General features: G+C 46.4%; 1 protein-coding gene across 1 annotated transcript; it reads right to left on the reverse strand.

Moving 5' to 3' along the window:
- Positions 1-36740: 36740 nt before the first annotated feature.
- LOC149353728 (nose resistant to fluoxetine protein 6-like) lies at positions 36741-116376 on the reverse strand. Its single transcript, XM_089575855.1, has 17 exons — positions 116097-116376; positions 108042-108253; positions 103793-103904; positions 101336-101420; positions 100443-100534; positions 98829-99008; positions 97729-97822; positions 97249-97335; positions 95659-95824; positions 93375-93457; positions 90450-90572; positions 88411-88528; positions 85924-86113; positions 85592-85734; positions 54485-54745; positions 38101-38227; positions 36741-36748 (listed from the first exon to the last, which is right to left on the reverse strand). Exons 1-17 carry the CDS (start codon positions 116374-116376, stop codon positions 36741-36743), a joined length of 2361 nt encoding a protein of 786 aa, XP_089431981.1.
- Between the last annotated feature and the right edge of the window lie 4526 nt (positions 116377-120902).

Raw genomic sequence — 120902 nt, forward strand, 5'->3', positions numbered from 1 at the left:
GCTGTGCGAATACCCAGCCTCGCACCTTCAATGAGTCAGGAGGGCGCGAGTTGCTAACTTACTTTTGCTACCCAGAAATTAATCGCTCTTTCTTACCTTCCCCTTGCCCCTGTTCTAGTATTCGGCTGCGCGCCAATACATCTGAATAGAAAATGAGGCATGCGATTGCGTCATAAGGATGGGTTGGTGGCGTTGAGAAAGTAACGCTGGCTACTCTTCTCATTACCAGGGGAGATTACGTCATTACGCCCCCTTCCCTCCCACCTTCTTCACTCGGCAACAGGGCGTATTGAGAAAAACAAAAACTAAAATTACGAAGCATATAAAAATCGCTTGCGTGTCCGTATCATAATACAACTTCGGCGCGATGTTGCGAAGTGATAGATGACGTAATAAAAGGACTGGTTTGAGTCGGTTGCTGGTATTGCTTTTGGCGGCGCAACAAAAATAATCTCTTATGTTGCTATGTTAAATATGATATTCCTTTGGGCTTGCTTATTCCCAGATGATTAAGAAAAATCGTGGAGTGCAAACCAAAGACATGAACGAAATGAGAGGACGGGAGCTCTCGTCCATTCTTCTCATTTCGTCTCTGTTTTCGGTTTCCGCATCTCTATGTTTTCTTATTTTGTACCGACAAGCCAAGTAACAAACTACTCAAAGATGATTCTTCAAACGTTTTCAGTCAGTGATCACGCAACAAAACTTCTCTGTTTGCTCTCAACGGTTTTCTCGTGCTCATATTTCTGCTCAGAGAGAGGTCTGTAAGTTCCGTCTAGCGCATAAAACACGCATCAAATTCAATTTTACTTGTGCACAGCATGTAGACGCTCTTTTATACAAGACCCTTCGCATGATCACAGTGTTTAGTATGCAGGGTGTTTTACCTATGACTTTAGACAATTTTTGAAAATAGGGTTTTAGATTTAGAAAAGCGCTTTCTTCAGCATGACGTTGTCAGCGGGGCAGTACATTAGAATACAGCCAAGACGTGTTAACGCGCAGGCTGGTTAACTTATGTCGAATAGTTAACTTTTAAACTATTACTGTTAGTCTCCATAACTAAACAAAGGCGTGTAGCCCACCGGAAGTGATATTCATATCAGTTTTTAGAATTTCGAACACACGGTTACGCACGGTGCTGTGGCCCAACAAATTTTGGCTATTTGGACGAGTTAGGTGCACTGGAAAGGTTGCTTTGCCTGCAATCTTCATGAAAGCGCATGTATTTTGACGCGATGTAGCCAAAATCTGTAGTGCTACAGCGACGAGGGTAACCGCGTTTTCGAAATTCTACAAGCTGATATGGATATTACTTACGGTGTGCTAGACACCGCTCAATAATTATGGAGCCTAACAGTGGTGGTGTATGAGGGTTTAACGTCCCAAAGCAACTGAGGCTATGAGGGACGCTGTAGTGAAGGGCTCCGGAAATTTAGACCACGTGTGGGTGTTTAACGCGTGCTGACATCGCACAGTGCACCGGCCTGTAGAATTTCGCCTGCATCGAAATTCGGCCGCCGCGACCGAGATCGAACCCACGTCTTTCGGGTCAGCAACCGAGCACCACGACCACTGGGTTACCGCGGCAACGGAGCCTAACAGTAATACTTAAAAAATCAACCATTAAATATTAGTTAACCAGCCTGCTACTCAGAACGTCTTAGCTGTATTCTTATATACTGCACCGCTGGCAATGCTATGCCGAAAAAAGCACTCTGCTAACTCAGAAAGCCTATTTTTTAAAATTGTGTACAAACTTAGCTGAAACACTTTGCATAAAAACTCTCCTTAGGATGATTAATGTGGTGGCCCCAATAAAAATTTTATTAGGCTTGGCGCACAAGTGGGGCAGCCTTTGTAGGCCAGGTTTACCCAACCGATTTCTTCTCTGCTCAAGTTAAAGGTATTCTACGCCATTTTCATACCGTAGAAAATCCCGGGCTATTACCAGAAGACGGGCGGGTAGCCGCAGTGAGGGAGTGTAGACACGGTCGGAAAGGTCAACTTCGCTATCCAAAACAAACTCTGGAAAACCAGTGCTTCATCGCCGCAACATCCTTTCAGCAAAGACATACCTCCTATCGAAATTTTGATAACCCCCAATATAGAAACCTACGTAGCCAAGTCTCCTTATAATCCAAGAAGCGAAGTGGTTCGGTGCGAACCGTTGCAGCCCGCGCCCGTTTCCGGATCACCTTGAGTGAGCGACGCCGGCAGGCTACGTGTCCGTGCTAGGCGGCGACCAGCACGATACCTATATTGAATGCTTCAGCAATTTCGCTTAGTATAAGCAGCCCCATACTGGCAATCGCCCTCTTGACTTGTAACTAAGTGCTGAATTTATCGGTAGCATATGTTTCATCATTTCCCATCTTACTGCCAAAAACCCGACTATAACGAGACTAGACTGACCTTAGTGTGCGCGACGTGCCATTCGTGACGGAAATAATAAATCTGCTCCCTTGGCGGGACAGTTGCGACGATTACGCCGGTGTGGCAGCAGTCACTTGCGTTTTTTTTAGTTCGTTTCCACGTGTGCATGCGTGTCCATGGACGTGCGTGCGTGCGTGCGTGCATGCAAGGCACATGTATGCGATCTCCGGCTTTTTGCTTAGCGCCAAGCACACTACTTTGGGCTGAGCGCTCGAATCTCGAGTCAGTTCGGCGGTCACGCAAACTGAAGCAATGTTTTGGAGGCCGGTCTTGACAGCCGACTGGACTAGTGTACCTGGAGAAGATTTGTATTATCCTGACCTCTTGCCATCGCCCATGGAACCTTTATAGCTCTTTTTCAACGAGTTTTGCAGTGACTAGTCTCAGGGACCTTCGAATGCATACAAGCTCTCTTTTAGGCCGTGCATGCAAGTTCAAGGTGGGGTTTAAAAGAGGTGCGAAAATTCTTTTGTCCACTCTGTGCTGGTTCGCACAATCACCGACGCTAATTTTGACAAGTAGGCAAGGCTTAAATTCGTGGCGAAGGCAGAGGTATCTGAGGCTCTGGAAGTTTTTTCGTAGTAAATAAGGAATGTGTATTTTCCTAAAAGTTCCTGCCCCGAAAACTACAGTAATTATAACCCACACTCGCCGTGAAATTTTCAGCACACAAAAATGTAGGCAGGTATACTTGCAAATCACTTCTTACAGCAGATGAAAAAATCATCAATGAAGAACCGAGTTGGTCCCGCGGAAGACCCTACAGGAAGTCGAATTAAGATGCGTAGCAACCGAGATCGCCGCGAATGCGTAGCAACCGATATTGCCGCGAATGCGTAGCAACCGAGATTGCGTCGCAGCCGCGATTGCTAAATTGCTTAGATTGCTACGAGATTGCAGAAGTGAGATCAATTCGGTGAACACTGCGCCTTACGAATTTGAGCAAATGCGTTATGCGCACCCCCAGGGCATACGCTTTTATAACATAGCTTCTTTTTATTGTGAGTTAGCGGGCTCTGGGATTTGTAATCACCGGATTGAGAGATAAGTGACTTAGAAAGGGCGCAGTCTCACTGTTTACTGCTTTTCAGACGAATCCTAGGAACTTGGAGCGCCTCCAGCTGACAGGTGTCTCAAATTTCTTCTCAGTGGCTAATGTAAACTGAACTTCGTATATATGTCAATAGAACTATCGCTGTGTGGCGGGATTACACAATTCAGACTCTTTCTTTTTCTGCAGCTTATCTCACAGTTGGTTGCCTCGGGAGTTCAAGCTGCACCTAACGTTACCGAAAACACCACGCACGTAACGACGGTTCAAAGATGTGCCAGTGACTTCGAGAGTCGTGACAAATTGTTGTAGGATATCAGAAGTGCAAGGCGCTGCTGGAACACGTAGATCTGCTCAATATAATTTGTCACATTTGTGGCTTGCAGGAGAGTGCCTTCGAACTAATGGAAAGGGCGTAGTTTTAACGGCCTTTTTCGACTATCAGGAGCAGAACTTGGTGTTCGCTTGAAACAAAATATAAGTGAAGTCAAGCATTTCGAAGGTAAGACATACTTCTACCACGGGCATACATTACAGGAGAGAGTGACGTTGAAAAGCATGATGCTGAGGTATCTGTTGCTAGTGCATTCTTCCATTTAATTTTTTCCGACTATGGGATTATATCGACCTAAGGGCAGTTACTATGAACGTACACTTGAGAATGGAGCAAGTATGTCGCCAGTGTATTCACTGCATTGCCGCAAAGGACTTATAATTGTATGCGAGAAACTTCATCCCTTAAAAGGGGAAGTGAGAATTTATGGGTTTGAGAGACCGGCATAGCAGACTGCTTGGAACATTGCGTTCAAGCTGATGGGTTTGTCTAGATTGTGTAGAAAAAATTAAGGGTCTTTGAGTTAGACGAGGCATGACTCTCATTTCTGGACGAACAAGATGGTATCTAAAATTCATTTCAAAGTTGCTAGGGCTGACCACCAACCAGAAAGTGGCCTAAAAATAGGTTCCAACAATCAGGAGTAATATAGATGGTCTTCAAGGGGGTCCCGTTCATCAAGCTTTGTTGTCCTATAATCACTGCGTAAGTGAATTTATGAAAAGTAGGCCACCTATCTAGGTAGTCATCCATGTAGAGGACTGAATAAGCGTCGTTCTTTGCGTTATCGTTTAGTTTTCTGTAATGTACGAAGCACCTCAAGGTTATTTTCTTTTTCTGCTTTCAAAAAGCATATGTCGCTCAAATCCTCTTCGGAGGCTGTCTTTGATGATTTCTTTGCAGATAATTGGAACCCTTTTTTCGGAAGAACCTAGCTAAACCAGCTGACGCTTTGATGAATGCTTGCTCTCCATTATTATGTGGTGCTTGGTGATGGCTACCTGTTTTACTGTAGAGGCGGAAGCGAACTAATACGGCATGAAATTTGGATTCCTGTCTGTGTGAACTGTAGTGTTAGCGGGCGTACAGTGTGCACAGAGAACGACCAATACTTTCGGAGTCTCGGTACGAAAAGCCCTTTATTCTTCCTATTCTTTTCCCACTTTCATCGCGTGCGCAGCGCGGGGCCTCTCCATGGGGTATCGTCTCACCGAGCGCCGGAGGATCGCCCCTTTTCAAGCCGTCGTCGGCGCCGTGGTCCGCGTGTCTCGCAGCCTACAACACGCATCCGCTTTGTAAAGTCCAATGATTGGAATCAGCTTAACTATACAGCAACTTTCTGTTTTCTACAGCTCTTAAGATGACACGACGTTGTTAGAGGTTTCTTGGCTTTCGTTGTTCTGATAAGGTTTCAACTTGCGTTTTTTCGGGCCTTTGTGACTGACGACATTCATGTTTCACTCCGGGCAGCGGCGCCAGATGACTTCTGTTCCTTGTAGGACCTCAATGTAGGACCTCAAAAAATTTGCGGAAGACACGACAGTGCCAGCCTTCTTTTGGTCTTTTACCCACAGAGTTTCGCTGGCTATAAATCTCGAAGCCGGCGAGCTCCATGTCTCCTGTCGTGATGTTTCTTTTGTTCGACTGCTCTCCTTTGTACTCACTCTTGTAGGCCACCCTGTCGATTAGTGCAGGTTCCAATTTGCTGCTTGCCATGGGCAGGGACGTTTGAAAATTTTCTCCCGTTAACACTTGCGCAAGACTGAAGCTGTTAGCCAGCGGTGCGGCCCTGTAAGTCTGTAGTGCAACCTAACTGCCGCCAGTTTTCTATAGACTCTTTTTGACAATGCCTACCGCAGCTTCAATGAAACCGTTGCTGTGAGGAAATCTCGGGCCAGAGGTGACATGCTGAAAGCCCCATTCCTCCACAAACTGATGGAAAGCGGAGCCAGTGGCCCTGCTCAATTGGGGTCCTTATCGCTGCGCACTTGCAGAAGTGTTCCATGCATTGCGAAAATGGACTTGTGTTAAGACTACTGCCGCAGTCCTTTTTGGCAAGAGGACAGTTTCTGGGTAGCGAGAATAGTAGTCAGTGACTGACCAGGAGGTAATCTTTTCCTCCACAATGGAACAAATCCATGGCTACTTTCTCCCACAGTCCCTCAGGAAATTCGGATGGCATGAGTGGCTCATGCCTGTATGCCTGTTCCTTAATACATTGTGTGCACTGGCGCATAATTTCATCAAATTGTGTTAAAATTTCCGGCCACCAGACAGACTCGTGAGCTCGTGCTCTGCACTTGACAGTTCCTTGATGGCCCTGGTGAATCCTGCCGAGGATATCTTTACGCATTACTTGGGATTTGATGATCCTAGATGATCATGAGGGCTTGCGACACAGCATTCTTCTTGACGCATTACAGGTAATTACGATAGGCAACATTGTATACGCATTCCACGAACTGATTGTTCTGTATCTTTTACCACTGCTTAAGGACTGCATTAACGGCCATCGTGCTTTAACTTACGTTAGCGAGGTTTCGAGGCGCCAAAACAGACACTGTGAAAGCGATAAGTTGCGCGAGCCTCTAAAGGCTGCGCAAAAGTGTGGATATAAAAGATGAGGTCAAACTTTTGTTTTCCCTGTTTTGCAACATCTGGAAGACAGAACATGAGTCGCACAACCAGCATTCGACAGCGACTTTAATTATTGCTAAGCATTCACAAGACATATTCTCAGCTATTTTCGCCGGTACAGGACGCGTACTTCTAACTGGTTCCAAAAGCTTGTTTAGATGGTGCAACCCGCATGCGCGGTCTGTATAGCATTGGTTTGCGTTTCTGTCCTCCAAGTTTTCGTCCAGAGAAATTAAAAGGACAACGGTGACAAGCAAGTTGACAACGGTGGAGAAGCAGGGAAGATGTGCCTTTTCTTTCAATATGTCCTTGGTCAAAAGAAAGAAATTTTCAGCACCCGCCACGGGCTAAATAATGACATAATCAGTCGTGATCCATTCTTTAAAACTATCCATCGCAAAGGGTTCGTGATGTGAATGAAATAAGACAAAGAAAACCGCTTGTGAATGGCGTTCCGTGTGCATAAAATATGGACGTTTTCACTTTTAGTGACCACAACTCGCCCTAGCCACAGTGAATGCCATGAACCCAAAAGACAAAACTTTCCATCTCTCCCTCACAAGAGATTTTTGCTGTTTCATTAAGAAAACACACACTATACAGTCAAACCCATTTATAACAAGCCAGGCGGTCACACGGATTACACGCTTGTTGTATCCGACGTTAGTATTAAGTAGGCTCTCTGCTTTACAGCCAAAAATACTATGCCTGGCAAAAGTGCCGTCTACTCCTTAAAAAATGCACCATGCGCAATAATTTCTTCAAAGCACGCCCTACCCCGGCGTTTTCCAGCCTCTCCAGACGGTCATGTTCTCCTCAGCGAGATCCTTGCTGCCAACAATCTGCTTTAAGGACGGGATAAAACTAATCATTGTTGAAGTGCGCAAAGTAGCTGGTAGCAGGCCGGACTCACTAATCAGATTCCTGACGGTAGGCCAGTGCTCGTTTTTTCGTTACAATGGCTTCGTCAGAGCACGGCTCTGCGATGTTGTCGTCTGCTCGACCGTAGTCACCCCAGGCAACAACCGGACAGCTACGCACCAACGACGCGTTGCCGCAAATCCACATGCGTCCGATCGCGGTGTCTTCGACAGCGTCATCTATCGTTCATCGGTCCATGCGGCGACGATAGTAGCACTGCGCATGTGCGCAAAAAAAATCTGCCTCTCCCGTAATCGAGAGTAGAGTAAGCATGAAATGTTTACGGGCATAACACAGTGGTTGTAGATGGTACTAGTCAAAATCTTGAAATGTGTCTAGTGTTCACCACACCACACTCTTCTTGTTGCGTCGAAGCGATCGCCTGCAATAGTGCGTGCTTAGGTAGGCAGCCGCGAACCGTGACTGCCTGGTCGCTTTCGGGAGCGGCCGCATAATCATGGCGTTGTCGGCAGCGGCGAGCAGTCTTCTGCTATGGCGTATCACTAGCAAAGCGATTGCTTTCCACAACACGCTTCCTCCCTCCCCTTCATCAGGCTCCATTGCTCGGCTTAAACAGCTGTGACGGTGGCGGCAAAATGCAGGACGATGCAGAAGAGTACGCGGACACGACGAGACGCAGGCCTGACAAGAATGTATAAGCAGCGCGTGCTAATACTCCGCGATCGTGTATACATCTGCCTGCCAAAGGGGCAAGCGTCATGAGCTGAAGGCCCAGCGGCCGGTCTTTTACATGACCGGACCGCAGCGCCATCCTTGGGGACAGCGCGGAAGCGGCCCCCCACGGCCCTCTCTCGTAGAGTCTCGTTAAATCTCGTACGGTGCCCAGATGCTCTCGTTTCAGTGCCCGGATGATCTCGTTTCAGTGCCCGGTTGAGTGGAATTCAGTGCCCGGATGTTGGCTCTCGGTCTCGGCGTGACGTCACCACACTGCCGACAACGGGAGCTAAAAGCATTTCATGCTTAAAAAATGTATCAACTGCAGTGTCTGCCATCTTGTTCTGCCTGCATATGGCAGCAGCATGCAAGGTGAAGTAGGGTGTCTGAATGCGCGCGCGGGGGAGCGGGCACATTTAGGCACCATAAGTTGAAGCCGTCTGGGTAGACGACTCATATGCCATGTAACCAGCGTAGCCTGCACGGAATTCAACCTTTTCATATCGCTGCCGCTAGTTGATCCCCGAGCATGCACATTAGCTTCGCTTTCAACGCTTGCCGCGCTTGGCTGCAGGTTGCCTTCAGTTCCAATGCCACCTTTTTCTTGCTTTTCTCGGTCGATATGTTCTTTCTGGTGGTGTCGCGGTGGATGAGAGACTCTCTTCGGTCTCCGCGCTAAGCTTGAAGCGCGAGTTTTTTAGTTGCTGGGGCGAGTTTACGGCGCCTCCTTGTTCGCTATTACCGAGTGTAGCGGCCACAGCTAGTTATATCTCAGCCGAGTTGACATTGCCTTTATGCATATCTTGACGATAGTGCAATACTTATTCTTAATAAGCAGTCGTACGTTATATCTGCGGCCGTTATAAATGGGCTCAACTAGTGAGCGGGCAGTATTTATTTATTTATTTATTTATTTATTTATTTTACATGCACTGCTAACCTTATGCAAGGTCTTGGGCAGGAGTGGGTGGCCGTGACCGTACAGAATATATGCACATGACAAGAAAGCGCACTTCAAGATAACAGATGCTCAACAGCGACAAAATTCGCACGATTCTTTGTAGAGAGTTTGATTGTGACCGGGGAAAAAAAGAAACAAAGAAAATGTGTCGAGGGCGTAAGAAGTGAACACGGAGCACAAGAACAGGCTCAGAGCAGGTTACAATACATTTCGTTTTTTACCTATAGGAGTGCGTCTGTGAACGCATCAAGAGTGGGGCATTCAACAGTTCGGGCATCTAGTGCATTCCAGATACGTGTCGTCCTAGGGAAAAAAAAGTTCTTGAACACATTGGTTTTGCACGTGAAATCGTTAACCTTTCTGTTGTGGAATGATCGCGTCGTACGCGCATTTGCGGGTTGATTTGGTTTGGTTTATGGGGTTTAACGTCCCAAAGCGACTAAGGCTATGGAGACGCCGTAGTGAAGGGCTCCGGAAATTTCGACCACCTGGGGTTCTTTAACGTGCACTGACATCGCACAGTACACATGCCTCTAGAATTTCTCCTACAAAGAAATTCCAGCTTGCCGCGGCCGAACCCGCGTCTTTCGGGCCAGCAGCCGAGCACCATAACCACTCAGACACCGCGCCGGCTTCATTTGCGGGTTGAATATATCGGTTTTTGTCTATTCGTGTTTTTTCGTTGTACACTAAATAATAGAACTTTAATATTTCACGATACCGGCGTGATTGCAGTGCTTCCAAGTTAGCAGTCTGTAAGAGACAGGTAGGGGACATGCGCTGACTATAGCAGTTGTAAAACTGCTATAGTCGGAAATTTATCAAGTGCAACAGGCTGGGCTGGCAACAGCGGGACTTTTTTCGACCACGCAACGGACGCTTCAGAGAGAGCAGCTACGAGGGAAGAGGGCAGTCTTTCTATGCACTATGACGACCCGGCCGCACACGCTGAGCGAGCGAGGCGGACACATCCTGCCAAACTACTTCAGTTGTGTTCCAGTAATCGCTTGACCTTGTTATATCATTAGGCTGCGCGCCAATATTTCGGCCGTAATATTCAAGCATGCGAATGCGTCATGGAGAGCGAAGCGATCTTGTTAGCATATCGGACTCTCTCGTGTCAAAGCGCGGGCTGTAGTTTTCCTGGTATTACTGAATATTTATTTAATTACTCCCACGTCCTTTCACCTTTCACGCTTGGCAATAAGCCATTCTGAGCTGAACGGACGAAAAACTAACAAAACCATAAACATGCGTCTGTGTATGATGAATGTACTAGCAGCGTGACGTTTAAACACCGCTGTAAGGCTATCACGCCTGTACAAACTTCGCGTCATGTTGAAACGTGGCGGGCAGCATAAGAAGAGGAGGATTAGTTGAGGTCGGTGATTGGCTTACTTATTAGATGCGCAAGGAAAATACTCTCTCCTTTCGGCGTCTTCAATATGATTAGCCGTCGTGCACCTGTAGGGAGAGCAAAGTAGCAGCTCTGAAGCCAGCGGTTACCTCTGCTGTCAGCGTTAATTATTTCTTGGAAACCGAAGACAACATCCCACGTTCTCTAACCCCTATGTTCGCTAAAAAGACACAATTTTTTTTTTGTTTTGTCCACGCTCAGTAATTGATTGGAATCAAATAACAGAACTATTGCCTCGTGAGATCTAACCATCAAGTGCTTTTTGTGCCTTTTTTGCAGAGTCGCTTCTTTGTAATTTCACTAACCTTTACGCCCACCCTGCTTGGATTTATTGTCCGCTGTATTTTGTAAATAATAATAATTATTATATTGATGCTTCAGTTCAAAAGCGCTTCAGTAAGATATATTGAGCGCATATAACATATTTTTGAAAACCACGTGGCCATGTGCGCGACTTGCAGGCGCTCATTTTAAGATGCTACAAGCGACGCATGGTGCATGTTTCTGCAGATAAATGTGCTACCCACAACGAAAATTTTATTGTGGCCGTGCAGCGGTCCGGACTTTCTAAGTAGAAAATCTTTATCCCACGAGATTTCCTACGCCTTTAGAACAGTAAATTAGTTGGATAAAGGTTGTCTAATAAGATAATCTTTACGCCACTAATGTACTATTCGAAAGGCGTAGGAAACCCCGCGATTTCGCGAGCGAGAGGAGAGACGCTACAGCGGCGAGTTGAAAGGAGGCCCCGAAAGGCGCCTGAAAACGCACCCAAAAATTTTGTCCAAGCGCATTTTTTCAAACAGGATGTTGTTTATGAATGCTATCTTTTAGCATATTGTCAAATTACACCATAAAAATCAATATATCCGCAGATCCATTCTCGGACGGCTTTCTTGTTGGCAACCACCTGCGTTTGCAATACTCCCATAGAAGCGAGAAGCCCTTGTTAAACGAGAAGTAATTCCATTCAAAACTGGTATAAACGGCATAGTCACGAGATGCATGTGTATGACAGTGAAAAAAAATCATCTCTTCACAATATCAGCAATGTCTGACATCCCAAGTTCACCGGTGCAGGGAGGCCGGTTTTAAGGACTCGGTCCTTGTCTCATCTGCACAAAAGTAATCCGAACGTGTTCAAATTGGTTTTCCTCTCTTGACGCGCTGTATATCCTTGCCGGCCTTTTGGCTCTGTTATGTATACTATCAGGTTTGTACCATGTAGCGCCTACCTAGGGGCTCTGTGAATAGTTTTTTGTGTGTACGCGCGCGCGCAAGCACTCTTGCACGCACGCACACGCACACACACACATTGCCCCGCGGCGGTAGCTCAGTGGTTACGGCGCTCGGCTGCTGGCTCGAAAGACGCAGGTTCGATCCCGGCCGCGGCGGCCGAATTTCGATGGAGGCGAAATTCTAGAGGTCCGCGTACTGTGCGATGTCAGTGCTCGTTAAAGGACCCGAGGGGGTCGAAATTTCCGGAGCCCTTCACTCCGCCGTCCCTCATAGCCTGAGTGCTTTGGGACGTTAAACCTCAATAAACCAAACACACACACACACCCGCCCACTACACCCTAAACCCACCCCACCTGCCTTTTAAAAGGTCTCCGGAGGTACCTCCGGTGCAAATGCATGCTCCGCTTACGAACCTTCCCCGCCCACCAAAAACACCCCTCAGAACACATAACACCTACCAGACACCCACCCCTCCACTTTCCCCACCACCACTTCAACCTCCAGAAGGTCTCCAGAAGGCCTCCATATGCATCTACCCGCCACAAGCATGCGCAAAACGCCACGTAAAAGCGAGGGAAAAATCATATCCAGAGACGCAATGAGAGGCGATCACTGCAAGAGTGAAATGTATAACTGATGCAGCTAACGGATATTTCTCACATCACACAGTCCGATAGCCAGAGCTTTTTTTTTTATGCTGGCTCGATCCAGTCGCTCGATCCAGTTTTTTTGCTGGCAGACTTCAGAAGGAAAAAGATGGGGGTCCTTTTTTTATTTCCAGATGGTAAATTTTTGCGGGTTAATGGCAGGGGATTCAATAGCTATCAGTGCTTCGCTTTCTTAACCCTTTGTGCAAGCCGTTTCAGATGCCCTTTAACACACACAACGCGACTCGACAAATGACTGGAGTAAAGCTGCAGCTTCTTGTTACGTGAGGTTCGAGCGGTAAATGCCATGGTGAGAACCTTAAAATCACGTCGAACAACACAAGCAACGCTTCGATATTAAGCGTTAAAGTATTTCTGTGTCGACAACGCGCCTACGCCCGAAATAACGCTGTTTTAGCTGCTGCGGCGATTGTACCGTCGTCAGCACGCTTAACACGAACGCTCGATTGCGCGTCCTACACAGATATTACAGCCCCTGAGCGCTGGGCGCCAAGTCAGAGACCATGCTTCACGGTGTGTTTGCGGCGGTTGGCGACAGTTCGTGTCCTGCTTCCGCCATAATATTGTCTCAGACCCAGCGGCCGGCACCCAGCGGCGCTGAAGTCCCTGGAAGACACGCGCTCGATCATTCGTGTTAAGCGTGTTGACGGCGGTATACGTTGAGCATGCCGTAGTAAAGCGCCACCGGCTCGCATGCTGCCCTAGGCTACTCTTCTTCACTTCACGATGATGGCCATAACTTCTTTCTATCGGCGGATGCAAAGCTTCAAAAACCCCACTGTCCTACTCTTTGCCGGTGCAGCGAATTATCTAGTAATAAGAAATAGATTTCATATCGCAGAAAAGTGCTTCCGGCGGTCTTCCAATGACCCCAGCCAGCTAGCCTTCTTACGAGGGGGTTATGGGCCCTTTGCAAAAACGCCGGAAGTCAACTTCAGCGCTATCCCATTTACCGTGGTGGCGCTGTCCATGCGAAGGGTAAATGATGGGGCAGCACTGGAGACTACTACTGCGACCCTTTGTCCGCACTTACCCTGAGGCGAGCAGCAATTTGCCACAGCTGCGCTTCGAATCCGAGTCGCAAGTGCAACGCGTGCTGCAGGAGTGCTTCTCTGAGCTGCGCTCGTTTCCTTTAATGCAACACCAGAAGCAACACGCGGCGTTATTCTGTCTGCAGAATTTTTCAACGCTGCACCTAAACTGTGACCCCAAAACAGGCGTGGCCGCCATCGTGAACATGTTTTTGCTGAGCGGGGAAGTAGACTTCCACAGTTCAGCAAAGTGTCGATAACGTCCTATTCTCTGGCTCGCGTTTCACAAAGTGGCCTGGCGAGCGCTTGTAAAACGCAGAAACGCGTAGTGCCGAATACACCACTGGATAATCGCATAGTGAGTTTATTTTTCAGTGTTCTTTCTTCAATTTTTTTTCGGTTTATGCGTCTTTATCGCTAAAATTTCCCGCGTTAGAACATTGAACTTTCTTGAAGAATGGGAATGTGAGCTATAACACTAAAAACATCATTCTGACCAGGAGGACAACGGGTTTGAGAGTCATGACGTTTTTTAAAGAAGTAAAATAACTAATTTTTACCTAGTTGCAAAGGCCCTGATGGGGAAGAAACAAAATTATAGGACATTTACTCTTGTGCTAAGGCAAATTTCAGCAATGCTAATGCATTGTAAATAAGTGCCATGTGCAGCTACCATGACCTTCGCTAGCATGCTATGTCTGCGAGTTGCTACCAAAGGTAACAGTAGTTGTGCTGCCGTCAAACCTCATTCTTAAACTTTCGCGCTTTTTTTTTTTTGCATCTCGCCTTCGTACACGCCAGAAGCGAACGCGAAAGTTAATAGTTTCATTGCAGGTGATAGCAACAGCTGTAGCTTTTGTAAAATTGTTATATTTGACAGAACTGTATTGCTCTCAGTCAAACGCCATTTTCGTTAGCGTTTTCTTCCTCTTTTTCACTGCATCTGCCTCGGGCATAGCGTACGGCATGCACCGAAGCCGTGCATCTCACGCGCAGCGCCAGCGTCCGCACCAAAGTATTCCGAAAAAGCATTCCGGCTACACCACTCCGTTTTGTCTCTCCGCTTCCCGGAGTCCGCGCTAACAGGCTGTTCACAGAGAAAAGCTGTTAGCCCACACCGCACGGCCGAGAGGGTGTGGCGCTACGCCTCCATGTTGCTGTGTGGTTGTCGCTGAACTTCACCTTAATGCTTGGAAATTAAATTCCGGAATTTCAACTAGTCTTGGTCATTATATCATTTCCATCTTCGGAATGCTTAAGATACTCAGCTTTCGAATCGAATACGATATGGGCTCCCCTGTAAAGAATGCTTCAACCCATGCGAGCACGTACTTGCTTTTCTGGCACGCCATTATTATCAACATACATTTCCAAGAGGCCTTCCACTAGCCCTCACCAAGGCTGCGCCAGGCTGTCTTAAACTTTTTAATCCCTGTCTCTTTTTTTCATTCTCCCTCATTCCGTTGGCGTTTTTCGTATGCTTCCATCGTTATAAGAAATAAATGCGCTGTTACTGCGAGCTCCGTGTTGTAGCTTGACTGAATTTTGTGCTCCCCTTTAGTGCTTCTCTGCAGCACGGTTTTACAAACACGAACAACGCTGCAGCTACATCGAACCAGTGACCGTTTTCAATCAAGGAATGCATTCTAGTGCTATCAAGTTATGTTCTCATGAACCATACTTTGCCTCTACGGAAAGATTTGGGGTCCACAGCGCGGGACTTGCCTCGAAAAAAAAAACAACAAGGTCCAAGCTCACCTGGATGACAGTAAAGACCACCCATGTCGAATATGTACAAAATCGCTCAGCTCGTTTCATTTTCTCAACCTATTCTTATCATGTAAGTGTAACAGAACTAAAACGCAATGCTCATCTCACAATCTTAGCGAACCGCCGGAAAATTTCCAGACTCTGTCTGTTTCATAAGTTCTATTGCCATCCATTTCATAACTTCATTATCAGCCCCGCACATCACATCTCCAAGCGCACAAACCACGGGATGATCGTCTACCCTCCCCCTACCCGCACTTCTGCGCATCTGTTGCCATTTTTCGTTCATACAGCAAGGGACTGGAATGACCGGCCAAACGCCATCGTGGATCAGAGCGACTCGTCGTCATTCAGATCGTTCATCGAAGAAGCGTACTGCTGAATATTCCATCCCTTCATGTAATACCCTTTCGATGAGGCCGTTGAGGTACTAATAAATAAATAAATAAATAAGAGCGTGTGAACTGTACCCATGTCCACGCAGGCAAGATAACACTAAAAGTGCTATTGAAATGAGCTTGGAAGAAGAGTAAAAAGTAGCAGGTGATGAAGATAGCCCATGGAATAGCCCATATAGTGCCCTCGTTATAATGTCTTTTGTGACCAACCGGTGGCGGTACATTTCTGCAGCGGTTGCTCCCAGTTTTCAACTGATGTATGTACCTTTTTTTTATGCCGTCTACTATACGTGCGCATTCTATAATTCAGAGGCAGATGTTTGAGCTTTTTGGTGCGACCTTTTTAGTCTCCACAGCTCTCAAGAATTTGAAACAATCAATACCTGGCGCGCACTGCGTTCGCTGCCAACAACTTTTAGTAGATGCGCTGGTTCAATCTATACTCACGCCGGAACACTAAACAGACGCATCTGTGTATGTGGAAGGAATTAAACACGAGCACATCCTTCTTAGGTAGGCAAGGCCTTTCGGCAAAAGAGAAAAAAAAACGAAAGGTAGAAATAATAGCCGGGGGAAGCATGACCCAATCCTGCTACGGCGGCCTAGGGGAAACAGGAAGGGAACGAAAGACATAGGCTGAGTGTTGAAGGTTAGGTGGTAATATCCTAATAAATGTATTGCATGGAGGCATGCAGAACGCGTCCACTCATCCCCTCCCGCTGCATCATTATGCCTTCCCGTTTATTTCCCGATATCAGGCAGCCTTTGCCACATTGCCACAACGGACTTGTAGCAATTATTGAGGACCATTTTGTTTTTTTTAGTCCGTGGCACGCTCCCTGAGCCTTTCGTAGCTGTTAGCGAGCACTCCGGCACGACATTCTACTTGACACATGGCAGAAGAATGTGATAAGCTACATTTTCTGCACAATGGACGAACTCATTATTCCGCCTCTTTGAACACTGCTCTCTGAATGAGATAATGGGACTGGTGTTTTAACAAATGTCGGCGAGGCTTTCAGGAGCCAAGAAAAATACTATTGCAACGGAAGCTTGAGCATGGAAGCCTCCTAAGGTTGTGATTTCGATGTACAGCATGACGGCAACCGCCTTTTTTCCTCTGTATTACAGCATGTGAACAAAGTGTTTCGACGAACGCTTTTTTTCTAGCACGCTTTCTTCCTAGCTAAACAGATCATTTGTTGCGCTAAATAATATTTGACATCAGCATGTATCACTGCTTGAACTTTTATGCACCTTGCGAGGGCCCGATTTCTTCAGCGCATTCACAAAAGACACGGGAACAGTTCTCCGTTTCACTAGTTTAGAATATTTGCGACTAAATTGTAGCTAGACCTTGTATAGCTGGCGCAGACGGCATGCGTGATCTGCATATGAAACAACATTAACATCAGGCAACCATATCTACCATTATTTATAGATCTACTCTGCTTGTAAGGGGTGGGGTAGGAGGGTAGCCTCAACGGTTATGGATTCAAGTGAATCAGCGTGAAAAGCAAAAAATTGCCATTAAGAGAAACTAAAAATTCGTCGCAGGCCTGAACACTTTATTTAATGGTTAACTTTCCGGGACTAGGCAAAGGGCCTTCATTTTCGGAAAATGCGCTAAGATGGGGCGATTAGATATTAAGCATATGTTCTTATGGAGTTCTCGTTCCGTCTTCTATCGCCTCCATTCTAGAATGTTGACTAAGATGCACCGGCTCCGAACCTCAAAGCGAAGTCAAGGAAGAGAATTGGAGGAGGGGAGGGAGGGGGGGGGTGGGGGGCTCAAATGCAATATTCATGCAAAGAAATCTACTTCCCTACATTATTTATCGTGTTTGCAACCGTCCTTGGAGCCATATTCGATGCAAATCGCAGGCAATCGAGATGTGGTTTTTAGAAGAACTTCCCATATGGTTAAGGTTACGGGGCGCTGAGATAATGAGACATAGAAAGCGCCTGCGACTTGGGTTACCGCTTAAATAGGAAACATGAAAGTTTTTTGTTTTCTATTGACCACATTGCACTGATGATCACAGTGAAGTACCATGAACGGAAAATCCGCAATTCTCTTCATATATCTCCACTGCTTGGCACCTTTTAACCTCATTCAAATTGAGCTCGGTGTCCAGGGTAATGTTTGCAAGGCATCGGGCATGGTTAGCTTCCTTTCCTTCCCACTTTTATGGTTCCCTGACTAGCGCACCATTTGTATTTTATATTAGCAGGCCACAAAGCATTCCAAAGGAGGCAACTTTATCGAGATGCGAGTGCCAAGTAACCCGCTACAAAAAGGCCAGCCTGGAGACGGCTAGGGACAACTCTCACAGCTGTGTCCACATGTTAACAGCTGAGTACTTACTTCATGAGTAGAATTGCTTCCAGGTATTAGCACCAATGTGTTTATCGATAGCATTCTTGCGCAAAATGTTTTTTAGCATCATCCGTTAATATGGAATTATCATATTAATCTCACTCTTGCCTCCGCTAACCGTACTTTCGGACTTCTCAAACATAATTTAGAAGGGGCCGCGACACACGTAAAAAAACTAGCGTACACCACATTACTCCGTCCGAAACTCGAATACGCGTCTACAATTTGGGATCCTAATCAGAATTATATCATCACTAACATCAAAGCCCTGCAAAACCGTGCTGCGCGATTCATCTTTTATGATTATTCATGTTACACCAGCGTCACGTCATTGAAGACTAAAGCCGTGTTAGAAAACTTAGCACTGCGCCGAAAAATTTCCCGTCTATCGCTCTTCCACAAGCTTTATCACCATCCTTCCCTTCATTATGAATTCTTTCAGCCACCGCCAGTTCTCTTTCCACGTCGCGATCATCCTTGCAAAGTTAAACGCATTAACTGCCAGTCATTCCATTATGGCTATTCTTTTTTACCACGAACAATAACCGAATGGAACACTCTGCTATCAGAAATTGCCACAGAATCTGATCTAAATAAGTTCCAACACCTTATTCACTCATGTTTCAACAACTAAAAAGGTATTTTTTTCAGCGTTCTTTCTTCCGCCTTGTCTTCTTTTTATTTTATATCTTTTGTTTTGTACTTCAGCGCACTTTTTCCAGTGTCGTCTTTTTCTTTTTCTAGCGGTGCTGTTATTTAATCTCAAATTTTGCTGCTATGTGCATTGTTGCGGCTCTTTCTGTGGATGCCTATTTATGATTAATATTTTGTGATTTTGTATTTTTTTAGTGCAATATTTTTAACCTTATAACAATGCTTTGTACTTACTCCCCCCCCATATAATACCCTCAAATGAGGGCCTTTCGGGGTATTTTGAATAAGTAAATAAATATGCCTTGTACATATAACAGAGTACCCTAATAGGTTCGTTGCTGCGATTTTGTCGCAAAAGGCGCATTGCTCTGTGGTTCTTTTATTATCCTCCCCAACACTTGGTCTTATCATGCTTTCAGTGGTTTTTAAATTGGTGTAAGCATCGTAGTTTGTTGAGATGAAAAGAATAGTAAGCATGTACTGCGTGTCTTTATTTTGTATAGCGGCAGAGGAAACGAAACTTTGCGCCGTTTGGAAACGAAGCCTTGAGCCCATTTGGAAAAAAAAATAGGTGGGTACCTTCCCTTTTGGGTATTTATGTATATATTAAAAGAATGACATCAAAAAGTAGAGATTGATTTAATCAACAACGGCACTAATTAAGAGACCGAAAAAAGACGAAAACAGCAAACACGTTCCTCCCACAGCTTAGTGTTCTGAAAGTGCGTGTGTGCGTGGTTTTTTGCAAAAACGAAATGACTGCACAGACTGGCAGCGAGTCCTAACGGATGTATGTTGACGTCTGGAATTGGACGGAGAAAAGTTAAAAGATGCCTGTTCAGCAGTGCTAGATCCGCCGGGGCAAGCTACATAAGCGGCCGAAAGAAGCTGGCGGCGTTCGAACGCACCGGGTAAAGCAGACAAATTTTCGCTGCTTCCTCCGCCGCCGCACAGGCTACGTATACGCAATGCACCTGCCTCAGCCAATAGATTCGGAAAGGAGAAAAGGAAAGTAGACACGAAAGCACAACGAGGCGGCGAACACTCGATCACAGCGTAGATTATGACGCAAGCCCTACGTGACGCTTGATATTGACCTGTACAACTATCCTGCTGTGCACGCTGAGAGAAGCGCGCTCTGTCAAGTTATTTGTGCCTCTGGGCCTAATTTCTTCAGGGCGCCAGTATTTATACAAAAATATTCAATCGTGCAGGGATGTGGGAAGCCAAGTAGTGTGGTTTTTATATTCGAGTCACTGGCGTGGGCGTCATGGCTATGTTTCTGGGAAGCACTGTAACCGTCATTAAAGCCATGCGCCAGCGCTCTTGGCAATAGGCCAATCTGAGCTGTAGGGACTCGAAAAAGAATTCCAACGTGACGTTGCAACGTCAAGGACGACATAGAAAAAGAAGAAAATATTGAGACAGTTAGGTATGTTGCTGGGCGAGTTGGTTGGGGAACATCTTGAGAACAAACAGCGCTTACAGACAAAGGACCAGAACAAGAAGGACACACAACTGCGCTTTCAGCGCAGTTGTGTGTCCTTCTTGTTCTGGTCCTTTGTCTGTAAGCGCTGTTTGTTCTCAAGATTGAGACAGTTGTTGGTTTAGTTGATTTAACGTTTTGTTTGCTTGCGCAATGTGCAATATACTTCGCAATATGTATCTGAGCAATATGCAATTTACTTCGTGTGATTATAGTTCACGAAGCTATATAATTCAGCATATAGAAACCGGTCTGCGAATAACTGCACAGGCCACAATGAAACTACCATTGTGGCGGCGTACCTATTTGGAGGGCTTGGTAGCCAACCTTATTCCCTAGACTGATCGTTCTCCCCTCCCATCGGTATAGGGTCCTCTGCGTCATTTTTATGATATCAAGAGAGAAGCTACTGTCGGTGAGCGTAAAGGCGTTCGGAAACACCAAGACCTCTGCTACAAATCCACTTTTTGCAAAAAGAACGTTCCCACTACAATACAGGCCGTGTTCCTATAGACCCTGTTTCTACAGACCGACACCATGCACTCTGTGACGCAAGATGCAGTGACATTGCTGTGGTTGGCTGGGCCAGCTGGGGCTAACAGCTGAGGTTTCACCTCTTAGGAATACATGTGAACAAAAGATTTCAAGCCTGTTTTCTGGTTTCACAGTGCGCCTATGAGGTCGTCCTTTCTTGAACAAAATTCGAGTACATGCTAGAACAGAATGGGAATAATGAAACCTTAGTTCAGAGGCATTGTATATTACTTACTACACTATAATACGTGTATGCGTGAGCCACCCTCGGGTAAAGTTATCGGATGAGAGCGCGGCCCAACGCCACATATGTCAAGAAAACATTCCCAAATAACTTTACCTAATACCGAGACCTGGTTGCGCCCCAACGTTCAAAGCACTGAAGTTTTTGACAAATCATCGCATTTCACAGTTCATCGCTGTGATCGCACTTCCAGTGTTTTTGGCGATGTGTTGCTCGCGAGCTAAATCCATTCCTTCCAACGCTATTCACCTTTAAACGGAGTTTGAATCTACGTATACATGCGCAAATTTAGGCCACAATAAATTTATTTTAGGAGTGTTAGCTTTTACAACTCACATTCGAACATTTCTTGTCCTGTTCCGTCCTAGATTCAAGATGGCGGCCGATCATGTGATCATATTGGCGTAGCATTGCAGTCTAAATCGTTGCAACCACGTGACCTCCCTCATGTAAGCTAATGTTACTGTACCTAGAATATACTGGTGTCCACCATGGTGGACACCTATGAAGTCACTCACAAGTGACCACATATTGTGACCAACTAATGAAAGCCAAAGTTTACCGCCATATTTATGACGTCATGATGGCCACCATGGTGGCCTCGGGATAGCCGGGCATGGAAAATGTTTCACGTCATGACCGCCTCAACCACGCGAGCACGGTAACTTGGCCGGCACAGGTAGCCCGGTTTACCGCGTATGCTGTCGTTCCGCTATATATGTATATACTATACGCCATCCGGGGTGGGTGTCGAGACCGGCACCACTTAAAGTCGCCATTGGTGACCAAATTGCCAAATTGTGGCCCACACGTTTGACGCAGGGGGTTCTAAGTGGTGGCAAACGAATCGGCACGATATGGCGGACAAAATTACATGCCGAGTTGAAGCCTAGTGTGCGTGAGGGATTCGCACCGACGACCTTTGGTCCTGGAAACCGTAATGGGGGCGACCTTCGGAGGGCCGTTACGGGTGAACCAGTGGCCACAGAGGGATGCGGGTAGTACCGAACGAATTGCTGTTTCCTGACGTACAAATTGGTATCCAAATTTGGGACCCGGAAATTGAAAATACACATTGCTGCTGCTCTTTAGTAGAACACCTCCACAGGCGGTGAGCTCATTTTTTGGTTATGCTCCCGCCCCTCTCCCTGCCCGTCCACGTTTGTTTCGGAGCTTCATGACGCTCTTAACATAGTATCAACACGCCCTCATACTGCACCAATATTTCTTTCAGGCGAGTTCAACTTTGACAGCATCTCGTGGTCATCGGAAGTACCTGTCCTAAGCTCGTTTTCATCCTAGAGTAGTGATTTTTTAGATCTTTGTCCGACCTTTTTCTTCAGTCAACTCTTTACTAAACCCACCAGGTCACTCAACCATCGCGCGAATACCTTGGACCTTATTCTAACCACATGCCCAAACCTGGCGTCTCTGATGTCCAACCCGCCTCGTTTAAATGACCCCTTAGTGTTAGAATTTGAAATTAGAGCAGCTGAAGTTAAAACAAGCAATACAGCTAAGACCATTCGCGATCTTTGAGCAAATTAACAATGGCTTAGCCACTTTCCTACACTGATTCAAGAATCATTTTTCAGACCGAAGCGTGAATACTAACTGGAATATTTTTAAATCCAAAATCTACGAATTGGTTACAAAACACGTACCAAAATGTGTAATCACTTCGGACGCTAACAGACTCTGGTATAACACCTACTTGCGCCGATTATCTAACCGAAAGAAGCGACCTCATCGCGCGGCAAAACTGGCCGCTTCAGACAACTGCTGGGACAAAAGCTAAGAAATCTTACATTCTGGCGATGAAACGAGCAAAAAATAACATTGCGCAGACCACAGTACCACGCTTACACCGTGACGACCCTAAGACATTCTGGCTCGTTGTTAACCCTTCGTCAAAGACCTCAGTGGCAGTAAGTGACTCTAGTGGAGTTTCTATCGCTGAGGAATGTCCAACCATTTTGAATAATATATTTTGCAAGAATTTTTTCTTGTACGATGGGTCAGTCCAACCATTTTAATAATATATTTTGAAAGAATTTTTTCTTGTACGATGGGTTATTTTTACCTAATCCGCCCTACAATTAATGATACTTTTGGTATCGATAACATAATTCAGTATTTGAAGGTATCTGCAAGTCCAGGCGTCCACCCCATTAATGACAAGTTTCTGACGGTACAAAGGTTTACTCTTCACTTTGTTTGTTATTAATTTTTCAACAGTGCATCGATACAGGTGATAGGGCTGACGATAACAAGTGTGGAAGCTGGTTCCAATTCATATATCCGGTAGCACCGCTTCCCCATATAACTGCCGCCCAGTACCCTTACCATTATATTAAGAATTAAAACACCCAAAAAGACGCACACAGGAAAACTGAGAAGAATGTGGGAAATAGGCTTCTCAACAGTTTTCATGTGTGCGTCTTTTTGGCTGTTTTTTTTTGCTTGATACAATGCATCAACCAGCCCAACAACGTGTGTTACCCCCGATATCACTAACCAGCATCTCATGCAAAATATTAGAGCACATTCCACTTTCTTAATTCAAATTCGTTTTTCTCACTCGCACAACACGGCTTCCGAAAAACATTCTCTTGTAAAACAACTAATTACCTTTACGCATACGCTCAAACTAATCCTTCACTGCCGCTCCCGCGTCGATTGCATGTTATTAGATTTTTCCAAGGCATTCGAAAACGTTTGCCACAAACTACTAGTCTTAAGATAGCGGAAATTAACCTTGAGATCAATATTATTACGTCTAGAACACTTCCTTTGTCACCGTTTCGAGTTTGTATCTTGTAACAATCATACGTCATCTTGTAGCGCGGTCACCTCCGAAGCGCCTCAAGTCTCGGTTTTGGGTCCCCATCTTTTCTTAACTTACACTAACGAGCTACCCTAGCATGTTACTTCTAGCATGTGTCTATTTGTTCATGACTGCGTTGTGCTCCGGGATATTACTAATGACCAGGATGTTAACACATTACAAACTTATCTTAACGCTAGTTTTTATTGGTGCAGTCACTGAATTATGTCCTTAATAGCAATAAATGTAAAGTCTCTCGCGTATCTTGTAGTGAGCCCCTTCGAGCTGCCTACCATCTCAGTAACACTATCCTTGAGTCAGTAACATATTACCGCTAGCTTGGCGAACATATCACGTCAGAACTAACATGCTCCCATCGTATTAACCATATAATATCGAAAGCTAATCGACTGCTCGGATACCTGCGACGTAATTTTTCTTCTGCCCCGTGTCACTAAAATTGCTTCTTTACAAAGTACTATTCCAAATAAAACTTCAGAACTCCTCCTCTGTATGGAATCCGAGCTCTGCTAAGCTATCTAACTCACTCAAACTTGTTCAGAATAATTCTACTTGATTTACCCTTCATCACTGCAACCGGACTGCCACTATTTCCACCACGAAACAAACTCTATTTCTACTGTCATTTCTCTCTTCCTCCTAGAGTTCTCGCCTCTCCCTTTTTCACAAAATATACTGCCATAACACCCACCTGCGCATTGAACTAATCTCTAATCCGTCTACCGTTCTGTCCGCGTTCACCACTTTCACAAAGTTGAAATTAATTCTTGTGGTACTGATTCCAGTTCGCACAGCTTCATTTTACGTACATCACAGAATTGGAACCGCCTTCCCGGACTTCTCGCCGCCATTGAAAACCAACAACGTTTTAAAAATGCACTAGCTAACATTGTATAATTAGGAGCCGAACAACCTGTATTGTTTTTATTTTGCTGCTTCCTTGCTTCTGTTTAATGTGTTACACGTTTAATCCCTCTCTTCTGTAAGGCCAAATGGCCCTGAAGCACCTGAGGACCATTTGAGTCATAAATGAAATGAAATTCATAAAATACTGAAATTCAATGACCCATTTCATCACAGTATCTTTATAACTCCTAAAAGGGACACTAGACCTGCAAGTGCAAATCATTTTAACCTACCAATATGCCACAATACTTACGGGAAAAGCTTGATTGAATTCAACGGTGCACAAATATGGAATGGCATCCCTAATGATGTTAAAATAAAAATTAAATTTTCACAATCTCTTAAAATATTTTTGCGGAATCTAAGTTTCCGCCGGTTGAGCTGTAAATTCTGTACCCAAATGACTGTAAAATTGTTAATATTTAAGGTTATTGCGTACAAAGAATGTATGCATGATAACAAGTGCATATATTAGCTATGTATGTTGCGATTTTAATATTTTGAAATTATTTATGTGAGAAGTGTTCTCTCCACCTGCTGCATCTTGCGATTTATCATTGTGTTGGACCCAACACTAGCCTTGGCTATGGGTCCAGTACCATTGTACATAGTTTGCTTGTATTCATTTCTGTTTTCAAATAAAAAAAATGTAAAATGTGTCTTTAACGGTCTTGAGCTGGTTCCGGAACTTGCTGGTCAGGATGTGTGAAAGGCGAATGTCGCATTTCGAAATACGTATTTCTCTTATGGTGAAAGGCTCTATCAGCAGACACATGGTACGGCGATCTGCTTATCAGGGCTAATCTGCTAATGGAATCCTTGGAACAAAAGATACTGGCCACCTTCACTCAGGCACTCAGTTTTTTACCGTCACGTGGGCGACTTCTTCTGTATTTTGAAATTTGAACAAGCAAGAAGCTCCACGCTTCCTGGATAACCTGAACACCCATAATGCGCAGATTCAGTGCACCGTGGAACTCAAGAAAGACAACTTGCTACCTTTCTTGGATGTGGTTGTTCGTCGGGATAAGAGCGCTCTCTTCTTCTCAGTATGCAGGACGCCTACACACACAAAGGTCGTTATCTTTATTTTAAATCTTGCCATTCAGTCGGCCACACGACGTTCGTAGAGTCGTCCTTGACAACGTGGGTCTGTTCAGATGACAATGTACTAATTAGCGAATTAAGAACGATCCACCGTGAGCCAACCTGCCACAGGTACCCAAGTAATTTTATCTGTAAAACTGACAAGAGTATATTGCAGCGAACTGTACAGAATAACAGGATATTCTATCTGCCTGCAGCTATTCCCTTCGTCCAACGACTCAGCGACGCATTATTCAGCGTATTTCCTAAATGCGACATGCGTATTGCCCACATCCCCACCGCCAAGCTCCGGAACCAGGTCATGAATGTTAAATGCAGACTGCCGATTAACTCATTCCCAGGAGTCGTGTACAAGACATCATGCGCTAATTGCCATCAGGCAGACATTGGCGACACTAGAAAATTTTCAAGACTGCTCAAAGAGCACAAACATGAAGTCAGAAATCATGGTCACACAACCAACGCCACTAGGAAGCATGCTCATGAACAAACACACAAGATCTACTGGGGTGACGCCACTCATGTCCAGCATTCTCGCACAAAAATTTTAAATTTTGCAAAATTTGAAGACACAGCTGTTATGGAAATATTGCAGGTAATAGTCCAGTCTTCTGATGTGTAGCAAAATCTTTCTTTTAATGTGTTTCCATCGATCGCATCGAAAAGTTAAGACCGCCGTATAAAACCAATGGAAACGCATTCGACGACGGCAAAAATGTTTATAGAAAAAAAAATATACACGAGTGCCATCGAGTGAGCTGCTGATGTATTGATTCTTATAGTGAAATCTTACATTATATGAAAAAACTGCTTTCATCAAAGGTTACCCACTAAAAAAATACCTTTGTCCAAAAGGGTTGGGTGTGTGTAGCCAAGGAAAATAACGTGTAATCCAGGCAGCTATTAGAATCATTAATCGTTGAGTCAACGCCAGGTACGATGAAACAGAAGAGACTATGCCGGCCGTTTACGCGCGCTCGTTACGCCACGTGCTAGCGGCAGAAGTGACGACGATTCCTCGTCCGACTCAGTGAGCAAGGAACCCGTATGCGGTTCATAATCCTCAATTACCTCTTCATACTTGGTCAGTGACCGTGATTTGTTTCATTACATTCCTGACTAAACGAACTTGATTATGTTAGCTATGATGAATAAATGGCGACGCTAGTATTTTTGTTGTATTGTGCCGCATCAGTACCAATAATAACGTTCTCACATAAGGTGTTTCTGGCATTAAAAAAGACGTAACTTTCATTTCTGCAATATGCCTTAATACTTAAATACGTCTACTGGGGTAACAACATAGCCGCGCTCACAAACACTGCTGTACACGTTATGTTCGGCGCCGGTTTGAAAACAACTAGTTATTTTCCGGACCATACCAGCATTAAACTTTCATTCGCCTTTGGGCAAAAGAGGCAAACCAAAAGTTACCTCACAAAGTACTACCTGTGACTCGTGTCTGGAGGTGCTAGCTAGCTACAAAGTGGTAGCAATACTCTTGCTTCCTTTTCAGTGTCGTCCTCTCCTCGAGTATTATGTCGTCCGGTCCCATGATAGCGACGAAGCCGGCAGGAAAGATTGCGGAAGGGCAGAAGGGAAGCTAATTTAGTAGTAGTCCATATAAGAGAGAGAACTGCGCTCTTTGGGCGCAGTTCACTCCGTTCGTGCAGGAAGTTGGTGCAGATAATGATTGTCAAGCACACCACGGCCCGTCTATTCTTGTTACCGTTGCACTTTTAAAGGTAGGCAGGATGGAGGTAGTGATTGCCTGTACGCTGTTGGTTACAGAGCAAAAGCACAGAAGCGAAAAATGGAAGCACTGTGCGTATCGCCACTGACTGCGGTCACGTAGCGTGCCAGCGTCGCTCATTTGTAGTTGCTTTGGAAAAGGGCACTGTTCGCAATGGCTCCTGTCCAGCCTTTTTTTTCCGGCGGGGGGGGGGGGGGGGGGGGGGCTGATATAGGATACGCACTAGCTCTAGTGTCATTATTGGGGACAGGAACAGAGCTTATACAGCCGATTGTAACGCCGACGCCACCGTCTTGTACGTGTGCTAGGACGAGCTGACCGCTTATCACACTGCTTCGAAATTGCTTGGTATGTAGAGCTGTAGAACCAGTCTATTTTGAACAGCTGTATTTGCAAGAAAATGTGGCACACAGGGCGGCATGTTCGACTGCACGAGAAACTTATCCAATCTACAGATACACCGAGCTCACTGAAGGCCCGGTCGCTTTGGGAGGTATGTCCAGCATCACAGCATACAATCACTGAGGCGTTTTAAAGAAGGAATCAGCCTCGAAACGAGCTGCATACTTTTCATGCACTTCTTACAAGTTGCGCATTGAAGCTGTTCGTATGTTAACACCGGGTGAGTACTTTTGTGAAGAGCTACTCGCAAGATATAAACAAACGACCAAGCACATACATGCAACTTCAGAAGAGAAAATTATTTCGGAATGGTTTGTTATGTGTGTGGCGTTGGGCTGCGCTGTCGTCGTCGGATAACTTCGTCTGAGGGTGGCTCCCGCATATACGTATTATAGTGTATTAAATATACAGTGCATTTGAACTGATGTTCCATTCTTCCCATTCTGTTCTAGCGTGTACAGGTGCCCCAAAAGTAAAGCAGAGCACGCGAGCGGTGGCCAAACTGGAAAAAACTGCATGCCAGCGCGCTCTATCAGCAGATACGCAGCAGAGAGCGAAAGGGCGTCGGCACTTCCGGCTGACCCGTTACGATGATCTGATGCTCGCCTTATCGTCCGATCGAACGAAGCCACGCTGTTACCATCACTGCTCGCCAGAAGCGCTTCCAATGCTTCAAACAATGTACGCCCTCATCGTGCAGAAAAGCTAGCCTTCGGCGGCGTTCGCTTTCTGCTTCGTCAGAAATGCCACCATTTTCCGGCGGCGTGCGCGCCGTCACGCTTCACTCGGCGGCGAGTTGGTTGCGCTATCGAGTATAATTGCTTCTGCATCGGTTTCGCAAGCGCGGAATGAATAAAGGAATAGCATGCTTATGTATGATATGCTTATGTATGATATGGAGAGATGCTCAACGGCATAGCGAGTGGGGTAATTGAAGACCCCTTGCTTCGGCGTGTCGCTGCCGAGACAGGACGAACGCGTTCGTCCTGTCTCGTCTACCTTCGTCCCTGTCTTTTTAGCCGCTGGAATGTATCACAACAGTACTACCAACTAACTAGCCCAACTTTCTACGCTTAATGACATACTTTCTTGTACAATGGGCCCTGTGATCCCTCGTTTTACCGGCGTTCGTCCTGTCTCGTCTACCTTCGTCCCTGTCTTTTTAGCCGCTGGAATGTATCACAATAGTAGTACCAACCAACTAGCCCAACTTTCTACGCTTAATGACATACTTTCTAGTACAATGGGCCCTGTGATCCCTCGTTTTACCGGCGTTCGTCCTGTCTCGTCTACCTTCGTCCCTGTCTTTTTAGCCGCTGGAATGTATCACAATAGTACTACCAACCAACTAGCCCAACTTTCTACGCTTAATGACATACTTTCTAGTACAATGGGCCCTGTGATCCCTCGTTTTACCGGCGTTCGTCCTGTCTCGTCTACCTTCGTCCCTGTCTTTTTAGCCGCTGGAATGTATCACAATAGTACTACCAGCCAACTAGCCCAACTTTCTACGCTTAATACTATATGCAAAACACTTTTTTTGGGGTTTGGTTTGGTTTATGGGGTTTAACGTCCCAAAGCGACTAAGGCTATGAGAGGCACCGTAGTGGAGGGCTCCGGAAATTTCGACCACCTCAGAGTTGAAGCTCTTACAGTCGGAGCGCAATGGGTATTACGCACTGAGACCATGGATTTCGACAAACATTTACCGCAACAGGTCACGTGATTTGCCTTTGAGTACATAACCTTTTATTTCGCTCAGAACTCAATTAATTGCCAAAGTTATTGTTCAACACTAGCAAGTCTGAGCATGTACCCACTACAGCCACATGGCGCCATATGTTGCAGGGCGTAACTCTATGAGAGCCCGCGGCTAATCACAATCTCACAGAATTTATTGAATTTGTTGCGATTTTGAACTTCGGGATTAATCCTAGTAGCGTCACCTTACGCCGTGGTATACAGCATTTCCTGTCATGCACGCACGTCAGCGTGTTGCATAATGACCTGGTCTCTGCGCCCTCTTGCACACTGGCTAATTTACCTTCTAACGATTTGTGTCCATGCAATGTTAAATATTTCGCTATCGAACGTGACCGCCCAATTTTGCGTGCTCCAGCGACTTATGACGGATCTAACTTGCAAAAATGTCAATATTTCGTTGGTTCACTTCGTCATACCACACTGGGCCAGAGAAATTTCGGCGGTCGCGTAAGATAGCAAAAAGATTTGGGCGCCTGTACAGGTTCATTTAGTATGCAAGGGAAAACTAGGCCACGTAGCTATTCCGGCCAGCAGTCACGCGCCGTGGCTGTTTTTGAAACTGGAGGCAAATCACACGATTTATTTCATTTCATTTTATTTATTTTCCTTAAAGGCCCGGTGAGGGGCATTACATAAGGGGTGGGTACAATATTCGTGGGGGCAAGTGCTAACACGATGACAAATGAGCATGGAGATTGTCAGCGAAGGTCGCGGAGCACATGATGGCTGCAATGTCTCTGGGAAGGTCGTTCCAGTCCACAATGGTACGGGGGAAAAATGAGGCTGCAAAAGTAACCGTGCGGACACGTGGTCGAGAAACTTGGAAATGATGACAAGTGCGATGAGATATGCGGGTTGGCGGGACGATGTAGGGCGCGCAGGAAAGTGAACTGTGGCAAAATTTGTAGAATAAGCAAAGGCTGGCGATGCGACGACGAACTGAGAGGAGTGGTAACCCTGATTTATCTTTCAACCCTGACACACTAATGTCGTAGGAATATGAAGAATTAATGAATCTGGCTGCTCTGTTTTGTACGGCTTCAAGTCCGTTGATAAGGTAAGCATGATGCGGGCATCAAATAGCTGAGGCATATTCTACTTTTGTTCTGACAAGTGTTTTGTATGCTAGTAATTTTACATGATCGTGGGCATGGAGGAGAAGGAGTCGTAAAAAACCTAGTGTTCTATTAGCAGATGAGATAATATGAGTGATGTGTGCACTCCAGGACAAGTCGCTACACAAGGTGACACCTAAATACTTATATGATATACAAGACTGTATAGGGACGTTACTAATTACGTATGGGAAATCAAGCGGATTATGGCGGCGGTGAAAAGACATGCGTTTACATTTATGTGGGTTAAGTTTCATTAACCAAACGTCAGACCATTCTTGAATTCGGTTAAGGTCGTCCTGGAGAGAGTGTTGGTCATTAATGGTAGTAACTGAGCGGTGAATGACGCAGTCATCTGCGAACATGCGAATTTTAGAATTGATGTTGCCTGGTAAGTCATTAATATAAATTCAAAACAGAAGTGGGCCGAGTACAGAGCCTTGAGGGCTCTGTACTCGGCGAGGGCTCTGCGCCTCGGGACGTGTTTCCAATACTAAGAGCAGCGTCCTCTATTTTACAAGTGGCAATGAACGCCGAATGAGCACTTCGGCATGCACTGACGACTTGAATTCTAATTCCAAAGCAGGCAACGAGTAAGCATGGCTGGATGGGCAGCAAGTTCTCAGAGCACCCAAAGACGAGCGATCAGATCAAAGCGACACGGGCCCATGTGCACTATTTCATATTCGTAGTAGCTATTGTTCCGCCCTCAATTCAACACTTGTGTGAGTTGATACTCCTGCCGTCATTTACTTGTTGTTTTCATTATATGTAGGTATTCGCTCCCCTCGTGTCTCTATTTTGAAGAAACATATTCATCAACAGAAGTTGAGACGTTCAGCTCAAAACGTGGACAGCCCTTGGTCGCTGCGGCTGGGATCGAGATGTTTCCAGAATACGGCCAACAAACTTCCTATTTGTGACGTGTATGCTATTAAGAGGGTGAATTTTTTTTTAAGTTTTTAGGAAAGGCAACAGTGAGGACCTTCATCGCCATTTCGCAAGCGTTATTTGTTCACCTCCCATGAACCCTTCTACATCGATACCTGACGCGAATTACTTCACGTGCCAAACATCACCTGATGCTGAGCTCTCATCCTCCACTTGTATCAGCACCAGGAAGCAAATGCTATATCTTCCACGCCTCTGTTGCATTCGCAACACTAGGCCACCCCCGTCTATTTTGCTCAAAATTCCTCTCACATAGCCACTTCAATCTTGGCGCAGCATGCTCGCCACACGCCGATATCCACTCCCGACTGTCTGGAACTAAGGCCAACGCGAAGTCGGCCAGCTTGGGTATGCGCTCACGTGCATTCGCATGCATGTTCTCCGAACTATCGATTGCTTCTTCTTTCACGCGCTGATCCCCTCTTTTTGTTGTTTACCTGGTATGGGCAACAACTCTAAACAAAAAAAAACGCTAAAATGCGAGCACAAACGCTGACGCATTTCAAACAAGCGTCTTGGTAGAAGACGCCCAGTGCCTGTAGCTGGACCCGCAGCGTGTCTCCTTCCTTTCTCGGCATGTATAAAGGACAGACTCGCAGACCAATCTGCGGTGAGCGGAGGCATGAACATGCATCATTCCTGCCGCCTTAGAAGCCTAACCTCAGCAGAGACCATATGCCAAAGGCAAAATTGCTCCATGAATCTTGTATTGACAGCTTTATGAAAGACTTTCTCCAGGTCGATGGCATAAACGGCGTTGGCAACGTCACTGCTGTGTAGAGAGCCCTAAACTAAAGCCTCCAACCTCGCGTATTGCTTAAACAAAAACGCAATCTCAACGGGCCTTAATGATAATGACGATAAATGCCCGCGTGGTAGGAATATCCACATATGCTTATTTTAGCGTGAATTGGCAGTGAGCCCCAAGGGCAGTGAGCTCCCAAGGGCGTCAGAAGCGTGCTAGAATTGTGCAACGCCTGCCGGACACGTACACATGGCGGCTATAGCGGCCGTGAATAGCCAGTGTTTCAGTCGGGTCAGAGCAGTACAGCAGAAATTCTGCGCTCCCGAGGCCGTTGGACGCGTGCTACTATTATGCAACGCCTGCCGGAGACGTATCCATGCCGGCTATAGACCTTATTCAGATGCGCGCGGCCATCTTTCGACAGCAGCGCCGTCTTGCGTCTGGCCGATTTCTCCGCCATGTTGGCTTGGGCGGCCGCCGCTGTGATACAGGCAGCGAGTACTCGCCGCGCTGTTCAGCCTTATCCGAGTGTTGATTTTTGCATGATTTTGGCCTGCAAAGTGTTGCACTGTATGCACTGAACAACTGTGAACAAAATGGCCGGTGTTTCGGCGAGCGGCGACGCGGATGTTTCCCTGCAAGTTGCGCCGAAAATCGGCATTGGAGGTGCGCTTCCACGCAAGTGTGCGCAATTTCTTTAACGGCTTTCTGGTATCTATAATGGAGACATTTATTAATGCGAGCACGGAGCTTGCTGAGCGCTTCTATGTTGTAGTTATAATTATAAAAGAAAAACCGCTCCCTTCCGAGCTAACAGCAGTGTTGCTGTCAAGCGCTCAAGCGGTCTGATCTGCGTTGCGCCGGTGACACGAACTGATTGAAATTGCGCTCGACCGCGTCTTTCACTACATTTTCCCTCCGCACTGTCCTAAAAAACGGTACTAGTGCTACATGGAGAAGGCAGCGCTGGAGCGCATAAGCGCACAGAATTCTGTTCCGGCTTTTGGCTTTGCATAAATTCCTTGATTACTTCGTACTAACGGTAAAATAACTGGTGAAGCGTGCACATGTAGGGTGGTCCACTCTTAGCGTGGACATGCGAGTGTGTGGCAGCGCTCTTCGGAGCACCAGTGCATCCGTCGGCGGCGTGCGTCGAAGCAAAGTGTCGCAGGAACAGAGGAAACTGGATTTAGAGCTTCGCGTCGTCTGACATTTCGCTAAACTCAGAAAAATAAGTAGTAGAGAGTCGTGGCCTTTGAACGCGATGTAATTTACACACTTGAAACTGGTGCACCTGCTGTGACAGTTATTGAGGAGCATATCTGCTTGGTCAGTCTCGGGTGCGGCCGCTGATTAATGCCGAAAGAGCGAGAAAGCGCGTGCGTGTGGTCGGCACTGCGTGCCTGCTGATTGCACGTCCCTAATAGACACATTTTTTTTAAACAATCGGGACTTTGCATTATGGCGTCAGTTGAAAAAAGAATTTGGTCGAAGCATCAGGTGTCACGATGCAATGTGGACACGCCAAAGCTGCGGCCTTCAGTTTTTTAAGTCCTGCTGGTTTATCGGATATTTACTGCAAGCAAATAGCTGTGGCATTTGCGCAATGCATCATGGCTTTCAAGTACTGTCAAATAGCTATGTTTACAGTGCCGTTGTCTTTATGTAATCAGTCGCCAGTATCGGCAGTTATAACAGAAATGTTTCACGTAACCCGCCGTGCTGCTGCATCATTTACCCAAGTTATAACTTATGTTTTGATTTTGCAAGGGTTACAGACAACACATATCTTAGCGACATCAGCAGTAGGTGCTCGCGTGTAAGGTATGTGTAGCTGAAAAAGCCCGCAACCGCACTGCCGCCGTGGCTCTCTGTGTTCTTCACACTGCTCCGCTTCAAGCCGCCTTCACTTAATGTAGTTGTTTGAACAGCAGACGACTGCGCAGTGGTTTCCCGAAGACCTCGTTGCAGCTTTAATCGCACATACACCCAAATCGGGCTGCTACAGCTAGGCAACCGCATACAGTAAACACGGAGAACCGCAGAGAACGCACGGGACGCACGGACACCGCCTTTCCGAACCAGCCAGAGAGGAGGAAAGCAACATGGCGGTGTTCGGCGCGCTGGGAGCGAGGCTAAAACTGAAAAAGGTCTATAGCGACCGTGAATAGCCAGTGTGTTAGTCGTGTCAGAGCTGTTGAGCAGAATTTCTGTGTAAGGAGGAAGGTGGAGAGGAGGTGGAAACGCCGTACGGTATCTGAAAGGGGACAGAGAGAGCAGGAGGGCGTGGATGTGCGTGAGGAGGAAGGTGGAGGGCAGGTGGCAACGCCACACGGTCGCTAACAGCAGCACTGTGGTCGTCAAACTCGGCTGTACTTTCCACGCACGCAGTTTGGCAACATTGGTATTATATTCTGGCGGCCATTTAAGTTACGCCAGTCGGATCCATGCCGGGCTGGCGGTGGCAGCGCCAAGCAGTGACACGCAGCCGCCACTTCGAAACTGCGGGTGTTAACCATATTTTAAAGGAACCGTTGACGTCGGTGTTGCACTGCAGTGAATTTGAGCGGAATTTTGGGCGGGGAGGTGTAGTTCGCTGCCTCATGCAGCCTTTATTTAATCTTTCATTGGTGCGTCTTATCTTCTAGGTCATATGATACTAATACGCTCAGGGCCTAGAACGCCGTTGAAAAGGATGTGAGGCAAGCCTTTACGTTGAAAGCAGCATCAATCTTAAAATGGGAAAATTCCGGTGTCCGTCCGTCCGTCCGTCCGTCCGTCCGTCCGTCCGTCCGTCCGTCCGTCCGTCCGTCCGTCCGTCAGTCAGTCAGTCAGTCAGTCAGTCAGTCAGTCAGTCAGTCAGTCAGTCAGTCAGTCAGTCAGTCAGTCAGTCAGTCAGTCAGTCAGTCAGTCAAAAAGCGGATCCTTCTAGCATTCGCTATTAGCCGCCGCCCCGGTGGCTAAGTGATTATGGCTCTCGGCTACTGACCCGAAAGACGCGGGTTCGGTACGGGCCGCTGCGGTCGAATTTCGACGGACGCGAAATTATAGAGGCCCGTGTACAGTGCCATATCTGTTCACATTAAAGAATTCCAGAGGGTCTAAATATCCGGAGCCCTTCACTACTTCGCTCCTCATGGCCTGAGTAGCTATGGGACGTTATAGGCCAATAAACCGAACCATAAACCAAGCAATTCACTATTCCTATCAGGAGAATGCGCGCCAAAACGCAGGGTTTAGTTTGTAGCGTGCCATCGTGGTCCGGCAGCCGAAGACGACGACTGTCCCAGTACGCCTGCCAAGCACGCGCAGACTGGATTTTCATGGCTGCTTAACTGCAAGGCCGGCGCAGCGCTGTTCCATCCCAGCCTGGCTGAGCGCGTCCAGCCGAATATATTTGTGGAGACCTGACGATGACTGGTACCCACGCCTGCTGACGTCTCAGATTACGCCTACCGCCTACGTAGCGTTATGAGCAGTGTAGTTCCACCACGTCAACGCCAGTATTCCCGTCGTGTCCACGTCCCCTCCGACCTTCAGCGGTGCACTCTCGTCTTTGTTCGCCACGACGCCGTACGCCCGCCCTACGCCCACGATACGATGGTCCGTACCAAGTGCTCCGGCGTGCTCCTAAGCACTTTCTCCTGCTCATCAACGGCCGGCAGGACACAATCTCAGTTGACCGCCTTAAACCTGCTCATCTTGACACCGACGTCATCGCTAACTGTGCCGCTGCATTCCCTCCCGACCGTGCCAGTCCTCCTCGCGTACGATTTGCGCCAAGCCTATCCGCTTTTCGCCATTCACACCTCGCTCATGGCTTCATCGCTAGAGGGGGGGCCCTGTAGCGTGCATCGTGGTCCGGCAGCCGAAGACGACGACTGTCCCAGTACGCCTGCCAAGCACGCGCAGACTGGATTTTCATGGCTGCTTAACTGCAAGGCCGGCGCAGCGCTGTTCCATCCCAGCCTGGCTGAGCGCGTCCAGCCGAATATATTTGTGGAGACCTGACGATGACTGGTGCCCACGATTCGTCTCCACAAGTTTCACGCGTGGAAAAGAGAATTGTGCTTTTATGCAGTAAAATAGGGGTGTGTTCATTACGGAAGCGCACGAGAGCGCAGTGCTCAGAACAACGCTTCTTGAATAATGCAAGTTTACGCTGCAATGCATACATTGGAATGGCAATTTTGGTTGTTAAAAGGGTTCAGCCATGTCTTGCCTAAAAAGCAGAAACAAACCAAATGTTTCAAATTTCTTCGCATGCGGTGCCTTGCCGCAGATTGATCCATATGCACTACATTTGGAAGGCACTACGAGGCTGAAATCAAAATCAGGAAAGAGTGAAACCTTTATTCCAAGATTTCAGATTCAAGTTATATAACATGCAGTAAGTGGGACGTTACGCTTTCTTTACTGAGCGTCAACTTATCCAAAATTGAAAAGTACTGCGCCAGTGAGATTGTGAGCTCTTCCAAATCGCAAGTGATCTAACTTACACCTTCAGCATTCCGGATGGTGCAGTTAAAGTTAAATTAAAACTAAGAAGGACTTTTAAAATAGGGACCCCTATCAGTCAGGGCGATAGTAGGGTGACAGTGTGCATGAGAAGAACAATTACTCTAGGGGCGTTATTGTCCTGGCTTTCCGCTATTTCCCAATCCCTCTAATCGATAGGGTCCGCCTATTCTAAATATTCCTAGCATTCTAAGCCTGGCGTCTTCTGCGCGGTAGTGACCACTCCAGTAATAACAGGCAGCATTTCTGGCCAAGAAGTTTATAGTTGTCTAATTACTAGACGTTTACTCAGAATTACTTAGAGACCACACTGGTTTTCGAGGCTACTCGACTTGCGAACAGACCTTCATTCAATCAGTTGAGTCGCTCACAAATTGCCGAGAGCATCAACAAAGAAACGCAATAACCTCAAAAATAAAAAAAGGTTTTATACGTCGCAATGTCTGTGTTTCTAATATTAGCTCCCACTCCTTGCCCACACGGAAAACACTCACCTGGGTCGTATTGTTGAAGGTAAGAACGGGCCGGGCCGTGGGCACCAGAGGAAAGCCGTAATAAGCTGAGATTAAAGCCGCTAACATGATAAATGGCGACACGCGAGCTTCTTTCGTGACAAGCCTGCCGCGCCATGATTTCATGTGCACCGCCAATAAATAAGAACTTTGCAACGCCGTTTCCATGGCGCGCCCGAGAGTCGCAGCTGCGATGTACCGCCCACTGTGGCAGGTCTTGTAGCACTCTCTATCACCTCGCTGTATGGCGGGCTCCGCTTAGTGCGTTCAAAAATTACTGGACCCATTAGTCGCTCTCACTCCCTCTCTGTTGCCTATATGTTTTGGGCCTAAAACAATTAAAATGCCTGTGGGAAACCAAGAAATCCATACGGCCAGATAATCAGGAAACGTTTTGCGTGACTTCGACACGCTCACCTGGTGCCCAGAAACAATTTCAACAATCGTGAAACAATCTTGGACGCTTGCAAAGTCCAGTTGCGCCCTAGGTGAAAACCTCACACTTTTATATAAATTCTATATCACACGAAATATCCAGCACGTGCTTGTTACCCTTACCTTCGGATGCAGGACGCCCGATAGATATTCCATACTTTTCTCCCAGGCCGTGGCATTCTCGAAAATGAACTCGAGGTTACAGTACTGGCCATGCGACAGCACTTCTCCCGAGCTGTCGAGCACCTTCGTCTCAAGGCACTCGTCGAAGGCTCCCATGTCCACGCGGGATCCTTGGAGAATACCCGTCGGGTACTTCCCGGTCGCGTCGAACACTGTGAGCATGTGCAGCGAGAAAAAAAAAAACAATGGAGTAAAGGTTAAGGCAAGCACCATCACTCAGTTTTAGTCCAGTGTAACATTCCGGCATAGCAGGAAGTCATGCAAGGAGAACTAAAACCATTCGTCCACCAAATAGTTTGTTGCACCGGTTGCAAATAAATTATAGCACTGTGTTTGATTAAACGGGCTTTTCCTCTCTGTGTAGAGGCTTGGCTACTCGATATTTCTACGGTCGGATCCATGCATGTGCTTGTGGAGTCCTGGCTTCCGGGACATAAACGACCCTACACGCGCTTCAAAAATTTATTTGTTGCATGCTACAGCTACAGCTGGGCAACGAGGTGTGCTTTATGTGGAGGGTCTCACTCTAATTTTAATTAGGCAGGACCTATCAAACACAAACAGCACTTCATCAATGCAGCGGCGCTTTCGCATCCTGTGTCCATCAAAATGCTGTTTCGAATCCACGAAGTCTCCAGCAGCTGTAGCCAGTGGGTGGCCGCTGCGGGTTCCTTGCGTTGCGATTCCCTTTGTGTTGGTATTGGTGATAGGCATGGACTGAACTGCATCTTTAAAAGCATGTACTATGCATCATGTACGGCTCTTCACACGGCGTGAGCGACAAAGATAGCTGCGTTCACGCGTGTCGGTTTCTCTGCGACAAGTCCAAGAGAGCAACGACGGTGCACCAAACGCGGAGCGATATCAGCCGCACGTGATAATGAGTTCGGTGCTGCCATTTGGTGTTTCGCGCCTCTCACTTTCGGAAACGTTTCGATAAGGGCGTGCCGTAAATTCGCCACCCTGATTACCTAGTGAGAGAGCCAGCTGTCAGATACGCGCCGCCCGTAATTTCGCTCTAGTGGTTCAAGCGCAGCAGTATCCGGATGAGAGCAGCCGTAATTCGCACGGCATGCAGTTCGTGTCGAGACTCAGTGTTCGAAGTGATTCGGGGTAAGGGCTCAAAAAGACAAAACATTGCGGATAGGCACGCGAGAGCCGCATTCTCTCTCCCTTCTCTGTTACCCTTCCACTTCCCTCGCGGCGCGGTTCGCGTGTGCACCCTCAGTTAGGTCAGTTAGGCACTTCCTGCGCCTTTCCTTTCTTCGTACCCAATTACTATCACTATCACAAAGCTAGTTGTTATTGGCGAAATCCCTGTGTTTCGCGTCGCGGATGTAGCATCCGTGATCGCGTGACAATCCTGTGCACTCGGCCCGTGCCTCGCGTTTCGTGCTACGCTCCTCGCCATCGCGTCCAGAGGGGTACATTCCGTCCTCGCCGGTTTCGACCGCACCTTACCGATCGTCCTCGCTGACAACTTCAACATCGTCATGAAGTACGAGCTCCTCGCCGTCGGCGTCGCAACAGAGTACGTCACTCCCTAATCCAATCCAACAGTCAACATCATCATTAAACACTTGCATTCACGTGGTGTTCAGCAGGCAGTGCAGTGTGACAGCGATGGTGACAAAGCGCTTATTTTTCTGACTCCGAAGTAGGCATCATCACGGTGCAAGAAACGGAAACGGGGAAGCGCGTATAAGCCCAGCGGCCGAGTGCAAGCATGCGAATTCCCTCAAAAGAAAGTATGAACGAGCATCGCACAAAAAATGCAAATTCCAGGAACAGCACGCGCATCTCCCTGAAATCATACTCAGGAACTTATGCGATGGAATCCGCAGCATCCTTTTGATGGTTGCCGGAATTGTTGTAATAGATACATACACGCAACACTGGGTACCAAAGCTGCGGTAATGCGTTTCCCCAGACTGCTTTGTACTTCTGCTATTTTTGTATTGCAATGACGAAATATGTCTATGGCGGCCACGGTTATCCTTGTTTCTTCACGTCGTTTCAGATTGTGATTTTATGAGTTACTAGTACGAATATTGGTGCTTTTTCCCACAGTGCCGCCTAAATGTTTATAAGGTTCTTTATATGTGTGTGCATTCCGCCTTCTGCTAGTTGTTTTCGAAAGTGTTGTCGCGCAATTTTGCAACAGCCGCGTACAAGAGGTTAGCAGAATGCACTAAATAAATAAAGAAAAATACCAGAAAAAGCGAATGTATTGTGTCGAGGCTATGTTCTTCAGCACTTAGTACTCAAGCTACGCCACTAGGCCACGCTCAAACTAGGCTTCGCAGACCGTTTTCTACAGCACAGAAAAGAGAGGCCCAGTTTTACAGGACATAAGAAAACAGTGATATTATAAATAAAGCTCTTAACTGTATATACACCGGGTGAAAAGCTCTAAGAGTACTCATTATTAAAAAAAAACATGTATAATTTTGCTAAGCTTAATTTTCGTTTTGTCAACTACAACGGTCACCAAATTTCGACTGCCCTAGGTGTAGATTTAATATTGGTTAAAATACATTACATTACTAACGTCCCATGTCATGTGGTCTTTTTCGGTGTTACACAGTAGAAAAAATAATAATCTATATCGAAGACAATAAAAATTAAAGATAGGCGGAGAATAATTCAAACAAATTAAAACAATATAGTACGTGCAAAGTGTTTCCAATTTAACACTCGGCTGTTAGCCTATTTCACATCTTTCTTAATTTTTTTACGGCTAAAAATAATCCTGACTGTACTTCAGGAGTGCAACAGAAGACTTAAATCAAGAAAGGCGTAGGCCAATGAAAGGCGTAGGTGATCCAAACGTTTTGGTTCTCTTGCGGGCGCCTCGTTTCTATTCTGTTCAGAGTGAACGAAATACTGCCCTCACTGACGCGGATCTCGCACGCGAGCGGGCCTGACTTCGTCCATATACAGATTTTATCACACTATGGCGATTACTATGGATACCCCTTCCGGTAGAGTGATTTCGTGGGGGATCCGAAACGCCTTAACATCAATTTTAGTGGGCTTCTTAGTTCTTTCTGAAATGAATCCCTCTCGCAACACAACGATTCGTCAGATCACTGGCTTATTCCACTTCGATTACTGAAAAGCCGATCGGGTCAGTTCGAAGCGCTTTCTGCACGGACACCGTTACAAAAGAAAAGAATGTTTTCATACGCTCTCAAAGGCAGACGCGGCGGCATGCGCGTCCCGATGCAGCGCTCGCACCCTTTTCCCCCAGCGACCTTGAAGGCGCGACGAGAGAAGAGAAAGTTCGACCTCGAAGAGCCTGCCAGGCAATCGGCAGCGTCGGGTGACGACGAGACGGGAAGGAAGCTAAGCACGCGGGAAGCTAACGTTTGTGCGCCAAAATAAAGACGTGCGTGTCTAACAAAAGGAAAATACTGTCAACCCAGACTGGTAGGTTAGCGTCATGTGATAGAAAATATGTCATTTTCACCAGGAACAAAGACTTTATACTCATGAAAACTGCCCAAAAGCGTAGCGCACGTTGCGCCGCCACGCACGGATTCGTACCGCAGCGACTGGTGACGCAATGACGCGCTAGTCTCGATGAACGCTATTTCGCCACCAGCGGGCAATTACCGCCGAAATACGCGGAAAGCAGCTCGGGGAGCGTAGCCGCGATCGCGAAGTGCCGCATATTAAAAAGAGCGCAGTACAGGCGACCGAGTGCATTAAAGGCTAGACGCAAAAAGGGAGAGAGGAACCCTTCGCTTCGCTTTCGCAGCGAGTTCAGAACCGCAGGCTCTCAACGGCATTCACGTTCACTTGCACTCGCTAGAGGGTCGGTGAAGCGGTTGCTTTCTCACTTCAGCCGTCTAATCGTCTACTTTGTGCACACTACGGGCGTTCTGAAATTGCAATGTGGGTTTTTTTTTCTTAGTAGGCACTCATGCAGGCGCGCATACCCGCGCGTCGTCAACCTGTGAAACGTGATACCAGCGCATGTCTACAGCGCAATGGAAAAGCAGATGTGCCTTGAGGTATGCTCAAAAAAAAAAAATCTGAGAAGTACCCTATACATGTATCATTGCCTCTCGTTTGACTCGTTATAGAGAAAAAAGTTTCAAGCGCTTGCCGTCATGCATGCAGTACGTGAGGCGCTAGCCCGCAAGGCCAGATTTTTGCGTCTTTCGTTTGAAGGCGCGTTCTTTACAGAGAATCTGCAGTGTACATATGCGACATGCAGCTGAACTGCTATAGTAAGGGTATGCGCACTTTTGCGAAAAAAAAAAAACTTCAACCAACTGATCTGTGTGTTCAACCAGGTGATGGGTAAATTCCTTGCCGACAGCTATAGCCGACAGTTGGCAAGGTACAGTTGGGTGGAATGTACTCTGATCCTTTTCCGATTACAAGTCACAGGAAGCAATTCACGGACGTAAATCGCAATGATCACAGCAGGGTGAATTACATGGGTCGTGTGCGATCATATTTACAGCGTTAAATGCGCGTTAATCAGCAGCACAGCGCACCGCTTGGTGAGCAATGCGCTTCCAATTTCTCACTTGGAGAGTTAAAGCGCGACTGCTGCTTCCATGCTTTTCAGGATCCCTCGAAGCATATGTGTACACTTCAAGACAGCACGCAATGCACCGAAGACCACCCGCTCGAGTCGTTGTCGCCCATATGAATGTGCGTTATTGCGATCGGTGGTTTGTTCTGCACTCTATGTTTGCCCTCGATAACTATATATACACGCAGTTTCCTTTCTCAGCCATGGAGTCCGTCTACCGTGCGCGTGCATTTCAAGGAGACACAGCTGCGCGCAACGCAGCAGAGAGCAGCTCTTTCGATGGCCTGCACTTTACGCTTTTTTGCGCGTTTCTGCTCTTTGGAAGTGGTGCATCTGATTAGTCGGGAGCTGCATTCGAAAATGCGTCATACAGCTTCCTTCCTTCCTCCATGGCGTCATAGGAATCAAGTAACTATGCCCATTTTTCGCAGCTGGTTTGAATGTGAAAGGGTGTTTGGACTTTCGTTTGAGATTCTCTCAGTAACCCAAGCAACTTTTCACGCAGAAGTACCGTCGGTAGTGTTCCCGGTGGATAATGGGCCTGTTCGATTTACCAAGCTCGGGCAGCCCGCTGGCTGCCAGAAAAATCGCTCCTCACAGGAAGGTGCATCATGGTCACATGGGTTGGCGGCCACTGCAAGCAGCCGGCCGGCTATCGCGGCGGCAAGCCCGGCCGCGGAGAAGGCAGGTGCCCACTGCTTTTTCAAGTGCTCCACTTCCATACAACCTCTCCGCCGTCTGCTAGTTGCCTGCGCGCTGCCACCACGAAATAGTCCTGGCGCACATGGGTACCCGCCGGCAACCAGAAACTGTCAAGCCAGAGTAAAACGAATGCCTTCTGGACAGCCACCGGAAGTGCGCGGCGCTACCGAAGAAAACCAGCGCCTGGCTACGTGCTCTGGCAACCCGCGGGCAGCCGGCAGGCATCCAGAGGTGGATAATCGAAGAGGCCCATTGTATCCGTCTTGCCCATTTCGATACTTCCTTTAGTACCCCTTAACCAAGTGTCGCCTTACTTGATTCCGTTTTTGGTAAGGTTTTCTTTTTTTTTTCTTGAAATGCACAAATGTGCCCTTCAGCATAAGACAATGTGCCCTTCAGACCTGTGTCGGCTATTAATGCGAATAAGGTCCGGTTTCGGGGCCCATGTACGCAGGTTCTTGCGTCTGGCGGTCTGCTAGGGTGGTAATCCTGGCTGCCCAGGCGCAGCTCGCGTGCCACCCGAAGTACGGGTCAAGTCATGTTTGTTTGGGGGTGGTGAGGTTTCAAGCAGTGAAGTAGACGAGCCCCGGCTGTTGAAAAGTCGTTATCAGGGAAATACCAGCTAAGTCAGCCTTGTTAGTTTAGTGTCAAGTGCCTGTTACTTCGGTGTGTACATGTTGCGTAGACAATTGTTGAAGCTTTTACATGACGTTCAGTTGTCAGCTTAATTTCTGTGCACTCCACAGAGACTGTATAGACATGTCGTCCATTCATTACCACCGAGAAGCTGTGTTCTACGTCGTCCAGGGCTAAATCGCGTGATATTTCGAAGGAAACGAGCATATAACTTTATTGTCATTTTAAACAAACATCATGAAAAAGAAGAATGACAACGTGTAGTTTTCTACTGTAATTCTGAGAACGAGGCACACTGCTTAAGAGGTGCGACGCAGCCAAAACGACTGCGGCCTACTGTCGCGAAGCCCTGTGCGCGTGCATATAAATTCAAGAATAATAGATACGGAAAACGGAATAAATGCGAACCTTAGCCTTCTTTGGTGTGCAGATTTTAATCGCACGTTGTTTACTTTTATTGGTTGGTTTGGTTGGTTTATGGGGTTTAAAGGGTCAGTCTACTCACCGAGATGAGTGTATAAATAATGGCATATTCTGGTAGTTGGCACCCTATAACATCAATAACGAGGGGTCTGCGCCCGGTTTAGGCAGGAATTTATATTTTATTTCGGCGTTAAAAGTCGCGTAAAAAAGCATGGTGGCGACCCCAAACGTTCATTTTGTTCAAGAAAGTGGTAGTCTTTTTTGTAGAAGCATAAGTGAATATACTACGTACCATTTGTATGCCCGAATGTCAGAGAAACGCACGTTTTGTTCTAGTAAACTGTAGAAGGCGTACCGCTCTCTTTTTTTGTAAATCACATGAATATTTATAGTTACACGTACGCAAAACGCAGGCACATTCCCACTTTTAGTTCAGCGTATGCTAGCACAGACGCAAAAATAAACTCAGCCTATAGTGGCGCCATCTGGTCGTCAGGACGGGAACCATTGCTGTAAACAAACCGACTCTCCACTCAAGCCTAGGAGCGGCAGAATCGTCGCTCTAATAATTAAAATAAAGCAAATTTATCTCTTATATGTTTTCTTATAGGCGAGATGAGACGAAGCGAAAGACAGGCGCCCCATTTATGGCCAGTGAACGCACTGAAAAAGGCAGCAACAACGAGAATTCAGTCCGAAGCGAGAGGTCCGGCTTCGACGGGCGCCGCCATGTTTGTCGCCGCGCGGCGGAAATCCAGATGGTTGCCAGATGAGACTACCATCTCATACAGATGTGTTCCCACATTAATAAATTCTATTTTAAAATGTTCTACCGCACTGCTTGGCACCACAGCTGGCTAAACGGTAATTCGAGTAAAGAGCTATCGGTTGCCGCAAAGAAAATATGGTCGATAAAATTCAGTAGACTGACCCTTTAACGTCCTAAAGCGACTAAGGCTCTGGGAGACGCCGTAGTGGAGGGCTCCGGAAATTTCGACCACCTGATGTTCTTTAACGTGCACTGACATCGCACAGTACCCGGGCCTCTAGAATTTCTCCTTCATCGAAATTCAGCCGCCGCGACCGGGATCGAACCCGCGTCTTTCGGGTCAGCAGCCGAGCACCATAACCACTGAGCCACCGCGGCGGCTGTTTACTTTTATTACCAATAGAAGTTATAGAACAGAGTAAAGGACTATACTGGCGCAGTTACAGAAAGGAAAGTCTGAAGCCTGAATTAACGCAGAAATACGAAGGAGCGCACGTTCTATGTAGTAGTTCCGATCCTTGACGTTGTAGTTAACCGCTGTCTCGTCACTGTGCGTGAAACCTGGGGACGTGAACCAGACTACCGGTGAGCAATGGACAGAAGTCTGTTTACACGTTCACGCAGCGATATATTTTTCTTTTTTTCGGTGATTTGAACAATGAAAAATATAGGTTGAATCATAAACGCTAACGCGAGCTCGGCGATCCCATTCCAAGCCGTACAGTCAGAAAACGTCGGGGGAAACGCAAAAAGAGCGCAGAAGCTGAAGTCTAAACGAACTTTTGTCGCCGCGGTGGCTCAGTGGCTATGGTGCTCGGCTGCTGGCCCGAAAGACGCGGGTTCGATCCCGGCCGCGGCGGCTGAATTTCTTTGGAGGAGAAATTCGAGGCCAGTGTACTGTGCGATGTCAGTGCACGTTAAAGAACCCCAGGTGGTCGAAATTTCCGGAGCCCTCCACTACGGCGTCTCTCATAGCCTTAGTCGCTTTGGGACGTTAAACCCCATAAACCAACCATAAACCAACCATCTAAACGAACTTTTCTTTTTCACTGCGTCTGGGGAACACGGATCGCTGCCACGAAAGTTAAACCATGCGGCTCTCAACTCTGGTCACGCGCCCGGCTATCCAGTCTAATTGCTCTCTCAGTTAGCACGGTTAAACTTCGCGACTAAAACAAGAGGCTCTCTAGAAATATCTCCTCGAAGATGTTAAAGGCCGATATCTATTAGCGATTGCCTCTTTCTTGTCATTTTTTTTTCGATTTTCAAAGAATTTTTGCAGGCTAGCCGATGTACCGCGTACTGCAACTGCACTGGGTACCTACCGCACGTTCCGGACATGGTATGGGACGGTAAAGCGTCAAGCAAGCGTAACGGACAAAAAAAGATGAAAGAAATAGGAAATGTAGCTTTGCTCTGGGTATCTCGATGGTCAGCGCCGAAAACAGAGACGAACGGACATCAAGGCACCCTAGCGCAGCGTCATCTGCCCAACGCAAGTGACAGTTCCGCGAAGGTGCAGGTATTGCATGTTTAAGCATGAAAGACTGCTACACCCAGCTAGATTTTCCGTTCCTCAGCAAGGGAAACCTTACACGTGCTTCTGCAAATCGCTGTCATATGATTCATGTAAAATTTGTTTATGTAAATTAATCGTACACTTACTATTCTTAGATGCAATTTTAAAACATTTTTGTGATTTTTAAGCGACTAAGTTTTGTCAGTTTTCGAGAACAGCAGCCCACACTACAATTCGCCCTATTCCGGAATGAAAATATGATGCTACGCGCATAAGATTACCTTACCCAATTGCCAAATAGACACATTTAATCGAAAATAGGAACTTGTTAAAAAGGATATAGTGTTGTTATCGTCAAGCACCCGTTGCTACTCATGATTGTCTTATCAGCACTACGAGTGACAACAGTTCTGCGACGCGAGGTTTCACCGCGGCACATCGTAAATTGTTTCTGCGAAATTGCGCTCGAAAAGTGACGAACCGGGATACCTTGTGTTTCGGGCAAATCATCTCCGGACGGTGTAGTAATCGAACAGTGGGAAGCACGTTAAACATTTAATCAATTGAAAAGGAGAAGGGTGTAGTGAATGGTCGCATGCAGCTGGCATGGCGCACGGTTTTGGCACGTCACGCTAGACGGCAGTAGCGATGGGGATGGTTCTAACGCACTGTGTTCTATGTTGTTTGGGTTGTACAAAGAGTACCCTGTGAATATACATATATGCACTCTCTGTAATTCAGTACACATGTGTATACGCGTGTGCAAGCCTATACTCCGGTACTATTTCACGTTGTCTTTTCTGCACATTGTCTATACAAGTGGGTTCTGCTTCCCAAGGAGAAAAACGGGAAAAAGCTCCTGCTCACTCACGTCTCAGCACCCAGGGCTCCAAGTTCTTGACGGCGCGCACAGTTCGAAGAAGGGCTACACTGCACTCCGGACGGACGTCAGCCTCCAGTACCTTCCGTGTCAGTGAAGGGGGTGCTTTGGCGAATGCGCTGGCCACCAAGTTTTTCAGCGTTGCCATGAAGTCGGTATCGTCTACGACTGCAGCTGGAGCTGTTGTTGACCGCACAGCCACCGGGGCATCAGCATTAATTTCGGCGCGCGACCCTTGGATCGCAAGCGACAAACCAATGCAAATGGCCAAGATCAGCATGGCAAATGGACGATCGGTTCTATCACTTTTCATCGCTGGCAGGGATACACCTGAGCGGAAGTATGTGCGAGAAAAGACAGCAACACCGGCCCTTCTGTTCACTACGGGATCGCGATTCAAAAGTCGCTAAGAGTGGATTGTTATCGTTTTGGAGCAGGGAAAAAAAATTCTTACAAAACTGATCTCTTTTGCTGCTCAAACACTCTTGCGCTTGTCCTTTTTGCGAGAAAATGCATTCGACTGCAACCTGCCTTGCAGCAGAGTGAATCTTGAAGCTAGAACAAAGCGCATGCGGATCCAAGGTACGCCAGACTTCGCAAACTTTGCGATCCCGTGCGACTACGAAGAAAAGGTTCGTTCAGTATTCAGGGAATGAGGCTCTTTTAATGGCCTTGACGTACAAGCTACCCTCGGACCCCACTCGCTATACACGAGAAGCTCGATGTACTCGTACGCTTGACGCAAGAGCTGTAATGTCCAATTTTGAAACACCTCGCGGAGTGCAAAATACAGTCGGCCGGTTCTCCAAGTATCTACGTGGCATAAGTAAAGTGATGTAATGCGGTTAGTCAGTACCAAGCAGCATTCAAAACTATATGAGAGAAAATGTGGCTAGTTATATTCTTGCTTTCCTTCAGTTCAGAAACTAAGTGGTATACTGCGTACACAGCCGTGTTTCCAATATGCCATCGTTTTTTTGCCTCGGCAAACAGGAAGTGAATTTAGGTGGTGCTGCCTAAGTGCCGTTGAGCACGGTAGTGTTCTTACGCTTTGGCAGCACCGCTGGGAGAAGTGTGTGGAGTCCCAAGGAGACTACTTTGAAGGTTATTAGGTTTCCAACGCTCCAGTTAGGCCAGTTTTTTTTTCTTCGGCCAAAGGTCGGATACTTTTCTAACAGACCTCGTATACATACCACGAGTGATCGTTAAATTATGTTATGCTGCGTAAGTCACGAACCTGAACGCGATATGTGAGCCATGTGCTCTGTGTGACGCATCTATTGAGTAGTAAACTATCAAGTGGAGCCCCAAACCACCTAACGTCGCGAATATTCATCACACGAAGCGTAAGGCGCTCAGCGCCAGCTGAGTTTCGAGGTTTATTCAGGCTACCGTAAACACAGGGTAAACGCTCATTTTTTTTTACCGCTGATCTGCTCTATTACTTCGTTTTGTGCGCGGTTTTTGCCACTATTTATGTAGAAATCATTTCTGATTTTACACCTATGAGGCGTAACAAAACTTGCATGTGCACAGGGCGCACATTGGTGGTTTGTTCCTCGTTTCCCAACGAACTCTTCGAGTCTCGATCAGTACAACGCAATCTCTCATATCTCTTAAGTTAATACTAATGAGTTAGTGTTGCCTTATTTCATAAATAATGTTGCTTAAAGGCGTAGCGTTAATGTAAGAAGGTGCAGACAACTGTCTTTTACACAGCGTCATGTAAACCGATGTTATGCAACGTTATACAATGCTCACAGGATGTCCAACGACTGTATCACCCCGCTTGGTGTTCCAGCGAAGAAACTAGTGAAGAGCACGGAGGTCAGTCACGATTGTGAAATGCCAACCAAACATGGTTGGGCACAATTTGGCAACCGCCCACGAAAGCGCCAAATATCCGCGCTCGGTAACGGAGTGATTTCGCTTCGGGGCAGAGATAGGACGGCTGGCATATGCGCGTTCATGGCCCTGCGGTTATTTGACTAGTACAACACCAATCCTGTGGTTTATGAAAAGTTCCACTTGGGCCGGGAACTAAGTGAAGAGAACGTCTTTCTTGAGGAGCTCTGTTGATGGGCAGACTACGTACGTGGAAAGTTTAAAAAAAGGGCGGAAATACCAACAATGGCAAGCAAAGGTCCGGGCAGCCGTCGCTGGCATCCAATAGTGACGTCCTTGGCGGTGCCTATCTTTTTATTGGTGGCCGGTCGTACTCCAGAGGCGTCGGCCAGATGGCCAAGAATGGCGACACTTTTCGAAGTTGCGTTAGGGCCTCGCTTGGAGAAAAAAGCGGCAATAGTATAAAGGTGGCCGAGATTTTTAGTCGAACCAACTTTCCGCAGACATCGCTTGCACCTCGGACCACGCACGTTTTCATAATCTTCTGATCAGTTATTTTGCTTATGAGAGCCTTCTTTGAGGGCTTTTATTTTTAAATAATGTTTGTTATTTTTATGTATTATTTTAGCCTTTGCAATATATTTACTAGAATGCAGCCGGTTTTTATTCTTCATGTACTCTTCTTTTCATAGGATGTCTTTGACTCATCTATGCAATTTTTGTTTTTTCGCTTAACCCACTCCTCCTTGCATGGGTACTGCGCTTGAGGCTACGATAAATAAAAACTAGGCAAAAAAACGCAAAACCATCAAGGTAGCAGGGTCAAAGTGGCCCGCAGAAGCCCCGAAAGTATCCATCCTCAGCTCGAAAGTAACTGAAGCCTTATATTTGCGGAACTCATTGAGATTAAACAGATGGATATCATCAGGTGTAACGAGTGCGGTCTTTTCGGGGTCCATGTCAGCCACACCGATCTACTCATACCTGAAGTGGAGATCGATGGATGAAAAATATTCGGCTACTTAAATACGGCCTAGCGCGCCGTCTGTGCAGGGTAAAAGATAGACAACATTGTTGTCCGGTTAAGCGCCGGTAGTTTATACAAAAGCACTGGTTGTTATTTTTTTTTAACAGCGATGCTGTTTACGCCGGAGGTTGTTCCGATAGTCGTGCGCAGCGGCATGTTCGTCACACGCAGCGGTTGCTATGTTCGCAGTATTGAGGTCACCCACGGACGCCTTACGCCCTCTGTCGGAGCGGACTACAGCTCTTGTATTTGTCGTCCGCTCCGACAGGGGTGTGAGGCGCCCGTGGGTAAAAATAAACACTTATACGTAGTCATGACTGAGTGTTCGTTGTTGTAGTTTTTTTTTCCGGGGGGGGGGGGGGGGGATGTACTATAGACGACAACAGATAGAAATGACGAGTATAATCACGGTTAACTTAGTCGAACCAAACTCAAACAGCATCGCTCTGTCATCAGTCTTACACGAGAGTGTAATCTGCCCTACGCTTTTTCTTTCTTTCTCTCACACATTCGGTGACGCCCGAGCACTCCAGGTGGGCTCAGTAATATCGTTGGCTAATGTATTGTCGGCCGCCTGTTGGATGACGATGATTGGTTATGACGAAAGGAAAAGCGCAGTAACTCTCTCAGTCTCGTTGCAGACTTTTGGATGGCCATTCGGTCGTCACTGCAGCCACATCCCATTTCGTTTCTCTTTTGTTCGGCGCAGTTTTATTTTTCACCATGTACCATCGCGATGAAGTTTCCATCAAACTCTTGACTTCAAATTGCAGATATATTTCAGACTGAGATATCAAATCGTATGCGAAAACTGTGAAAATAAGGCTCGACCCGTATTCAAATTTTTCTCATTTTCGCACAGCATCCCTAATATCTACCTCAATGCGCGTGCATGTGTGTGTGCGTGTGTGTGCGTGCGTGCGTGCGTGCGTGCGTGCGTGCGTGCGTGCGTGCGTGCGTGCGTGCGTGCGCGCGCGCGCGCGCGCGCGCGTTCAAGGGGGGGTAGTACTCAAGTTATGAGGGGCACTGTAGTGTGAAGGACTCCGGAAATTAAGACTATCTGGGGTTCTCCAACGCGCACTGGTAGCGCACCGTACACGGGCTACTAGAATTTCGCCTCCATCGAAGAAGTTCGAACGCCGTGGCAGGGGTCAAACCCGCGTCTTTCTGGTCAGCATCCGAGTGCCGTAATCACGGAGCCAACGCGGCGACGTGTGTGCGTGTATGTGTGTGTGTGTGTGTGTGTGCGCGTGCGTGTGTGTGTGTGTGTGTGCGTGTGCATGCGCGTGTGCGTACACACGCGCAAGCATGTGTATGCATGCTGTATGTGCGTGAGTGTGTGCGCGTGAGTGTTATTACCTGCTCAGGAAAATAACTATTTACTCTTAAGTGCGGTTTTTCCTTCAGGATAGCGTCCCGCCCACATTTCTCTCAGCGCATTTACCGCCGTTTCCTATTTTTCATGCTTCTGTTGATTATGGTGATAAATTTTTATAGCGCAAGGGCATCTATAGCCATGAGCGCCATAGCGCAAGGTTTCTCCTTTTACTCAATGTGGGGTCGAAGACCCATTTCCCAATCATTTCATCTTAAAGAATTCGAGGACCAGCCAGGGTAGAGGTTGTACCCACTGTATCATCGGTGGATACCCGAAGGCACTGAGGATCGAACCCCACAACTCCCGCTTGTGGAGGCGGATGCTCAAACGATACTTGCTTCGGTTGAAAGTGCTCACATTTATGCTGCATCATCAGGTGACAATCATATTCACCCTATTTATTTATTTATTTATACCTCTAAGGCCGCTTTACGGGGTATTGCATGAGTGGTTGGCGCGGAGTACAGCAATGCACGTGATTTTACAGGACATTTTCGATGGCGGTCTTGAAGTGATGATGGCTTGTTAACAAGGCGGTTTGGGCTGGAAGGTCGTAACAGCCCTGGGCTCTTCGTAGGAATAATGATTTTTGGAATGTTTCAGTATGGGCACGCTCGGGATAAAAATCCTTTGGATGGATTTGGCGGGATAAGCGATTGGCTGAGTGGATGAAAAACATTGTCTGAAGGCTAAGGGGTGGATCAAGGTGGGACTTGAATTCGGTGACGCTCGATTGATAGGAGTAGTTGGAAAGTAGTTGGAAAACTGCACCCACCAGTGGTGCCAGTTACAGTTTCACTTCGTTCGATCAGCCGTTTACCACGCAAGCAATGACAGTTTTCAACCAGTGCATCACGTTCTTATTTATTTTGAATACAAACAACGTAATGTTTGTCAAGCACAAGGTCGTCTTCTGACGCATACGTCTCATGCATTAGTTTCTCAATAAACAGAATGATGATATGCAACTGCAGAAAAATACCTTTAATGAGAGCTCACCTAGTCACATACACTCGATAGGTTGGGGCCGACTAAAGAGATTGAAGAATAATAATACCCCGCCCGCGCCACGTACACATAACAGTTTCTAGTACCACATAGACACACTGTTCGATGACATTGATAGGAGAGCTCGCCGACACCAAAGGTATAGCTGACAATGAAGCAAAACAATTGGAAATGAAATAAAAGGGCAGAGTATGAAAATAAAATGAAATAAAAATTTGGTAAACAAGAAAGTAGGAAACGAAAGTAAGGTTAGGCTACCAACATAGCCCGCCAGCCAAGGATGAGAAACGGTCTGCGTTACTCTACTGTATTACTGTACCGTATTACTGTACTGGTTGTTTTATCAAGTCGGCCTGCGTTTACGTCAATTTGATACTTGTACCAACTCGTATCTTTTTCCATATTAGACGGATAGTATGTAGAAAAATAAGAAATAAATAAACACATCTTTTTTTTAATTCTTCCTTGGCCAACAGTCGACCACAATAGGTTAATCACGAGGACAATCCAGGCGAAAAATACAAGCTTTGTCCCAAAACACAAGCAATTATTTTCGCGTCCGCTCACTACGACAGAGCTACTGCAGTATTGATATATTGTTTGTTGCCGCGACAGAACTGGACCTGTCGCTACGACAAAATACTACAGTAAAATCTATTTTGTGAGCGTAAAGTTTTCTTGTAGTGTTTTTCGGTAGGGCTTCCTTTGTCTTTAATCAAGTGTGCACCTTCTCCCCGCATCCCTCTCCATTGTGCGCTAACACCCAAAACCAAAAAATAAAAAAATAAAAAAGAAGAGCAGCATGCTGTGATCACGTACACAAGCTATGTAAGCAAGAGCGAGGGTATCGCACCCCATTTCATACTCAGGCGGTGGACCGCCTTCGTAATATTGCCAGACACACATACTTACTTAGAAGACTTAGGTAACAAGTTTAGTGTATCCAGAAACCTGGGCTTCAAAACTTCCTTGCATGTTAAATAACTGCAGACAACGCCACACCATGTACATTCGCCAACTTAGGAACAATTTTGCCCATACTTTACTGAGAGCATTCGACAAACACACATGCGCAAACGAACACGAGCCGCTCAATCTTGTGCTATGGCTGAGTCGGCAGTCTGTCGACTTCAGAGCGCGAAATACAACACTCTTCCTTCTTGGTCCTCGCTGCAGAGTCCACACTTCATAGTCTTTGCGCAGTCCACTGGCGAAAGCTCCGTGTAGCGTAGTGTTCACAAAACACAAAATCCAGGCGAAATGTTCAGACCCGTTTCGCTTAAAAGACCGATAAAAGGAAAGAAAGAACAGCCTTGAAAGGCACCACAATGAGGATGTTCGCAATATTCGACACCACGTTCGCAGTATTATTTACGCAGAGGCTGCTGAGCAGGCTATGGCAAAATTGTGCAAGAAACCCTGCAATGAAGGGCTGCGTCAGCAGAAGCAGTATCCCTGGCATTCCTCTGAATGGGAATCGGGAACACTGTGCATTCCAAGATTTCTTCTCTTTCTTTTTTTTTTTGCACTTCCAGCCGTATTTGCGACTTTTTGTATCGGCAGCTGGATGTTTTGGTTAGCACTCCTCTGCGTTGTGCACGTAGGACGACGTCCGAGTAAAATAGCAACCTGTACGCCATCCACTGAGAGTTCTACGAAAGCCCACGTACCGCACCATTCAACGGGTCAGGAAGCTTGTAGCCGCTAATCTTGCCGTTGGTAACCGTTGAATCAACGCCACCGCCTTCTGCCCTCTTCTCTGGCACACCGTTCACACTATCTGGATGAGACTGTTGGCTGCGGGCATTCCGTCTCCCTGTGAGGCTCTGGAAGGCCAGCTTGTCCAGTGCAGCAGTGGGGGCTTCGCAGGCAAGGTACGCCATGTAAGCGAGAATGAAGCTCCAACAGAGCACACCGAAGAACATCGTAACCTGCGGATGAAGCAGAGAGACGCCGTTGCTGTGAGCGGATACAGCCTAGAAGACAGCATGCTAGCTGCTACAGCATCACCCCAGTGACACTTGTATGGCGAAAATTACCAGCCGAATGAAAATGCTCCCTGTAACTTGCTGCGACGTGAACCGAAGGCAGCCCCATCTCAAACGCACCCTGACCTCACGATAAGGTTACAGTCGCAGGGGACTAATCTGAAATGAGCAGTGGTATATCGAAATAGCGGTGATTTGCATCTCCCTCGTGAGTGAAACGTTGCTTGGCCTCATTCGCCCGCTTCACCAGACAAGCTCCTGAAGTCTATAGCGATTCCGCTACTGCTAGCTGCGAAGAGGCGAGAACGGTGAAACAGCAGACGATTTCGTTTCTAGAACGTGTGACAGAAACAACCTGAAGAAAATGTCTAGCCAACCTTGAAGCGAGCTGAAACGGTAACGCAAGTGCAGAGAAAACCTCACGGTAGGCGGCAGTCAGGGCATCAGTTTTCCAGCAGCCGAAAACTTATAAAAACAAGAAAGGCAACCTTGTTCTTTTTGTTTTTTATTTTGGTCTGTGTGCGTGGGGGGGGGCGGCAATCGAGGAATGAATTTATTTATTTGCCATTCTACAGTCGTGTTTCAAAGAACTAAATTACAAGACGACCACTGTTTCACATTCAAGACCTTTACTTAAGTTAAAATAAAGATTACAGGACAACTAATATTCTCGCGACCCATAGTTGTCTAAAACGGTAATTTCGTCTGTGCAACAAAGCGGCAGGTTTTTTTCATGATTAATGTGCTTCAAATACTCGCACAGTACGGGGACAAAAAGTGTATCTTCGCGCCGAAATAAGCTGCATGCGCCGTATTATCTGCCGCGTAGCTTCTTGGAACTGTTTCCAAGCTTAAGAATTCAGCTCTACGATTAGTTAGACCGAAAGAACGACCTCCACTCATTGAAAAAAAAAAGAAAACAAAAACGCCTGTGCTTTAAGCCGGGCCTATAATAATCTCCATTTCGCCCGTGCACAGGTAAGCTGGTTCCGTTCATGAAAAGCCGAAGCTACTGACGCAATAACAGCCCCACAAAGAGCACAAGTTCAATCCGCTACAGATTGCTAGTGTTCGTCCGGCCCAGCCTACCTATATGCGCTTCCACATTCCCACTCTCGCTGTTATCATTCTATACAGCGTAACTGCAATTATTGATTAAAGTGTGACCAGAACAACCGCTCTCTGGCAGCATGCAACATAATCTCCATGAACGGGTAGTGGATGAGGTAGACACCGAACGACAGCCTGCTGAGCGGCACGAATACCTTCAAGGACAGGAACCGTCCGAGAAATCCTGAAAAAAAAAATCATCACGACTTCATCAGAGATAGCGAACACAAGTATGACAGAATAGATATGACGGGGTTCTTGCAAACTTTCTTCGTTTTCTCTGAATCATATCTAGCTCATGCTGGCATAGCGTCCGGTTGCAGACGTTCGGGTACAACAAAAAACCTAGGCAGGCGGGACGCGCAAGGCTGGCCAAAAGTCATCAGGCCATAAGGTCTTCGTTTGAGCAAGTGCAGTGCGTAACTTGCGGCACCAATGAAGCTAGAAAGCGTCATACATTGAAAGCTTCCATGCTCGAGCTATAAGGCTCGAATTTCAGGTGCTGCGGCAGGAAAGCTTTTCGCCAACCCTGTACACCAATGAGACCAACGCGTCGCTGCCTACCATTACGCGTTCCACATAATTCTACGCACAGCATGGTCCTCGCTAGTGGGCGTTGCTACATCATGAGTAAAAATTCGTGACACGGCTGTTCAGCGCCAATAATAGATTTTCTTAAATACACCTTGGTAATGAAGTAACGGCTATGCCTGAATTCAGAAGTAATATTAGAAGTGTTTTAGAGCGTCTGCTCTTATCAGCTCGTTCTTAAATTCCGCGCCGCCGTTGCTGTCGGCGGTATCCGCCGCACCGCCTGCTGTTTGCCACCTGCCGCCCGCTTCTGTTGGCTCACCATTCCGCCCTCCTTCTACGGCAGCCCTCCTCCTCCTTCCATGGTAAATACCCTCCGGGTGGTTGCCGTGCAAACCTGCAACTGGTTGCGCCTTCTTACGATTAGCGCCATACCCTACTCCTTCTACGATACCCTCTTCCGGTTGGGGATTCGTCCGCTTTCACCACGCCCTCCTAATTCAATGGCAACCACCTTACGACGGCTCCTGTGGTAACTACCCTCTTGTTCGCCTTCCCACGCTCTCGCCATACCCGGCTCTTTCCACGATAACTCTTCTCCGCCTTCAAGGCTAGCTGCCCTCCAGGTGGCTGCCATTACCATTGCCAATCTCCATTTCCCCTCCTTCGAAATGTGGCCACCCTGACCATAATAATGAGCCTGTGCTAAGTGCAGCAACACGTTGAGATTACAATGCCAATTGTGTAACATGCCAGAATTCATTCAGTACCTGAAGCCAAAGGAACCAAACGCTCAGGACTAGAAAGAGTCACTAGGAAGCCGCGAAACCTTCTTTGCTGAAGACGCATTTCTCTTGTCCTCTGAGGCCACCCTGTCTCGACCCATTGCTGCTAGATCTATATACTCTCATCTTGAGCTCTGCCTTTTCGATCATGTGTTCATCGGTTTAATACAAATGTCTATCCATTCATAAATGAGGTGCGCAAACCTGAAGTGCTCTTGCAAACAAGACAGACTACTAGACTCGTCTGCTGACTTCAGATAACCAAATAGGCACCTTCGGAGGTTAGAACTGATAGTGTTCACGTCCAATATGAATGTAAATTCTCCTGTACTGCACGGCTGCATGTGTCAGCCTTTGACCCAGCTCTCCTACCATCCTCCACATCCACCCTTGAGTCCTATAGAATAATCTGCCTAACGTCATCACCCTTGACATCTGCCCATCCATACGATGCATATATATAAACCTTATACTCCTTAATACGTAGAACTTAGAACCTTAAAACACCCCGGCACGAAGAACTACACTATCTCCCAAGGCGCGTTACGTTGCATGCAGAACCACACAATCAAAGCTGCTCTCCTCACTCTCCACCCTGCCTCCGTCGTTATTACGTGGATACCTTCTAATGCAGGTATTGCTACAGGAATGAACTGGATTATAAGCTTGCCCATGAACTTTACAACCGGGTTCTGTTAATCCCCAGGGTCGGCCCACTGAAGAGCGTCGAGGCATGGCTATATGAATGAACTATCACTGAACACTACTCGCGCATCCGAAGCGACATGACTCATTTATACCGCCAACAGCCACCAACATACCGCCCACGGCACACATACTCCAGAGATTTCACACCAACACTCTCTTAACCCCCGCGAAGCTTTACCTCTACAGACTGTGCACCATCCACTGTACGCGCGCGAACCTGGACCTGTGCCTCTACATGGTGCCATCAGATCCCAACTTTCGGCCTGCATCCTGGCGGGCTTGGATGGGGTAGTCCCAAAGGGACCGGAGCGGCTATTGCAAGTTAGTGCGCCAAGCTATGGATGTTCGTGATGCTGAATCAGTGCTGCCCACCCTAGGGATTTTTCTCTAGATATAGAGAATTTTGACGTGGTTTAGAGGAAAGGGGATTTTTTGTATAATCTAGGAAAATTTCATTTGCTCAGAAAATTATTTTTTTCTCCCTGAAATTTTGAAGAGAGTACAAGCTTTTCGTTGTTTTTTCGCTACAACTGACGGAAACCCGCACAACACCGCCGCGCGCTCGGGTAAAGCCTGTTTCACATGCAGGTGAAAACGCTTTGTTGCTACAGCGCAAAAGCTTTAGATCAATCGCGGCGGCTCCAGCAGTCAGAGCGGCGAGGTTGCTAGAAGTTACACGTTTTTCGCAGCGCTGTGCTGCTCAATTTTCAGTCGCTTGCATGCATGTGAACCAGCCTTTACACGGACATAGTCGGACCTGTATGGTCCCTGACGTGGCCAGTGGCACCCGCTGCTGTGATCTGGCGCGCAACCGCCTTTCCACAACACGTGCGCCCCTTCCTCACGCTGTATTTGGAGCTCGCTGCACGACGTGAAATTCCTTTTAGTACGCATATCTGCATGTTTGTTTTGGTAACTAGGAAAGAACAAGGGAGCCATTTTTTGTATAAAGGAGCGCCATGTTGGAAATCTGAGCTAGTATAACTAGGGTAACAATTCCCTGTTCACCTATTGCGGTGGCTCAGTGGTTATGGCACTCCGCTGATGACCCGAAAGACATGGCTTCGATCCCGGCCTCGGCGGTCGAATTGCGATCGAGGCGGATTTCTAGAGGTCCGTGTACTGTGCAGTGTGAGTACACGTTAAAGAACCCCAGGGGGCCGAAATTTCAGAATTCCTTCACTATTTCATCCCTCATAGCCTGGATCGCTTTGGGACGTTAGACCCTCCAAAACCATAAACCATAATTTCCAGTTCCACCACGATGAGCAAAGTGAGTTGAGGTCACAAGAGGCTTACAAAAGCCAATCACTGCTACATGGTTTTAATTGACTCAAACTGTTACGTCAGCCACCCTCTAGAGCAAGCGCAGCAAATTAACAAGCAGCTTTTATGTCGCAGTTTCCGTACACTCCTCAAGCGACCTCCAGGCATTTTGTACATGTCATCCTTCAGCTGAAGTCTAAACTGACACAACATGAGGGAAAAAATTCAGTTAATTCCACATGCCGATGCATGTTTACTGATATCTTGAGTACAGTGAAAAAAGGACATGTACGATATAGAGCCTTTCATTTGTAATTTCCAAAACATGTTGCGGTTTATCTCGTAGCTTCATTTAGAAGTTCTTCAATTTACATCCTTCATTTCAAATTTACAGCTGATTTGCTTACCTACGTCTGATAATAAGGTAGCTGCACGATAAATCTAGCTATTGAACTACGCATAAATATACAATTTTACAATTTTACAATATACAACTGAACACTATATTTTGTATCTGGGGAAATCTAGAGAATCTTTGGTAGCAAATTGAGGGAGAAGCGGCTCTGAAGGCTGGCAGCACGGGCTGCAATGCATAAAGGGCGCAAATATCAAAGTGCCGCTCAATTTCTAAGCCCTTCGTAGTTGAAAAAACTGGCTAAAAATAAGTATATAAAAGAATATAAGGCTCCTGACTCCCAACATCAAGCTTGCGCGGTTCGTCAAACTCACAAACACAGGCAGTCACTTACCTTGTATTTCATTTCGTTTTTATCTTTTTAATTCGACACCACCATCTCACATGCGTCACTCTTTCATGACCGCTTCTTTTCATCTTCTTGACATGTTTGCAGCTCTCGCGTGTTCCGCTTCATGTCACATCAACGTAAAAGAAGGCATATAGAGCCAGCCGCGGTGGCTAAGCGGTTATGGCGCTCGGCTGCTGGCCCAAAAGACACGGTTTCGATCCCAGCCGCGGTGGTCGAATTTCGTTGGAGGCGAAAATCTATAGGCCTCTGTACTGCGCGATATGAGCGCACGTTAATGAACTCCAGGTGGTCGAAATTTCCGGAGCCCTTCACTACGGCTTCCCTAATAGCCTGAGTAGCTTTGGGACGTTACACCCCCACAAACCATAAGCCAGAAGGCATATAGCAGTGCCGTGGCCGAGTAGGACTTTTCTCGTGAAATTCGTAGGCGGTGAGGTCAAGTTTTAAAATCCTTACTACACAGCATGCCGGATGTCGCATATACGCCGGAAATGGAATGTTCTCGACAATGTTGTGTTCGCTGTCTGGACAGCAGTGCGCACGGTGGCTTTACGACCGCGTAATATCATTTCTTTCCTCGTGAAAACCCTTATACCCATTTACATGGGCACCGTTAACAGCGGTTACGCGAAAACTCGGTTCTCCCATGTTACACGGTGAACCAAACCGGGGTTGCACCGCTAACCACGCTGATCGCGAACCGAGTTCCCCTGTAGAGAAGGTGTTGATTTAAGGCGGACGGCTTGCGCGAAGCATGGCAGTGGAGGCAGTGCTGCCACCGGACGGCGCCGTCGGATGGCACTCTTGGCTCTACCAACACTGCGTTATAAATATCTAAGGCATTCACAAATACAGCTTCGCTCTGTCGATCATCGCGTCACATCGCTTGTTGCACCAAAGGTTTGGTTTGGTTTATTGGGGTTTAACGTCTCAAAGCGACTCAGGCTATGAGGGACGCCGTAGGGAAGGGCTCCGGAAACTTCGACCACCTGGAGTTATTTAACGTGCACTGACATCGAACAGTACACGGGCCTCTAGAATTTCGCCTTCACCAAAATTTGACCTCCGCGGACGGGATCGAACCGTGTCTTTCGGGTCAGGAGCCGAGCGCCATAACCATTGAGCCACCGCGGCTGGTTTGTTGCACCAAATGGACAGTTCGCTACCGTAACAGCGAAAAGTGGCGAGCTTTCGAACTACGGCGTATCTTTTTTTGCGGTAACGTAACTAGGGCATTACAGGCGTCTGTGCTTACTCCGATAGGACTATTACTCGTACCACGGCTTCGGAGCGTGTAATGGCTTCTTGAGGTGCCGCGCTTGCCGCGTATACCGACAAGCTCTGCTTCCGCCTGGCTTCCGGACTTCCACCGATAGCTTTGGCTCCCTGCCCTGGTGGGGTGAATCCGCCAGCAGACGGGACCGAACCCTTCGATCACTTGCTCAGTTTCTAGAAAAGTGAGGACTCGTCTCGGCCTAGACTCGCGATCCTGGATGCTGCTGCACACAGCCTTGGTGTGACGGCTTACATCCTCGCCTCATGAAATTGGCGCCCATCATGTTCTGATCAGGCACCTTGGTCACATGTGGGTGTTTGTCTCCCTTTTTCCTGATGTCGTTTCTAATTTTCTTTTGCGGTCAAACTTTCTTCATTCAACCCATGACCGCGCATCAATGTTCGGGTGCAAGCCTCGCGTTATCTGTGCAGTTAGAGTGCAGTTAACACTTGGTGTTCTTCTTATTAACCCAATAACCACATGCATACACTGTTTACTGAAACGCGCACGCTCTTTTGTTTAGTGCTTCAGCTCCTCTACAAATGCTGCAACCCCAGGCGGCCTGTTTACAAACACCGTTAAAACTAAAGCCCTACTCTTTCAATCGAAAAACATGAACGCTGCGTTACCTGCTGATATACTACTAAATACTTTTAAAATCAAAGTTGTACGAGCTTTCAAATGTTTGGGCGTGCACTTTGATTATAATATGTCTTGGCACTTCCATATAAATTTTCTCACCGGTAAACTGTCTCAGGTGCTTGGTCTAGTCCGTTCTGTCAGATTCCTTCCTTTTTCCATAAAACTTAATATATAATGCACTTTTCCGAAGTACTCTTAATTACTGCTGTCTCGTATGGGGGCCAACAACTTCCACAAACATTCACAGACTGCTTGTCATTCAGAAAAAATTTCTCCGCGTTATATGCAGCAAACCTCGTGACTTTCATTCTGCTCCCCTTTTCAGTTATATTAGAACCCTAATAATTCCTGCCTTATTGAATCACCGCCTGGTTTTATCCTACCGTAAAGACACAAAGAATTCAACAGGTAATCATTGCTCTCTCGCTAATCTCACAAAACGCGTAGACCCCTACACTACCCGTGCTCCGGAGACTTAGTGCATTCCTCATCCGCGAACTAATTATGGTCAACAAATGTTAAGCTACAGGTTGCCAAAGTTACTAAATGACCTTACCGCTCTGTAAGAAACCTGTTTGAAATATTTTTGTGCGCATGAGTGTGTGCTGTAATCAGCTTTATACGGCGTTTTTTTCTTTTTTTTTTCCTTTTTCTTTCTTTTTTTACTGTTTGAATTGTATCTTTTGGGGTTTTTGTCGCCTTTTTGTTTCAACTTTTAGTCTATTTCATAATTCTTTCTCCGCCCTGCTGCAGCCATTAAAACCGTAATTGGGGCCTGTCAAGCTGGCCCTGAGCAGCTTTTTTCCCTTATGTCCCCCACAACCATTATATCTCCTTGTTGGGGGAAAAAAATAAAACTGAAATTTTTAGGGGAGAGGAGCGAGATTGCAGTAAAGAGTGAGAGGCTGGGAGGCGATGAGTTGTCAGGTTAGATTCGCTGATTCCGACGATCATGGGTAGGCCTTCTCTTGAGGCTCACGATGTAGATTCCACTGCAAAATGCATGGCTAAATGCCTACACGTGAGCTATAACACCTTTCGCTGATTAATGCACTAAGCTAAGCTGGCAAGCATAGCTTTTCTTTGAAGAACTCGTTCAAAACTGTTTGAGCCTTGTGAATGACACATGTTACTGGGTAATCGTGGTCGAAAGCGTGTACCATTGGTGCGAGCAGCGCTGCGCGATTTGCATGGGTGTCGCTCAGCTTACAACACAGTAAAAATTCTGAGAAAGAACTAACTATCGAGAACATAAAAACGAAGAATGTGCAAGACCCCTTTAATTCTAAGCATTGTGGTAGCGACTTCAAAGTGATGTAAAGATTAATAAGATATATGGCACTATTAATTTCATGGCGGTTGTCCCATTTGTCCCATTCGCCGCCCCCTTCGGTATGGAGGGCCGGGACGACGTGGCAGCGGCGGAGCCTTCCGACCGCAGCCTCATGATGCCGACTCTGTTGCGGCAACACGAAAGCACTGACCAACCGGTGCGTCCTTATGGCTTCCCCTCTCGGTGAAGTCGGGCAAGGGACGCCTGTTGTCGTGCCACTTGCCGCCACCCAGGAAGTTCTGCCGGGACAACATGAAAAGCGGGAGCGGGTGACGAGCGTCGGCACCCGTCTGATTCGTCGTCCACCTCAGAACGGAGGGCCGGGATGACATGGCAGCGGCGGAGCCTCCCGACCGTTGCTTCGAGAGAACGGCGGCTCAGGTGCGGCTGCCCGAATGCACGGTCCGACCCATACGTCACCTTATGACTGCATTTCTCCATGATGTCGATAAAGGAGAGTCGGTGGTCGTCCCATCTGCCGCTGAGCTTAAAACGGATGGCTGAGACGACGTGGCAGCGGCAGAGCCTCCCTACCGCAACCTATACAATGCGACCGCGGTTCCGATGCTGCAGCACAAGTGCGCGGTCTGACCGCTGCTCCACCTTAGGAACTTCCTTCTCCACGTGGTCCGGCAAGGGGCTTCCGAGGTCGTCGAATTCGCCACTCACCTTGGAAACCAAGGCCGGGACGCCGTGGAGATAGCAGAGCCTCCGAATCGCAGCCTCCAGAGAGCGACTCGTCCTCAGCAAGAGGTGTACTGTCTCGACGCGGTCCATGGTGACGTTATGCGGCTTGGTACCGAAAACATCCTCACGCTGCGGTGGGACCATAGAGGATTCGTCTGAGCGAAGCCTTCCGGCCACCATTCCGACGACCAGACTAGGATCTACGCTTCGGTGGCAATTTCCTGTGGGAGGTGGCATCCGCGTAGCAGTGCTGTAGATGCCGAGGACCTGAGTGCGAAGGAAAAAAAGATGTGCGGCCACGCATGGAGCTGGGTTCGAAATCCTCGTGAGAGCACGTCGAGCGACGTGCTCTCACGAGGATTACGTTAGTTGTACGTAATCAATATCTTCGATTCCAAATCGAATGCGAATGGGTTGTTTGGAATATCGAAGAATTACCAGCAGGTGGATTGAATTGCAACGACATTTATTCATTTTATTCTTAGCAGTATTGAACTTAGTTCAAGAATGGTCAAGTGAACCGCAAAACTAAAGGCATCATTCTCAGCGGAAAGATCGCAGGTTTTAGAAACATAGCCATATGAGTGAGTAGGATGGCATTGTTATCAATGGTGCGCTCGGAAGGAGAGGCGTTATTAGCACGCGAAGAATATAGCACCACGAGTACGCGCAGTCACCCACAGGCGATCGTTGCGAAAGCATTTCTACAGCAGTTGCAGTGAGTTTTTCTAGGATATACCGACAATATTTTTCCGTTTGCTACGAGTGGGCATACTATAGTATTGCGCCAAAAAAGAGTGGGCTTGTTGGTACATTTTGAAGAGCGCGGAAAACGACAGATAAGTGTCATGCTGGTTTTCAAACAACTTTTCGGAGATTCAGTAACTCGATATATACATGAGGTATTCACGTGACGTCGCGGGCGCGATTTTTTCCTACAGCGCGCAGCTTCAGCGGTGAGAACCGGAGGAGGTGTCGATGAGCTTTATAAACACGCGCGACTGTTCGCCATGCTTAGTGTACTCCAAACTGCAGACACTATATTGTTGATGTATACTCGGTTTACAAGCGGTGAGACACAGAGGAGGCGCTAAAAACTTTAACACCTACTCATGTTCCTGAAGAAGGCAAGGTCTTGAAAAAATAGGCACTGAGCGTGCTGAGTCGTCCCTTCCTGGTTCAATCTCCAGGGCATCTATTATTTCTTCACGTCAGAGGACGTTTATGTTTTCTTAACAGTGGCACACTATTCAAGCTTAGGCGTGCATCAGAAGCGCCGCAACCTGCGGTCAGTGATTCTCGACTCCATTTTTTTTAGTATCGTTGGCGTTCTTCCAGAGACTTTCGAGACCATAACAGGCTGTCCACTACGTCATAGAGTTCACGCTTGAGAGGCGAATATTATAGACTAAGTTGTCTACACATCCGACAAACTCATTATTCTACTTCTTCAAACACTGCTGTGTGGCTACATTAACGGTCGGGGTGCCTTTACAAATGTTAGGGTTGCTTACAGGCAACAGAAAATCAACCTAACAATGGGCGACTTCACAAGTCTTTTGATACTCTGAGAAAGACTCAAGGTAAAGGATGACGTCAGCCTTGTGCTTTCTCTGTTTACAACATGCCATTGACATCTCTAGAGAATACTATTTTTCGAACACTCATATGTAACAGCGCGATAGACGGGTCAATACGGAAGAGACACAAAGACGAGCGCTGACTAGCAGCTGAAAGAAATTTTATTCCAGCGAAGGCAATCTATACTCCCGGACCACACCTACAGCATAAAAACGTAAAAACTTTAAAACCAAGCAGCAAGATTCTCCCCGTTCTTAGCAATCAAGAAAACTGATCTCTTTTCTTTTCAAAGTGATAGAAGGTGTGCTGCCACATTTCGCTCCTCTTTAATGAATGAAATGCTCCGCAAATAATTCGCGCACAAGCTGTTGCTGGTAACTCCTCAGAACCTCGCTTTTGTCAAGCGTTGCGGTGTGTTGGCAAGTGGCCACGGTTTCGGAAAAATTGTTCGTCGTGGTCTCTCTGATATCATTCCTATGTTCTCTAAGCCTATCATTTAAACAGCGCTCAGTCTGTTTTATGTAAGGTGATGTAAGGTGATGGCGCCCGTCCTGTTGTGTTCGTGTCTCCTTTGTCTTTGTTGTTTTCGCGCCGTCCGAACTACTTTCAAGGTGATCCACAGGACAACGATACACCGTTGACCGCTTCTTTTTTACATTCGGTGAAAGCCCTGTCGTCTTTCTTTTGGCATTGTTTTGGCGGCTTTTCTTCTCGGTTGAAAATTTTGCAATTTTTTTTCTAGTTTGTTAGGGGCAGAGAAAACCACCCTTACGTCGGACCGTCCCAAACCTTCCTTCAGAGGATGACTCACGCCGTGCACATACATGATCCCGACTGTTTTTTCACGTTCCTTTTAGTTTTGTGCCTTCTTGGCTGCCCCTCGGAAATCTTTCCAAATTTTGTAGTCAAGACAACAAAGCACACCGTCCGGGAAACCGGTGTTGAGCAACCTTTGTAGTTGGTCCTTAAAGCTTTCATCGGTGCGATGCAGACATAGCCTTTTGAGGGCGTCCTTCAGGGCGCTTGTTGCTACTGCTATTTTTACTAGTTTAAGGCATGAGACCTTTCTTTTAGCGTGGGGAGTAGCAACAAGAGGTGTGCTCTGGGCGTACGAGCAAGCGCAAGTCCAGGAACTGGAGTTCGTTGCCTTGCGGTGATTCCCTGGTCAGAGTGAAATCTTTAAGAGTCTGTGCGAATATCTTGAAAGGTCTTCTGCATCATTCTGGGATCCCAGGTAAGATGCCTTGTAGACGATGAAAAGATCGTCGACAGCGTAGCACGTTGAGCGAGCTGCTGTTTTCTAGGGCTTTTTTCAGCTTTCTCTCATAGAGGCCGAGTAACAGGTCGCTGAGAAGCGGCGTCATGCACGATCGTATACATACTCCTTTTTGCTGGATTAAACACTACCTTTAAAGGTTATGAAGGTCGAGCGCAGATGAAACCCTAGGACTTCAAGGAAGCTTGCACAACTAATGCCACAGGCATTTTAAACCTAATGGTTCTCATTGTTTCGATGCTTTCCTTTACCGCCTTGAACAACAACTCGTGCGGTAGAGAGCACTAAAGGTCTTTCAAGTCGACCAAGGAAATGTTTTCCCCTTGCGGACATTGTTATTCTAGGTACTTTGAAACTTGCTCACATTTCTTTATCAGGAAAGGGTCGTCCACTACTGTCAAGGAAAGGTGGTCTTTTATAAATCGCTCTAACACGTGCTGCCAACTGCCTCTCTCCGACACAATTGTACTGAAAGGCCAACCTTCTTTCTGTGTCTTGACCTTCAAGAAGGCGTTAAGGCTTAGACCCCTCGTCTTCTTCATAGCTTCTCCTACCATAGCAAGGTTGAGGTCAGCACAGAGCTTTTCGGCCTGTTCCTTCACAGCATGAGGCTTTACTTTTTCCACTTTTCGGAAATTTGCTAGTATGGCATCTTCAGCCTTTCTCTCAAAAGTATGCGAAGGTAGGACCACGAAGCCTGCCTCTTTATCAGAGGTCAGTATCCGAAGGTCTGCTTGTCTGAGGGTTGCCGCAAATTTGCTGCACTTTACGGGAGGCTTCTTCATAGGTGCCTTCCTTAGAATGTCAACGCCCTCGCTGATATAGCTGTCAGCCTCTTTCGGGAGTGCTCTTGCAGGGCTTTCCTCACTAGAGAAAAAAGCTCGAACTTATTGAGATGAGGATCAACGCAGACCTTTGGTTCTAAGTTGAGAGCTTTTTAGCGTACATAGGCACTTCCGTCTGCAGCGCTGTTATTGATGCGTGCCATGAACCAACTGGACCGGCTAATTCCACTCTTTTCGAACACGCTTTCTTCATTTGAAGCGAAAACGTCAGTTTATCAACCCGCCTTCAGCAATCGAGTGCATTACTACTGGAACCTTGCATTTACGCTGGAAACGGCCCAATGCATAGATGAAAATGTTACTAAGTGCTTTCTTGGCAGCTGCAACCAGCATATGTGGTCGGCATCGAGAACGATACCGAGCAACCAAATCTTTGCATCTGAAATGGTAATTCAAGTAGAGTGGTTGGCTTCCAAATTGCGGTTCGTATTTCAAGTACATCGGCGTTAAAAGCTACGTAGACCCATCAGTCCTCCTCTTTCTCCCTTTTGTTTTTTCCTCGCAGCACCCGGAACTGTTCGTTAGGGCGGCTGAGAGGGCGCTTTCGCAATGCAGCGCGACGACCTGACTGCCTAAGCTGAGCGAGCGAGAAGCGTATACGCTCTGCCAAGTTACCGGTGGTTCTGAGCTCAGTTACTATCGCAAATTTTTCCCTTGCCCCTATTTTGCTTTTCGGCTGCGCGCCAGTATTTCGGTCCAAACGTTAAAGCAAGCGAATGCGTCATAGTCAGGGCAGGGTCAGCTTGAGATAGCGGAGTCCTCGGCGGGCTTAGCGCTGGCTACGTTTCCCAGCAGTAGTGTATTTTTACATCATTATCGGCACTCGCATGGTGCTCTTAGCAAGAAGCCACTCTTAGCTGAACCAACACAAAAGATATAGAGTATATCTTGCGATGCGTGTAGGCATCGTCATCACAATTCCAGACAGACGTTGCGACGTAACACATGGCATATAAATAGATTGAATACTTAAGTCCGTAGTCGGCGTACTTTTCAGTTGCGCATGTAAGACGTCAGCTCGTCCGGGCATCTTCGATACGCGGCGTTGTTTTGCACGCTTGCTAACAGATGATCGTTAAAATGATTCTCATTAATGAATCAGTAAATTAGGAACGAAAATCTTCCTATCTGCCCTCAACGTATACATTCTGGTATTCCTATTTCTGCTCTGAAACGCGCCTGTAATTTCCTTGCAGTGCCTTAAAATCAACTAAACATGTGCCTTACTTGTAGGCGCAGCATTTTTGTACGATATGCTTCGCACGATCTCAACGTTGTTTACAGTTCGTTCTGTCGAGATCTGTCCTAGCCGTAACGAATATTCTATTGTGGTGACGCACCTGGGCCAACCGCTTTTATGGACCAACTTTGCCACCCTGATTTTCACGCTAACACAAGACGAGGCATTGCGCGTCATTTTGATGAGTTAGGAACCTCCACGCATTCAGGGGACGAGAGGGTCAAGAGCAACAGGTTGCCTGCACAAAAATGGCTCCAAACGCTGATATCCAGATTAAAAACAAAAACATATAAAAGCCCCGGCACCGTGGCTGAGATACGCTTCTTGCAGAGACATGCGCTTCGAGATCGGCCCTTTTGCTGACCCCGATATAAAACCTACCCAGCCAGGTGAGCGCCGGAAAGAGCGACTCAACAGAAACCTTGTCGTCTTCGCCCGTGAAGCACTGAAGATTTAGCCACGGCCGCTGGGCACGTGGCAATGGTCCACGATGTTGCGGGTGATTCTTCCGTGTTGCGCTCGAGTGCTTTGGCTCAGTAAACAACCTTATACTCGCCAACACCGCCACGATATGCTCCATAGTGAAGAAGCTATCTCCTGCATTTACCACGAACTTACTTCTCCACCTACCGTGCAAGCCCAATGTTAACACCAATAGGCAGACCATAGCGTGCGTGGCATTCGCCTAAGGCACCCAACGTCCGGTAACCCACATGAGATGTTTCAGCCCTTTGTGACATTCCATACAGGACCCAAATCGCCCTGTCAGCTGTTTTCGGAAGACGAGAGGACTTTGTTGCAACTGAGTCACCAAGCGACGTGATGTGGCTCGAAGGACGGTTTAACTCGTTAAACGCAACTCGCTGCTCCACACTCCAGACCGCACAAATGAAGCCTAGGCTTCAATACTTTACACTCAGTTGGACACTTGATCGGCCCTCTGCACCACTTTTACCTAAAGTATTTGCATACATGATAAGCACAACTAAATAAATTTTTTTGCCGCGCATATCTGTTCATTAACCCGCCTGTATGCTACAACATGAAATACCTGCTGTTAGAAGTAAGAGCTCCAATGGTCAGGTCGCGGGTGTTTATGTGCGCATGTGCACTGTTTACATGTCCGGGCTTCTACGACGGGACCCTAACTACACTACCGGATGTTTTCAGTAGACGTAAAAAATCAAAGATACTCACGCGAAGCTCTTGGCGCAACTGTTACAGAAAGGCGAATTCCCACTCGGTTGCCCACAGAAGCCCATGTAGTTATCCTGGCTACCTTTTTCTACTGCATGAAATACCTGCCGTTAGAGGTCAGGGCTCCAAAATCAGGTCACGGGTGTTTATGCGTGCATGTGTACTGTTCACATGTCCGAGCTTCTACGGCGGGGTCCTAGCTTCTACCGGATATATTCAGTATACATAAAAAATCAAAGATACACACGCGAAGCTCTCGGCGCAACTGTTACAGAAAGGCGAATTCCCACTCGGTTGCCCACAGAAGCCCATGTAGTTATCCTGGCTACCTTTTTCTACTGCATGAAATACCTGCCGTTAGAGGTCAGGGCTCCAAAAGTCAGGTCACGGGTGTTTATGCGTGCATGTGTACTGTTTACATGTCCGAGCTTCTACGGCGGGGTCCTAGCTTCTACCGGATATATTCAGTAGACATAAAAAATCAAAGATACACACGCGAAGCTCTCGGCGCAACTCTTACAGAAAGGCGAATTCCCACTCGGTTGCCCACAGAAGCCCATGTAGTTATCCTGGCTACCTTTTTCTACTGCATTTTCTAACATTCTTCTCAGTGAATCCGAATTTTGCTTTTTTCGTTGTGATAGGAAAAATAGAAAAGGGGGTGGCGTCCTTATTGCTACAAAGAAACAAATATCTGCTGTCCCGATCACTGTCACTACTTTTCTTGAATGTGTTTGGATACGATGCAAAATTGGTATTGCTGATGTTGTTATTGCTGCCTTCTACCGACCGCCAGATATGACTGCCACATTTTCAGGTGAATTTCATAGAATATTGAGTGACTTATACGTGCGTTTTTCTAACTCCATTTTCCTTGTATTTGGTGATTTTAACTTCCCAAACATTGATTGGCCTAATCTTACGGTTAACCCCAGTCACCAGGAAGCCCACATGTTCCTTCATACCTGCTTAGATTTTTCGCTTGTTCAACTTATCACTGATCCTACCCGCCGCTCCGCAACAGCGGCAAATATTCTTGATCTCGTCCTAACAAATAACCCTGAGGTTTGTTCCGATATCTTGCATTTACAAGGCCTATCCGATCATGACATCATCACCGGGTACATCACTCGTCCATTCGGTAGAAAGAAAACTTCCACTAAGCGAATTCATTGCTACAACCGCGCTAATTTCGATGGGATTAACTCTGCACTGCAATCATTTTCGGAGGACTTCCTAGCTCACTCTTCATCTCGCTCAGTCGAAACAAATTGGAAATCACTTAAAGACACATTGACTAATCTTGTCGACAAGTTTGTGCCAGTCATCACCATCAGATATCATAAAAATGCACCATGGTTCACAAATCGCCTTCGTCGTCTTAATAATAAGAAAAAACGCTTGTACCGCCAAGCAGTCAAAACAGGTCTTCCATTATCATGGACAAAGTACAGACATTGCGATCACGAATATCAGTCACTGCTTAAAACAACTCGTCATCATTTCTTCAGTCACGACCTGTCCACCATGTTAACCAATAACTCTCATAGATTCTGGCGCGTCATCAATCCGAGTTCCCACCCCGAAATCGTACTAACTAATCCTGATGGTGATCCAGTAACTGAAACTGAGTGTGCACAGCTTCATAACGACGCATTCGTCTCAGTGTTCACCCATGAAGACACCACTTCCTCGCCCATGTTACAGTCATCTTCCGTCACTTCCATGCCAGAAATTATCATTAATGAATCAGGCATTCTTGCCCTTTTGAATAACCTCAAAGTTACTACTAGCTCTGATCACCTTGGATTTAATAACAAAATACTAAAGAATGCCTCTCTAAACCTCTATCAAGTATTGACATCACTTTTTTCACAATCATTATCATCTGGTACAATTCCTGACGACTGGCGTACAGCGAAAGTAATACCCATTTTCAAATCCGGAGACCGCACCATTCCACTTAACTATCGCCCTATCTCATTAACCAGCAACATCTGTAAACTCCTGGAACACATAATTCATACTCAAGTGATTAATTATCTAGAGGAGCACGATATCATTTTCAAATACCAGCACGGTTTTCGCAGGGGTTATTCATGCGACACACAACTCGCTGGATTTACTAACGACATATTTTCCGCAGTAGACGCTGGCTTACAGGTTGACGCAGTATTTTTAGACTATTCTAAAGCTTTTGATCGCGTTCCCCATCACAGGCTCCTAACCAAATTGACAAACTTAAATCTCCATCCCAACGTTATTTCATGGATAAAACAATTCCTCGATAACAGAAAACAATTCACCTCTGTCAACGGCTTTAACTCGTCTTCTGTCCCCGTAACATCTGGAGTCCCCCAGGGAAGTGTACTTGGCCCTCTGCTTTTTTTTAAATTTTTATTAACGATCTACCCAAGTGTGTATCGTCTCAAATTAGGTTATTCGCGGATGATTGTGTAATATATCGTAATATTACTAATGAAACCGACCGCCATTCACTTCAAACTGATCTTGACGCTGTAACGGCTTGGTGTTCTTCCTGGCTAATGTCTCTAAATGCATCTAAAACAAAGTTAATGTCGTTTACTAACCGTTCCACTCGAATTGCTACAACCTACTTCCTCAATAACGATACAGTTGAACTTACAACAACTTACAAGTACCTAGGAGTTCACTTTCAGTCTGACCTAACTTGGCATTACCATATTAACACAATCTTAGCATCAGCAAATCGCGCACTCGGCCTTCTTAGGCATAATCTCAAACACGCGCCTTCACATTTAAAAAAACTTGCTTACATCACGCTAATCCGCCCGAAAGTTGAGTATGCTTCTGCCATATGGGACCCTCATCAAGCTTACATCATAAACAACCTTGAATCCCTGCAAAACCGTGCTGTTCGCTTCATCTTTTCAGATTATTCACGCTTCACCAGTGTCACAGCATTAAAACAACGTGCCGAGTTGGAACCGCTATCATGTCGACGCCATTTCGCTCGCCTAACCTAGCTTCACAAAGTGTATCACCATCCCACCCTCCACGACGACTTCTTTTTGCCACACCCTGCAGTCTTTCCTCGCCGTGACCACGTTAACAAAATAAAACGCATCACATGCCGTTCATTGCTCTACGCGAAATCATTCATTCCTCGCACTATAATAGATTGGAATAACTTGCCATCACACATAGCTATTGAGGTTAACCCACAATCGTTTCAGCATTCGTTAAAGCAAACCATGGACTAACAGATTTGGTATTTTTGTTGTATTATGTGCATTTACTGAGTATTTTATTCTGCGTTGTTTGTTATTATTTGTGTACATTACTAGTTTTAATTCATTATTACGTGTATTTTGTTTAAATTCCTGTGCCATATTTTTATGATTGTATCGCCACACCCCCCCTATGTAATACCCTCGCACGAGGGCCCTTAGGGGTATTGTAAATAAATAAATAAATAAATAAAATGAAATACCTGCCGTTAGAGGTCAGGGCTCCAAAAGTAAGGTCACGGGTGTTTATGCGTGCATGTGTACTGTTTACATGTCCGAGCTTCTACGGCGGGGTCCTATCTTCTGCCGGATATATTCAGTAGACATAAAAAATCAAAGATACACACGCGAAGCTCTTGGCGCAACTCTTACAGAAAGGCGAATTCCCACTCGGTTGCCCACAGAAGCCCATGTAGTTATCCTGGCTACCTTTTTCTACTGCATGAACTACCTGCCGTTAGAGGTCAGGGCTCCAAAAGTCAGGTCACGGGTGTTTATGCGTGCATGTGTTATGTTTACATGTCCGAGCTTCTACGGCGGGGTCCTAGCTTCTACCGGATATATTCAGTAGACATAAAAAAATCAAAGATACACACGCGAAGCTCTTGGCGCAACTGTTACAGAAAGGCGAATTCCCACTCGGTTGCCCACAGAAGCCCATGTACTTATCCTGGCTACCTTTTTCTGCTGCATGAAATACCTGCCGTTAGAGGACAGGGCTCCAAAAGTCAGGTCACGGGTGTTTATGCGTGCATGTGTACTGTTTACATGTCCGAGCTTCTACGGCGGGGTCCTAGCTTCTACCGGATATATTCAGTAGACATAAAAAATCAAAGATACACACGCGAAGCTCTCGGCGCAACAGTTATAGGAAGGCGAATTCCAACTCGGATTCCAACAGACGACCATGTAGTCTATCCAGGCAGCCTTCTTCTCCGTCTACTACTTTTCGTAAGAATTGCTTGCGAAGCGCGATGCATGTGTGGCCATGCATGCGGTGTATGCTTACAAGGACATGGGTGGTCGTTATTGTCCTCCAGATAAATCAGTCTGTCGAAAATGTTGCGTGCAAGATTTGGAAGGAGTGGGGAGTTATAGGCAGGGTTTTTATGTTCAGTGTCCTTGACTGATTGTCTACCTGTGAATCAGGGCTACCACAACCTTCGGCAGTGACTCCGACCCACTGCCTTCAATTTATGTTCAGCGCCTCATAAAAGCTCGCATATCACCTGGTTGACTTCACATGTGTTTTCGAAGCCATATAGGTATATAGGAGGGTTATTACATGAGTGAGGTGAACTGAATACGTGACCACCTTTGGCTTCTCCACTGTTGCGCTCCACGTAACAGTGAAGAGCGCGCTCGGACAACTGCCTGCTCGTGGTGACGTTACAGCGCACGCTCGCGTGATTCTGCATGGCCACGTGGCGCCCCGTGATGAATACAGAAGTGTTAGGCTTATCGGCGATTGGGCTCCTTATTATAGCTCTCGCTCTAAAACGTGTAGCAATAAAGAGTTTAAAGCGCTCTTTCTCCTGCATGCAAGTGCGTCCTTCGCGTTATCAAAAAGTGTGAGCTTGTTTTCTCGTCCTGCGAACGAAATACGCGCGAACTATCACGACCGCACGCGACCACGTGACCGCGCTGCCTGCGACTCTCACGGCTCTTCTCACGATGTATGCAGTTTTCGCTACGAACTTATTTCTTGTTCACACACAGGCACAGACAAATGTCATTCACCGCTGCTGACTGGGCAAGACGACTACTGCTTGCTGAGTCCACCTCAGCGCCGCCACATACACACAGCTGCGACAGTTACACGGACCCTGGCGTAATAAGACTCATCAAGTACCTGGAGGGCTAGAATTCTTCAAGCTTGGACCGTCTTTATTTTTTTCCCAGGAACGACGTGAAGAGCTTGGTGCGTAATAATGTCGCACGCCTTCTTGTCGTACAGGCAAATTTCTTGCATGAACTATCCCACGCTTCACATGACGCACCAGCCGCTCTTCACCTCGCACCTACTCCCATGCTCCCAATAATTTAATGTAAATATAACTGGCCAAACTTTGTCCGCCAACCTAGCCGTCTCCTCGCTTTGCCCCCTGTCCGTCGCCGCCACGTGAATACACATATTAATGCAACTACGTACAGCTGAACATGTTACAGCGAGGTTGAAGGAGCCCGGCGATTACTTCGTTATAGCCGTAACTTCGTTATAGCATGTGTCGACCAAGTTTCGAAGAAGAATCGTCTTCCATTCTTTATATCCACTATTTCGTTATAAACCGTTTCTTAATAAAGAGGTCCGACAGTATTTCTGATGCACTTCTGAAGGCCAGAAGCCGATTTACCAACCCACGACGGTAAGGGTAAAATTTATGAAACTAAAATCTCATTGACTGAGAGCAGCTTTTTTAGAGGTTAAATTAAATTGGCTGATTAAATTAAAATACAATGACATGATTACTCGAAAACTAGTACTATCCTCTGAGGCCTCGCAAACTTTGTTTCCTGTAGATTTTTTAGAAGTCAGAGCAAAAATATGATGCGTACCACAAGCCCCACACTGCGAATGTGCGTCGTAAACACACCAGATTACACAGAACATTTCTTGGGGGACGTTTGATTACCGTCAACCTCCATCGCTGTCGTTATCGTAATCATTACATTCTCAATTCCGGTGGTCGATTCAGTAACTGCTACGTGATGTAGCATAAGTGAGGCAGTCGCCGTTTTAGGTATCGCGGTATTTTAATCTCTACCATCTTTAATGCCTGTACCAACTATAAATAATATCAGCTACTATACTTGCTTAGGCTTGAGACTTATATAGTCGGATACAACAGAAGTCTGCAATGAAGCTCCGCCCACATTCAAGACCCCCGCACACAACTCCTCCACGAGAAAAAAGTAGTCCGTTGTTAAAAATTTTTTCTCACCTTAACAAGAAGCTCATCCCAAGAAAAAATTACAAGCTCTAAAACTTTGATATTTGACTTGTTTAATATAGCGAGACATTTAAAGGATCATTTCATTTAATATTCTGATTGGCCAGCGGAGTGGTGTTATACAGTACGCCGCGGAGCATACTAGAGGACGCCGCAGAGTTTTATCCTTAATACAGGACGCCACAGAGTTTTATCCTACTATAGCTACTGCCACCGCCAAAGACGCAGGCTATCACAGGCTCAAATCAGAGTAAATGAACAGGGGCAAAAACGTCAAAAACTTAACTGAACAGTCTAGGCCAGAGAGGAAATAAAAAGAAGCACGGTTTGCTTGGTTGTATAAGGTTACAGCCCCCAACACAATGATGCCCGGGGCAGGACTTTTGATGACGATGATGATGTCCTCAGGCTTAATGTCACATACCCACGGCGGGGAATTGGCCAGAGAGCATTCTTGAAAGGACTACAGGCGCCAAACGATCCCTGCACACCTTGCAGTCCGTCGCTATAACGTTGATATCGCCTCGGCGGTGTCAGCGGTGACGCCAAAAACATTCCGCACGACGCTTCCCTGCCAGCTCGAGCAGCCTGCTACATTGCCCGCGAACGAAGTTTCGCGTTTTTGTTCTTGCGTTTTCGCGGTCATCAGAACTTCGGTCCGACCTGTTGTTGCAACCTCACAGAGCGCAACTGGCCAAGATCGCGATAAAAAGCGGCTGTAATGTAGATTACGGGTTGTTGCACGCTGTCGATGTCGCTGAAATCCAAGGTAGAAACGAGAAGCAGCCACCATCAACGCGAGGTTGAGCCAAGGTAGATGTACTATGGTAGCGTAGGCTGCATAGAAGCCCATACGCTCAAAACATGGCGGCTCATGGTGCGCAGCCAGCGCCGTCTTCGAAATGCGTGGACAACTAAAAAGTGACGTCATAATTATAACAAAAACGCGACGTTGAAGTCATGTGTTTTAGTGACGTCATATTCGTGACGTCAGCGTCACGTGCTGCTTGGCGGGAAAAATAAACTGCTGAACGCCGCGACGCTCCAGCGCGACACCCGACACGAGAACGAAGAAAGAAGACACGACGAGTGCCGACCACCAACGCTATTTTCAGGTAGTCAGTTCTCGTTGTGCCTTTTTCCTTCGTCCTCGCCTCAGGTGTCGCGCTGAATGTCGCAGGTGTAGCGCTGAAGCGATGAAATGTCACGCCGCCAGACAGGTTATCGCTCGCACATCGTGCAACCGCACACCTCTTTTTTGCGTACGGGGGCCCCATGGCCACAGACGATGCCCTTTTGGGGCAAAAGCGACAGAACCGCACCCAACCGAACGAAACTACACAGAAGCGCTGGCAAAAGGGAAAAGCGGAAACTGTACACGAACGATGCACACCAAGAAGTCGAGCAACAAGCAATGAGGAAAAAGTAGGGCTAGCAGAATCGAGTTTCAAACAAAAGCAAGCAGAATGGTCAAAAGATATGACAAGGGTATGACATCAGAGCACCGTCAACCTTGGCATCGTCCCGCTACCATTGCCGCTACTCTGAGCGAACGCTGTCATAAAAATTTTTACAAAGCAAGCGCTATACTTTCTAACAAAATCCAAACAACTCAAACATTTTAAAAAGGAATCACTGCAATTGTTTTCGAATGCTTTTGAAACACAAAATATGTCCTAATTATTTTTCTCTTCAAGTCGTGTTTGTCCACTCATTTAATTTTGGCGCTTTAGTTCCACCACTAATTTGATGTCGCTAGCACTTGGTTCTGGATCGCATTCAGGCTCCGGCTTCGCGACCTATTTCAATTGACCTTGGTTGAGCCTTAGCAATGGTCGAACGGAAGCGGAAGCTTCCCACAAGGCACTGCGGCACGCCTATGAAGCATAGGTTTGAACCTATGAACTATGAATTAACCTATGAATTAACTTATGAACCATAAGTTAATTCTTCCTGTACTAAAACTGTCTGTTTTGTGCCGTATTCTAGAGTAGAAAATTTGGTCGTTTCAAATCGCACGTTTTTACAGAACAGCATATGAACGCTTTATTTCACCGCGAAGCCCAAAGGTTCCTTGATACGTGTCTTTATTCAAACTTTAAAGCATATACTAACAAAACGCGAAAAGGGTAGAGTGGTGTGCTGTGGGCAAAAAAAAAACCTACTTGTCTCCACTGACCCTGCAGTAAGGGATGCGAATAGACGGTGTTGTTCGAAAAGTGCCGTGATGCAGTAGCTTCCTCCGGCGAATGTCTAGATCACAGCCTAGAAGCGAAGGAACCGGCACGGCCGTTTTCTTTTTCCTGAGTGCCTGCTCCGCCAGGCTGCACCTTCAAGGACGGTTTGTCGCACTGGGCTCTTCCTCGTACAGTTAGCCTCTGAAAGACCAGTTTGTCCAGAGTTGACGTCGGTCCTTCGCATGCCAGCAAGGACACGTAGGCCAGCAGCAGGCACCAAACGATCACTCCGATGGATAGAGTCACCTGTGATATGTTTGAGAGAAAGAGTATCTGTGTCAACGAGAGGGAGAGATGAGATAACGCGAGAAATGGAACCACGTGATAGCGTGCTCCACAGCCTCAAGCCCTCCCTAAAGGACCTCCGCCTACAACTGCATGCCACACTGACATGCTGTCGTAGCGGCCATTGGCAAGATATAGTAAAAAGGTTTGGTTTCGTTTGGGGGGGTTTAACGTCCCAAATGAACTCAGGGACATAATATAATGTGCTAGCTGGTGACCTTATTACATGAACACAAGCAGTTTGTGTTTCATCATATAAACTGCCTTTGCTGATAACTACGTGCGTTCGCGTCCCTGTGTGTTAGGAAGCAAACGCGTGAAAGAAAGAAAGAAAGAAAGAAAGAGAGAAAGAAAGAAAGCAGGAAAGAAAGAGAGGAAGAAAGAAAGAAGGAAAGAGAGAAGGAAAGAAGGAAAGAAAGAAAGAAAGAAAGAATGAAAGAATGAAAGAAAGAAAGAAAGAAAGAAAGAAAGAAATAAAGAAAGACAGAAAGAAAGAAAGAAAGAAAGAAAGAAAGAAAGAAAGAAAGAAAGAAGGAAAGAAGGAAAGAAGGAAAGAAAGAAAGAAAGAAAGAAAGAAAGAAAGAAAGAAAGAAAGAAAGTTGGCAAGAAAGATTGTGGGGGTTTAGCGTCCCAAAGCGACCCAGGGGCATAATATCAAGGGCTAGCTGATGACCTTATTACATGAACACAAGCAGTTTGTGTTTCATCTGATAAGCCACCTTTGCTGATAAATACGTGCGTTCGCATCCCTGTGTGTTAGGAAGCAAACGCATTAGGCCGTAAAGCAATGAGATGCCACTTGGAGCAGGTCAGTTTTAGTGATGCAAAACTTTCGGTAGCACTATCGATACTATCGATAGTTGAGTCACTATCGAACTATCGATGGTAAAAAAGACTATCGATATTGCTATCGATAGCCCGCTTATCGATAGCACTATCCATAGTTAGTACTTTCGTAAGTACTATCGATAGTGCTATCATTATATAGAATCGATAGTACTATACATAGAAAGTAGTATCAGTATGGCTATCGCAGTTCTATCAATAGAACTATCGAAGTACTATCGATAGTGCTATCGATAGTACTTCGATAGTTCTATTGATAGAACTGCGATAGCCATACTGATACTACTTTCTATGTATAGTACTATCGATTCTATATAATGCCACGCGTACTCACTGCATCCTAAAGTTGGTTTCCCGAGTGTGTCGTATGGAGGTGAAGGTATTAGTATCTGACAGGACTGGCCCGTTTTCGCGGCCTACGCGTCACCGAGCTCTGCAGACGTTTCCTACCAGGGGCGTAACGAGGGGGAGGGGGGGGAGGGAGGGGGATTTATGGGGCTTCAGCTCCCCCCCACGGAATTTTTTCGAACTGTCCCGCACCGCTGAACAAAACAACCACCGGCGCCGGAAGTAATTATGGATTTTGTCACCTACAGTGTCCTTTTCAGACTAGAAGAAACATTTTGGCGCGAACATTGCTAACTCGGGTTGTATTTCGTGGCAACGCCCATGCACCTGGAGTCACGTAACACGAGCATCAGTTGCCATCATGATCAAAATTACCACACGAATACGAAAATTTTGAGGACATCAATAACCGATCTTGACTGGCCTTGCTTATTGACAGCCCTGCCCACGCGGCGTTTCCCTACATACACACTCGGATATTGGTTATTTCAACTAGCGGTATAATTCTTGGCTTTTGGTTGTCCTTCTCTTTCCTTTTTAGCTAACGGCCTTTACCTTTTCTATGAATCAAAAGAATGCCCTTCTGTAATTATGGACGCAGAATAATTGTCGCCGTGCAGGCAGTTAAAGAATACGTACTTTCGCATTGATTTCTGCATTGTTCCTCTATTATTCTAACCATAGGCTGGTGTCGCGACCGCAGCATGGCCCAAGAACACATCGCGACTTCAGCTATCATAATTTTGTTGTTGCCTGGATCGTCTATCTTTCCATGTGTAAAGTTTACTATGTGTGATTGCGCAAGCTGTTTATTTACCTTGTTTGACGCATTATATAGGGTGACTTTTGCAGAGATACGTAGATTTAATGGAAACATACATGTGTTTAATTATCTTGTTGCGAGGTTTTGTGAATACATCAAGTGACTATTTCCATGGACACTTTTTGTCCTTTATCAAGTTGCATCTTTGCATTTCTAATGCTGCATTTTTTCTTCGCACTTCTAACGCATATTTTGCAGAACTCCTCTCTTATACATGTGCTCGTTGTAGCGACTAAAATTTGGGTGAAATTACTCTCAATACATGACAGGCGACAGCTGCTGCTGCGCAGTACACTGGAACGAAGGACAGCGGCGTTGAGATTTTTTCCTGGCCGTTGCATATGTATAAAAATGTAAAGGCTCTTGAACAACGACGATTCATCACAATATTTGTCCTCTATACTTGCTAATTTCATGGTCTTTCTGTTTTTCATATCAGCGGCATGCACTGCTTTGCAGGTTTCGGACTGATATAGCTCTAGACATCAGCCGCCCCGGTGGCTCAGAGGTCATGGTCCTCGGCTGCTCACCCGAAAGACTGTGGTTCGATCCCGGCCGTGGCGGTCAAATTTCGATGGAGGCTAAATTCTAGGGGCCCGTGTACTGTGCGATGTCAGTGCACGTTAAAGTGCCCCATGTGGTCGAAATTTCTAGAGCCCTTCACTACGGCGTCTCTCATAGCCTGAGTTGCTTTAGGATGTTAAGCCCCTTAAACCAACCAACCAGTTCTAGACCTCGTGTGATATTTTCTTTACTATTAAATACGCAAAAACATGGGAGCATTGGCATCACTTATGTCTGCCATGATTTTTTAGACATACGAATAGATTCTTGTATTTAAAAAAATACATATTTCACTTGTATAGACAGTGCGTAGCGTTATCTAATGCACATGCTTACTATTCTTGCGTTTGATCTCTCCACAAAATCTGTGAGGAGGCCGCTCTACAACATGCGCCCAAGCCCCCTTCCCCCCCTCCCCCCCCCCCCCCCCCGAACAAAATTTCTGGCTACACCACTGTTTCCTACGTAAAGTTACTGGATAAAATGTTTGCTTGCGAATGTCCTAGTTGCGAAGCATCTATGCGAAAAGCATTTCTGCAGCGGTACTCTTCTCATTTCCACGTCTTATGCTCGAAATAAGGGGTTCTTGATAAAGGAGCGCCTACTATTACATTACTTTTCCTTTAAATAAGGATCGTGATTACCCGTCAGTGTGTATTTTCTCTTTTTCTTTACGCCAGCAAATCTGCAGATGTCTTTGACTAGATTGTCCGGCAGATTCGATCGATCTCATGTTTTCTGTTGCCCTTCAATTTCGAGCCCTAGGGAGAGCTTGCCAGTGTGGCTTATACATCATGGTGGCCATGGTGCGATATCCTAACGAAACATGTTCAGTTGTTTTACTGCCATTTATATGTATGCTCGCCATTAAACCACTGAAAGAAGGGTGCACAAATTTCACGCCATTCTCAGGAAACCTGTCGTAATTTCAAAGAGTATAGGGTTGGATTTCTAATTTTAAAAAGCTTCCGTCCAGATCTCATTCTTCCTACTGCGATAGAAGTGCATAATTTTTGTGTACCATTTTTTCCTCTAAACTGTCTTTGAATTTCAGACTCTCCATTAACGGCCTTTCTTAAGTGAAGCAGAAATTTGGGCGATTTGATATGTATTCACATTGCCTCAACAGCGCAACAAGGGCGGGACGAAACGCGTATCTTTTGTTTTCGTTTCGTCCCGTCTTTGTTGCGCTGTTGAGGTAATATGGAAACTTTCGTAAGGCCTGATTTGCACCTTTTGTTACCTGCTACTTTTATTTTTTCTCACCTAAATTCAAAATCACCATCTAATGTGTGCAAATATCCAAAAGGATTTGTTCCTATCTGTCTTTGCTCTCCGTTCATATTTACCAGTTGACCCTCAAAACAACTATTGTGGCTGGATTCCACACTTGCGAAAAAGCCAATGTTTATGTTTCCTCTACTGCTTCATTATTGGTTTTACCATGAATGCCAACCGCCAACCTTCCAATCGTATGCCGGTTGACCACCAGACCGGATTTCACTTTTCACTTTTAAGCCCAACATCGCGCCACAAACGTGAAGTCCTTGTAATCTCACCCCTTGTCACGCTGTTCAGTCTACTCATACCTCGTGTACTCGCAAACTGCTCGCTCCTTTAGTACAGCTGGGTTTCTCATGCACTTAACTTTAATATGTTCTGTATTTTCAAACACTCGTAGCTCCGATTTTAAAGCGAAAGCTTCGTGAGCATTCCACCATAGATTCGGAATATGAGCGACAAACCTCTTTATAATCTTTTCTGAGTAGCTTTCTTCTTGGCGCATGATAACCATGCGACATTTTCAACTTTTGTGCAGAATTGACAAAAAGAATTTATTCTCATGGGTAAGTGACTGGTCCCATTATATTGGAGCTGTCTTTTATGCTGCTCTGGTTTATCCATATTGGGAGGTATTTTTACTGTTACTCTGGGAATGTGATGTTCCCTCTTTGTGCCGCTTGATGAGTGATTTCGTTGGGTACTACCAGAGATAATTTATGTTCTCCAAAAGAAGTTATAAAGCTTACCGTTCTCGACAACTATCTGCGAGACGAATATTTCAGTGGCAGTCAACCAGCAATACAAAATTGTTTGCCGGCATTATTTGTACCTTGGAAACCTTGGTCCATCCGCGCACGTGCCATGTAATTTAAGCATAATCTTGTTTACGTTATCATAGCCTTATTTCGCTACCTATCATTAGTAGCAACCGTGAAAAGGAAAAAGCCTGCAGAAGACTTTTGTTGATCTTTAGCGGCACTTCGCTGGCTGCGCTGGCTTCCACTTTAGAAAAGTGCCTTCTGTACTGCTTTTTCATATGCGCCGCGTTCTTGTGAGCAATCTCAGTTCGATAAAGAAAGAGCTAATACACAGTTAAACAGTTTCTTCGGTGCCGTTCAGTGAAGAATTCTGGTCCTAGAAGTGGTGACCTCAAAGTATTGGCCTGTATGTAGCGTGGCGCTAGGCACTGTAATACAGGAGATACGCTTGCGCTGACAGCTGCAGCGAGGCCCACTGGAAAACGAACTACCGAATATTTTGTGATAACAGGATGATTGGGGATTGCAAACGTCAAGTTGGTGGGAACAAAGCGGGCAACATTTGATTCTTTTGAATGCATTTAGCTCCCGCTGTCGGCACGCAGTGGGAAACATTGCCGCCAGAAGGGTGGAGAGGAAGGAGGCGAACCTAAACGAACTTTGGCGAAGCTTACAGTACGCGTGGTGTTACGTGCTGCGCTGCTGCCGGAACAGCGCAGGCGTCAACAATAGCATCTTCGTCTACACCTCTGTCACACGGGCATTTCGAAGACCCCTGAACTGATAGACTCAAAAGCCAGTAAGCGCTGCTGCACGGGCCCTTTCAATGCCCACCGAGTCAATAGTCTATCGAGTCAACGGAACAACGCGGAACTCTATAGAGATCATGGAGGAAAAAAAAAAATCAGGAGGGACGTCCAGCGATAGCTTTGAAACCTTAGTCAGAAAAAGTAAAAAGGAGAGAGTCTGTGCACCCGTGATCACTCCACGTGACAGATCGAGATTTTGAGCCTTAGCTTTGCCTAAAGTTGCTTACGTTGCTTCGAGCGGCGGCAAGCGCATTTTCCTGCACAATACATTCACGGCACAAAACCATGAATAAGCATTATTCTCCTAAACTTTAATGCAAAGAGCAAAGTGTTAGTCTGTGGAATAACTCAAAATTTTATTGGTCTGGCTTAAAGCGCATTAATTTTATACCCTTCACCGCAAAATACTAAAACGCCAGCGGTATCAATGTTGCTAGAGCGTTGAAAACTGCCACAACAAATTGTGCAAACGGCAGTGTCTTTCAAAGGAAACGCAACTGGATTTTAATAATAACTAAAAACCTCCAACGACTTCAGGAAAGTTTGTTTGGAACCGTTTGTTTAGATTCACAAAGGTATTTTTGTTATCTGCGCAAAATCGAAAGTAGCGGTTGTGGCGCCACACAAGTAATATACGAGATCCATCTCAATGGCCACTGATATTTGCCGTGTACATGCAACATAACTCCTTCGATTCGATAGCAATCGAGAATCTCGAAGGCTCTCGACTCGATGATCATTGAAACTGGCAGTTGACGAGGGGCGCAAGTGCAGTCCTGGCGGCACTTGATCAGCTAGGCGACAGCGCCGCGTGACCTCTTGTTATTACGCAAGGCACTCAAGTTCTAGAAGACAGGTCCCGTGGCGCCATCTAGCAGCACTGCCAGTAACAAGTTTTAGTTTGTTATTAGACTTGGTGGTCGGCGGAGGTGGTCACGGCGGCACCCAGCCGCGGCGAATGCCCCTGCGTTTTGTGTAGCATGTGCTGGCACCATCCCTCATCTTCGGCTCGTGGCGAGCTCTGGTCGCGCCGGTCGCCATAAGTGAAAAGCATCAAAGAAACATTTGCGCGCTGTCGCTCGTGAAGAAAAACTAAAAGAAAGCGGCTGATAAGGGACGCTCTTCAAGGCTCATGCGCGGCTATCAGTACTTTCAGCCGTCTAAGATTATGGTACGCCTCTCCAGCAGTGCTTTTCAAGCTTACGCCTTACTCTCGATGACGAGACAGTGTGCTGAAATTTTTTGTACAATTCTTTTATCGTCAGAACCATGGAAAAATGTTTGCCCGCGTGGCTTCTCACAACCCCGTACTATGTTTTTTTTTTGGTCCTCGCAGCTGTAAGAGCGCCGAACACCAGTGGTCCTTACCTGATTGAAATGAGACCAGAATAGGCGCTCCCTCGACGAGCAGAGCATCAGCAGGATGAAAGGGTAGTGTATCAAGTAGACGCCGAAAGAAAGCTTGCTCAGCGGCACAAAACCATTCCACGACAGGATCCGCCCGACGACACCTTCGAAACAGTAAGAGCAAAAAATAATCGTCGGAAGAGAGTGGCTGACGTATTCGCGATCATGAACAGCTTTATAGCGAAAGACTTTCTCACGCCCCACGCGTGCTGTTGTCTATCTCTGAAACGTTAACCTTCCCTTCTTAATTAACGGGCGCTCTGATGCTACCGAAATATCGCAAGAGGTCTCACCAGCACGGCCTGCCGAGCAGGCCAGCGTCAGCCAAGCGAGGAAAAGCGACCACATGATGCGGTCAAAGAAAGCCTCAAACAGCTTCCCAACTTCCGTCGTGGGATTGGGCCGTTCGTACCAGGGGATCTTCATGAGGGAGGAGCACAAAAGACCGGCGACTGCTACGATCCAGCCCCCGAGCTGCATGCCCTGGACAAAAAGGGGAGCACATCATTAGCAAAAGAAAATAAATATCTCCGGCTTCCATGCATTTCTCCCTGCTTTCGGAACAAAAATGAGAGCGATAGCTACAACAGCTTCTTAGCCCTGAGAGGACCCACCCACCCTGCCACCCTTGTGCCGCCGGCCCCCCTATTGTGCGACCACATGCGGCGCATTCTCTCTGGCCTGAATTCCCTGTCAAGGCATTTATTGAAGGTATAAACATTTCCCAATTTCGAGATATATGAGGCGTCCTTCAGAAGCTTCAACGAAAATCGAACTGCTGTTTTTAGAGGCATACTTCAGCGCGCATGGGCTTCCTGTGCATTTTTCTTTGGTTTAGTTCTCTTTTTCAGACATATTCTTTCCTCCCTAGGTTCTCTCATCAAGTTCAGACATATTCTTTCCTCCCTAGGTTCTCTCATCAAGGGGCGGTGGGAAGGGTTTGATCCTACGCTTCAGGTGGAATAATATTTCTCGCCAGCAAGCACTTCTGTTGTGCATTCCATTTAGTGACATCTTTAGCGGTTGACACGGTAAAATTACTCACCTCTAACCAACTAGCCCGCATCAGTGCTTCAGTAAACTTCTTTTCTTGGGCTGCAACGTGTACATGAAATCCTTGCTATTGAGATAAGAGAAACAGATTATATAGAGGGTGTCCCAGCCAACTTGGACCTACATTTAAAAAAAACTAAGCGTTCTTTAGATCTGAAATCGCGCGGATGTTGTTAGGATTTATCTAAAGTTACAGTAACATTTTTTCGCTCGTCCTATTTTAATAATTAATCGAGGTAAATAAATTAACATTTCAAATGTAGCTTGAAACATTCAGGCATCAATAGGAAAGTTGTGAAGCTCCACATATATTGTCAAACCCAAGCACTTCCAAAGAGATAGATTTGGCGTGGCCGTTTTTATTCCGGAAAAACGAGATCCCGCGGAGTTAGAAAAAATAGCACGTGACAGCGCGCTCCGTGCGCCCGGATACGCCGCGATCACAGCGCTGTTATCTGTGCTTTGTAAAAGACATCACTCGCTTCGCGCCTTTTGTGCTGCCCAAGACAGAGATTCGCGTCGTACTTGGTTCCAAGTAAGCGCCAGCGGGTTCAGGCATTCAGGCGGCAGTTGAAAGCACGGCTCCCGTTTTTTAGCGTAATTCACATGACGTTACCAAGCTCTTTGCTTGTTGGGATCTGGCTCCAAAATTCGAATTCATGAGATTGTAGTTGTTTCTCCGCATGCATTCTGCTAACGTGAGAGCGCAATTATCGCCACAAAAACGGGAGCCACGCTTTCTTTCAACTGCCACCCGTACCCACTGGCGCTTTTCTTGGAACCATGCACAACGCGAAGCTTTGTCTTGGGCAGCACGAAAGGCGCGAAGCGAGCGATGTTTTTTTTACAAAGCATGGATGAGAGCGCTGTAATCGCGGCGCATCCGGGCGCACGGAGTGCGCTGTCACGTGTTATTTTTTAAACTCCATTGGCTTTCGTTTTTCCCGAATAAAAACGGCCACGCTAAGTCTATCCCGTTGGAAGTGCCTGGGTTCGACAATATTTGTGGAGCTCCACAACTTTCCTATTGAAGCCTGCACGCTTCACACTATATTTAAACAGTTAATTTTTTTATCTCGACTAATTACTCAAATAGGACGAGCGAAAAAAATGCTGCAAGTTTAGGTAAACCCTAACAACATCCATGCAATTTCAGGTCCGTCGAACGCTTAGGCTTTTTTTTTTAATCTTGGTCCAAGTTAGCTGGGACACCCTGTATATAAATAGTGACTGGCGAATTAAGGGCTCCGTTCAAATGACTGCTGTTTTTTTTCTTAAGGGGGGGGGGGGGGGGGGGGTGAGTTTCCGCATTGCTAAAAAAATGCACTGAAGCAGCATTGTACCGGCAGCGCAGAGCCATCAGGAAAATAGTCTTTTTGCCAATTTACTTTACTTGTTCTCGATATGTTTTTAAAACGGCTGCAGGTATACAAAACTTATTCAGCGGATGGCGAGAAATAATTTCACAGTGTAGAGAGTTGTCTGTTCGAAAAAATAGCGTACGGAACACAAGAACTATTGCTCTTTCGGTGTGTTTTAGCGTTTCTTTCCCAAGAATCATGACCACTGCAGAGTACGAAATGGATGCGACTTGTGCTTTGTAAATTTTATGGTGTTATCTACAGCAACGCTTACTCTAGAAGATTTGATGAAAACCTTTACGCGGTTTTTCCCGCATTGCAATATTTAGGCGCGTCAATGGCACCAAATAACGTAAGACAGCTTACCTTCGACATTTTCCTATCACGGAAGTCATCCATGACGAGGAATGTCATGCAGCCCATGAAGTAGCACACCGCATGATAGAAAGGCCGCATGTAAACACCCACAGATTTTATTGTGTTGCTGTAAAAAGCAGAAAAAACGAGTATTTCTGCTGCACAGAATTACTTCCTCTCATGCGCAACATATTCTCATCCCTCGACGGATACTTTAATATACATGGGTTAACCTGGTATACTGTGCAAAGGCTGCACTACTGAGGTCTTACCTTCGTTAGTGCGGGCTGTACTCAGCGCCTGAATACTATGTTAGCTGATTTCTAACATTAGTGCAGTTCACTTCCATTAAGACAAACATGACGTAACTTGAGGATTTGTTCGTCTTAACAGAAGTGGCCACAAAAAAGCTACATGAACTGCAACCTGCATACAAATATGTCATGTCCAAGAATTTTTGGAAAAAAATTTAAAAATTGGAAAATTATGAGACATTTCACTACAGTGCTGAAGTCACTACAGTGCTGAAACGCTTTCCTCAAGAGCAGGAATGACAACGAATGCCATTAGGGTTGAGAGTTGGGCCAGTTGGTACATTGTTCTAAAGATAAAACCAGCGGAAGGACGCAGACACAGAAAGCGTCGTCCTGTGTCCCTCTCTGTGTATGCGTCCTTCTGCTGGTTTTTTTTTTCTTTAGGACAACGAATGTAGAAACAACGACTATATAGCAGTTTTTTCATGCCTAACGCGATCTATAACAACCCTTTAATGCCACAGTCATTGTTCGGCTGTTGAAAGCGAAACAGCACGAGAAAGAAATTATTTAGTTGTAGTAAGAGAATACTACCTAGTAATCCATGTATAATAATGTCTTACTTATAATTGAAAAGAGGAGGTGCATTCAAAAGTTAGGTGCCTGTACTCTAATGTCGCGACCAAAACAGAATTCAGGTCAAACGGAGGTTAGGGGGAATCCTTCTGGGTGGAGTAGATCTGTAGAAATGGAGTAACTACTCACTGCCATCTACCCAAGCGCAGTGTTAGGGCTACAGGGGAAAGCTACACAGCTTTATTATAAACTTCGCAGTTGAGAAATGTTCGTCCTGGTACGGGGCTCAAACCCGGGACCACAGCTTCACCGGAGCAGTCGCTATACCAACTCAGCTAAGCGGGACGGCAAGCTTATGGTAGGGAGAGAGTGAATTGATCAATAACTTGAAGTGAGAACTGTGTTTGTCAAATGTTTAGAGAAATCCGCCAAGGCGGTGTAGATTTGTAATAAGGAAGTAATTACTCATTCGCAACCACCCAAGCGCAGCCAATACACCTACAAAGGATACCTATAGAGCTGTCTCAGAAACTTCGTAGTTAAAGAAAAATTCGTCATGGTCCAGGGTTCAAACCCGGGACCACCATTTCACAGAAACACTAGCAAACTGGTTTCATCTACCGGTTAACGTCGCCACCCTTCCTCCTCCTCCTCCTCGCTCTACCAGCTAAGCGCAGCCGTATGGCTGCGCTTAGGTGTATGCGAATTAGTAATTGCTCCCTTATTAGAAATCTACTACACCTTGTGGGATTCCTCTAAAGATTTGACCAACACTGTTCCCACTTTGAGTTATCGATCAATTCGCTCTCGCCCTGCCATCAGCCTGCCGTCCCGGTTAGCTCAATTGGTAGAACGACTGCTCCGGTGAAGCGGTGGTCCCGGGTTCGAACCACGGACCAGGTCTACGAAGTTTATGAGGATGTTGTACAGTTTCCCTTTGTAGCGTGGAATAAAATGAGTAAGTACTCCATAATTCCAAAACTGAATCCAGCTCAAATAGAGTGGCTGTGTTTCCCAGCTGAGAAATGTTTCACCTGATGCAGACAGCAGCAGATGACGCCAATCTTCAACTGACGGCATTAAAGCGGGGTAACAAGCCCTGTACACGCCAAGTGCTCACGATATAGAAAAGGTACAGGGCACCACAGACCCTACAGCTCCCCATCAGTCTCGTCAACCGTAAAGCAGAGCGTGCAAGAGACTTTTCGATTAGCTTACCTTGTATCGAATCCTGGGAATATCACGAATGGCATCAGGTCAGTACCAGCGATAGTTTCCACAGTGATGACGCAGCCCACCACCGACAGCAAAGCGAACGTACATAACGCCAACGTCTTGCGGCTGTGCAAAGATCACGTAGAAGTCATTAAATGCGCTTTTACGGGTTTTACTCTTTTCTTTATTTTTTTTACATACAAGCCCATACATCTTTGTCATCACACGAAGCACTGAACAGATTTGCCTCTCAGTAAAACCTGTTTATGATTTTTTTTTTCGTTTTGCTGGCGCACTTGCACCTCGATTTGCGCCTCAAACGCACTCTGCTCCAGAATTAGAAGTGCGTGGTCGTCACTACTACAAAAAGATTTTAAATATTTGAGGGGACACTTAATCTCCGCCATAAGGATATGACGCGATAGTATAACGAGTTGATTTCCATTTATGCATATGGTCCTTCGCTGCAGCGTCGGCAACGCCCGTGCCGTCGTATTCCGTCCTGGTCCTTGTCTTGCCTGCGTTGCGCTGTTGTGTCACGGTCATTCTCTACATTCATAGATCCTTGGGACTCACGTGGTGGGCCTTGTAAGACCCTAAATGCTCTTCCCGAGCTACCAATCGTTAACTGCCACCCGCTACAATTGGCAATTCGCTCACTATCAGGTGGGCAGGTTGTGATGACGCCGCAAGATCACGTGACTCAGGTGGCCCACCTGCCTCCCAGGTTGCTCCCTGGGCACCGCCTGCCAGAGCCATGCTCGTGTTTTTCGCTCCCAACGCCGACACCGGATTTTCTTGTGAACGGGGCCTTTAAGGCTATCGTGTTAAAAATTGACCCTTCACCTTGCCTAGTTGATGCAGCACACTCCACAGCAGGGCCGCAAAAAATAATAGCTAGTCATAGTAATAGTTCAAAAAGAAATAACAGTGACAGTAATGCCCCCCCTCCCCCCCCCCCCCCCCCTCCCGCAAGAAAAATTGTCGGCTGAAAGGGGGTGAGCGCAGCACGAGCGCCTGCCTGTTTTAGATATGATGAGTAAAATGAGGGCAGAAGATTTCTTTTTTAACCATAATTTTGTCAGACAGAACTGCCCAGCTTGAGCTCTGCTGATAGAAAATGACGTTTGACTAGTTTGCGATGACTATATCCTTTTTCTTGGACTAATCAGCACGTCACCAGCGAACGTTGCGTTTGCACTGAACTTGCCACGTGCCTCAAGCGCACATTTTCGGACTTTGTGCTGAAAAAAATATACAAAAGAACACTGGAATTTGTCCAGCTGTGCTGCTTTAAAGACCTTTTTTTTCGTTTCATGAAACTGGTATGGCATCACCTTATCCGCAACTACGTCTCTGCATTGCGAACGACTACCATGGCGTTTTGATTAAAAAGTTACTAAAGCTTGGTCAATAAATTGGTAAATTGGCGCTATTTTATATTTACTGACGTTTACTGCGGCTGTTCCTTAAAAGGATTTCTTTCGATTTCAACCAACCTATTGTTATAGTGCTCGCTAAGGTACCTGCTATAGAGGATCTGCCTCACGTCCGTCCTTAGAAAGGAGCGGTAAAAACAGAGAAAGAATACCGGACTGGGCGTTGGAACTCAATATTCTCTCTCTCTTTCTGTTCCCTCTGAGACTCCTGCCACAAATATCGCTAACTGTGCAGCATGCATACGCCACCTCGAGCACGACTTCTCAGCATTTAGTTAAGTTGACTTGAATTTAACGTCAAAGCACAACAGCACACCATTTTCAGCAAACAGCATCACTCTTCAGAGCCTTCCGTATATTCACTATCCTTCTAAGGGAGAAACCAGTGGGTGGCAGCTTTCTTACAAAGCATTTAAAGTATATAGCTTGCTCTCAGGCAAAATAAAGCAAGAAACGTTCTTAGTGAGGCCACGAACGATTAAGTTATTTTGTTTTACATAGCACAGCCGTTAATTGCGTTTGATGCCTGTTTCAGCACCTGGCAACATCAGGGTGTGTGTTGTTGCAGAGGATCACGTGAAAACCCCATGCACTTCTTTGCGCCGCCTTTGCCATCTTCGGATGTGGCGTGGGCCCACCAGGCGTAGCACTTTCTAGTGATCAGGCGAAGAACCCATACACTTATGCCGTGCCGCGCGCATCTTGCAAAAATTAGAGATCACTGCGGCGACCCGCGTTGGGAGGATGCGAAAGCATTGACGCCTTCTCGGACCTCGTCGCCTATCTTTGCCTCTCTTTATCATATTATTTCTGTTTGTTAATTAATTTAAGACTGAATTAGCGTAATTACCTAATCCTTTAATTAAATATCGATTTATTTACTCTCATTATACCTCCTTTTATTTCAATCAACCATATAGGTTTTTAAAATTTGGCGCAGTGGTTGCTTTCCCGTCCACTTACTATATCCCCGTCCAGCCTATTCAACCGTTCAATCGCTTTTGCTGATAAATACTTAACTAATTTTTCTACGTCATTGAAACTCTTTGTTCGATTAATTATCACTCATCAAATACATTATAATTCATATCGAACTCCATTTTCCCTCTTTTGCCTATTTTCTCACTATTTAGCCGTTTCACGGCCATTGTAAGAAGAATGAGAGGACGTCTCCGCGTGCCGCACTTTGTCGTCATCGCTGGTGGTTCGGGCGCGAGTCTCGTGCTGGAAAAAAAGGAAAGGAAAAATAAAGCCAAAGAAATTCAGGCCCGTTCATTTGACTGAACGGGCCTGAATTTCTTTGGCTTTATTTTTCCTTTCCTTTTTTTCTCGAATGATATGGAGCTAAATCAGCCGTAGCTAAATCAGCGTTTCTTTATAAGAATGCACTGCCAGTGCATCTGAGGCTGGTTGTGAGGGGAACTGCGTTAAGATTGAGCGCCTTATTGATTTCCCTCCCGTTAGCCATTGGCTCGACATTGGTACTTACCTTTTCAGTAATACCAAAGTCAGAAGAGAGATGAGGAAAAGCTGGAAGTCTGCAGACAGGTACCACGTGTGGCCGAGCACGTGCTGCCAGTGAAAGAAGGAAGGAACGTACGGTAAGGTTGTAGCTTTTTGGGCTGCTCGGTACAACATACTCAAAGGAAACTGACAGGGCACCGAAAAGCTAGGACGAGCGTCAGGTGTGCACACACACAGGCACCGGCTGACCATTTTTATGGCGAGGCGCTGACACTAACCCCGGCGATTAGGATTGTTGTTCGTTCAGGCCTTCGTTGTTTGCAGTATACAGAGATGAAAAATGACCCTAAAATAAGCAGCGAAGCATGATAAAATGCAAAGCACTAAAGCAGACGTCCACTTTCATACTTCGCATCAGAAACTTTTGTTTGTCCTGCTTTTGTCAAGGACAAATAAGCGGAAGCGATAGTGCCAAATATACTGGCACCGGTAGTTACACTGGAGTGCCTTATAGAGATGCACTCTTAAACACCCGCACACTGAATGCGCCAGATGAATTCAAAGCAGCGTGAAATAAATTAAGCATCAACTTCGACGTGCAAAGAGTGCATATTTTGATTATCCATTCCTTATTATACCGAACAAAATGCCGCAAGCCACTTGGAATGCGATCAACAGGCACCTAGGTAGTTAAAATAAAAATGGTGCGCATGATTAGATAACATTCAGTAATCGTGAAGTTTCCTCATAAGCGCTGAATGATCACGTCGATAAAGTACTTGTCGATTGCATTATGACAGACCGCAGCCTCTCATTTAGAGCGCCTTCAACCAATCACACTGTTAACATTTTTTGTTACCCAAAAACCAATGCTGGAGCAGACCTTCCATTATCGCGCTGCACTGCTGCTGCTCGACCTCTGGCCGCTTAACCAACTTGATTCGCGCTCGGTGGGCGAAAGACAAAAACCGCAGCCATGCAGTGCCGCCGCACACAGGCTTACCCCTAGAGTACAAAATGGCACCGTTTTCGTTCAAGACCGGAAGGTGGACCGCGACGGGAGGAGGAAGCGCCGTGAGGGAGGTGGAGGTTGGCGCTACTTACATGGTCTACAGAAAACGCTCCGGAGGAGCGTTAGTTGGATCAAGCGCTTGATCAAGTGCCATCAAGCGTAGGCCTCAAACTTCCCACGCGTTCGAACTTGGGCTAGTACTTACGTGCAAGTGGCCACGTGCTTTTCCCTTAGGAGCGTGACAGGCTGGCAGTTTACCAGGCTGGGCTAAAGGCTGCAGCCATGGCCGAGTGGTCTTAAGCAGCGGCAAGCGAAGCTGATGTATAAACGCCGTCACGTGTTCGGATTCCGCTGCAGGTCATGAGTATGGTAAGTATATTTTCTGCTTCCTTGTCTGCACTCTGTGCGACTCACGTCGGACTCGGGCTCTTAGTTCAAATAACCGTTCTGATGCTAACGTATTAACAGTGGCGGTTTCGAATGCTTTTGAGCTCTTTATGGAAGCTGAAGTTAGCGCACGTGATAGCTCCGTGAACCACACTGGCCCGCAAAACCTGCCTGCACCTCCTGTTCCTCCCGAGTGCGTGTGTACCACTTGTCGATACGCGCTATCGGGCTCTTCTTTCACACGCCCATGATGCGAAACGAGCGACCATCGTTTTCTAGAGCTCCCGTAGTTTTGTATTAAGCTACTGAAGAAACATATCCTTCATATTCGCATTTTTAGATAAAAATTTTTAATATTAGAATATTATAAGCTGCTCTTACGAAAATGTTGAAAGTAACGGTCCATTCTTTCGATGCGTAGCAAAATGTTTCTTGTGAAGTTTTTGCATCGCTCGCATCGAGCAGTTAAGACTGCCACAGAAAACCAATGGGGAACGCTTTTGACGATAGCAAAAACATTAATAGCAAAAAAATGCATGGCTACTAACGGAAAATATGCGGATTGTTATAGGGAAACCTTACAATATATTTGAAAAAATACTCTTTCCCGTTGAAAAATGCTTTTGTCCAGAATTGTTGGGCATGGACAAACAAAATTGCGTGCACTTGTTAGGAAACCGAGGGAGCCGCAGTCGTGCACCAGTATGCATCGCTCATTCAAATCTACTCTTTGTGCGTATACCATCATTCTTTCTGTGATACATACTTTCGAAGTAAGCCCCAAGATGTTTGTGTTCGTTGCAACAGCTTACCAGGACTCAGTTTTGAGCTCGATTAAGAGAATAGATTGCGGCAGTTGCGATCGCGGCATATAACCTTGTATTACGCTACCGCTACCTATAATACTCACCTCTTTGGTTGGGAGTGAGAGATTTTTAATCTGAACAAGCAGACGCCACCAGTGTTCGCTGACCTCGGCGTAAAGCCTCACGAAGAACGACTTTGAATCTGGTCCGGTCACGAAACGTGGAAGCACGTATAGGCACATGATAATGAAGTACAAGGGAACGCACAACCTGCAGGAAAAGAAGTCCATCAGAGTGACCTTATTTGCATTGCGGATGTTTTCATAAATGGCATACACAGTGTAGCAAGAGAGGCGGCCGATTTGTTTCATAGAAGTCGCTCACTGGCAGACGGTTATGAAAAGCACCAGAGCACCATTTGTTGAATGAACTAAGTGGAATCTGCCAGTAAATAATTAACCAGCGCATTCAACGTAATCCTCATCATAGTAACATGCAAACCAATCCGTTAAATGGACAACTGCTGTTAGGCTGGCGCAGTTTCTCAGAATTCGGCGGCTCCATTAGGTTTGAGTAACTCAAAACGCGATGCGGACCATGGCAGCCCCCGTGTAAAGCTTAAGTCTGAAGCGCCACGCAGGACGCGTAGACTTGTTTTGCTGTTTTGATTATTGGAAGTTCGCTGTCCACAAGTACAGGTACGAGCTTCGAACCGTTAGTGAAAACTGGGGGAAGGGCATTGCACTGGAAATATTAAGGCAAGGGATTGCGAAATTAGCGTCATTTTTGAACTATCCTTTTCCTTCGACTTGGCTGCTGGTGAAAATGAAACAGAACTTTTTTTTCTACATTTGTCATCAGTGCCAGTTGCTCGTTCTAACAACGGCATCGATTGTTTTTTGCGAAGGCACTGGCAGGGTGTCCAATCTTGGTACAGTTATTGTGCCTTTACTTCTTCGAAAAATTCGGCAAAACTCTCTGCATACTGTCGTACATGAACAATTTCCAAGAGCACATGCTTCTGTGCTGCCGCGTTTTTCCCGCGCTTCGGCGTACATCCGGCAGAGCTGATCACTAACAAGGTCCCGCAAAGCACTAACCTACAACCTGCGCCTTGATCTGATGATTTTCTTTGAAGGTCAAGTTAGCTCACTCCGTCTCTTTTCTATCTGCCGGTAGCCGCGAACGAAAGTATATTCTTCCTCATGCGGTTCATTTTCCTCCGCACTCCATTTGCAGCGCCTATGCATTCTACCCGCACTCGTGCGGCACCTGATGCGGTAATCAAGCAAAAGCCTATTTCCACGAAACCATTTCAATATTTTCTCATTTACGTTCCTGTTCTCTTGGCCGATGGGCAGCAGCGTGAACAGATACCCGAGTTAAATGAATGGCTACAAGCCTTAACCTCACTGCGCTCTTCGCTGCATTGTTTGTCCTTCCAATCATTAATATTCTCTCTCTCTCTCTGATCACACCATCTCTTGCTATGTAAGCTTTGTGTCGGATTCCTCGATTAGAGGTGCTTTTTTTTCGTTTGTTTGAAACTTATGATATCAGAAAACAACCTTTTCTGTCATATCTGATAATTTACCGGGATAAACTTTGTTTCAAGGGGAGCTGCACCACCTCAACTGAATCATAGTTCTAGCTGTATGCGATACTTGAGAAAGGACAAGTGAAGGGTTGCTCACCTGATCAGCCTCCGAACCACAGCGATCAAGAAGACAATGGGCCCGTTCCGCTTTTGTTTCATGATAGCCATGCAGAGAAAGAATCCACTAGAAGGCCAATAGTAGATTAGTCTTAAAGCTACCAGGAGCTCTGAGTACTCAAATGATCAGTGTTTCAGCCAGGCAGGCGGTCAGAGTATCAGTTTTTTATGCCTCAATGCCTCACTCTCTTAATCAATCAAGCAACCAGAGTTTGCGGTCATCTGTCTATGAAAAGGCCTAAGCACATTTCGACTCATCGGTATTATTGGTAAGAAAATAATTGCATTCGTCCAGAAATTATTTCCAAACTTTGAGTACGCTCATAATCAAAGCTTAGCTCTTCTAGAGTGATGCCTCGCTCCTCCTTGCTTCTTTTAACTGCCGTAGCCACACATACTGAAGGACAACTTCAGCTACAAGTTTCACAGGTTATCTGACAACAAAATGTTATTCACTTACCTGAGAAAGAAGAAAGTGTCAACACTCCCGAATGCTGTCGCTATGATAATAGTTGCTCTGTCTTCGGTAGCGATGAAAATATTTAGCACGCGTCCTAAAAAAAAATAACTCCATTTCACTCTACAAATTAGGCTTACAGCATAAGCAAAACAGACAATGAAAGCCCGCAGTGAAATCCAGATTGAGTACTGTATGCCTGGTTGTATATTATCTCATGGGAGGCAATATCTGTGTCACGTGCGCTGAATACGGGAGAATGCTTTCGGTATTTTGGATTGGCAACATACTTTTGTAAGCTTTCTGGTTTATGAACCCATGTTGAAGCCTCAATGCGGTCAACTTCATTGGAGAAGTTGATCGCATTTGGAAATAGATATTATGCGCATTAAATATCTGAGAATCTTCCGCTTTTAGAGCCCGTTCTAAGGGCACCGAGGATATTCAGACTTCACCGTCCTTACAGTTCGCTGTCTCTGAGAGAGGCACAGTTTCGCTAGCTCTTTTTCAGTTTCAAAGGCACAGTTTCGCTCTCGCCGCTACACTTTAATGGCCGCCAACCTTCAATCTAGTACGTAGACTCAGTCACATTGTCCGATTCAGGCTACAAAGTACTGAGGTTTCACACAAGTCCCGCGCAGTGACTCGCTACTTTGCTCGCTAGTGTCCTCACTTTCGAATGTATCGGCGATAGGTAGTCGGAAATCTCCAACCCATCAACACAGCACGCCAAAAAAATTGTGAATTATGGGTTTAAAGTTTCGAAGTGACACATAAATTATGAAGGAAACCACAGTAAAGGGCTCCGGATTAATTTAGACCAATAGTGGTTCTTAACGTACGCTGAGCTCGCACAGCACACGGGCTTTTTGTATTTTGTCTCGATCGAAATACAGCCGTCGCATCTGGGATCGATCCCAGTAGGGCTACACAGTAGGCATTTCCAACGCTGGTCTCGTTTTCGGTTTCGCTGAACAGGTGACAACTAGCCGCACCGTATATGCGCGAGTGGTACCTGTGAAGCTCCCGGAAAAGTCTGTGTATTTACTACACTGCACTTCTAAAGCTCTGCTTGGAAGGCTATCATGCTTAAATGCACTCACCCCAAGTGTCAGACACCATTTGGTAGGTGTGGCCGATCACGATGTGAGCGATGCTTAAAAATCGCACGCCGTGCAGAAATTGCAAAGAGTAAAACTCTGGGTTCGTCTTCTCAGCCACACGGAACAATGTACGAGTGTTCGCAACCGCTGAAAACGCTGTCACCAGTCCGAGCACAACACCTGGAATAAAGTTTTGTTGCCGCCTTTAGAAGAGGACAAATTAATGGTCCCAGAAATCGTGGCTATTCATGCACGCCTAAGCACGTTTCCTCCGAAAGTGTCTTTTGTTGATGCCGCTTTGGAGGTGCTTGATTCCTGAAACGATATCGATTTGTATTTTCGCGGCAGTGCTGGGCCTGTTGCTAAATTATGACTCAAAATGCAGCCTTGTACGCTGGCTTTCGGAGAAATGGCGTTAGGCCCACACATTGCAGTGCCCTTGCCTCTATGGCTTTCATCTGTATGACGTCTGTCGCTTTCACAACCTCGCTGCTTCCTCCATATCACATAAGGTGGTAATTTAGTATACTCACATATGACCTCTCTCTAATCATGACTGAAATCTCACTGTATGGTTTGGCAGCGCAACTGCGCTAAATTTTTGGCGCATATCTCACATAGTGTTACTAACTGAGACTACCGCGAATTGAACTTTTTATGACTTTGGCAACCACCGGAACAGGCTGAAGCATAGTTACTAGGCTAAGAAAAAAAAAGACAAGGGACAGCGAAAATATAGCGTTGCGACTAACGTTAGACATCACTTGAAGTTTATTAGACATTTAGGGGAAAGATGCACAGTGCGCATTCACGCATGCTCGAGGAACTCGGAATTGTGGCAAGTGCTATATAGGCCAGACGGCCCAGTGCCTGAACGAAAGATTGCGGAAGCACAGGACAACTTTAGCAGCTCTGATGGCAGATGGCCATTTGGCTGCCCATTTTCGCAATAATAAATAAAGAAAAATAAATAATAATAAATAATAAATAATAAAGAATAATAATAAAGAAAAAAGGAAAAAAAGGGAAGAAGAAGTTTGCACACCTCTTTTTCACAACCCTCGAGCATTGAAGCGGCTCGGCAAGAAGGTAGATAGAGGGATATTGAGGCTTTTTTTTTAAAGGAGGAGACAAGTGCGTAAGCACCCCCTCAATAGCACTCACGAGAAAAGAAATAGCTTGCTTGGCAAAGAGCACGCGCTTCAACATATTGTGAATTTTGTTTTTCTTTTTCCTGTGTATCGGCTATTGCGTGCTATCGAGTTAAGGAAAGAATTCCGGGTTTCTCGAGCATGCGTGAATGCGCATTGTACATCTTTCAATACATCCGCACATCACCCGACGGCAGTCTTGAATATTTATTTCTATTAACGTTTTCGCTATCGTCAAAAGCGTTCTCCATTGGTTTTCTGTGGTAGTCTTAACTGTTCGATGCGATCAATGGAAATAATTTTATATTGTTTAAAGATTTTGCTACGTATTAGAAGAATGGACCATTGCCTTCAATATTTCTATAACAATAACGTACAATTTGCCAATTTCGAAACTTTTTGTCCCAGAATGCTGAACATGACTGAAATCGACACTAAAGGCTAGAGTAGCACGGGCACTCACCGCCTTTTCGCTCGGGCTGTTGTTTGGACAGCATGCGAAAGTCGACCAACGTGGCTGCAGTAACAACAGTAGCTAGAAGAGCTAGGTATGCCCTGCACAACGAAGCACACTTGTTAGGTTGCTTGGCTTGACTTCTAATTGGCTTGTATACGCAGAACGCCCCACACTTGTCGCTGCTACGCGAACTTTGTACTCCGCAAAGCACCATTCAATTAACTTCTACATGCTAAATATCTGCCTTGATTGTAGGGTACGCCGTTATGAAAAGCTTCAGATTAATTTAGATTGCCTGCGGCTGTTTCCTTGCATCTGTAACCTAACTTCTGTGGCCGCCGCGGGGGTTTGGTGGTAATTAGTGCTCGGCTGCAGGCCTGAAAGACGTGGGTTCGATCCCGGCCGCTGTGGTTGCATTTCGATGCAGGCGAAATGCTATGAAACCCGTGTGCTCTGCGATGTCAGTGCATGCTAAAGAACCCCAGGTGGTCTAAATTATCCGGAGCCCTCCACTACAGCGTCCACCATAGCCTAAGTCGCTTTGGGACATTATATCCCATAAAACCATTATTAGTTATTAATACGTATCTCATTTAGCTTTTTTGACTACAACACTCCAAACACGTTAGTGACGGTAACTGTGAATCCTCTGGAGGGTTTGAACTTGTACTTGTACTGCCTGCAAACATTATTTTCCAAGTCGTAATGTTTGAGGTTGATCTGCAACATAGGTTAAAGAGCACAAAACGCAGCGCCTGCCCACACGTTCCTAATTATATGCTTGCTTCTTTTTCCAGTTATTTTTTCTAAAATTTCCTTCAGCATAATTTAAAACAAAAGGCATCACACCTTCATCGCACCCGGATACAAGCGCACGTATGGATGTTGGAACACCTTACACAATTGCTATTTGAGTCGTGCTCCATGGTTCTGGCTCTGCTGTGATACAGTTCGCCACTTTAATGGTTACCACTGAAGGCTTCACTGCAAAAAAAAAAGGAATAAACAACAAGTTTTCAAAGGCTCTTTTCTGAATCACTATGCGCGTGCTAATGTTAAAAAGTTGGTCTTAAAACGGGAGGTTTTAACCAATCAGTTTCTTTCGCAAGCAATCCATAAACTGAACGCATTCGTATTGGCAGTTTACCTGCCTGCAATACAAAATGAAAAAGACAATTGAAAAAAATTAAAGTAAGCTGCTTGCAGTCCGGTACTTGAAAAAGTAAGGTCAAACACAGCGCTTTTGAATTTCTTTCAAAGTACATTGGCCAGGCATTCAAAATGGCTCAAAACAGCCTGTCGCACTAAAACTTGTCGCACCAGTTATCAGCCCTCTCTGATCCTCTGCGTTATTTTAGCACAGTTATGAAAAAGGTCATTGTCGTACAGCACGCTAATTTTCGATGTTTGTATTTTTGCCACATTATTAATTTTTAAAAAAAAACTAGTTATATTTAACTGAGCTGGCACACATTGCATTCGCCAACACAACTAAGAAGGCATTGGCAGTTGAACATTTGCAGCCACATTATTCGCTCACTTCGAATCGCCACAATGTTTCTGTAATAAAGTAGAAGCTATTGGCATGGCTAGTTCTTCATTAATTCTAATTTGTAGCTACTTACTTAGCAGAAAAGAAGCTATTTTTGCCTCTGGTGATTACTTGTGATCAAAAATAACAAATATCAGCGTTCCGCACGGAACAATTCTTTGGTTTTAATACTTTCTGATACACGAGAGTGAGTCAACAAGTAACCCATTTTTTTTTCAGCCATGCCATGCATGATTCTACTCTGGGTATATTAATAATCCCTGCCACCACGTAGCGCAGGCAGCGCGTCGAGGTTTATCAGCGTGACGGGAACGGTGATCTCACCAGAACGCGGAGAAGATAGCCACCGCTTTGGAAGTGTATGCGAGAAGGGAGCGCTGTACGCTTATTCGTTTTCTGTTAAGCGAAGGTGGAAAACCAACTGATATTAATCAATGAATAATTAAACCGTCTGTGAACGCCCCTCTGTTACTTCATCAGTTTTACGAGCTGCGTTGCAAGCTTAAAAACCGAGTCTCCATGAGTGCAACTCATCTGTCATCACCATCATCATCATCAGCCCACGTAAGTCCCCTGCAGAGAAAAGGCCCCTCCAACTGGCCTTCAAGTAACCCTACTCTGCGTCCGTTGTAGGATTCTATCCGTGCATACTTCATAATGTCACCTTTGGCTCCCCATGATAGATTTACCTTTCCTTGTAATCCAGTCATCAGCCTCAGGGACGACCCATTATCTTCTCTCCGCATTGCACGCTCTGCCCAGATCCGCATTCTCTTGTTGATTTCAGATATACATACAAAAAATTGGTGTACCTCTACGCTTCCCGGTAATTCGGTTTTTGAGCGCAGCTGATGCGGTATTTGAACTATAGACGACCAGAGACGGAACACGCTGTACCGAACGGAGGCGGACATGGGTTTAAGCATCAGCAGCGCGCACAGTGATCTGCCGGAGCTGAGCTTGTAGCTGAGCCTCGGTCTTATGCTTGGGCTTATAGCTGAGGTCGGCGCCGAGGCGCGCCACTCTGAGCTCTAAGAGAGCTCAGCTTTAGAGCTTAGCTGAGCTCTAGAATTTGCGTTCGTTGCCTAACCTACTCCGTTCTCTTCCTGTCTCTTATCGCCAGCCGCATCATTTTCCTTCCCATAGCTCAATGCATGCCCTTATTTAATTTCAAGCCGCACTCAAAACACGCAATCATGTCTGTGGAATAGTGTAGCTTTGGTATATCAACCGTGGATGGAAGTGTGAATATGTGTGGTAATGCTAGTGTGCCTTTCTGGTGGGTCTTGTCTTCAGATATGCGTCCTGAATTGTGCGTACCAGGTCGTGCGTGAAGACCTTAACATTTCTCAACTTCTCTTTGTAAAAGAGAGAGGAATCCATCAGCGCCACTGATAACATTTTCTTGTCAAGTTTTTAGTTCGCTTAAGTCTCCTACTGCACAGCGAGTGGAGATGGTGACTGAGCGTACAAATGGCATCTTTCATAAGCACCTCAGCAGCATTGTGTGCGGCTTCGTAACGACCGCTCTGAAAAATGTAGGAATAAATCCGCGAGACCTATGGGTTCAGTATGCCATTTGGGTTGAGTAATGTTTTCAAAGCACGATACGGTAACACCACTCAATACGGTAGCTTATGTTCAGTATGAAGCTGTTTCTGGCGCTGAGTCGCTCGTATGAATCGCCTTAAAATTATGGAGCAGGCCGTCTTCGCGCTGCAGGCAGATGTGATTAAAGAAGCGCAATTGCCTACAGTCTTCACGTCTCAGATCTTACGACGCAGAAATTAACTTTTGGACGTACCTGAGTTCACTAGAGATTGCAAATCCTCTTGGTTGCAGTCATCCAGGAAGCAGATTCCAATCCGAAGGAGGGAAGTGGTATTGTCATATATTACTGCCCTGAAGTCGTGAATCTGAAGGAAAAAGATACGTCTTGAAAAGCAACAGCTATTTCCAGCTCCAAGCGGAACTATAACTAAAACAATATTCGACGGACAAGTTTACTCTGGCTGAGTGAGACTCTCAAGCGCTGCCGAAGCAGGAGCTGGCCGTAGTTAATCAGGGACACAAGTTACTACGTAAGCGTTTCGCGCGCAGTAGCAAGCTGTGACTGACCCCCCATCCTAATCATCGCACCGTTGCCTCTAATTGCAGGCTGACCATACGGGTTTCTGACAATCCTAAAGCGCTCTGCGCGCGAGTTGGTTTGTGAATCTTGACTCTTGTTATTTGAGAACAGCTTTTGCTGCCAGAGCGCTAGGCAACCTGAGGGATACAGCTTCTCAATTCCGAGACTTCCAGAAAAATAAAAAAAAATGACAACATTTATACTCATATCATGGTTCAAAAAGTAGAATACAACCGCGCGGGCAGCACCGCGTCAAATACTAGAAAACGCCACGAAAAGAATAACCCCCTTATACCGCACGAATGGGAACATGTACACATTTTTTAATTCGACCGCGTTAGGAGGTCCATGAAGGCAAAAACTCTCTGGCGTAGATGGCGGCGATGTGCGTTAGGCCTCCGCCTGGCAACTGCGGCCGGTGGCGAGAGGAAAGTTCCCCTTTCGATTTGCAATCGAGAGGCTGGACTAAAAATGGTGGGCAAAAATTGAAATGACGAAGAATGACTCAACAAAAATTAACAAAAGAAGCAATTACGAATAGAAATTAATTATGAATACATTAATAATTAGAATAGAACACAATGGAATAGAATCGCAATGCGAATAGAATGAGAATTCGAATAGTCTGGCGAGTGAAAGGAAAATCCTGTCGCATTTCCTCCGCATGGATCCAATTCATCGCCCCTAAATGTTTTTTTTTCGTGCATTTGGGATACGCATAAATTGATTACACCTTTTAATCCATTATGGCATTCGGTAACAATCGCACTCATTTTGCTGTGTACATTTGTCCCTTTGTTGGTGCATGCTTAATTCCATGTTAAGCCACCATTACAGATCTTGGGTATGCGCTATCAAGCGCATGGGCCGTCACTGTCAATAGCCTGTACTATAGTCCTGGATACAACTGAACAACGAAGCGGCAGGTGCCCATCAAATGAGGCCCTCCAGCCAATGTCGTCGACCTATTTTCATATGCCGCTGTTAATCCGAAGAAGCTTTGGTTATTTCCCATTCATCTGCCACCGCCGGCGATTCCAAGCTAGCAGATCCAAAGAGACAGGTGAATGGGAGAAGGTGGGGAATCGGTCAAGGGAAACAATCGGTTGACGTCATTGTCTGGAGGGGCTCCTGTGACGGTCATTTTCCGCTTGGTTCTTCAGCTGTATGTTCTTCGTCGTTTTCGACACGAACAGAGTGTGCTTCCTACCGAAGCTGTCAAGAACGTATTGCTGCGTCAGATTTGGCTAGAAGCGAGACCCGTCTTAAGTAAAAAAAAAAAGAAAAGTGGCACACGTGTCCGCTACTCGTTATAAAGAACTGAGCTGTTCCTGTGTGCCAGGTGTACAGGCTGTTGTACCTTTGTTTTCTGCTGATATACAATTGTCAACAACTATACATTAATTCACCAAAGCGCATCTCGCCTTGAGCATTTAAAAAGATCGCTGCGGTTCGCGTGCGCCAGCTTTCATCGGTGGCTTGCGTCGGTGTGCGAGCGCCATCACGCGCACACCACACGAACCGCATACACAAATGTCGCCGCGAACGCGACCTCCATGCTCTCCCCTCCAAGTAGCGCCGACGCCGCGCACAGCTGACCGCGCATCTCGCACTCCAATGTAGACACCGCAGTGCTTCTATTCTCCACGCGACACGTGAAGTGTGGTTACCCCCGTAGTAGCTTCCACAGTGCTTCGCTGTACAAGGATATGCTCTCCTAGCTTTGCCAGTGCTGTGGGACGGAACGAAGCGATGTAAAACGTGCGACTGCATCACAACGTTGGACTCTCCGGACGAACGCTACGCCAATCGAAGCTCTCATATAATTCAGGGATATATTGAGATTAATAGCAGAACAATGTGCAACTCAAGATCCAGGGAATACAAAATTATTAACGTATAAATCGCTAATCTGGCCGTTACTAGACTATGCTTATGCGGTCTGGAATCTCTACAAGCAATTATACATTAATCAAATCGAGGGAATCCAAAGCAAAGTAGTTCGTTCTGTATGCAGCAGGTAGGAGAAGGATTTTCGCCTGCCACAGAGCTTTGCTTTCTAATTTACAACATTTGCTGGCTCGTTGGTGCACTTCTATCTAATTCCTGCTAAGCCATCCACGATAAGTAAACATACCCGATCATCGCCCGTTGCTCTCCCGTACTAACCCTTTTAGATACATCTTTCCACGTGCAATCGAATGCTGGAATTCTTTATTCTTATCCATTTGTTTGCTCTCTCTCAACTTATTTTTCACCACTGTCGAACAATGTTAGCACGCTTTGCAATTTTAGTACACGGCTCATTTGGTTTCTCCTTGTGGGCATTCCTGTATACTTCGTTTTAAACCACAGCACTATTGTCGAAATTGATGCTACGGCAAATACTACGGCACCCCGGCAAATACTACACCCACTACGGCAAATAGCCCCAGAGGGCTCCAGTGTGCAGAAATAAACAAACTAGATGAGCAGTTTGCCGATGAACGAGCAAACACTCGTTCCAAAAACGTAACTTCCAAAAACGTAACTTGAAACATGGCTTAATCATATGGGCCATCCAAAATGAGGGAGTGTGATGCTTATACGAGGGTAATCCCAAAAGTAAGGTCTCCAAAGGGTTGCGGCCGCAAGGAAACTATTTGCGTGGCTGCTCGCTATGCTGCTGTGTTCATTGTTCCCCGGCTTCCAAACAAGCCATGACTCAGCGTGAAAGGGACTGTCAGTCTTGGCCCACAATCTCACTGGCGCACAAAATTGAAAACTCTTGTGCGCCAGTGAGATTGTGGGCTCTTCCAAGTCGCAAGTCATGTAACTTACACCTTCAGCATTCTGATGGTCCAGTTAAAGTTAAATTAAAACTAGGAGAGACATTTAGAATAGGGACCCCTATCCGTTACAGCGATAGCGGATCGCCAGTGTGCATTATCAGGACAATTACCCAAGGGGCATTATTGCGCCTGCGCACGGCGTTCCGCTCTTTCCCGATCCCCCTAATCGTTAGGGTCCGCCTAATTTAAAAATCCCTAATATTCTAACCTAGCGTCTTCTGCGCGCAAGTGACCACTGTAGTAATAACAGACAGCATTTCTGGCCAAGAAATTTATATTTGTCTAATTACAAGACGTTTACTCAGAATTATTGAGCAACCACACTGGCTTTTGAGGCTACTCGGCTTCCGAACAGTCGTTCATTCAATCACTTGAGTCGCTCACCGACAAATTCTCGATAGCATCAACAGAGAAACGCAATGACCTCAAAAATAATAAAAAAAGTTGTATGTGTCGCACTGCCTGCGTTTCGGATATTACCTTCCACCCCTTGCCCGCATGGAACACACCCACCTGGGTGCATTCTTGATGGTAAGAACGGGCCGGCCCGTGGACTCCAGAGGAAGGACCTAATAAGCTGATATTAAAGCCACTAACATGATAAATGGCGACACGCGAGCTTCTTTCGTGACACGCCTGCCGCGCCATGATTTCAAGTGCACCGCCAATAAATAAGAACTTTGCAACGCCGTTTCCGTGGCGCGCCCGGGTGACGCAGCTGTGATGTACCGCCCACAGTGGCAGGTCTGATAGCACTTCTTTCACCTCTTTGTCTGGCGGGCTCAGCTTAGCGCGTTGAAAAAATTACTGTACCCGTTAGTAGTTCTCAGCTCTTACTCTCTGTTGCCTATATGTATTGGGCTTAAAACAAAGAAAAAGCTTTTGGGAAACCAAGAAATCGATAGAACCATATAATCAGGAAACGTTTTGCGCGACTACGACACCCCCACCTGGTGCCCAGAAACTATTTCAACAATCGTGCAACAATCTTGGACGCTTGCAAAGTCCAGTTGTGCCCTAGGTGAAAACCTCACACTTTTATATAGATTCTATATCACACGGAACATCCAGCACGCGCTTGTTACCCTTACCTTCGGATGCAGGACGCCCGATATATATTCCATACTTTTCTCCCAGGCCGTGGCATTTTCGACAATGAACTCGAGGTTACAGTACTGGCCATGCGACAGCACTTCTCCCGAGCTGTCGCGCACCTCCGTCTCGAGGCACTCATCGAAGGCTCCCATGTCCACGCGGGATCCTTGGAGAATACCCGTCGGGTACTTCCCGGTCGCGTCGAACACTGTGAGCATGTGCAGCGAGAAAAAAAAAAACAACGGAGTAAAGGTTAAGGCAAGCAACATCACTCAGTTTTAGTCCAGTGTAACATTCCGACATAGCAGGAAGTCATGCAAGGAGAACTAAAACCATTCGTCCACCAAATAGTTTGTTGCACAGGTTGCAAATAAATTATAGCACTGTGTTTGATTAAACGGGCTTTTCCGCTCTGTGTAGAGGCTTGGCTACTCGATATTTCTACGGTCGGACCCATGCATGTGCTTGTTAAATTGATCAAAAGTGGAGTCCTGGGACATAAACGATCCTACACGCGCTTCAAAAATTGATTTTTTGCTTGCTACAGCTACACCTGGGCAACGAGGCGCGCTAATGTGGATGGTCCCGCACTAATCTTAATTATGCAGGAGCTGTCAAACACAACCAGCAGTTCATCAATGCAGCGGCGCTTTAGCTTCTTGTATCCATCAAAATACTGCCGCGAATCCACGAAGTCTCCAGCAGCTGTAGCCAGTGGGCGACCGCTGCGAGCACTTGCGTTGCGATTCCCTTTGTATTGGTACAGGTGATGGGCACGGACTGAACTGCATCTTTAAAAGCACGTACTCTGGGACATGTACGGCTCTTCGCACGGTGTGAGCGATGAAGATACTGACGTGACTGGCGCTGTGTTCACGCGCGCCGGTTTCTCTCTGCAACAAGTCCAAGAGAGCAACGACGGTGCACCAAACGCGGAGCGATATCAGCAGCAAGTGATAATGCGTTCGGTGCTGCCGTTTTGTGCTTAGCGGCTTTCACTTTCGGAAACGTTTCGATAACGGCGTGCCGCACATTCACCACGCTGATTACCTATTGAGAGAGCAAGCTGTCAGATACGCGCCGCCTGTACTTTCGCTCTGCTAGTTCAAGCGCAGCATCACCGGGATGCAAGCGTCCGTACTCCCCACGGCATGCAGTCTGTGTTTATTTATTTTTATTTATTTTATTTATTTACAACATACTGCAGGCCTACAGTAGGCCCAAGCAGGAGGGGCGAATACATAAAATATGCAAAAAAGAACAGGATTAGCAAAATTGAAAAATGTTAAATGCAAGTTGTAACACAAAATACAGCAATAAATACAAGGCTCAGATGCAAAATACAAAAAGTAAACGCAGAAATAAATGGATCTCAAATTAAATGCTATGAAGAAAACATAGAGTCAAAAGAATCAGCTCTGGTTAAGAGATCTGGCGGACACCTGTTCCACTCCTCAATGGTGCGTGGAAAAAATGAGTATTTAAAGGCGTTAATCCTAGCACTGTAAGGGGTTAATGATTGTGCATGATGATTTCGTGTTTGGCGCGTAGTGTTAGGTTTGAGGAAGGGGTCTGCATTCATAGACAGTTTATGGTTTTTTAGTAAGAAAAGTAGTTTCAGTCTTTGAATTTTCCGCCGCAGCTGTAATGTTTCAATACCGTGAGTTCGCATGAGGGTCGTTGGTGAGTCAGTTACACGATACTTTGAAAAAATAAAACGGACGGCTTTGCGTTGAATCATTTCAAGGGCCTCGATGTTACGTTTAGTGTAGGGATCCCAGACGGTGCACGCATATTCTAGTGATGGTCTTATTATCGAAAAGTAGGTTAATTTTTTAAGTTCAGGTGGGGCAAGTTTTAGTTTATGTCTAAGAAAGCAGAGTTTACGAAATGCTGAGGAGCATACGTTTGATACATGTTTATTCCAGCTAAGGTTTTTTGTTATTGTAACTCCTAGATACTTGTACTCGCTGTTGAAACTGAGTGTTCTGAGTGACGTGGGAGAAGGGCTCATTGCGGATACGCACAGGAGAGCCGCATTCTCTCTCCCTTCTCCGTTACCCCTCCACTTCCCTCGCGGCGCAGTTCGCTTGTCTACCTTCAGTTAGGCACTTCCTGCGCTTTTCCTTTCTTCGTACCGAATTACTATTACTATCACAAAGCTAGCTGTCCGCGGTCCGTGCCTCGCGCTTCGTGCTACGCTCCTCACCATCGCGTCCAGAAGGGCACATTCCGTCCTCGCCGGTTTCGACCGCACCTTACCAATCGTGCTTGCTGAATTTTTCAGCGTCGTCATGACGCACCTTGCCGTCGGCGTCACAACAGAGTACGTCACTCTCTAATCCAATCCAACTCAGTCAACATCATCATCAAACACTTGCATTCACGTGGTGTTCACTTCAGGAGTAAAACACAAGACTGAAATAAAGAAGCATCTTCATAACTCATGTCAGAAAGTAGAAAGTCGCCAATCAAAGGCGTAGGCGATTCAAACATTTTTGGTTCTCTTGCGGGTGCCTCGTTTCTATTCTGTTCAGAGCGGACGAAGTACTGCCCTCTTACTGACGCTGATCTCGCACGCTAACGGGCCTGATTTCGCCACAGTTCTGATTTCAACGGCAGGCTCTCAACGGCATTCACGTTCTGTTGCACTCGCTAGGGGGCCGGTGAAGCGGCTGCTTTCTCACTTCAGCCGTCTAATCGCCTACTTTGTGCACGCTACGCGCGTTCTAAAATTGCAACGTGGTTTTTTTTTTCTTAGTACGCACTCATGCAGGCGGGCATACCCGCACGGCGTCAACGTGTGAAACGTGATACCAGCGCATGTTTTAAGCGCAATTGAAAGGCAAATGTGCCTTGAGGTATGCTCAAAAAAGAAAATCTGTGAAGTACCCCGTACATATATCATTGCCTCTCGTTTGACTCATTATAGAGAAAAAAGTTTCAAGCGCGTACCGTCATGCGTGCAGAATGTGAGGCGCTGGCCCGCAAGGCCTGATTTTTGCGCCTCTCGTTTGAAGGCGCTTTCTTTACAGCGAGCTGCAGTGTACAGATGCGGCATGCAGCTAAACTGCTATAATAAGGGTATGCGCGCTTCTGCGAAAAAAACTTTTTCATCCAGCTGATCTATGTGTTCAACCAGGTGATGGGTGAATTCCTTGCCGACAGCTATAGGCAGCAGTTGGCAGGCTACGGATGGGCGTAATGTCATCTGATCCTTTTCCGATTACAAGTCGCAGGAAGCAATTCACGAACGCAAATCGTCTGCAATCATATTTACTGCGCTAAATACACCTTAATCGGCAGCGCAACGCGCCGCTTGATGAGCAATGCGCTTGCAATTTTTCACTCGGAGAGTTACAGCGCGTCTGCTGCTCCCATGCTTTTCAGGATCCCTCGAAGCGTACGTGTACACTTCAGGACAGCACACAATGCACCGAAGACCACCCGCTCGAGTCGTTCTCGCCCTTATTAATGTGCGTGAACGTGATCGGTAGTTTGTTCTGAAGTCTATGTTTGCCCTCGATAACTATATATACACGCAGTTTCCTTTCTCACTCATGGAGTCCGTCTACCGTGCGCGTGCATTTCAAGGAGACGCAGCTGCGCGCAACGCAGCGGAGAGCACCTCTTTCGATGGCTGTAAGGATATAGCGGTAGGGCTGAGACGGCCTGCACTTTACGGTTTTTTGCGCGTTTCTGCTCTTTGGAAGAGGCGCATCTGATTGGTCGGAAGCTGCATTGGAAAGTGCGTCATACAGCTTCCTTCGTTCCTCCATGGTGTCATAGAAATCAAGTAACTATGCCCATTTTTCGGAGCTGGTTTGAATGTGGAAGGGTTTCGGGACTTTCGTTTGAGATTCTCTCAGTAACCCAAGCAACTTTTCACGCAGAAGTACCGTCGGTAGTGTTCCCGGTGGATAATGGGCCTCTTCGGTTTACCAAGCTCGGACAGCCCGCTGGCTGCCAGAAAAATCGCTCCTCACAGAAAGGTGCATCATGGTCACATGGGTTGGCGGCCACCGCAAGCAGCCGGCCGGCTATCACGGCGGCAAGCCCGGCCGCGGAGAAGGCAGGTTCCCTCGGCTTATTCGCGTGCTCCACTTCCATACTATCTCTCCGCCGTCTGCTAGTTGCCTGAGCGCTGCCGCCATGAAATCGTCCTGGCGCGTATGGGTGCCCGCCGGCAGCCAGAAACTGTCAAGCCAGAGGAAAACGACCGCGTTCTGGACAGCCACCGGAAGTGCGCGGCGCTACCGAGGAAAACGAGCGCCTCGGTCCGCACTGTGGCAACCTGCGGGCAGCCGGCAGGCATCCAGAAGTGGATAATTGAAGAGCCCCATTGTGTCCGTCTTGCCCATTTGGATAGTTCCTTTTATTGCCCCTTAACCAAGTGTCGCCTTACTTGATTGGGTTTTTGGTAAGGTTTTCTTTTTAAGGCGAAAGCCTTTACTGTCTCACCGTTGTAAGCAGCAGTTGTCGACAGAAATGTCACGCTTCTCAGTTGGTCGAAACGGTCGTGACGTCACAGTGCGCCAACTTCAAACGGGCCCAATTGTACTTTGGCTAGTAACCATGCAACCAATTGAAGGGATCATACAGTGATGCTCCAAGAAAGTGGGACTGAGCTTAGTTAATTGCTTAATTACCCAATTAGCCTAATTAACTTTTCTAGTCAGGCCATATAAATAAATAAAAACGAGTAGGAAATTGGTCGAGCTCGGGATCGAACCCCGGTCTTCGGAGTGCGATACGAGATGCTATCCACTCCGCCATGCCAGCTCGACGGTTTGGAATGAACAAAGGTGCGTCTAGTGAATACGGTGTCTTCGCTCACTGCCATCCTCCTACCTTCCCTCCCGGCGAGGTTTAGGTGCCCACCGAGATATGAGCGACAGATAGATTTCCTTTCCACAAAAACCAATTTACCGATGAGCGAGGCGCAGAACCGAATGGGCGCTGGCGTTCTATGGACTCCCTGGCAGCGTTGCAAGACGCTGTCGCGTTCCACTCTTAGATGCGAAGCTTAACATCTTAACCACACATCAGTGACCGCACGTTAGGTCAAAAAGTGCACCCCCCCCCCCCCCCGAATTTTGACGGGTGTCCACCGAGATATGTGAGACAGTTACTGCGTAATTTCCTTTCCTCGAATACAATTTTCATTTTCTTCATTACGGTGCATCTTTGTCTTTCTGCTTTCACTCCCACTTCCTCCCTTCCTCTACGGTGCGGTTCAGGTGTCCACCGAGATGACAGAGAATTACTGCGCCATTTCCTTTCCTCAAAAAGCGTTGCGTTCAAACGGCAAGGCATCGCGCCGAACGGGTGGTGGCGTTCCGTGGCACCGCTACAACACGCTGTCGCGTTCCACTCCTAAAGGCGAAGCTTAAGCGCCATTAATTATCAGTTAATTAGTATTCAGGCACTAATCAGTAATTAACCATTAATTAGTGATTTGTCATCACTTAGTAATTAGTACTCAATTACATGTGACGCCACCAGTGCCACAGAAGCAGCCAAACTGGTGCGGAAAACGCTTTCGCTTCTACGCACTTTAGACAGTCAAAGTGCCCCTGAATTTTTTTTAAATGCACAAATGTGCCCTTCGGCTTAAGACAGTTATATATACATATGCAGACCTGTGTCGGTTATAAATGCCAATAAGGTCCGGTTTCGGGGCCCATGTGTCCAGGTTCTTGCATCTGGTGGTCTGCTAGAGTGGTAATCCTGGCTGCCGAGGCGCCTCTTGCGTGCCGCCCGAAGTACGGGGCAAGTCAAGTTTGTTTGGGGGTTGGTGAGGTTTCAACCAGCGAAGTAGATGAGCCCCGGCTTTTGAAAAGTCGTTATGAGTGGAATACGAGCTCAGTCAGCCTTGTTAGTTTAGTGTCAAGTGCCTGTTATCTCGGTGTGCACATGTTGCGTGGACAATTATTGGACTTTTGACAAAACGTTCAGTTCTCAGCATAATTTCTGGGCTCTCCACAGAGGCTGTATAGGCATGTCGTCTATTAATTACCACCGAGAAGCTGTGTTCTACGTCGTCCAGAGCTAAATCGCGTGATATTTCGAGGAAAACGAACCTGTACCTTTACTGTCACTTTAAACAAACATGAAAAAGAAGAATGACGACCTGTAGTTTTCTACCGTAATTCTCAGAACGAGGCACACTGCTTAAGAGGGGTGAAGCAGCCAGAACGACTGCGGCCTACCGTCGTGAAGCCCTGTGCGCGTACTTATAAATTCTAGAATAATAGAAACCGAAAACGGAAGACATACGAACCTTAACCTTTTGTGGTGTGCCGATTTTCATGGCACGTTGTTTATTTTTATTGCCAATAGGGAGTAATGGATATACGGGCGCATTTACAGAAAAGAAAGTCTGAAGCCTGAATTAACGCAGAAATACAAAGGAGCGGACGCTCTACGTAGCAGTTCCGATCCTTGACGTTGTAGTTAACCGTTATCTCGTCACTGTGAGTGAAACCTGGGGACATGAACTAGACTACCGGTGGGCAGTGGACAGAAGTCCGTTTACACGTACGCGCTGCGATATATTTTTTTTTAGCGGTGGTTTGAAGCACGAAAAATATAGGTTGAATCATAAACGCAAACCCGTTACAAGCCGTACAGTCAGAAAACGTCAGGGGAAACGCAAAAAGAGCGCAGAACAAGGAGTCTAAACGAACTTTTCTGTTCCACTGCGTCTGTGGAAGACGGATCGCTGTCACGAAAGTTAAACTATACGGCTCTGAACTCTGGTCACGCGCCTCACTATCCAGTCTAATTGCCCTCTCGTTGGTACGGTTGAACTTCGCGACTAAGCAACAGGCTCTCTATAAATATGCCCTCGAAAATGTTAAAGGCCGATACCTATTAGCCATTTCCTCTTTCTTGTTTTTTTTCGATTTTCGGAGAATTTTTGCACGCTAGCCGATGTACCGCGTACTGCAATTTCACCAGGCAACTGCCGCACGTTCCGGACATGGTACGCGACGGTAAAACGTCAAGCAAGCGTAACTGAAAAAAAAAAGCTGAAAGAAATAGGGAATGTAGCTTTGCTCAGGGTACCTCGATGGCCAGAGCCAAAAGCGGAGACGAACGGACATCAAGGCACCATAGCTCTTCTCCATGCGCAGCGTGATATGCCGAAAGTAAGCGACAGTTCCACGAAGGCGCAGGTGCTGCATGTTTAAGCATGGAAGACTCCTACACTCCGCTAGATTTTCCGTTCCTCAGCGAGGGAAACCTCACAGGTGCTTCTACAAATCGCTGTCATATGATTCATATACAATTTGTTTATGTAATTTAATCGTACGCTTACTATTCTTAGAGGCAATTTTAACACATTTTTGTGATTTTTAAGCGACTAAGTTTTGCCACTTTTCGACAACGGCACACCCACACTACAATTCGTCCTATTCAGGAATGAAAATATGATGCTACGCGCGTAACATTACCTTACCGAATTACCATATGGACATGTTTAATCAAAAACAAGGGTTTATTAAAAAAGTATATAGTGTTATCTTCAAGCACCGGTTGCTACTCATCATAATCTTATGAGCACTATACGAGTGACAACAGTTCTGCGAGGCGAAGTTTCACCGCGGCACATCGTAAACTGTTTCTGGGAAATTGCGCTCGAAGAGTGATAAAACGAGATGCCTTGTGCTTCGGGCAAATCATCTCCGGACGATGTAGTAATGGCAGAGTGGCAAGCCCGTTTAACATCGAATCAATTGAAAAGGAAGAGGGTGCAGTGGAATTGTCGCATGCAGCTGGCATGGCGCACGGCTTTCGTACGTCACGCTAGACGCCAGGAGCTATGGGGATGGTTCTAACGCACTGTGTTCTTCGTTCTTTGGTGCGCACGAAGAATACCCTGTGAATATACATATTTGCACTATCTGTACTTGAGTAGACATGTGTATACGCGTGTGCAGGCGTATACTCTGGGACTAGTTCACGCTGCCTTTTCTGCACATTGTCTCTACAAGTGGGTTCTGCTTCCCAAGGAGAAAAACGGGAAAAAGTTCGTGCTCACTCACGTCTCAGCACCCAGGGCTCCAAGTTCTTCACGGCGCGCACAGTTCGAAGGAGTGCTACACTGCACTCCGGACGAACGTCAGCCTCCAGCACCTTCCGTGTCAGTGAAGGGGGTGCTTTGGCGAATGCGCTGGCCACCAAATTTTTCAGCGTTGCCATGAAGTCGGTATCGTCTACGACTGCAGCTGGAGCTGTTGTTGACCGCACAGCCGCCGGGGCGTCAGCACTAATTTCGGCGCGCGACCATTGGATCACAAGCGAGAAAACGACGCAAATGGCCATGATCAGCATGGCAAATGGACGATCGGTTCTATCACTTTTCATCGTTGGCAGGGATAACCCTGAGCGCAAGTATGTGCGAGGAAAGACAGCAACACCGGCGCTTTTGTTCACTATGGGATGTGCGATTCCAAAGTCTCTGAAGAGTGGAGCCACGGTGAAAGCGTTGTCGTTTTGGAGCAGCGAAAAAAAAATTCCTACAAAACTGATCTCTTGTGCTGCTCAAACACTCTTGCGCTTGTCCTTTTTGCGAGAAAATGCATTCGACTGCAACCTCCTTGGCAGCAGAGTGAATCTTGAAAGCTAGAACAAAGCGCATGCAGATCCTAGGAACATCACACTTCGCAAACTTTGCGATCCCGTGTGACTATGAAGAAAAGGTTCGTTCAGTATTCAGCGAATGAGGCTCCTTTCAGGGCTCTGACGTACAAGTTACCCTCGGACGTCCCTCCCTATACACGAGAAGCTCGATGTACTCGTACGCTTGACGCAAGGGCTGTAATGTCCAATTTTGAAACACCTCGCGAAGTGTAAAATCCAGTCGGCCGGTTCTCCAACTATCTACGTGGCATAATTAAACTGAAGTAATGCGGTTATTCAGTACCAAGCAGCATTCAAAGCTATATGAGAGAAATTATGGCTAGTGATATTCTCGTTTTTCTTCAGTTCAGAATCTAAGTGATGGTGCGTACACAGCCATGTTTGAAATATGCCAACGTTATCTTGCCTGGGAAAACAGGAAGTGAGTTTAGGTGGTGCTGCCTCAGTGCCGTAAAGCAGGGTAGACTTCCTACGCTTTACTAGCCTCCTATTTTTTTCCCCTCGCCCCTGTCGCAATACTCAGTTGAGCGGCGACGTTTATGTTGAAACATTGTGCATGGAAGCACGTATTCCTGTGATCGTGCCACGGGGAGAAAGCGCCAGTGACGACTGTTACCCATGCAAATTACCTACGCCGCTGAAACGAAAGCTTCGAAGGTGCTTTTTACGCTTGAAGGGGGTGTCCTCGAGCGAAATAGAGGAAGAAGTAATCGGACAGATCGGGTATGGGCTCTAAGAATAACTCGTTTGTCACAATATCTCAGTGCATGGTGATAATCTTCAGTGTTCAAGTAAGCTGACCTCGATTAACATACTTCTTTCTTTCATAACTGTTACAGTCACGCAAAGTGCATTCAATAACGCCCTGCAATCTGCAAGAGTGATAACGAGACCGCTAAATGTCGAAGACTAAACTATTCGCTGAGTGATAGAGTTGAAAGCAGGTGAACGGAAGCTCTTAATGCTGCCTTTAAAGATGGGTTCCCACCAGCGGACCGGACCGTACATATGCGATCCGCGCGGACTGCCTACTGCGTGACGCAAACTTTATTTCTCTGAGTGACCGTGAGCGTCCTGCGCCGAGCAAGGTTGGGGACCAGTTCGCTCGTAGTCACTCAGAGAAGTGACGTTTGCGTCACGTGGTAGGCGGTCCGCGCGGATCTTGTGCTGTCTGGTCTCTCGTTGGGGTGGGGTCGTCTGAATCCGTCTTGATAAATGGCAACCAAATGGGCAACTTATGTCACTAAGCCAAGATAATACAATAAACATATCGAACAGGACAACACAGTCGTCTTCAGTTTCTCAGTGTTCCTCACTGCTATGGTTTAGCATTCAGGTGGTACAGTTAAAATGTGTAATAACGAAAATTGCACGATTCTATCACGTTTAACGCTAGTGATCATTAAATTAGGTTGTGCTGCGTAAATCACGAAACTGAACTCGATGTGTGAGCCATGTGCTCTGTGTGACGTTTATCTTGAGTAGTAAACTATCAGGTGGAGCACCAAACCACCTAACATCGCGAATATGCATGAAACGAAGCGTATGGCGCTCAGCACCCGCTGAGTTTCGCAATTTATTGAGCGTAGCGTAAACACTGGGTAAATGTTTATTTTTTTTACCGATGATCTGCTCTATTACTTCGTATTTTGCGCTGTTTTTTATCGCTATTTATGAAGAATCCATTGCTGATTCTACACCTATGAGGCCTAACAAAACTTGTATGTGTTCAGAGCGCACATTGATGCTTTGTTACTCGTTTCCGAACGAACTGCTAGTCTCGATCAGTACAACGCAATCTCTCATGTGTTTTCAAGTTAATACTAATGAGTTAGTATTGCCTTATTTCGTAAATAATGTTGCTGAAAGGCCTAGCTTTAATGTAAGACTGTGCAGACGACTGTCTTTACAGAGCGTCATGTAATGCGATGTTATGCAATGTTATACAATGTTTACAGAAAACCCAACGACTGTATCACCCCGCGTGGCGTTTGAGGGATGAAAGAGCACATAGGTCAGTCACGACTGTGGAATGCCATCTAAACAGGCTTGGGCACAATTTGGCAACCGCCCACGAAAGCGCCAAACATCTGCGCTCGGTAACGGAGTGATTTGGCTTCGGGGCCGAGATAAGGCGGCAGGCATAAGCGCGTTCATCGCCCTGCGGTTGTTTGACTAATACAAAACCAATCCTGCGTCTGCTGGCGTAGCTGCGAACTTGAGTAATGGTAGTTGCGTTTACGAAAAGTTCCGCTTGGCTGGACCCTATGTGAAGAGAACGCCTTTCTTGAGCAGTTCTGTTGGTGGGCGGGCTACGTACGTGGGAAGTTTTAAAAAAACGGCGAAAACGCCAACAATGGTAGGCAAAGGTCCAGGCAGCCGTCGCTGGCATCGAATAGTGACGTCCTTGACGGTGCTATTTTTTTTGTTTGTGTCCGGTCGTACTCCAGAGGCGTCGACCACAGATGGCCAAGAATGGTGAGCAGCCGGCAGCCGAAGTGACACTTTTCGAAGTTGAGTTGGGGCCCCGCTTGACGAAAAACCGCACCTTTTCAAAAAGGGCTCCCCTGGCGCTGCCATATTGTTCCCTGGACTGCAGTGGGCGCCTTGCGCTAGCACGGTGGAAGCGGCGGCGGAACCGGTTTCCAGCAGTCCAGAGAGGAGGCGTTTCGCTGCTTCCACCGCGCTAGCGCGAGGTGCCCACTGCAGTCCAGGGAACAATATGGCAGCGCCCAGAGAGCCCTTATTGGAAAGGTAACCAACTATCCGCAGACATGGCTTGCACCTCGGACTATGCACATTTTCATGACCTTTTGATCAGTTACTCTGCTTGTGACAGCCTTCTTTGGGTGTTTTTATTTTTAAATATTCTTTGTTATTTTCATTTTTTAGCCTCTGCAATGTATTTACTAGAACACAATCGGTTTTTATTTTTCCATGTACTCTTCTTTTCATAGAATGTCTTTACCTCACCTATGTAACTTTTGTTTTTTCGCTTAACCCATTCCTCCTTGCAAGGGTACTGCGCTTGAGGCTGCGATAAATAAAAACTAGGCAAAAAAAACGCAAAACCATCGAGGTACCAGGGACAAAGCGGCTTGCAGAAGCCCCGAAAGTATCAATCCTCAGCTCGAAAGTAACCGAAGCCTTACATTTGCCGAACTCATTGAGATTAAACAGATGGATACCATCAGGTGTAACGAATGCGGTCTTTTCGGGGTCCATGTCAGCCGCACCGATCTGGTGACACCCGAAGTGGAGATCGATGGATGAAAAATATTCGGCTCCGTAAACACGGCCAGCGCGCCGTCTGTGCGGGGTAAAGGATAGACCACTTTGTTGATCGGTTAAGTGCCGGTAGTTTATACAAAAGCACTGATTGTTTTTTTTTTAACAGCGATGCTGCTTAAGCCGGAGGTTCTTCCGTTAGTCGTGCGCACCGGCATGTTCGTCGCACGCAGCGGTGGCTATGTTCGCAGTAATGAGGTCACCCACGGACGCCTTACGCCCTCTGTCGGAGCGGACGACATCTCTTGTATTAGTTGTCGTCCACTCCGACAGGGGTGTTAGGCGCCGGTGGGCGGTACTGAAATAAACACTTGTACGTACTGATGACTGAATATTCGTGTTTTTTTTTGGAGGGGGGGGGGGCGTACTATAGACGACAACAGATAGAAATAAGTATAATCACGGTTAACTGAGTCGAACCAAACTCAAACAGCATCGCTGTGTCATCAGTCTTACACGAGAGAGTAATCTGCCCTACACTTTTTTTCTTTCTCTGACACTGCTGGTGACGCCTGACGACTCCAGGTGGGTTCAGTAATATCGTTGGTTAATGTATTGTCGGCGGCCTGTTGGATGACGATGATTGGTTATGACGAAAGGTGCAGACTTTTGGATAGCCATTGATCCGGCACTAAAGGCTCAGCAATGTCGAACCTATCGCTGGGCAAAAATGAATTTTTTTTCGAATACGAATTTTTAAGGTCAAGTAACGAATTACATATCGAAAATTGAAGCACAGATACATTTATACAGAATATCCTTTTATTCAGGTCAGTAAAAGTATGGCTTAGGTCAGCAAGATCACAGATTAAAGCATAGTGTTCTTCTCGAAAATGTCATAACTATCCTTTCATCACAGGAATGGGCCCTGAGGCTGTGAAGAAAAAAATATTTCAGGCTAGAGCATTATAAGTAGGTTC

This window comes from Amblyomma mixtum, chromosome 3 (assembly GCF_055824585.1).
Source record: "Amblyomma mixtum isolate Tamu chromosome 3, ASM5582458v1, whole genome shotgun sequence".
NCBI classification, from domain to species: Eukaryota; Metazoa; Arthropoda; class Arachnida; order Ixodida; family Ixodidae; genus Amblyomma; species Amblyomma mixtum.

Coding starts and splice junctions, on each gene's coding strand:
- LOC149353728 (XM_089575855.1), bottom strand. CDS start 116,376: ATGGCCATTTGCGTCGTTTTCTCGCTTGTGATCCAATGGTCGCGCGCC. Junction 99,009..100,442: donor ACAGCCCGAGCGAAAAGGCG/GTGAGTGCCCGT, acceptor ACTTTATTCCAG/GTGTTGTGCTCGGACTGGTG. Junction 97,336..97,728: donor GACACTTTCTTCTTTCTCAG/GTAAGTGAATAA, acceptor TTGGCCTTCTAG/TGGATTCTTTCTCTGCATGG.